Below are 109,793 nucleotides of genomic sequence, written 5' to 3' on the forward strand. Positions count from 1 at the left end.
TGTGTGTGTGTGTGTGTGTGTGTGTGTGTGTGTGTGTGTGTGTGTGTTTATGGAGGTGTACATTTGCATCTACGTGTTTGTGTGTTTATATGGGTATGTGTATGAGCATGTGTGCTTCTATGGGTGTACATGTGTTTGTATGTATATACATGCATGTGTGGATGTGTATTATATGTATGTATGTGTGAACATGTGTTTGAATGTTAGTAGGACAGTGTCTCTCTCCACCTGAAGAGTTTGAGTGTCCTCTGTCTGCAACCAAAAAGACTAACTATGGAAAGCACACACCTTTAATCCCAGCACTCAGGAGGTAGAGGCAGGTGGATCTCTATGAGTTTGAGGCCAGCCTGGTCTACAAAGTGAGTCCAGGCTACAAAGAGAAATACTGCCTCAAAAAAAAAAAAAAAAAAAAAAAAAAGAGTGACTACAGAGCTAGGGAAACAAACAAATGACTTGGTTGGTAAAAGCTTGCCTTACAAAGTGTTGGGACCTGAGTTCAAGCCCGAGAATTTATATATAAATATATTCTGGCTACAGTATATATAAATAGTACATAAATTTGTGTATATGTACAAGTATATGCTGGTAGCATATAGCACCTGGAACTCCAGCTCTGGGGAGATGGAGACAGATAGATCCTTAGGGTTTGCAGCCAGGGATCTAAATAATACAGAGAGCTGCAGGTTCAGTGACGGGCCCTATCTCAAAATAAAAGGTGGAGGGAACCGAGACAGACACCTGAAGTCAACCTCTGCCCTACACACACACACACACACACACACACACACACACGGTTATGGCATTGCTAGTTCACCCAACCCTGCTACCCCAGACATCTTTTCTGTCCCCAGAGGATCATCCAGAAATACACACTGTGCAGGGCCCTGCAGATCTGTGCAAATGATGTTCTGGAAGGTTGGGTGGTTAGCAAAGAGCTGACTCGGCTGTTCTAAAGCATGAGCCCCAAAGCAATAAAGCAAAGTGCTTTCAAACCGGCTACGTATGATCAGTGAGCCAGCAGCACGAGGCAACCCACCGGAACTTTGATATTTTGTCTTATCAAATTTTCACACCACCTTGCTGAAAGTAATAAAGGAGCCTGAAGGAGACCATTTCCCAGCTATCTCGGGGAGAGGGTTTCTCCCTTCTTGATGCAGAATTCATGCTCTGTACATGGACTTCGAGGCATGGCATCTCTGTCGGTACAATCGGATTATCACATTCCTAGAACTGTTAATCAGAGGTTTCAAGGTTAGCTCTCTCTGCTCCAGTCTTGGCACCTTGTTTAGCTGCAGAATGTAATGAAACATCCCAGATAATCAGAGGATGCAGAGATGACTAGGGGTCCAGCTTCAAGGTGGGGCTAGGAAGATGATAAAATCTGAGTTTGGACACCCCCCCAGCACCTATATAAAATGTGTAGCATGGGGGGGGTGCCTTTTGTAGCCTAAGTGCTGGGAGGTAGAAAGAGAAGGATTTTTGGAGCGTTCTATCAGCCAGAATAGCCTAATTGCTGAGCTCCAGGTACAGTGAGAAACCTGTCTCAAAAAACCAAGTGGACAATGAGAGAGGAAGGCATGCACGCACACACACACACACACACACACACGCACGCACGCACGCGCACACACACACAGTAGGGGGAGGCATATCCATACAAGCACATACAACGATGGGAAGGAGAGTAAACACAAATGTGTACAAGGGCGTAGAAAACAAATCGCTCCGCACAGGTCTCCATCCTGCTGTGGGTCTCCAGTGATTCCAAGGACTCTCCCACAACGCCTCCAGCAGCCAACTGTTCTCTCAGCCTTTGCTTCCATGATGCACCCTGCCCCGGATTGCCATCACTTTCACAAACAGGAAACTGACGTTCTAAAGGAAACTAGAAGGTGACACTGGTGACAAACAGTAGCCAGACGGCCAGTTCCTGTAGGCTGAAACTCAAGAAATCGGACATCAGTGAAGAAAAAACAACCAGGAGAGGGTGGTGGCTCACATGGGAAAAGAGGCCCTGGTGTAGAAAGAGGCACAAAAGCTTCTATACACCCAGGTACGGTGGTGTCTTAGCTAGGGTTTTATTGCTGTGAAGAGACACAAGGACCATGGAAACACTTATAATTAGGGCTGGCTCACGCTTTCTAGAGGTTGAGTCCATTATTGTCATGGCAGGAAACATGACAGCATGCAGGCAGACACCGTGCTGGAGAAGCAGCTGAGAGGTGGACGTTGTCCCCAGTATTGAGTCCCTGCTGTCAGTCTGCAGAGAGCAAACCTCTGTCCTAGCATCACTCCTAGGTGGGCAACAACTCCCCCAGTGCAGCCCAGTCCTGCCACTGGGAATCTTGCCTCGCTACAATACAGAGCCAGTGCAGACTCAGTGTCTCCATTCCTGGGCGTCCTCACTAGGATCACCCTCATGATTCCAGGAAGTTTCCACTGCATTAGGTTGCCACACCCCAGAAGCCCCCAATTCCAACTGTCTCTCCCCACACTTTCTCCCTGAATCCTATTCCACCATACACACCTGACCCCTCCTGTTCCTGTTCCCACCTGCCCCAGGTTGACCCGAAAAATCTCTTCTATTTTCCCTTCCTCAGGAGATCCATGCATCCCCCTTTTTACCCAGCCTCCATGGGTCTACAGAGTGTATCATTTACTTAACAGATAACATCCACTTATAAGTGAGAAGATACCATATTTGTCTTTCTGGATTTGGGATACCTTGCTAGGGATGATTTTTACTAGTTCCATCCACTTGCCTGCAAATGTCATGATGTCACTTTTTAACAGCTGAATAATACTCCAATGTGTAATGTACCACATTTTCTTAATCCATTCTTTAGTTGAGGAACATCTAGGTTGTTTCCATTACGAATAAAGCCCCAGTAAAGATAGTTGAACAAGTGCCTTTCTGGTATACCTTTGAAAGGTATATGAAAGTTATGTGCCCAACAATGGTATAGCTGGGTCTTGAAGTATATTCCCATTTTTCTGGGAAACTTTCATATTGACCTCCGTAGTGGTCGAATAACTTTTCACTCACACCAGTAATGGAAGCGTGTTTCCCCTGCTCCACATCTTCACTAGCATGAGCTGCCACTTGTGTTACTGATCTTAGATATTCCAACACATGTAAGATGAAATCTCAAAGTAGTTTTGATTTCGACGTTTCCCTGATGGCTAAGGATGGTGAACATTTTTTAAGTGTTTCTCAACCATTTGAAATTCCTCTATTGAGAATTATGTTTAGATCAGCACTCCACTTTTTATTGGATTATTGGGGGGGGGGTTTATATTTAGCTTCTTGAGTGCTTTATATATTTTGGATATTAATCCTCTATCAAATATGGAGTTGGTAAAAAAAAAAAAACTTTTTGAAAGCTGGGAACAGTGGAGCACTCCTGTAATCCCAGCACTTAGGGAGGCAGAAGCAGGCGGCTCTCTATGAGTTCAAGGCCAGCCTGGTCTACAAAGCAAGTCCAGGACAGCCAAGACTACACAAAGAAACCCTGTCTCAAAAAAAAAAAAAAAATCTTTTTGCATTCCGTAGGCTGCCACTTTGTCCTATTGACAGTGTGCTTTGCCTTAACAGTTTTTCGGTTTTATGAGGTACCATTTATCAATTATTGATCTTAATGCCTGTGGTATCAATGTTCTGTTCAGGAAGTTATCTCCTGTGCCAATGTGTTCAAGGCTATTCCCCACCTTCTCTTCGATCAGGTTCAGTGTGTCTGGTTTTATGTTGAAGTCTTCGATTCATTTGGAGTTGAGTTTTGCAAGGGTGATAAGCATGGATCTATTTATGTTCTAAAGCAGATATTCCATTTGACCAGCACCATTTGTTGAAGATGCTCTTTTTGCCATTGTATAATTCTGGCTTCTTTATTAAAAATCAGGTAGGTGTCCATAGGTATATGGATTTAAATCTGAGTATTCAATTCAATTCCACTGATCAACATGTCTATTTTTATGCCAATATCATGTGGTTTATATTACTATAGTTCTCTAGTGCAATTGAAATCAGGGATGGAGATACCTCCAGAAGTTCTTTCATTGTTCAGAATTGTTTTAGATATCCTGAGTTTTTAATTTTTCCATATAAAGTTTAGAATTGCTCTTTCAAGGTCTATAAAGACTTGTATTGGAATTTTGGTGGAAATTGCATCAAATCTATAGATTGTTTTTTGGTAGGATAGCTATGGTAATCCTACTGATTCAGCTATGTTAATCCTACTGATCCATGAGCATGGGAGACCTTTACATCTTCTGATATCATCTTCAATTTCATTCTTCAAAGACTTGAAGTTTTTGTCAGACAAGTCTTTCACTTGCTTGGTTAGAGTTTCCCCAAGATATTTTATATTATTTGAGGCTATTATGAAAGGTATTGTTTCCCTGATTTCTTTCTCAGTCCATTATCATTTGTATACAGGAAAAGGATTAGTGTTTTTTTTTTTAAGTCAATCTTGTATCCAGTCACTTTACTGAAAATGTTTATCATCTGTAGGAGTTCTCTGCTGGAATTTTTAGGGTCATTTTTGTATACTATCATGTCATCTGCAAATAATGATACTCTTCTTTCCTTTCTTCCTTTTATTTTTTCCTTTTTATCCCCTTGATCTCTTTCTTTTTGCTTTAGCTAGAACTTTAAGTGCTATATTGAATAGATAAGGAGAGAACAGACAACCTTGTTCTTGTCCCTGATTTTAGTGGAATTGCTTTGAGTTTCTTTCCATTTAATTTGACATGGGCTATATTGGCTTGCAATAAGTTGTCTTTATTATGTTTAGGTTGAAGAGTTTAAGTTAGGCAGAATATAACTCCATTTTAAAATAAAGATTTTGACTGGGAACTGAATTCAGGTACCAGGAAATATCACAGAATGTACACCTGGTAGAAAACAAAGTTAACTCTCCTAGCAACAGCCTTCTGGAAATAATACAGAATAAATGCTTCATAAAAAATAGAGACAAACTCCCTGGCAATAATCAATGGGAATCAGTTGAGAATCGGGTGGGAAAATTCTCCCCAATGTTTCAGATGTGGTTTAGAAAAATAGCCATTGTGATTATATGCCTTAGCCATTGTGATTGTGTGCCTCAGAGAAGGTCACCCCACCCTGCTAAACTTCACCCAATTCTGTAACGCCAAGGCTGTGCCCCGCCCCCGCTTGCTGCCATGGAAACCTCCTGCTCACAGACTTTCCCTTTAAAAATCCTGTTCACTCAGAGCTCGGGGTCCCACTTCTCTACTGCTGCATCTGTGAGACTTGGGTCCTGAGTTCGATCGCTCTCGTAATAAAGCTCTCTTGCAATTGCAAGTCATCTCCTGGTGGTCTCTGAGGGTCCTGTGAACCTGGCATAACAAGGTATGTCCCTTGGTTTCCTAATCTCTCCAGGACTTTCATCATGAAGGGGTATTGAATTTTGTCAAAGATCTTTTCTGCATCTAATGAGATGATCATGTGTTTTGGTTTTGAGGGTTTTTAGGGGGAAGTTGCTTTCAGTTTGTTTATATGGTCGATTTCATATATTGATTCTCATATATTGAAACATCATTGCATCTCTGAGATGAAGCCTACTTGATCATGGTGGATAATCTTTTTGATGTGTTCTTGAGTTCAATTTGCAAGTATTTTATTGAGTATTTTTGCATTTATGTTCACAAGGGAAATTGGTCTGTAATTCTCTTTCTTTGTTGAGTCTTTATGTGCCTTGGGTATCAAGGTAACCATGGCCTCATAAAATAAATTGGGCAATGTTTAAGGGGTTTCCTCCTCAGCACAAAGGAGGTTATTACCCCGAAGTGACAAGGATGGGGGTTGGCTGCCTCTGTATTGAACAAAGGCAAGCAGTAGCAGGTGGTTGGTTGGTTTGGTTGGTTGGTTTTTCCTTTTGTTTATTTTTTGTTTTGGTTTTAGTTTGTTTTATTTTTGTCTTTGTTTTGTTTCGAAAGAGTGGGTTTTTTAAGGTGAAAAGGAGAGAGTCTGTGCTAAGGTGAGTTGATAAGTCCTAATTAGACATATTAGCCAAATAATGAATTTTGATGGCTGGACTTTAGTTGCTTTATCTCAGGAATCAGTCAGTGGCCAAATAAGGGAATGGACCTTGTTGGCTAGCTTTATATAATTCAATGAGTCTTTAGCAAAGGAAAAAAAAAAAAGAGAGAGAGTAAAGGGCAAAAGCTATTGATGCCATGTTTGCCATGCTTGGGCTTACTGGAAAACCCTTCATTCCCACCTTTTTGTTTTATTATTGGGTCACTAGGTGTTGAATAAGTGGGCCTCATTCTCTCTGGCTGCTTCCCGCTGACACTGAGGCATCATTGTTAGGAACCCAGGGAAGCTAGAAGCTGATCAAGGTTGAAGAAAACAGGCTGTTTCCTTTGAGGTCCAGGTTCTGGGGGACCATCTGGGGCTAGGGAAGGCTGTTTCCTTTGAGGTCCAGGCTCTGAGGGACCATCCGGGGCTAAAGTGTTGGAGAACTTTGTGAAACTGGAGCATCTGAGGCCACTTGCTTTGGAGCTGTCTGAGATGCAGATTCCAAGGGAACATCTGGGGCTGGCAAGGTTCTGGAGCAGTTCGTAGTTGATTTGACATCTGCTGGGATAGACTAGAAAGAGAAGGTAAAGTCGAGGAGTTTAGAAATATATATATGTATATGTATGTATATATAGTTTTTTTTCAAGACAGGGTTTTTCTGTGTAAGAGAGATCCAGCTGGCCTCAGACACACAGAGATCCACCTGCCTGTGCCTCCCAGGTGCTGGGATTAAAGGCGTGTGCCACTATGCCTGGCTTAGAGAAAATTTTTTATCTTAGGTGTACATTTGAAGCTTTTAGGCTCATGGTCCTGGTAGTTGGGAAGGAGAATCCCAAGACCAGGGAAAGCTGTCTATTCCCACCCTCAGGAATAGACAGGGAGGGAAATTTAGGCTGTTAGTTGGCAGAAGTACATATCTGGAGTCCATTTGACCAATCCACCAATTCTAGTTGACTTTCTGAGGAATCTAAGACATGTTTAAGTTTATAAAAGAAATAAAAGTTTTAGATATGTTAGCATTTCCACTGATTGTAATCTGTACTGAAATTCATATTGTAGAAAATGCAGTAGATTTGTGTCTTTGAGTCACAGAGTAAAGTCTGGAGATCCAAAAATTATTTTGGGTTAAAAACATTTTTTTCATAGTGATGGATGTATAGAATTGGTCAGAGTTGTTTGTATCATGCTGAGAAACATTTTTGGTTTTGATTTTGTTTCTGTTTTTCAAGACAAGGTTTCTCTGTGTAATCTTGGCTGTCCTGGACTCAATTTGTAGACCAGGCTGGCCTTGAACTCACAGCAATTCATCTGCCTCTGCCTTTCTGAGTGCTGGGATTAAAGGCGTGTGCCACCAGCTCTGAGAAACATTTTTAAGTCTATTTTTAAAAGACAACCAAAGAAAATTTAAAAACTTAAGTTTGTGACTATGATAATAGTAGCAGTATATAATTAGGTTTAGATTAATAGCTCATCCGAATGTTACTGATTAATGTTAAACTTAGGATTTTAAAGTGTTAGTGTAACAATAGCATAGAAGAGAAAATGGAATCTGAAAGAACTTTTCATATACCTCATATTACTCATGGCTCAAGCTATGAGTAATATGAGACTCATAGCTCAAATCACTTTCTCAAACCCTCACAACTTAAGCTTTCATATCTTCAGACCTTACAACAGTGTTTAGAACTTGCTTTTACAGACTTTTACATCTAAGCTTTCACATCCTCAGACCTTCACAACTTGTATTTACTTACCTTAAACCATTTTTTCTTGGACTGTCATAACTTCAGACCTGTATAACTTGCTGAAGGGGAGAGGTCATATGGTAGAGGTGGTGTGGTGGCTTGTAAGGAATGAAGGGGCAACTTGACAGGCTGCCATGGTGGTGCAGCTATTGCCTATATTTATAATGGAGAGAGAAATCTGCTGTGCCTTGCAATGAACCAGGCCAATTAGAAAGGGCAAGAAGAGATCTTGGGGAGGTTATGGATATATGAAGAGTTGGTAATTGAGTTGTCTTTTGTGTTTAGAAATCCCCATTCCTTCCAGATGGCCAAGTGTGCTAGCAAGATAGGAAAGCATTTTTGAAGTCTGTATATAGTGACTTGGAAGGCTGTGGTGAGGGCAGTAATTTTGCCTGTTGATTGGTAGTGTGTGGGGGTAAGGAGGTTTCCTTGATGATGACATTATCTGAGACCACTGCATATCCTGTAGCACGGCGGCCATCTGACAGGAAGGAGCTGTCCTCTGCATAAAAAGTGTAGGCAGAAGTAGCTAGAGAACACTCTTGTGAGAGCCTTGGGGGAGGAGGGCTTCCAGAGTCTTTGAACAGGAGTGATGAAAGTCTGAGAAATGTTGGGACCCTGACTAAAATGCTCAATCTCCATCCTGAAAGGCAAAGAGGATGGACATCAGAAGAAGAAAACAGGAAACAATCTAAGAACCTGCTACAGAGGGCCTCTGAAAGGCTCTACCCTGCAGACTATCAAAGCAGATGCTGAGACTTATGGACAACTGTTGGGCAGTGTGCATGGAATCTTATGTAAGAAGTGGGAAATAGTAAGATCTGGAGATGACAGGAACCCCACAAAGAGGGCAACAGAACCAGAAAATTTGAACACAGGGGTCTTCCCAGAGACTCATACTCCAACCAAGTACCAGGCATGGAGATAACCTAGAACCCCTGCACAGATGTAGCCCATGGCAGTTTAGTGTCCAAGTGGGTTACATAGTAATGGGAAGAGGGACTGCCTCTGACATGATCTGATTGGCCTGCTCTTTGATCACCTCCCCCTGAGGGGAGAACAGCTTTACCAGGCCACAGAAGATGACAATGCAGCCACTCCTGATGAGATCTGATAGACTAAGATCAGAAGGAAGGAGAGGAGGACCTCCCCTATCAGTAGACTTGGGGAGGGGCATGTGTGAAGAAGGGGAAGGGAGGGTGGGATCTGAAGGGAAGGTGGGAGGGGCTTATGGGGGGATACAAAGTGAATAAACTGTAATTGATTTTAAAAAAGATAAAAAGATAAAGCAAAGTAAAATAAAAGGAGGAAAAGCGCAAGGCATGCAGTCTCTCCTGCCTGTCAGCTGGTGGAAGATGCAGGCAGAAACAGTTCACACACACACACACACACACACACACACACACACACACTTATTAAGGCAGCAGTATACACTTCAGACATTTTTATTCCCTCCCTTGTGGCCTCCCGAGTGACATCCTCCCTATAAGGCCTGCCATGGCTCCCAGGGTCTGTTCTTTCCACAGCCTGGTAAGGAAAGTGGCCAAGCAGCTGGTCACCATTGCAGTTGAACCACTTGTCAATCAGCACGGACAGCCAGCTGCGTTCCTCTTGTGCCCACCTGAACACACTTGGCAAACTAGAAAGAATTTTTAAAGTCTGATAACCCATTCTTTTTTATTGGCTTGTTTGTTGTTTCAGGTGATGCCACAGTGGTGGACAGAAAAAAAGATGCCTGAATAATGTATTCCACAGGCTCAGAGAATCACATTGCTAAAAAGCTGAGGGTGAGTCGCCTGCAACTGCCTGCTGCATCCTCGTTTCTGCACCGCTATTGGCCTGGGGATGAGCAGTAGGGATCATCCTCCCCTAAAGCTCCATGAAAACACCCTTGGACACGCAGAGCGGAACCAGGCAACACCACACTCAGAAGTCTAACCCACCACCTCACCAACCACATCTGTGCCAACAGTCATAAGCTCACTGTGCTTCTTGATTTGGTAAAGGTGTGAGGATGGAGCTAAAGCTTCAGGTGGACTATGGTTTCTCCAGAACACTCCTCCAGTGTCCCAGTGAGATTGTTGTTCCTGATTCTGGCAGATGTGCCTGGAATGACAGATATTGTGATGAGGGTTTACAGAGTAAGTGTTGGAGCAATAGAAGAGGTCAAGAAATGAGTAAGGGGAATGTGGGTGATAGATCACAGTGGTGTAAGGGGTTACAGGGAAATAACGACACAGAAAGAGTTAAAGAGGGCAAGGTGAAAAGAAAGGACAGGTAAGGAGGGACTATGGAAAGGCATAACTAACACTAAGGCGTTTGGAAAAAGTTGTATAGAAACTCACTGCTGTGGAAACTTCCTAAAACATACAACACACACACATTCAAATTATGTGTGTGTGCAATATAAATATATATATGTATATATATTTTAGAATGGAAACTAGAGAGATGGCTCAGCAGTTAAGAGTCCTTGCTGCTTGTGGTGGTTTGAACAGGAATGGCCCTCGCTGACTCATGTGTTTGAAGGCTTGACCCACAGGGAATGGCACTACTAGGAGGTCCGGCCTTGCTGGAGAAGGGCTTAATGCTAGGTTCAGTGGAGTTCAGTTCACTTCTGCTGCCTGCTTACCCAGATGTGGAACTCTCGGTAACTCTCCAGCACCCCGTCTGCCTGCGTGACACCGTGCTTCCCACCGTGACAATGGACTAACCTCTGAACTATAAGCCAGCCCCAATTAAATGTTTTACTTTATAAGAGTTGCCTTGTTCACAGTGTCTTCTCTTCATACAAAAAAAAAAAAAAAAAAAAAAAAAGACTAAGACACTGCTCTTGCGGAGGACCCATGTTCAGTTTTTAACACCTGTGCTCACAACTGTCCATGACATCAATTTCAGCGGATCTGCGGACCTTCAAGAGCAGCAGGCACACACTTGTACATACATGCAGGCAAAACACACACATAAATTTTTTTTTAATAAAAAGAGTTTAAAACGGAGCTACCCTATAATGGGCCAACAAAGCCCCTATTTGGCACCAGAGACTAACAAGAGAAATACCCAGTGCCAGGACTGTGTTTCCTCTTTCGGAGTTCTTGGCAAGTAATGTCCCAATAGATCCCCAAACTTTATACTATAACCTATTGCATATTGACCATTATGTTCTGGTTGCCCTTCAGAAGGTAAGACTCTGCTGCCACATATTTGAGTCATAGAACAGAGAAATCAATCTGGTACCCACCTGGAAGCTGCATCCCCACTAGCTAGCTTTCAGAGTAGTGGAAGGTGATATGCACATTACCAGAGAAGAAAAGGAATCATACTAGCACCCATCTGTAGCCCTGGGAAATGCCATAGCAACACACCTAGAAAGACATGCCTATTGGAACAATAGTGGCACAAATGTCATAGGAGTAAACCAACCACTTTCTGGTTGAATTTAAAGCCTACTCCACAAGTTGAAACACATACCTGGTACCCATAGCGGGGCCAAACCCTGTAACTAAGCAGGTCGTAATCCTTAGGGGAGAGCCTCTTGCTCTGATAAATGAGTACAGTATTATATTGGCTCCCGATGATTTATCCTCCACCACAGATGAGCGCATCTCTCAGCCCTCATCACAGGAGCTGCTTTTTGCAGCAGATGGTGATTAACTCAGAGACCCACACCTGGTCACGGTTTCGGGGACTAAAATACTGTGGAATGCTTAGCCCATTTGGACTGTGGACATCACACACGCTCCTCCCAAAGTCCAGGGGTCATTGTAAAAGAAAGAACAGAATGCATTCTATATTCTATTAGATTAGATCATAGGATCCTGAGGCAGTGGTTGGCTACAAGGAAAACAGTATTTTCCAGACACATGTGAACTTACAGCATTGAGACAGCACGCATGAAGTGTACACAAACTCAAGCCAGACTATATCTCAGCATGAAGGGAGGAGGTGGGCATTCCTCACTAGGGAGCTATTGGCAATTGATTGCTGCTGCAAGAGACAGTTTTCTTTAAGGGTGTGGCTCCTGGTGATTTGATTATGCTCCAGTGGAAGACCATACATTAAAGAACATATAACCAGCACAAATTAGACTTGATTAATATTTTTTCAAAGATTTATTTATTATTTATACATTATTCTGTCTGCATTTGTGCCCACATGCCAAAAGAGGGCACGAGAGCTCACTCACTATAGACAGCTGTGAGCCACCATGTGGTTGCTAGGAATTGAACTCAGGACCTTTGGAAGAACAACCATACTCTTAACCTCCAAGCCATCTCTCCAACCTGGTGAATATTTTTTTAAAAGATACATTGTTTGATGTATAGGAAAGGAAGGGGAATCTTTGTGGAGTTGGTGAGGTGAATACGATAAATACATTGTGTGACTTTGTCAGAGAATAATACAAATGAGAAAAGGCTATCACAGAAAAAGAAGAGAGCAGAACAAGAGCTGGAGGTGAGAATGAAGTGTTATTTTGGGAGGAGAGAGAAGAGGAAGTGCAGGAAAAAGGAGGGAAGGAGAATAGAGGAGGAGAGGGTTGTTTTTGAGATATTTATATATTAAATAATGTGTTTGGAATTTTTTCTAAAATTACGGTAAGGCAGCAAGCAGACATGAGGAGGGTAAGGAGGGACATGAGGTAAGCTGGACATGCTGCTAACTGATGAAGCCAGGTAAAGACTTGCTGCTTCATTTATTCTCCTGTCTCCACGCTTACTTGAAGTTTTCTTATGAAGAGCTGGCTTTTTTGTTGTTTTGGTTTTGTTTTGTGGGGAAAATGTTTTGTTTTTAACATAGGGTCTCACTATATAGCCCAGGCTAGCCTGGAAATTCCAAGGCTGAACCTGAGCTCTTGATCCTCCCATCTGCACACGCCAGGGCTGGGAGTCCTCTGGGTTCTTTCTATAACAGCTCTTCCTGTGTCTGCCTCTTCATATCCATAAGCTGGTGTGCATTTGTCACTTAATAAATGTTTGTTGGGGCCCAGTGTGATAGTACTAGCCAAGTCTGCATAGTGAGACCCAGTCTCAAATCCATTGATTACAATTGTTAGTGTGTGTCTGTCTTCAGTTCTTCTTCCCTTTGAAGCCTAAGAACTCCCCAAACTCAGGGAAACAAGTGAGGGATCTGCGCCTGCTAGAGGCCTCAGGAGTTAGCATCAGTTCACGGTCATTTAGTAGTCATTTTTCTAAAGCAGAAATTCTGTTCTTGTGGGACTAACCTGGGGGTACAAGTGCAAATTTTCACCATTAGGACCAGTACAATGGTTTAGCAGGTCAAGGCATTTGTCACTAACTCTGATGGCCTGAGTTCAAATCCATAAGGCTCACGTAGTAGGAGAAAACCAACTCCTACAAACTGTCCTCTGACCACATGTGCACTGAGTCACATACCACATACAAGTGCACATGCAAATGCACATGTGAGCACACACACACTCACACTGATTAAATGTATATTTAAAAGTAAAAATTGCTGGGCATTAGTGGTACACACTTTTAATCCCAGCACTTGGGGAAGGTAGTGGATCTCTGGGAATTCAAGGCCAGCCTAATCTACATAGTGAGCTGCTGACGGGCCAGAGCTAAAAAGAGAGATCTTGTCTAAGTAAACAGTAAAAATACATTTAGGGGCTAGAGAGATGGCTCAGTAGTCAAGAGCACTGACTGCTCTTAGAGATAACATGGAAAGGTTCAATTCCCAGCACCCACATGGTAGGTAACAACTACCTGTAACTCCAGTTCCAAGGGGATCTAGTGCCCTCTCCTGGCCTCAACCAGCTCTACACACACAGGGTATACAGACATTCTTACAGGCAAAACACCAATACATAAAATAAAAATAAATCCCCCCCAAAAAAGTCCAAATTATACCCTTAAGGCGTGGATTGAAACCTATCTACATGGACACCCTGGCAGCCTCCTGCCAGAGCAGCTCAGGAAAGACACATGAAAGACACACTGTGCTGGGGCCCAAGGCCAGGCGATGGGGTGGGGCAGGGGACACCGTCTAAGGAGTTGTGACTGGGACAGAGCGCACTCTGTCCTCAGCACACACTGAGCTCAGACGATCATCTGAAGGCTTGCTCCTGCATTTTCCTCGCCTGGGCAGTGCGCTCTGGCTCAGCAATACGTCAGTTGCTCCTGAGGCTGGGTCCTCCTCTCCCAAGTCATAAGTGTGCATCGAGGAGGACCAGGAACGGTCCTCCCAGTGAGGAGCATGGGCGTAGAGAAGATGGGATAGGAGCTCACCAGCCCCAACCTGTGACACACTGCTTAACCCACAGACACCACCACCACCTCAAAGTAGAGGCTGAGATAGGAGAGAAACGTAAATCAAAAGTGCACTGAAGTTCTGGCTCACCCCGGTCATCATGGCTGTTACACAAAAACAGAGAAATGCTGGTGTGGATGTAGGGAAAGGGAGCCTGTATGTGGAGCTGGTGGCAAGGCAAACTAGTGCTGCCATTGTGGAAATCAATGTGAATGTTTCTTAAGAAGCTAAAAATAGAACTACCACCTGACCCAGCCATACCCTTCCTGAGTGTTTACTCGAAGGGATCTTTGTCAGCACACCACAGAGATACCTGCCCACCCTGGCTGCCAAACATGCACATACCTGTCAGCCATACCAGAAACTAGGGCTTGGAGAGTCCTCTGTTTGGTCAGCAAAAATGTATAAGTCTCCTCTAATGTACTCAAGAAACCATCAAAGAATACTATATAAGCTTTAACACCACCATGGGCCCCTCCCTCCCCCTCCTGAGAATGAACAGAGGTTAATGAGGCTAGTGCTATCTGCTGAGTAAGTGCTGGCCATGCAAGTTCGGTGCCTTAAGGTGGATTCCACAGATGGACCCAAAGTGTCCAGAAATGCTAAGAAATGAATTTACAGACGAGAAGCCAAAGCTTCAGGCCTGTGTGAGTAAAAAAAGAAAAACCATTCAGGTTTCCAGGTCTCTTGTCTTTCCAAAGCGTCACCCCATACTTCAGAGATTTACCTTTATACTTGCGTGTTTGTGTGTGGAGGTGCCCCTGGAGGCAAAGAGGACGTCAGACTCCTGGAGCTGGAGTTAGAGACATATGTGACTTGCCCAGCATGGCTGCTGGAGCCAAACTCGGGTCTCCTGCAAGAGCAGCAAGGGCTCTTAATCACTGAGCCATCTCTCCAGCCCCTGTACCCCGTATTTTGAAATATCCTTTTTTAATTTTTTTTAATTTAAAATTTTTCATACAATATACTTTATGTTTTCTGTCTCCCAGCTCCTCTCGGATCTTCCTCACCTTCCTAGACACACAACTTCATGTTCTTTCTCTTTCTGTCTGTCTCTTTCTCTCTCTGTTTTTCTGTCTCTCTCTGCCTGTCAGTCTGTCTTTCTGTCTCTTTGTTTCTGTCTGCCTCTCTCTCTCTCTCTCTGCCTTTCAAACACCATGGAACATAAACTTCAAGAAGAAAATGACTACGTTTGTACCCCATTTCATTTGCACACCCAGCTATGTATGGATATACCTATCAGATGCACCCAAACGTGAAATGACTGAGAAGAACAGATCCCCTGGGGAGAGACGAGCGGATGCCCACGAAGTGTTCACACCTGCATATAAAAAGGCCGTGGCGAAACCTACTACTCTACATGCTAACCTTAAATCTTATTTAAAAGAAGAAGTGGGGCTGGAGAGATAGCTCAGCATTTAAGAACCCTCTTGTTCTTACAGAGGTCCCAGTTTACTTCCCAGCACCCATGTCGGAGACTCACTGCCTCTAACTCCAGCTCCATGCAGCCCCTGTCAGTCCTTGCTTCTGTCCTGCCAACTCTATGGTCCTGGTTCTTTCCGGTCACCAACAGGCTGTGGATTTTGGCTCCTCTGCCAAGCAGCCCACTTCAGTTAGAAAGACAAAACATTCATTCTCCTCAACATTACCCAACGCCATCCCTACCATCCCTAGGGTTCTTTGCACCATTCCAAATACAGACTGCTGAAGTGCTACTCACCTTTGGAAATCACATTAGTCCCAAAAACCTCCATTATGCAATACAGTGCAGTATCCAACTGCATCAAGCTACCAAGAAACACACGGTCCTTCCTGCATCTCTCTGGAAAATTATTGGCGACGAAGTAGTACATCCTTTCTACAGGATGAGGTGGACAGACACTGAAACATCACTCCACAGAGTTGAGCTTCACTGTGGAGGACATGGCTTCCTTGGTTGGGTACTTCCTCCTCTGAAGTCTCCTCAGGACACCTGTGGGCATCTAAAAGAGACATGAGGATGACCATGGGCAGGCACATTCTATGCTCAAGGTTTTGCTGAGACCTCAAGGTATGGCTTATTGTCGCTACCCGACCTTGACATCCATCTAGCCTGTTAGCAAGCAGAGTGTGTAGCCCTGTGAACAAGATTAGACTATTCTCAGTCCCCAGAGATCAGTAACCACTCTAAGCACATCACTCTGGCTTTCCTGGGCCACTGTAGCTAGGGGTTGTTGTTATTATGTATCCCAAGTGGCAGTGACCTGGAGGTGTCCTAAGCAGAGTTTCCTGTCAAGCACAAAGGTGCTCTTCAAGATCATGACAATGGGGGTGAAAGAAGCTGGGGAACCCAAGTAAACCATCAGCCATGACTTCAAAGAAGCAAAGCATTCAGAGTAGTGAGGAAAGACTTGGGAGACGGCTCCTTGGTAAGGCAGCAGCTGTGCAAGCAGGTGGATCTGAGTTCTGACTCTAACATTCATTCCAACAAGTCAGGCATGGTGGTGCTCTCCAGCCCTCAGGACAAGAGGTATAGGCAGGTCTTGAGGCCTCACCAGCTAGCCAGCCAAGCCAAAATAGCAAGCACCACGTTCAGTGAGAAACACTGTTTCAAACCGTAAAGTGGAGTTGTGACGCAGGAAGACTCCTGAGGTCCACCTCTGGCCTCCACATCTGCTCACATGTAGGAGAGAACTTACTTCTGACGGCTGTAACAGTAACACACATACACAGGTTGGTGAAATTTTTTAAAATAATTTGAAGGGGCTGGAGATATAGCTCACCAGTTAAGAATATATACTACTCTGACTGGCAGTGATGGTGCACACCTTTAATCCCAGTACCCAGGAGGCAGAGGCAGGTAGATTTCTGTGAGTTTGAGGCCAGCCTGGTGTACAGAGAGGTTCCAGGACAGCCAGGACTACACAGTGAAACCTGAAAGAATGGAGCAGACTACAGTATAATGTTGTAGACAACTTTAGTTCAGTTTTAGTGTACTTTTATACCCAAATATAACAAAGAGAGCAATGGTCTAGGGAAGGTTGTTTACGTTCAGAAAAGCATGTCAATAAATGCCAGTAAGCACATAGTAAATATTAACAGAGCAGCCCTTTCCCAGAACCTACAGGACAGACCAACTTAAACACAGTTGCCTGGCACGAACTATAAACTACACCTGGGAAAGCACAACACAAGGCAGAAGGCTATATACAGATTCAGGGACCAGTGACCAGACTGGGTTCAGTAGCAGTGTTCCCACATCCAACAAGAATAAACATGTCTGTAAATTGAATGTTTGTCACAGAGGCACAAAATCACTTCCAAGAACAATTCAGGAAAGAAAATGCACCTGAGGCAAAGGCCCTCTGCCTTTATCCCTACAGCCTCTCTCACAGTTCCCCAAGGCACTGTTCACCATGGGTCATTCTTTTGGCTGGATTCTGACACTTGCCCGCACCTTGCTAGCACATCCATTCCTTCACTGGCATTGGAGCCTACTTCTTCGGGATTGTAGCATACACTGAGGACCAGCTGAGACACCTAGCCTTGTGGACTGAGCAACTACTAAATTCTTGGACCTTCCATTCACAGCTGCCCATTGGATGAGCTGGGTTGCAGCCTGTAAGTCATTTAATAAGTCCTCATATGTATAATTTTATATTGTATATAATTTAGAACAACAAAATTCTTATATTTATAGAGAGATTTATTCTATAAGTTCTATTATTCTAGAGAACCCTGACTAATACATACACACATGCATGTAATGAAAAGAAATAAAAATAAATGTCTTAAAAGAAATGTTCAGATTATTTCTCTGCAGTATCTGTTGAGAATGGCACTTTGGAGTATCTCGGCTCCTGAACAGAACAGTTACTTACGGCATGTGCGAGTCCACCCAGGAGCCTATAGACCACACGGTTCCTAAATCCCCACGAGACAAAGTGCGGAAAAGTACAGTTGGGCCAGCAAGATGTCTGGGAGAGTAAGTGTGCTTGCCCTGCAAGCCTGATGACTTGAGTTTGGTCCCAGGAACCCATGGTGGAAGGAGAGAACAGACTCCTGAGAGTTGTTCTCTGACCTTCATGCACACACACACACACACGCGCACACACACACACACACACACACACACACACACGCACACACGTGCACAGGCATACCCACATGCACACGTACACACATGTGCATGCACACTCACACGTGCCCACACATATCCACACACACACAGCTGTCATAAAAATAAATTATAAGCCTAGAAAGAGAGCTCAGTAGTAAGGGTGCTGGACACTAAGCCTGACAACCTGAGTTCAATCACAGGGTCTCGTATAATGGAAGGAGAAAAGCATTTCCATACCTGTGTTGTACACACACATACCCCACACGTACACAAATAAATGAACATAACTGTTTTCATTCTATAACTAAAAGGACAAACCAGCTCCTAAACAAAGCTAAAACTGATGCTAACTATGAGACAGAAGCAAAGTGATTTACAGTTTGCTGGTACCGACTGACAATTCTCAGCAACAAGAGAAGCTAAAGGATGTACAGAAGACTGACGCAGCCCCCAGTACGGTGAAGGACACATGCTGTGAGCGAGAGCCATAGAAGTCACTGCTTAGACACCCTACTTCCTCTGGGCTTGTCACCAGCCAGAATTTCACAGGGGTTAGAAATCTCAAGGGGGCGTGTTCAGTGTTGGCAGAGACATGCTCCGTAAAATGTGGCTATTTATCATCAAAGGTGCTTTTCTTGTTTTTGAGACAGGATTTGGCTTTGTAGCCCAAGCTACCCTTGAACTTTCAATCCCCCGTAGCCCTCTGAGTGCTGGGATTACAGGCGTGGGCTGCCTCACTGAATGATAGTGGGAGTATGACTCAATTTCTGATATGCAGAACATCCCTCAAGCTGATTTTTCAGAAAATTGGCTTTTAGCAAATGAGTCCTTATGCAGAATGGTCATTAGGCAAATTCGTCGCTTAGCTGAGGTCTTTTAGTGAATTGGCTTTCAATGACTTGCCCTCTGAAAGTTCACTACAGTGAGCGCTTTCTTGGGCTAAATGTCCATTTGATTTCCATAATTAATATTCACTGAAGCATGTGTGGGAAACTTCCCAGGGGCCCAGGAGCAACCAGGACAGACTCCTAATAATCAAACTATAAAAAAAAAGGGGGGGGGGGAGGTCACCAGGCTTCCTGAAACACAGCTATCAGGCTTAGTGTTGTGACAAGGGGTTGCCTGGTTCTGTCTGTTGTGTGACACATTGAGCCTCTCACTGGAAAAAGAAAGGAGTGGTCTTTGAGTTTTGTGTGGCCAGTCATCATGTTGCCATAAGCGACTGAAACTATATCCTACACACCACTGGGGTCTAGCCTTGTAAGACCCCAGGATCCAACTATCTGACCTCCTAACCCAAGGGTCTCAGGAGAGTGCTCAATGTATTTTCTTTTGAGGCAGGGTTTCACACAGCCAAGGCTGCCCTCAAATTCCCAAGGTAATCAAAAGAGTCCTTGAACTCCTGATTACCACGTGCTGGGATGACAGTTATGTGCCCACTCTTCTGAGTGAGCTACATCCCTAACTGCTATTGTTTGTCTTTGAGATGGGCTTCTGCTATGTAGCCCAGGCCGGCCTTGAACTTAAGATCCTTCGGCCTCCACTTCCTGAGTTCTGGAATTATAGGTGGATACCACCATGCCCAGCACCATTTTGAAATTCTTCATTCTTTATCAAATCCCCTATGTTCTTATTTTGCAAAGAAGTCCCCAAAGTAACGTGGCCAGTAGCCAAGTGCCACACCGGGTAACTTAAAGCAAGAGATGCCTAGCGTCTTGCAGATCTGGAGGACAAACATTGCTTCTCTAGCAAAGATGATACAGCACTCCTCGGTGGTGCTTGGCTTGCAGCTAGAGCAACACGGCCATCTCCTCCTGTGCCCTGGATTTTGTGAGGTATCTTCCTCTCCCATGAGAAGTGTCACTGGTACCCAGAAAACCCTCTACTCCAGCATGTTTTTCTCTAAAGTTGATTACATCTGCAGCCAGCCTCCTTCCAAAAAATATTCACTCTCCTAGGAACCAGGCGTTAGGAATCCCAGACTATCTTTGCACCGGGTACAATTCAACCCTTAATACTGGTGACATCACAAACCCAAATATTCTTTAACCTGGAGCTGACAGTGTAGCTCAGTAAGTAGAGTGTTTGAAGCCTTGGGTTCAATTCTCCAGCACTGCTTCAAAGGGGTATGATGGCTCATGCTTAATCCTAGCACTTAAGAAGTGGAGACAGGTTATCCTCAGGTCCATAGCAAGTTAGAAACCAGCCTGGGCTGCATGAGACCTTGCCTCAAAAGCAAACAAAACAAAAACCACAAAACCGTCGTGTAATCCTGGTGCTTTCCTTTGTGTACCCCAGTATACATATCGTTACACCAAGCTTCCTATATGTATTACACCCGACCCTGCTGAGACTTTAATGTAGCACCTGTCTCCAAAGCTGCGGGGCTTCTCGGATGCTGGAAACAGCCTGAGGAAGGTTGAAACTTTATTTAACCTTAAATTCCATTACAGAGTCTGCATTTGGGGCAATTTATATTTGAACTATAAAATTTTTCTGTAAGTTGAAACATGACCTATAAAAGGTCACTGCACCCTGAAGCAACATTCTAGAAAGAAATCAATTGGTCTTTTTTTTTTTTTCTTACAGAAACCATTAGCCAGAGGAGAGATAGAGGAAAAACTTCCTCATGCTGATTGAACTCCCAAATCCAAAGCATAATTTCTAAAAGGCAATGGCTTCATACAGCTAAAATGCATTAGGCTATTATTAGATTACAGGGAGTAATAATAGAGCTCACACACCTACTGCCTCTTACAATGAAGGTACAGGAGCACACAGATGTGTACCAGGCCTTGCTCCAGACATCAACATCTGGAATCATCCCTCCACTTGACAAGAGGGGTCTTAGCCTTCCCTTACACCTGAACACCTCACCTCTGTGAGCTTCCTGTGTCCTCAAAAGTCCTTCAGTGAGCTGAGGTAATAGTTGGTAAGCCCTTGGTAAAGGGCTTGCCTTACAAGCATGAGGACTGGAATTTAATCTCCCAAATGCACCCACACTTGTAACATCAGTGTTAAGTTGGGAGGAGCAGGAAAATCCCTGGAGCTCACTGGCCAGCTAGACTAGCAGTGGGCTCCAGGACAGTGAGAGACCTTGTCTCTAAAACACAAAATGAACAGGAACAACAGCAGAGATACACAGCACACTCGAGGGTACACACACACACACACACACACACACACACACACACACAATCCTTCTGTGACTCGCTCCTCCTACATTCAGATCTAATTAAGATGTGTGGGTTTTGTCACACTCCAAGATAAGAAAGCTTTGTAGCCCATGTAGGATCTTTTCTCAATCTGTTCCCGTGGGATCGGGAAAGGCTAGACCAGCCTCGGTTTACTAGAATCTTAGGAATACATCATGTAGTATTACTATGATGCCAACTGTGCTCTTTTGTTCTGTAGCAACAGTGATCAATAGCAAATACTCGTGGTGTACAAGTATATCTCTCTGGTTCCCTTTTTTAAATTTTATTTATTTATTTATTTATTATTTATTTTTGCATCACCGATTGCAGGCAGAGAGCTGATCAAAATGGCACAGGCATGCCAGTGCCCCTAAGGGGCCTTCTTCCTCAGTCGCCAAGGCCCCTCTTACTTGTGAAGCCTCAGAATCTCCGGCGACTGCAGCCGGGAGGAGTGTGCAGTGTAAAAACACAATTATAGTCCAGCATGGTGCCACACGACCATAATCCTGGACACTTTGGAGGCTGAGACAGGGGCATCACTGCAAGGTTGAGACCAAGATGGGCTACAAAGAAAATACCAACCTAGCAAGTTTCTCATAACAAGACACTTAAAACAAACAAATAAGGCTAGTTAGATAACTCGGGGTAGAGGCACCTGCCTAAGACTTGAGTTCAGCCCACAGAGTAGAAGGAAGGAACCAGCTCCTGCAAGCCATCCTCTGTGTGTGTGTGAATCTCACACACACACACACACACACACACACACACACACACAAATCAATGTAAAAAAAAATTAAAAAGACAAAACCCCACAGAAACAACCACAGCTCACTGTATTGAAATCAACTCAGCTCAGGGAATAAAAGACCATGCCTTCTTGGTCTTCTGTGCTGGCCTGGCTCCTTGTCCTTATAGACCAGACTGCAATCAATTCCCTCTGTTGTTCTCCTAAACAGGTCTCAGGATTTCTCATCTGAAGGAGGTAATGGGATGGAATCCTTCCCCCTCAGCTACGTTCTACAAGCATATTTAAGCTAGCTCAAGAAGCTTCCAAATGGGGCTTTTTGAAACATTTGCTAAAGTGAATTATTATGCCTTGAATGGCAGTGCAGATTTCGGGACAGCAGGGGTGGCTTGCCAGCGTCGTGCCTTTCAACTCTAGCAAGACACATGAACTTTGGAACAGAAAACTCCGCCACCCGCTGCAGCCAACTCCCACTCTTGGTTCAGATTCTTTTTCTTGCAAGATCAAACGAAACTCCTGCTGGAAGGCCCTGCTATTCTGTGTACTCATCTTCAGCCCAGATACTGTTACTAATGCATATAATATGTATGTAATTATACATACATCTATATACATGTGTGTATGATTATCTCAGTGCCCAGTTCCCACTTGAGGACCCAGATCTTGGAGGGTAGAAACCAATTTTGCAGCCCCTGGTCTTGTCAGTGCCAATCAATACAGGAGGTGTTTAATAAGAATTAGTTGATGTTGGGTTGCTGACCTAAAGGCTGGAGTAAACTGCGAGCGCCCTTCCTGGAGGGTTCCAAAAGGCGATGCCGGAGGAGAGGTGTTGATAAGGCCGCCCAACACGACTGCACGCGGGTGGACCAACACCGGGAAATTATGTTTGACTTCAAGCTGGCCTAGGTGTTCACGAACCCCGCCCCACTCCCGGGCCAAAACCCCGGCGTGAGACCCGGCTACGGGTGCAGCCTGCAACGCGGCGCCTTGGCCCACCCGACTCCTCCCCGCACTGGGCCACAGCCTTGGCTCGGCTCAAGGATCCCAGACCGGAGCATCACTTCCCAACACCCGCGTAGGGTAAGGCTCGCGGAGATCGGCCTCCGCCACTAGGCGGGCAGACCCAGATCAGTCCCGCCCCCAGATCAGTCAAAGGACCGCCCTCCAAGCTCCGCCCCACCCGTCTCAGCCCCGCCCATACCCACCTTCCAATTCCTAGAGCCTGCCTTCCGGTCAAGGACCGCCTTCTGACTCCGCCCGCAGGCCAGCCGGCTCCGCCTCCAGACTGCCGGCTCCAGCTCCGCAAACTGTAGAACGCGCCCCTGCAGCCGAGCACTGAGCGCTCCCTAAGCCCTGCCTCTCACGAAGCCTTACCCGGCAGCTTACATCCCGCCTGTGCCCGGGCGCACCGTACTCTCCGCCACCAGGGCGCTGCCTTGCCCCGCCCCCTGGGCCGGAACCTTGGCTAGTCCCCGCCCACAGCCTGCCCCCTATTTGCCCCGCCTCCTCCGTCTCAGGCCGTGCTTCCGCCCATTTCCATGCTCCGCCCCGCGATGGCGCCTGAGGACCACGAGGGGGCCGCTTCTCTGCTGCAGAGTTTCGAGCGCCGCTTCCTGGCGGCTCGCGCGCTGCCCTCATTTCCCTGGCAGGTGGGCGGCGGGTGTCGGGGTCGAGCACCGCAAGCGGAGAGGCCGGGCGGCTCGGGCCGCCTTTGCTCACCGCTCGACCGGGGGAGGCAGGTGGGACCCTTCTTTGGTGGGGCTTGCAGGGTCACGAACCGGGCTGGATTATTTTAGCAACTTTTGAGACAGTGATCGATCGTTTTGGCGAACTGCAAAACAGCTTTGACAACTAACCGTGTTCAGACAGCAGGAGCCGCTCTCCTGAAAGGGAGGCTAGGTCCCCATCCGAAGGGCAGGCAGCAGGCAGAATCGCCTCGGACAGAGTTGAGATTGAAAGGGGGACTTCCTGGCAGTCTGGGAACTTGCAGCTCGGGCACGAGGCTCCTTTAGAGCGTGCTTAGCTGATAACTCCTGTGCGGTGAGCTCACCGGCAGGAGTCACTTGTAAAAGTAACTTTTATTCGCTTCATTATTGCCTCCGTGTGCTAATGTAGGCCTAGTCCTAGAAGCTTCTTGCCTCCATACAATCTAATCCAGGCCTAGAATGTTTTCAACTTCTGAGATTTAACTGCTGAATAAGCTCACCCTTTCTAGTTCTTTCTGAGCTCATAGCTGGCTGGTTCCACTAAGCTGTTCTGGCTCAAACTCCTCTTCCAGCTGACTTATCCAATCGGGCTCCTCTCTCTCTGCCCTTACATTTATCTGCTTGGCTGCAAACTGACTCCAGCAATCTGCTCTAATCTTCTGGCTTCTTCTCTTCTCTGATTCGTTCTGTCTTCACCTTTGTCTAGCTTATTTTCTCAACTCCTTTCTGTATATCTGTCCTGATAAAACTGCCTCTTCTCATTCTCTGTGTTACTCCCTTAAGTAGTTTCCCTTTCCTCTCTCTACTTTTGAGAGTTGGGCATATCCTATTCTGTCAGATCTTTCTCTAATTCATCATTTTTTCTGCCACTCAGACATCACTTTCAAACTTGGGTGCTTCCTTTTACAAACTAACTTTACCTTCATTGTTTGGGATTAAAGGCGTGAGCCACCACGCCTACACCTAAGCTTTTCTTGACCAGAAACTTGCTCTACACCAGGCTGGCCTTGAACTCAGAACTGCTTGCCTCTTCCCAGCCAGATCACACAGACCTAAAAGATCTTTGGATGTGATCTCTTGCCAGAGCAGCCATGTTCTGAATTAATTTTTTTTTCTACAATCACTGTAGATTTGTATTCCTCCAGAGTCCACCCAATTTAGGCAGTTATATTATTTCACGGACATAAAATATTTCTGGTCTTAACATGAAAATGAAACCCTAATAGTATAGAGGTCCTAACTCTATGCCAAGTGTAATAGTTCACATGCCTTATTAAGTACTTGCTCAGGGTTGCCCACAATGCATGGCACTGGGGTCTGTTGTCACTCCATTTGACAGACAGGTGTTTAAGAAGGAAAGGGTCAGAGGCAGAGCTCTGGCCAGGCAGACCAGCTTCCTGCTTAGAATCCTAGTTCAAACCCTTATGGGCTGTGGGACCTTATAAGTGGCTACATATCTGTGCCATAATTTCTAACTAGTGCAGTGGAGGATACTATGAAACCAGCCTCTTGCTGCCAAAAAGCTGGGCTTTTCCTTTGCTCAGCCAGAGCTCACAGGTAGACAAGTTCCAGTAGTGCTGATCTCTGACAGTTGTGTTTTCCTGTGCCAGCTGTAGGCAGGCAATTGCAGCTTTTTTGCATATGGGGCCCTTGGTCCTTTATGGACCTCTGGAATTCTTGGCATATTTTGCCTGCCAGCTTCCTAGCAGGCCTAGATACCAGATTTCCTCAGCCGTTGGTAGCAGCCCTTACAAACATACAGCTCTCGTGCAGGCCTTAGAAGTGGGGATTCCTTAGCTCGTGGCCATCTGCCAGCCACTGTCGAGCTGCCCCAGCCACTGCTGCTCCGCTGTTCATGCCTGCTTTCACCGTGTTACCAGTTCAGCCTACACTACTGCAAGAAGAGACCATTCCCAAGAGGTAGCAAGGAAGGGTTCCTTGCCGTCCACTCCCTGCTTTAGCCACTGCAGCAGGATTTATAGATATTTGAACCAGTCACAGCCTTGCCTCTTAGTATCCCAGCCATCCTTCCTTAGGTACGAGGAAGTGTGCACACAGAAATGAGTGCAGAGTAATATAGTGTGCACCCAGATTTGTCATAGCAAAAAGTCTGGTGTAAAATGTTTCAAGCAGCCTGGGCTGAGGCTGCACCTCCAGGAGCCATGGCACTCAGCTGTGGTTGTCTAAAGGTGTTTATGTAGCACTCAGACAGTCATGACTGGCCTAAGCCGCCTGACTGACGGGTCCGTTTGCTGAAGCTCCACCTTAGGGAGCCACATAGCCCCAGCCCCAAGCTGTTGCTTACGTATATAGGAAAATGAACATAGGAGTGCTTGCACTAAGAACCTAATGACTTTATCATGAACACTAATTGTGTATTTAACAGCCTTCGCACTGTCGCGGCCCGAGGGGCAGCCCCTCCTGTATTTCACTGTGTGGGAGTACTTGAATACAAACCGTGGCTCCCACCTGGCTGTGGAAGCGCACCAAGTGTTGACTAGCAGTTACTGGGAACTCAATATTTACTGAATGCAGTCCATGAGCTGCAGACCAGGGCACATTTGAGACATGAGGCAGTATGTAACCAAAAAACACCAGGCAAAACCACGTGTGGGAGCTCACACCTGTAACCTCAGCCTGGGGTGCTAAAGCAGGAGAAGCTCTGAATTAGAGCCCAGTCCCAGCCCAGACCCTGTCTCAGAAGGATAAAAGAATGAACAGGGAAATGGCAAATAAACCAGTCATCAAAGACCTACCTAAAGAGGCAACATTTGAACTGCTACGTGAGCCCTACAGCGGTCAGCCATAGGATGGTCCCAGAGAACAGGAAGTAAAGGTCTTGTGATAAAAACATGGCTGCCATGATTAAGAACAGCAAACTGGTATGACCATAGTGGGATGAGGAATGAGACTGAGTATAACTGAGGTCAGAAAAGGGTCAAGACAGGTCTTAGAGGACCTGTTAGGACATAGTGAGGTGCTCTGACGATGTGAAGTGGCTTGTTGTGTGTCACATACCTGCCCTGACTGGAGCTGGAGTCCCTGTGAGAAAGATGGCATGGCCAGGCTTGGGCCCCGCATATCTGAGTCCCCATTCCATATTAGGTGGCAGATCCCAGGCCTTTATGCTGTAACTGACTCTTAGCTCACCAGCTCAGCCCCAAAGCCACTGTGACCGGTCGACTGCCGGGCAGCCACGTCTGATGCAAACCGGGAGTCACTCTCCTCATACTCAGCCATACAAGGCCCATGACGTCAGCCTGAGCTCGTCTCTGGCGCCTTCCTCTTCAGATTGTTCCAAGTCCTTGGGCAGAGATCACTGATGCTCTTGACCAGCCTGTTCCACAGCAATGTAATGTTGATGAGAAAATGCCCCTAGGATTTATTTCTCTCTCTCTCTCTCTCCTTGGAACAGAGCCTAGAAGAGAAATTAAAGGAGCCCTCAGGTTCTGAGCTGCTGCTGGCTATTCTTCAGAAGGTAAGAATCTCAGCATCCCCAGACAACAGGCCAAGGCTCGGCTGTATCCTTCCAACACCAGTGTCCAGAGAACAAAATATAGCACTTGTGTTGACACTGCATATGGGCGTCATCACCTCAGACAGCTCTGGCTGTTTGGTTATTAGTGGATGAAGAAGATATTCAAATAGACAACTACACAAGAGGAGGGAACCTAGAATATAGTTGTTGTTGTTTTTAAGACTGTATCTCTATGGAGTGCTACTCTGCCATTTTTTCTAGAAGGCTTTAACTTTTAGTTTGGGTTATTTTGTTTTTTTATTAATATGTGTGTGGGTGTTTTGCCTGCATGTGTGTCTGTGAAACATATGCATACAGTGTCCTTGGAGGCCACTAAAGGGTGTCATATCCCCTGGGACTAGAGTTAGGCAGTTGTGAGCCACCACATAGGTTCTCTGGAAGAGCAGCCACTATCTATAACCACTGAGCCATCTATCCAGCCCAAACCTCTTGGATAGTCTTAAACCATGGAAATGACATGTGACAGATTACTGCTTCCAGTCTTTGTTTGTTGCTTTGAACTGTTTTTCTTTGCATCTAAGGCAAAAATAAGAAAGACCATCTTGCCTGCTCAGTATCAGAGGCAATAATGGGGTATGGGCTCAGTGAGAAATGTGCCTGTGAATGGAGGCCTCCTGAATCAAGAACAGATTACACCATCACATCCTGTGCCTTGACCTTCTTAAGGGTCCTGATTCCCCCTCCCCAGAAAGAATCACCAGAGGAGCATGTTTGTGTACAAATTCAGGGAAAACACAGACATTTACCCCCAGCTTGCCAGCCAATCCTAGGGGCCCAGACCAGGAATTCTTGCTGAAACAGGGCCAATTCAAAATCACACTGAGCTATACTGGGAGACCTTATATCAGAAAGATAAAGGGGAAAAGGGAGGAAGCAGGCAGGCTTCGTCTTACAGCCAGCCTTCCATGAGTGACCCAAGAAAAATTAGAGCATATTGCTTTAAGATCTAATGGGGTTATCCATCAATGAACCTTCACTAGGAAGCCCTGAAGGCCTTAAGGCTGCAGTTTCCAACCTGTAGGTCATGATGTGATTAGAACCCTTATTTAGAGCCCAGACAGGGACTAAAGCTATAGTTCTCAACCTGTGGGCCGCAACCCCTTGGGACACCTAAGGCCATCAGATAATACAGATATTTACATTACAGTTCACAAGGGTAGCAAAATTAGTTATGAAATAGCAATGGAAATAATTTTATGGTTGATGAATTAGATTAAGGGGTCACAGCATTAGAAAGGTTGAGAACCATTCACTGCCATAAGGAGATCCTGAGGCCCTCCCAAGGCAGCAGGCTGCACCTTCCAAGTCCATTCCATCTCCTGCTTCCTGCTGGTCCTCTGACCTTTCAAAATTGCCAGGCCAGAGCCACCAGGGAGCTACCCTGCACTGGCTGGAGACCCTGCTCCTCACTCTGGAGGCTTCCACTGAGGCGTTAGGCAGAACCTCTGCCTGTTCAACCTCATGCCCAACCCTGCTCGGCACCTAGGCCTCACAGCCAGAACAGGCATTTGGTAGGTCTGGCTCCTGCCATTGGGCCCTCACCTCCTCCATGAAGCCATACACCCCGACTTCATCCTCCAATGTCGTTCCTACCTGGTGCCCTGAGTGGGCGGGAAAGGGCCTATGAGTTCAGGTCCCTACCCAGAGCCATGCCACTATGTGGAAATGTTTTAGGGAAAGATCTTAAAACTTCATCCTAAATTGAGAGTGGCATACCCATAATCTATGACAGGGGGATTGCAAATTTGGCATCTAGCATCTAGCAAGAAGCCCAGAAGAAGACTATCTTGCAGATGCCCAGGGCTCATACCCATTGTCCCTGTACACCTTTGCAGGAACATCAAGCCCCTTCTATTGTGTGAAGCGTCCCGGGCACTAGGGGCGGGTCTTTGTAACAGCCACCTTCTTGTCTTCTGTTGTCTAGACTGTAAAGCACCCCGTATGTGTGCAGCACCTGCCATCTGTGAGGTATGCCCGCTGCTTCCTCTCGAAGCTCATCAAAAAGGTCAGTGATGGGCAGTGGCTGCTGGGGCTAGGCCACGAAGGGGAACACAGAGTTCCAGAGCTCTGCCAGGCTCCAGCAACCCCACCTCCCTGCACACTGCTTGCTCTGTAAGCCCTGAGTCAGGGCTTCCTTGCTGGTGGGGTATGATGGGAGGGCAGGGAGGGACTGGGCAGGGGAGAGAGGCCAGGGCTCTCAGCTGCAGCTCAGGTTGTCCTTCCCACCAGACATCCCTGCTACTGAATGCCTCCTCCCCCATTCTACCAGCCATTCCCTGGCTGGCCCATGCACCCCTGCTGGAAGTCTGAGCTTTCACAGCCCCTTCCCAGATAGTTCCTTGTTATTCTCCCCATGGGGCTGCTGGACAGGATCTTCCCAACCTCTGCAAGACACCTTTGGAGGACACGTCCACTGTATACAGCCATGGAGAGAGCAGCAGGCTAGCTTCAGCCCCTGAAGCCAGCAGCTGCACACCAGGCTCAGCACAGGTGTGGTCCTTGCTTCTGTATCACCCTGACCCAGGCCTTGGCACCCCAGCACTTTTGTAGGCTCTGGCAGTACCAGAAGAAACAGGCCTGTGAGGCCTGACGAAGCCGTGCCTCAGTGCCACCAAGAGGTAGCCCAGGGCTCACATGAACACATCATCTAAGGACAGCAGTGCGCTCTCCTGAACTCTGCTGCCCTAGGCCCTGCCTGCCTACTCTCCATATCTCTTCTTGAGGCACCCACCAGTACACTTTAATTTTGTTAATTTGAATTCTAAGTTGTTTATATGCCAGCTTACCTCCCACTCTGAAATTTCCCTCTAAATCTGGCAAAATCAGGCTGTAATGTGGCTCAGCTCTTAAGTGCTGGCCCAGCATGCACAAGGTCCTGACATCCATCCCCAGCACCGTAAATACTGAGAAAGCCACCCAATCCTGTACTGAGCAGACAGAAGCAAGGGACAGAATGGTTCTTTACGAGGGTCAGTGTGACCTCTCATTTAAGGTTCACTGTCTTTTCCCAGCATGAGGCTGTGCCCACAGAGCCTTTGGATGCATTGTACGAGGCGCTGGCAGAGGTTCTGATGGCCAAAGAGTCCACCCAGTGCCACCGGAGCTATTTGCTGGTATGAGACATACATGTTATGTTGTGTTGTGCCTACCCTCACCCCTCCACACACACTCTTGTCTCTGCGATTGGGTCATTTTAAAAGTATGAGATGAAGGGGACTGCATGGCATGGGACCCGAGATTGGCTGCTTTCACTCAGCACAGTGTCCTTGAGATCACCCATCCTGCTGGGTGTACCAAGCCTGTTCCTTTCCATTGTTGAGTACCCTCCCATGTAGGCATACCACCTTCTGCTCAGCCATTCACTTGCTGTGGTTTAGGTCCCACCAGTCATACTCTGATAGTTCTGTTTATTCTCTTTCCTTTCCCTGCAGCCTTCAGGGAACTCAGTCACGCTCTCTGAGAGCACAGCCATCGTGTCCCATGGCACCACAGGCTTGGTTACATGGGATGCTGCTCTCTACTTGGCAGAGTGGGCCATTGAGAACCCAGCAACCTTTGCCGACAGGTGATCTGGGGGCACAGGGCAGGGCGCTGAGGCAGGTTGGCGCTGGTACAGTTGTGAACACAGGTCCCCACCTCCCACTCAGGACTGTCCTGGAGCTGGGCAGTGGAGCTGGCCTCACAGGCCTGGCCATTTGCAAAGCATGCCACCCCAGAGCATTCATCTTCAGTGACTGTCATGGCCAAGTGCTTGCACAGCTCCGTGGAAACGTGCTCCTCAATGGCTTCTCCTTAGAGCCGCACACTCCCATTGACTCTCGCAGCCCGAAGGTGACAGTGGCCGAGCTCGACTGGGACAACGTGGCAGCCTCTCAGCTCTCTGCCTTCCAGGCAGACATTGTCATTGCAGCAGGTAACGTCCCAGCAGCAGGAGGGAGCACTGGGCACTGCAGGCAGGGACACCCTGGGCCTCCTAGTGACGTCACAGCCCACACTCCAGAGTCTCAGGTCCCTCTCTGGAGATAGCTGCACTCACTGTTGTGGCCCTGTGCATGAATAACCAGTTGTCCCTAGAAGTCTTAAGATGAGCAGGACAGGTGCTAGGGCAGCATACTAGCCTGGCCTGGAGTATCTTGCCTCAGCTGCCCTGAGGCAACCCATTTCCTTCTCTGGTCCTATAATGAAAACTAAAACAGCCCCACCCACCACTAAGTCTGTTCCCTCCATTGCTGGGACAAACAGCCATCCTGGATCTGCAGGTGGGATAGACTGGCCATGCAGCCTGTGGTCCTCCCAGGGCTACATTCATGTCTTCACCTGTTGACACCACCATGCTTGGTCGTTAAATGGGTGGCAAGGCCCAGTACAGAGCTGAGTGGCCCCACCACAGCATCCATGCTGGCTCTTTGCAGATATGCCAAGGATTTACTATAATCACCAAGGCCATTTGGCCTTGGCTATCCCACCAGTATATCTGGGCCCCAGGTCCCTGCCCTGTGTCCTTCAGAGAGGACAGAAGAACACCCGCCTCTTATGATACAGAATGGAGTCTTTGAGAGAAAGCAGTGTTTGCATAGGCCACCAAGGAGCCCTCCTCCCTGGCACAGCAGAGATCACCTTCCCATGGCACACCCACAATAATCGGTTCCCCAGCAAAAGCTCCACCCAGGCTAGGATCTGCTCCACTAACCATCTTCTAAGTGAGGAAGGGCACAGAAGCAGTGCTAGCACGGGAGACTCGGCTGTAGCGGCCTTTAGAAACCCTGCCGGGGCTTCTTCCTGTGTAGCAGCACATTATCTTAACACACCACTGCTCCCAGGCCCTCAACCCAAAGTAAGCCCAGCCCCACACTGTTTGCAGACGCTGATGAGAGGCCCTTTCAGCTAGTCTTTCCCTTGTAGATGTGCTATACTCCTGGGAGGTGACACTGTCACTGGTCAGAGTCCTGAAGATGCTCACCGACTGCCAAAGGAAGAATGCTCCTGATGTCTACGTGGCCTATACCGTCCGCAGCCAAGACACGGGCAAGCTGTTTGTCACAGAGCTGGGTCAGTTCCCGACCTGTGGGCCACCATTCTGTCCCTTGGAGGGCTTAAAAACTAAGCTGGCATTGGCCTTGCTCATCAGCATCCTTATCTGTGCTGTGGTGACATTCCTCTGAGGCATAGCCAGGCCTACAGAGGTAGCCATTGTTTGGGCACTCTGCAAGAAGAGAAGCTGGGGGGGGGGGGGGGTTTAGAAAAAGGATAAGGACCCCACCATCTGCAGAACACGACTGTGAGCCTTGTCTGTCCTCCAGTCTGATACTCAGCAGCACCTGGGATGGGTGTCCTGTCATCCTACCTTACCTGTGAAGACACTAAAGCACTCTGATTGAGTGTGGCCCAGGTTCCCTCCCACCCAAAACCATCTCCATAGCCCCTGCATGCCAACCAAGACACTCCCCACATACGGTAGAGTATGATGCTACCCTAGCCAGGCTCCCTTAGCAAAGCCTCTCCAACACCTGTCCACTCACCTGCCAGTGTCTGGACAGGCTGACAGGCAGACTCCCCCAATCAGCAGAACACTCCCAGAACCCACTGACTGAGCACTGAGGGCCCTGCCTATCCTTCGGATGGATGCATGCACACACAGGGAGCCTGCAATGCATCTTCCCTAAGAAAGGCACAGAATGCCAGAGCAGCATGTGCCTGATTTCACTAACTACGGGGACCAGGGACCAGCTCAGTGGTAGCATACATGCCTGCTGTGTGCAAGGCTGGATTCCATCCGGAGGAATTTGTAGAATGCATGCCAGCTTGTTTGTTATACTCAGGTTGTTTATTATAAAGCCTCTTGTTTTGGGCCTGGGCTTCTTTAAACTACTAGCTTTATTTATAACACAGATGTAATTAGGAAACTGTCTTGGCCCACAGTGTTTGCAAACCTCATGAAGCCAGGCAGCTGCAGTTGGATCATAGCTCCCCTCTTATGCCAACTGACAGGGTAGACAGGTGCAAAGTGGTGGGCACCTCAGTGGGCATGGTAGGGGAGGTGGCCACACCCATTGCTGCTCTTTAAAGCCTTGTCCTCAGGCTAGAGAGAGATTGGTAAGCAAAAGTGCTGACTGTACAAATGTAAAGACCAAGTTTGAATCTGCAGCACCCCTGTAAAAGTTGGGTTGTGGCCAACCTGAGCACCTGTAATTCTCGGGCTGTTGGGGGCAGAGAGAGGGGGATTGCTGGGACTTAAGGAAATGAAGCAGAAAACGGTAGAGCAGAACCTCTGCTGTTCTCCTTAGACTGAGCATACCCACAGGAGTCTACATGGGCCTGGAAACTTGTGGCCCAAGTAAATTAGTTTGATGCACAGCTGTGGCCACAGCCCTGCACTGACAGATTAACTTCCTGTCTCCAAAACTGCCCTCCTAAACTCTCTGTACTCTGTCTAGATCGCGCGGAGATCTCCTGGGAACAGGTGCCCCCTCACACCAGCAAATTGTTCCCTTATGAGGAGCACTCGGCCATCGTAATCCTGAAGCTCATGCTAAACAGGCAGCATGGTGTTTGAAGGCGACTGGAAAAAATGAGATCACCATCGTGGGAAGAGTCCATGGGAAAGCTGAGCTGAAGAGGTTTCAGTTGAACAGGAATACTAAATAACAGACCACAAATGTACAGTAAGCACGGGTTTTGAGTTCTGGTGCCTTCCTCAGCAGCTCATCTGGAGTGGACACAAACTCAGGGCAAGCATTTCCACTGTACAAATAAAAACATAATTTATCAAGTATGACTCCTGACAGACAGCTGAGGCCTGGCTCAGCCAAGCCCAGTGAACACAGGATATCTCAGAGCTCATGGCAGCCCAGCAGAACCAGAACACAAGGAATGTGAGGGTCCAGAGACAAAAGCCCAGGATCTGAGTAGTGGTCAGGGTCACAGAAGTAACAAAAGTACTCAGTACAGAAGAGAAGAACTACTCAGGCACCAGATGAAGCAGCTTCCAGACCATTCATTTTCTAGACACTGCCCACTGCTGTCCTTAGGCTTCTGACCACTAGGCACCCAAAAGCCCTGGCTGTGAAGGGTGGGCACTGGAGGGTCAGAGCCCTAGCCTCTGCCTGGAGTTATCTGTGAGTGACCAAAGGGAGCACAGTCCGCTGCCAGCTCTCATCCCATCGCAGCTGCTCAGACTCCCGGAGTTTCTTCCGGAACTGGCTTAGCTTTCCAGCAGGGTCGGGAAAGTTTGAAAAAAGCATCTATAGGAAAAAGGAAACAGGAACTTAGATCCCCATGCCAGGTCCTTGCTCATTTCCAGCAGCACTCCTCACCTCAATAGACACTTAGGGGATAGATCTCCACAGCCCTGCCCTGGAGAATGTCCAGCCACTACCTACTGTCCTCCCTTTCCCTCCCATCCTCAACACAGTCCTCAGATGCAGGAAAGAGGGAAGCCACAACAGCTCTGCTTTTAAGGTCTCTGTCAGGGACTAGCAGACTGTCGCCTTCAAGCTGAGTCCTGCTGACCTGGTGTTGTAAATAAAGTTTTATTGGAACTCAGCCTGTCTGCACATGTCCACAGCTACATTGTAATCTGTATCAGGATGGAGCTGCAGAGTTCTCACAAAGACTATAGACAGAGACCAGTATAGAACAAGTCCCTTGTCAGAGATGAGAGAACATTAGTTTTATGTGGATAGACATACCCTCTGCAGAAGCTTCCTTGGCCCGCACTGTCCCTAACAGGCAGCAAAGCTCCCATCTTTACTGTAGTATGGGCTCAACAAACACAGGAAGCAGGGGTATGTATGTTTGTGCCTAGCTCTTCCAGCCCCTGGCAATGTGAAAGACTGGCCAACAGCCCAGGCTGACAGACTGCCTTGGAGACTTCTGCTCCCTCCCCCCCCCCTCCTTTCCTCTATATCCCAGGATCCCACCACAGCTGTCCTCATGTGGGAAAAAGGGATCAGGGAGCTGGCTCAATGACAGGCTTCAAAAACACCAAGCCCCATAGGGAGTAGGGCCACTACCTGTAACTGAGTTGCCAACTCCTCAGCATCCCTGAAGACCAGGCCATTCTCTCCGTGTCTTACAAGCTCATGCAAACTGCAAGAGAACAAGGGACTTGAAATCCAGCTAGAGAAGAAAGGGAACCCAGGTAAGCCACCACTGTCCCCTCCGGTGAATGGCAGGTTGGCCTCAGTGTTGTGGGATAACAAGTGTTTAGATAGGAAAGCCTACAAGGGCACATGTCAGAACTGTTTCTGTGCCAAGATGGTTCCTGTGTTTTTTGTTTTGTTTTTCTCCACTCTAGCCTGAGGGCTAGGGTCCCAACAAGCCTGCCTTTGGCTCCACACATTAAGGGTAGTTTTTCAGAGTCACTGGGAGATTGGATCCTGACAAGCCCTGACCTTGGCTCACACAAGGGCTTCCCATCCAGAGACTGGTCCCTAGCCAGCAAGCTGCAGCCTGCATGCTCACATCCACTCTGGCCAGGGAAAGTGGAGTCCAGAACTGCATTGGTGTGTATAATTCCCATCTACTTGTGAGAGCTCAGCCACAGATGTAAGCCAGGGAACTGCAACGACTCTGGCCTCCTTTCCCTTCTCACAGCATGAGCCTGAGTAGAACGTTAACCACGAGCAAATTCCAGCCATCCCTCATCCCTCTGTCCATGCAGGACTATTCCAGAAGCCCCTGTATATTCTCAGATCTCATGCCCCTTCTTAAACTACTGTATTTGCATATGATCCACATAAACCTACTCCATGCTTCACATCTTCTCTGGATGACAGCTATTATCCCAGCAATGGAACAGGGATAAGAACCTGTACCTACATGTTGATAGACACGATCAACATACTCCTTGCTAGTTTCTCCCTGAGACAGGCCAGGCTGGCTTCAAGCTCAGGGATCCTCTTGCTTCTGCCTCCAGACTACAGGCGTGTGCTACTTTCTAATGCTAACTACATTTTTCATAGGTGAATGGCATGGTGTGGGACACATACAGGGTGTGAATATACCAAGATGACTGATCCTCATCAGGGCTCAGTGGAACGGCCCCAGCTGCTGATCTAGAGTATGCCCCAAGTAAGGCTGGGTATCTGCTCCTACCACTTGAAGTTCACAGCACACACAGGCAAGCAGCACCCAAACATATCCACCACCTTCATGGGCAGGTCCAGACCACTGGAGGACATGTGTAGACAGACACCCAGGTCCGCTGACCCTGCAGAGACAGTCAAGACACTAGGTCATTTTCCCAGGCCTACACAGTGAGCCCTAGACTCACTGTGGAAATCAGCCCTAGTGGATATCAGCTGTCCCTGAGACTGTCCCTAAGCACAAATGGCATAAGCTGACCAAGGAGCCAGGCAGCCTAACCAGAGGCAAAAACATGGCTGACCACTACATCCTGTCTCACACTGCTTAATGATTAAAGTTTGTTTTCACTTGTATTGATTCACTGTTTCCACTTAGCCCCAATTCCTTTTCAAAGAGAAAGCTCCCAGGCAGTCACTGTGATCACATTGTTTTATGGCTATGGCTGTGGTTCATTCCGCCTTGTCAAGAACACCACCCGGTGACCACTTCAAAATGACTAGAGGAGGGCTGGCAGACTTGGCTTAGCAGGTGAAGGCGCTTGCTGCCGAGGTTGACAATCTGAGTCCCACTCCTGGACCCCACTGTGGAAGGAAGAGCCTTCCTCTAAGTTCTCCTCTGATTGTCACATACTTGGCATGGCACAAGTGTGTCATCCTCCTATCTACCCCCACGCGCACACGCAATAAATAAATGAATGAAAAAAATTATTTAGAGTGGCAAATTTTGTTGTATGTGTTTTGCCAGAATTATTTTTAAAAGAACTCAAGATTAAAAATGTAGGGCAAGTTGGGCATGGTGGCACACACTTTAATCCTAGAGCACTTGGGAGGCTGAGGCGGATCTTTCTTAGCTCAAGGCCAGCCTGAGCTACACAGACTGTCTCAAAAAATAAAAACCTGAAACAAAAATGAAAAAAAAAAAAAAATCAAAGAAACCAAATCTACAACAGATCCAACAAAAATCAGGTATCAGCAGAATGGAGTAGAGTACTCATGTAAGCCCAGCAGTGCAGAGGCTGAGGCAGGAGGATTGTATAAATTCAAGCCCAACCTGAACTGTACAGTGAAATCTTATGAAAAAGGGAGAAAAGGGAAGGGGGAGGGGCAGACACGGTGGTGCAGGCCTATAATCCCAGCACTGAGGCAGGATACTCTGCTGCAAACTCAAGGCTATTCTGGATCCTGTCTCAAAGATTACAGGGCAAAACAGAGGTTGGTAATATCTTCCCTGTCTGCCCTTGTGGGATAGTGTGGCCCTCCATCTTCCCCCTGAAATCTGCCCTCTCACCTAGCAGCAGCGGGTAGTCCTCGGCCTCCAGCCACGGGGTGCAGAACTGGACATGCTTGAAGTGCTTCTGGCTAATGAGATGGCGGTAGTGCTCTCTGAGAGGCCCCTTCCCTTCACAGAGAAGAAAAGTCACTGCCATAGTCGCTATCCATCACTGCCAGTGTGCAGGTCCTGCTGTTCCAGCCTTTGACAACCCTTTCCTAGGACCACACCCACCAGTGGCCCCATCAGACCCTGACATCCCACAGCCAGGATACTAAGCATACCCCAGCCAGTTGACACAGGGCTGCAGATTGCAAGAAGGTCTAGGATAAATGCCAGGGTGCCAGCAACATGGACACAGCATCTCCACCAAGTGACACAGAGACTGTCCGGTCCTCACAGGGTCCTGTGGGAACCTGGCTTCAAGGGAGCAGGAGGAGGTGGCTGCCTAACCCTGTGACTAAATGGAGGACACACTGCTTTTAAAGTACAGAGGCTGGAAGTCCACTGGGAAAGGATAGAGTTCAGGAGCCTCAGGTTCCCTATACATCAGAGGCATGTAGAAACACTACCCCAAGGGCCTGTGATACATGCCTGTTCCAGCTCAAGGCCTGCCTGGATACAGAGTAGGTTCAAGGCCAGTCTGGACAACTTGTAAGACCCTGTCTCTACACATAGAAAAACAAAAGATAGATGGAGATGTAGCTGGGTGGTAGGTCAATTGCCTAGCATGGGCAAAGTCTTGGGGAGGAAGAGAGAAACTACCTGGAGAACTGAGGTGATGATTAACAAGACAGTGCCCTACAGACATGTTCGTAAAGGCCATGTGCCCATTCATCTACTGCCTCCACCCTTCCAAAACTGTAACATGGTGGTCCCATCAGTACCTGTTATCACACAGACAAGGGAAGGAAGGCTGTCTTCACTGAGCATTAGTTGCTCAAATTCTGTTTTTTAAAAAAGACAAAACAAGAAGAACATAAGATGGTAAGTGAAGGGGGGAGGCTGATCCCTAGGCGGCTGCTACAAGATATATTCAGACTGAGGATCTAGCCACTCAGTGACCATGGAAGAACAGTAAGCTTCCCATGCCCTCCCCTACTGGCTCAGGCTGGCCCACCCATGACATCAGGGACAGACCACAGGGCAGGCTTCAACAAAAGGCCAGGTAACTGCCTAGCAGCAGCCCCTGACAAGCTGCGCTGCTAATGCAGCCACACACCTACTTTCTAATGCTCCCAGCAGGATGGAGAAGTCCTCGTCCTCTACAGAGAGAGAAGAGAGAGGGGTCATGGGCTGCCTCCTTCCTCCCACCCTACTCATACCCTCTTCCCGGGATGCCAAAGCAAGCTAGGCACACAGGCTGGAGCACACAGGCTGGGCACACACCCTAGGTGCTGAGGGGAGGCAGACCTGTCCAGCTAGTGCTGCTCACGAGCAGTGCTGGCCGCCCATGCAGACGCCTCACCACGCCGTTCTGACAGTCCCTCTCAGTGAAGGCTGACCTCTCCATGTTGGGGTCCGAGGGCCCTGAGCTGAAGAATCAGAGAAAAGAGATGAGGTACTAGACATCATGGCACCAGAGCAGAGCCTCAGGCAGGCCACAGGCTCTCAGTCATTTGGCACCCCATTGATCTAGAACCAGGTTGCTGGCACTGAGGCTACAGAAGCAACACCCACTCCACCACTCGGTGCCACCTCCACAGGCTCCCCACTCCACCTGGTTAGCATCCCAGTAAGGATGTACTGACCCACCTCCCAGAAGCCATCCTCGGATCCCAGGAGCACACACTGGACACAGGTAGAGCAGTAACAGGTGCCTTCTCTGCCCAATTAGACAAACAGGGGACACTTAAGTCCCCTGCCCCACAAGAACCCACTGGCAGCAGGACAAGACAGTACAGAGCTCAGCAGCCAGTTTCTTAAAGGACCAGAGAATAGCTACTTCAGGCTTTGTGAACCATAAACTGTTGTGAAACCGAGTCCCTCTACTGCAAGTCGGGAGCAACCACTGTTTTTAAGGTAAGGTAAGGGCTTGCTGTGCAGCCCAGGCTGGCCTCAAACTTACAATTCTCCTGCCTCAGCTTCCCAAGTGCTGGGATTGTAGCCATTCACCACTACACTGGGCTTCCAGCAGCCACTGACAACAAAGGTGAATGTGTAGGCTGTTCCAATAAAACCTTTTGACAGCAACAGGTGGGAGACCACAGCCTTAGTTTGCTGCCTCTGGATGAGTGGATCCACAGGTCTGCAGGAGACCAGGACAGCAGAGAGAAGGGAGACATACCAGCTCTGGAAAGGAGAGTACGTGCGGCTCAGCTTCATGAAGAGCTCATGCTGCAGTTCCAGGGGTGTCTCCTTAAAGAAAGATGGTGGCTTGTCGTAGACAGTCACAGCTCTGATGTGAGAAGGGAGTGGGAAGAGAAAAATTTAAGCAAGAGGACACAGCAGGATCCCAAAAAAGCAAGGGAGCTTGGGGGATCCCACAGACAAGAAACTTGAGAATTCTTTAAAATAGTGCAGCTTTTTAGCACCAAAATGTCCTAGGCCACACAGAGGGGAGGGGAAAAAAACCTACTGCCTCCTCCCTGGGCTTCTAAAAACCCGTAACCATCTCCCGGGCCTGAGTACTTCAGCACAGCACCACAAGTGCTGCAGCTCTCACAGCATACGGCTGATGGGCATCCCGCCCTGCATACCTGACACGCCAGTTTTCTGCCAGGTCCTCCCGCATAGCATTGGTCACACACAGGTTCAGGTGGGACAGGCGCCCGAAGAACTTCTCATACCTACAAAATGTCTTGGGGATCAGCAAGGAACCCTGGGATGAGCCTAGATGCCACCCCAACCTCCATATGACTTGATACCCCTGAGTAGCAGGCCAGAGCTGGGGACCCTTGAACCTGTCAGGATGGTGCCATGAGTTCCCTGTAAGTTACTCTTTCAAGCCTTCCTCTTCTCTCACTGTTCAGCTTAAAAGGAAACAATCCCCACAAATCCAGTCTCATGCAATAAAGAGGAAAAACCCAATTGGAGCCACTTGAGCAAGCCATCCTGGACCTTCAGGGCTGCAGCTCTCTCACTGTGGCATGAAAGGAGTTCAGTGATGGTGAGACTTCATCCCAACAGAACAAGGAAGAGGGAGAGCAAGCCAAGGCTACTAAGCTGAAGGCTGGAATGTGGCTCAGCTGGCAGAGTGCTTGCCTGGGAAGCTCAACGCCCTGGTTCTACCTCCAGTGCTAAAAAAATGAGCCATGGCAATATATGTCTATCCAAACACTCAGGAGAAAAAGACAAGAAGATCAGTTCAAGGTCATTCTGTGATACTCAGGGAGTTTGAGGCCAGCCTGTGATAGACAGTGTGTGTGTGTGTGTGTGTGTGTGTATGTGTGTGTGTGTGTGTGTGTGTGTGTGTGTAGGGATGTAGCTCAGTTGGTAGAGTGCTTGTCCATAATGCATCAAAGTCCTGGCTTCCATCCCCAGATCATCATAAAGAAGTATGGAGCTGGGTGGTGGCATCTGCATTTAGTCCCAGCACTCAGGAGGTAGAGGAAGCTGGATCTTTGTGAGTTCAAGATCAACCTGATCTACAGAGAGAGTTCCAAGGGATCTGATACCCTTTTCTGTCCCCCACAGGCACCAGAAAAAAACACATGGTACACAGACAAGCCGCCACCACCATCTCCACCACCACCCCGGGGCTGTTTTGTTTTAAGTAATTTTTAAAAATAAAAATAAGCCAGAAAACATTAATTGCAAAAAAATACATAAACGTAGAAGCTGGGTGTGATACACACCTCTAATTCCAGCACTCAGGAGGCAGAGACAATCAGATCTCTGTGAGTTTGAGGCCAACCTGCTCTACAGAAGGAGTTCTAAGACAGCCAGGGAATAGAGAGAAACCTTGTCTCAAAAAAGAGAAAAAAAAAAAAATTACTGAAGTGGGTGTGGTGTATTGTGCCTGTAATCCCAGAGTGTAAGCAGCTGAGACAAGAGAACTGACATAAATCCAAAGCCAGTGTGGGTAACAACGTGAGATCGTAGCTACCACCACAGTTCTTCAGCCTTTTCTTCCCTCCAGATACCGAGAAGGCTCCGGAATGAAGCTCCCTGGGGCTGATTCCTGACTTTCTTCCTGTGTTGCAAGAGGCAGCACCACTCTCAGCCCATTCTCCTAACTTGTACAGTGTATTTAACAAAAGGTGATGGAGACAGAGTAGGAGACACCGGGCCTGGACTGCAGTCTGGCATGGAGACAGTGCTCTGGACAGTCAGAAGGTGCCTGGTCTTCTGGTCCGATGAACAATGAATCCCAGCAGGCAAATGGAAAGAGCACAGTTAGCTGACCCCAGAGCTGCAAGTATATGATGAGACAGGGCAGCCAGGACTGGAATGGAACCAAGATCCAACCTAGATCCTCTAGATCTAGCCTGTTCCCCCAAGCTCTTCTCCTCCACCCCCCTGACGAGGACTCAGGGGACCCACCCACACCCTCTCACCATTTGGCCAGCAGCACAATGGGATGCCGGGGGCCATGTACCAAGCCCATGATGGAGTAGCCATAGTTGTGCCAGTCGATGACCAGTTTGCTCCCACAAATGCAGCCCACAAACCAGCAGACTGCGATGGCAGGAAGACCAGGGGGGTTCTAGGAAAGAGAGACTTGGAGGCAGTGTAGGAAGCATAGATCATGGCCCATGTAGCCCATTTGAAGAGGAGTGACCACACAGCAAAAAGACCATGATCTACAAGGCTCTCATCGGCCAAGAGGCAGAAGGAAGACCCTCTCCACTATCAAACAAAACAAAGAAACAAAAGTAGTAAGACGTTAAAAAGAAACTAACCTGCCCAACCTGGAAACCCCAAAATCATCAACAGTCACTTGAGTTAAGGCAATGGCTCAGTAGGTAAAGAATCTGCCACACAAGCGTAAGGACCAGAAGAAGGTGTTTGGTCCCCTAGAACCTGAGTTACAGACAGTTATAAGCTCATACTGTAGATGCTGGGAACTAAACCCGGGACCTCTGCAAGAGCAGCAAGCCAGTACTGAGCCATTTCTCCGGCAACCTCTACACTCATGATTATTTATTTTTTAATATGATTGTACTTATTATTTGACAGTTCCATGATTGTATATATGATTTATTTTGATCACTCCCCATTACCCTCTCAGTCTCCTCCCAACCTTTCAATAATTCCTCTGTACCCTTTTTTCTTCTTTTCTTCCCAACTAGTCCCCTTCCTATTTTCATGTCTTTTTTTTTTTTTTTTTTTTTTTTTTTTTTAGTTTTTGTCTTTAGTGACTGAGTTTAATTAGAGTTAAACATGGGTGTGAGGCTATTTACTGAGCAATGGCAATTTATTAGTGGATACACTGGGAAGAAAAATGGTCCCACTCCCAACAAACACCAATAGCTCCTCTACTAGGGATGGCACCCTACGAATTCCTCCCCGTCCATGCTAGAATGTCGGCAGGCTAGATCTTGTGCTGGTCTTGTACAGGTAACCACAGCTGTTGCACGTTCATAAGTGCAACATCCCTCCTCATGTTTATTTATAGTTTGAGCACTGTGTATGTGTGGACTGGAAATCAAATCCAGAACGGCAATGAGCCACACCCACAACCCAATTTGTGCCTGTTTAAAAGGCCAGCAAGTGGACTGCTACCAGTGGTTCTAACAGAAGGAGGCAGCAGTTGGCACATACCTGGAGGAAGATGTAGGCTGCAGGGTCTGTGCACAGCAACTTCCACAGCAAGTACACTGCCTGAAAGACAACTTTGACTCCATACTGGAGAATTCGGGGCCCAGCTGCAAGTCAGAAAACATCCATCTCTACAGAGGAGCTCTTGGCAGTCTGCTAGTCCCCTCATCTCCATAATACATAACCACCCCTCCCCAGCCCACCTACCCCTAGTTAGGAACCTAGATTTGCCTGGTCCTACCTCCCAGACTCTGAAGTTCTGTCAGCTTCACAATCTGAATCCTATCACTCTGCAAGAGCTCATCTCGAGGTTTGGAGTCTGCAAACGTAAATGTGCAAGTATCAGGTACCAGAAGCAGCCATCAAAGTTACAGCCAGCAGGATGTGTTCCTTCACATCTGTAATTCCAGTGCTTGGAAGGATAAGGTAGGTGGGAGGAGAATAACACTTATCAAAACCTCTCTGGTCACCTCTCTGGTAGCCAGAATGGAAAAATGAAGTCACTTTGTGTTCTTCTACTAGAATGCCTTCGAAAGGCATTCATCATATCCACCTTCTTTAACTTGATGACTGGCAGGCAAAGGGGACTCAATTAAATCAATGAAGAGTAGACTCCTGGATGGCAGAGTCTGTGTCAGTCCCACTCCACCCAAGCCCTGGGATAGCACTCCACACAGGAACCAATAAGAGTTATTCCCACTTTCCCTTAGATGGAGCCGGGCCACCCCCTAAATTCGCGGATAAAATCTGAGGTGCTCCGCATGTGTTCGAGATAGTTATGAACGACCCCCCAACATGGTATCTCTGTGTCAAAACTATGTCAAAACGTTCAACACCTGCGGGGCGGGGCTTCGTAGTGCTCGCTTTTAATTCCAGCACTTTAAAGGCAAAGGCAAATTGATCCCCATGAGTTCAAGGCACTCTGGTCTATACAGTGAGGTCCAGACCAGCTAGAAGCTGCATAGTGAGAGTGAACCCCGGCAAAGCCATCAATATGGGGCATAATGAGGGGGTGGACACCTCCTCATTACGGAACAAGAGAGAGCCCCAGCTAGAAAAGCTCCGCGGCTGCATGAAGGATATAGAGAAACATATGGTCTCTCAACTCAGTGACAACGGCAGCATGAGGAAGTCGTGCCCAGCACCAGGGTTCCAGACCTAAGTGAGACCTTGCAAACCGATCTCTTCGTAGTACTCACGTATGCTTAACGACAGCTGACGCAGGCTGCTCTCATACACCAGAAAGCAGAAGTCTGGGCCAGAACAGGCAGGGAAGGAGCACAGCCGCTCCCGCCTACGCCCCAGAACAGGAGAGCTAAAGCCCCCGGGTGGGCCTCCCTCCCACCTCCCTCCCAGGTCCCCGCCACTCACTGTAGAACCCCAGCAACGTCACCGAAAAGCCGCTCTGCGCCAATGACAGCGCGTGGTACTGCATGCGGGGGCTGCGGCCCACGTCGCCCAACACCACGACGACCACGTGCTGGGCCCTGCCGGCCTGTCGCCCACGTTTCCACGCACCCAGCAGCAGCAACGGCAGCAGCAGCGACAAAGCCAGCAGAGCCACGCAGGACGCCACCATCTTGGCCAGCCGGGGCCGGGCACGTGACCGGACCAGCAAGCCTCGCGTTGAAAGCCACCACTATAGAGTAGAAGGCGGGGCCTTGGAGAAGGAGGAGTCTGGAGAAAAAGGGAATCAAAAAGGTGGGGGCGGGGTCTGAACGGAGGGGCGGGGCCTGGAAAAGATAGGCCCTTGAGGAGTCCAAGAAATAGTAGGACGTAGCCATGTCAAGTTCCCTGAACTGTGTTTTTCCCCTATGAATGTAAAACTGTACCTTTATTGGAGTCTAAGAACTTCTTTTTCAGAGCTCTTAAGATAAATTTCAAGCTATAGTGATAGTTTCCTGCTGAAAGAGTAGCCTTGCCGGCTTCCTTTGCAGACTTCGAAGTTATTTCTACACCTAAAGCGGCCATATCTGATCTTCTGTGGGCATCTTGGCCATCCAGATGCTTAGGTAACAAAAAATGGCCCCTCGCCGTGAATAAACAGGGTCCTGGCTAAGATCAGACCAAGCCTCTCTTTCCACCTTCTCCTTCTTTCTGTCTCTCCACAGCTGCTTTAATAATCTAACAAATGAGGTAAAGTTTTGGAGAAATCTCTTCAGATAAAGGTACTTGATACCAAGACAAGAGTTCTAGCTCAGGAACCCACAGGATGAAAGCAGAGAAGAGAACCAACACTCTATGACACTTAGGCTGTAATACACAGAGACCACACACACACACACACACACACACACACACACACACACTAATTAAATAAAAATAATTTGGATGAATTTCCTAGTTATGTTGAGGAAAGAGGCCATTCCATGAGGAGTGTACACACGAGATCATGGATACACATGGAAACTGATCTTTATTGGTAGAAGGAAAGAGCCTATAGGGCCTCTGGCTATGTTTAACAGAGGTGCCTCCCTGTGAGAAATTTTGTTTTTTTAAAAATGCTTATCTCTTTCATTTCTTAAGATGCATGCATATTGAGCCAGGCACCGGGCCCATGCCTGTAATCCCAGCACTCAGGGAGGCAGAGGCAGGCAGATCACTGTGAGTTCAAAGCCAACCTGGTCTACAAAGTGAGTCCAGTACCCAGAGAAACCTTGTCTCAAAAAGAAAGAAAGAGAGAGAGAAGGGTGCATGCATATTGAATACAACATTTCAAATATAAAAGAGAGGAGCCAGGCATGATACCACATACCTGTAACCCTAGCACTTTGGAGGAGTAACAGAAAGATCAGGAGCTCAAGGTCATGGTCATCGTCACCTCCATAGAGACCATCCTGCACAGCTTAAGACCAGATCTCAAAAAAGTAAGGGGCTATAGAAACGGCTCGGTGGCTAAGAGCTCTTGCTTGTAATCCTGAGGATGGGAGTTCAGATCCTATACCCATGTAACAAGCTAGGGGTCACCTCCAAGCCTATACTCTCAGCTTTGAGGGGACAAGGACAAGAGGATAACTAAGGCTGCTGGCTTCCAACTTATCAGGGAAAACAGGAGCCTCAATTTTAGGGAGAGAAAGAATAGGCAGCCGAGTTACAGAGGGAGATGCTCAGCACCCTCTCTGTCTGGTATATACACAAGCAGAGATACCTGTGAGCTCACACGCGCATGCGAGCGCGCACATACACACATACACAAACACACACACACAGCCAGCAGGCCAGAAGAGGGCACCAGACCTCACTATAGATAGTTATGAGCCACCATGTGGTTGCTGGGAATTAAACTCAGGAGCTCTGGAAGAGCAGGCAATGCTCATAACTTCTGAGCCATCTCTCCATCCCACAAATAAATCTTTTTAAACTAACTAGATAAGTGAAATAAAAAACAGAAAAAAGATAAAATGAAATAAGACAGTTAAAAAACAGAGATCTTTATTTGCATGTATTGGTTACACAAACTCAGACAAAGGATCACTGCATTTTATTATGAGAATGTTTTGTTTTGTTTTGTTTTATCCTGTGTGTGTGAATGTGTTTGCCTTCATGCACACATTGCATTGTGTGCCTGCAGAGGTCAGAAGAGGGCGCTGCATCCTCTGAAGTGGAGTTACGAATAGTTGTGAACTGCTATGTAGGTGCTGGGAACCAAGCCTCTCTGTGCACACATGTAGCACACACAGATCTTACTCACTGCTCTTAATAGTCTCCATAAACATAACTTCACTACTGTTTATTGGCTGAATAAGACTCCTGGCGAAGGCCTGCTGTCTGCACTGAGACGAAGCCTCAGGAGCTTTCTGATCCGCATTGCCTTGATGGCAAAGGTTGGCTAAAACATGCCTTCACATAATGAATTTAGAAAATTTCCTTTGCTTTTGAACTGTAAGTGCAGCTGCCTGTGGAGGCCAGAAGGAGATGTCGGATTCCTCAGAGCTGGAGCTAGTGACAGCTGTGAGCCACCAGATGTGGGTGCTGGGAACCCAGTTCAGGTCCTCTGTAAGAGCAGTACCTTTTCCTAACTGCTGAGCCATCACTCCAGCCCCATGTACTGACTTTCTGAAATCTCATGTGAAGAAGAAAAATCTCTCATAGGAGAGTTTGGGTCCCAAAGCAGCCACAGTGGAGTCTGTGGAGTGCCCCCTGACAGCCTTCATGCTGTGGCAGCCATGTTCTTGCTGAGAAACACTGAGAGCATACTGTGACACTCCTGTGCCCCATAGCCTCTGGTGGGAGCTGCTCCATCTCTTCTGAAGCATGCCTGGAGCCCAGTGGCCACCCCTGAACAAGAGTCCCAGTGTCCCCAGGGCTCGAGACAGTATATAACACTCTTCTTATTTGCTTTTCATGATGGTCCATGACCTTGATTTTCACAGATTAAGGAAATCAAGGCCACACCACTAGAAAGTATGTTTCGGGGATGGAGAGATGGCTCAGCAGTTCAGAGCACTGTCTGTGCTTCCAAAGATCCTGAGTTCAATTCCCAGTAATCACATGGTAGCTCATAACCATCTATAATGACATCTGGTGCCCTCTTCTGTGTGTAGGCATACATTCAGGCAGAGTACTGTATAAATAATAAATACATCTTAAGGGGAAAAAAAACCACAACTTGAGCTACATTGTGAATTTCCCTTCAGCTTGGGTTACAGGAGGAAGGGGGGTAAGCCCAGTCTCAAAAACAAAGAAAGAAAGAATTGGAGGCAGAGAAGGAGGCTGTGGCTTTCAGAAGAAAAGAAAGCTCTGGAGATATCAATCACTGCCCTCAACGCTTGAGAAAAGCAATGTAAAGAAGAAAGCATTTACCCTGGCTCATATGGTATATAGTCCATGACAGTGAGAAAAGCGTGGCAGTAGGAGGCAGCTGGCCATATTGTGTCCACAGTCAGAAAGCAGAGAGCTATGAATCCTGGAGTCCAACTCACTTTCGCCTTTTTATTCAATCCAGGATCCCAGGATCCCAGGATCCCAACCTATGGGATGGTGCAGCTCGTAGCTAGGGTGGGTCTTCACAACCAGTTAACAGAATCGAGAAATTCCTCAAAAAGATACCCAGTAGATTGTTTCCCAGGTGATTCTAGATCCTATCAAGTTGGCAGTCAATATCAACTCTCTCAAAGGGTAATGTGAGGCAACAGCAGACCCACCTGGTGTTGGGGTTTGCACTGGCACTAGTGTTAATTACTGGCTCCCAAAATCCTGTCTCTACTCAGAAGAGCACATTCTCATGTAAACGTATCCTTGTGTAAAACTGCCTAAGTCATTATATCTGATTGGTTGATTAAACAGCCTATACCTGGGCAGGGCAGAACGGGGTAGGTGTGACTAAGGTTCCCGGGCCTTTGGGTTCAAGAGAATCACAGGAACCAGACAATGGATGGATGGGAAGAGAAAAGGAAGGAGGACTCCAAGATGGGGAAGTGTGAAGAAAAAAACACGAGGGCTGAGAGGAAGGACTCCAATAATGGTGTGAAAAGGCCCAGATGAAGAATATAAGCAAGTACCATGGGATTATGGATGGAAGGTAGACCAGATGAGGAGGATTAGGGTGGATGGCATTGGATGGGGACTAGGAGATAGACGGTGAGGTTATTGAGACAGTGTAAATGAAATATCTGCCTGGCCCAAGGTAAATAAGGCAATTATAAGTCTAATCGGTGTCTATGTCTTATTATTTGTGATAGCGGGTTGAATAATTTTGCTGTGATAATTCTAGGGCTAATAAATATAGCCTAACACACTTTTTTTTTTTTTACAACACCCTGGGCAGAGTGGTCACTCCTCAGATCCCTTGAGGCTCCCTGGCTAGATAGACTACATGGACTGCAGGGCAGCTGCAGCCTATGAGAAGCTGAGGTAGACGTATTTCTCTTCAGAAACTTTTCAGATAAAGCTAGGAGCTGGGCCTGGCAGCACATATCTTTTTTGTTTTAATAAATGTATTCATTTATTCATTTTACATCACAGCAGAATCATACCCTCCTGTCTCCTTTCCTCCCAATTCTACCATCCTATCTTCTTTCCCTTTCCCCCCTCCTCTTCTCCTCAGAAAAGGGACCCCTCCCCTTACAAACCCACCCTGGGCCATCAAGTCACATCAGGACTTAGTACATCCCCTTTTATTGTTGCCAGACAAGGCAGCCCAGCTAGGGGAAAATGGTCCCAAAATCAGGCAACCAAGTCGATGTCAGATATGACTCCTGCTCCCCTTGTTGCTAGGGGACGCACATGAGGACCAAGCTGCCCATCAGTTACATATATGTCGTGGGCCTATGTCCAGGTTATGCATGCCCTTTGGTTGTGCTTCAGTCTCTGTAAACCCCTATGGATCTAGGTTAGTTGACACTATTGGTCTTCTTCAGGGGCTTTTGTCCCCTCCAGGACCTTCTATCCTTCCCTACACTCCTCCACAAGACTCCCCCAGGTCCTCCTAATGTTTGACTGTGAGTCTCAGCATCTGTTTCATTCCACTGCTGGGTGGAGGCTCTCAGAGGACAGTCATGCTAGGCTCCTGTCTGCAAGCATAGCAGAGTATCATTAATAGTGTCAAGGGTTGGCTTTCTTCGATGGGGCGAGTCTCAGGTTGGGCCCATCATTGGTTGGTCATTCTCTCTTTCTCTGCTCCATCTTTATCCTTGCACATTCTGTAGGCAGGGAAGATTTTAGATCGAAGGTTTTGTAGGTGGGTTGGTATCCCCTCCCTCCACTGGAAATCCCACCTGAATACAAGGTGGCTTCTTCAGTCTCCAAGTCAACAAGGTCCAGGGCAATATGGTATCACTAGAGCCCAGCTGTCCCATCACAGAAAACCCTGGATATTCTAACACAGCCAAAGTACAAGAGGATGACCTTAAGTCCAACCTTATAAAGGATGATAGAGGCCATTAAGTAGTAAATTAATAAATCCCTTAAAGAAATACAGGAAAACACAAACAGGTAAAGGAAAGGAATAAAACTGTTCAAAACCTGAAAATGGAAGTAGAAGCAATAAAGAAAAAACAAACCAAGGAAACCCTGGAGATGGAAAACTTAGGGAAGAAAATAGGAACTATAGAGGTAAGCATCACCAACAGAATGAAGGAAAGAATCTCAAGCATAGAAAATACAATTGAAGAAATCAATACATCTGTCAAGAAATCAAGGACACTATGAAAAGATGAAACCTAAGAAAAATAGGAATAGAAGAAAGAGAAGCTTCCTGGCCCCAAGGCCCATAAAATATCTCCAACAAAATCACAGAAGAAAATTCCTCCAACCTAAAGCAAGAGATGACCATAAACATACAAGAGGCCTATAGAACACCAAATAGATTAGACTGAAAAAGAAAATCCTCCTGCCACATAATAATCAAAACACTAAATGTGCAAAACAAATAAAAAATATTGAAAGTTGCAAGGGAAAAAAGCCAAGTAACATATAAAGGCAGACCTATCAGAACCACACCTGACTTCTCAACAGACTATGAAAGGTAGAAGGGCCTGAACAGATGTCACACAGACCCTAAGAAAACACAGATGTCAGCCCAGACTACCATACCCGGAAAAGCTTTCAGTCACCATAGATGTGGGGGGGGGGGGGACACAAGATATTCCAAGACAAAAGCAAATTTATACAATATCTATCCACAAATTCAGCTCTACAGAAAATACTAGAAGGAAAACTCCAACCAAAAAAGGTTAACTATACCCAAGATAACACAGAAATAAATAATTCCACACCATAAAAAGGGGGGAGGGAAGAACACACACACACTAACACCACCAGTATCAAAATAACAGGAATTAACAATCATTGGTCATTAATATCACTCAACATCAATGGACTCAATTCCCCAATAAACAGACACAGGCTAATAATGAATGCAAAATTGGGATCCAATATTCTGCTGCATACAAGAAACACACATCGGTGCTTGCCTTTAATCCCAGCACTCAGTGAGGCCGAAGCAAGCAGATCTCTGTGAGTTCAAGGACCCCCAAGGCTACAGAGTCTCAAAAAACAAAACTAACAAACAAAAACCAAACAATGCAAAAACAGATAAGGCTAGGATTCTTGAAAAGAATTTCAAGATGAATCAATAAGAGTTGAAATTTATTAAACAAAAAAAAATTTTTTAAAGCCAGGCATGGTGGTACACACCTTTAATCCCAGCAGGAATCCCAGAGGCAGGATAGCCACAGCTATTACACAGAGAAACCCTGTCTCAACACCACCACTACCACAACCCCCAAAAAAGAAAAGAAAACTTTTAAAGCCAAGCAGTGGTGACTCATGCCTTTAGACCTAGCACTCAGAAGACAGAGGGGCAGCCAACGCTACACAAAGAAACCTTGTCTCTAAAATACATAAATACATAAATAAATAAATAAATAAATAAATAAATAAATAAATAAATAAATAGGAAAAAAGAAGAACTTTTAATATAGATTTAATTGTGGGTAACAAAAAAAGAGGAGATGCATAAGAGAATGATAGAGGCATGTCCTCTAGGGTTGTTGTTTTTCCTGACCAGAGAAGTACTGCTGTGAGAATCATGGTCCCTCACTTCATAATTAGAGCACTGGAGACTTAACATAGCAAAAGCAAGGTAGTTTATGACTTTGCAAAACTGGACATACCCAGCCAAGATTGTCTGGCATGCTGACTGAACACAGAAAACAGTTGTTGTTTTTTTTTTTTTTTTTAATTTTACATATGAGTACACTATCTGCATGTATACCAGCATGACAGAAGAGGGCTTGTGAGCCACCATGTGGTTGCTGGGGATTGAACTCCGGACCTCTGGAAGAACGGACGGTGCTTTTAACCTCTGAGCCATCTCTCCAGCTCCAGAAAACAGTTTTTATAATCCTAACACAAGCATCCAGTGGTAAATAAGAATGATCCCCACAGACACATATATTTGAATGCTTAGTCATCAAGGAGTGGCATCACTTAAGGATTAGGAAGTGTGGGATTGGAGGAAGTTTATAACTGGAAGTGGGCTTTGAGGTTTCAGAAGCCCAAGCCAGACCCAGTGCCTCTCTCTTCCTGCTGCTTTTAGAACTCTGTTGCTCCAGCACCATGTCTGCCTACATGCCATCATACTCCCCACCATGATGATAATGGACTAAGCCTCTGAAACTGTAAGCCTTAATTAAATGCTTCTTTTATAAGGGTTTCCGTAGTCAGTTAGAACACTGACTAAGACAGAAATTGATACCAGGAGTAGGGTATTGATGTGGCAAGCCTGACATGCTGATTGTTGATGGAATGTGGACTTTGGATTAGGAAAGCAGTGGAATGCCTTAAGTGAGGCTTAATGGGCCATGCTAATAGGAGCATGAAAGACAATGGTGCTGAGGGTGATCGGAACTGTGGGGGCCTAGGCCGAGAGGTTTCAAAGGAGAAGAACATTAGTAAGTGGCCTAGAAACCATTCTTATGATATTTTGGTGAAGAACATGACTGCTTTCCTCCCATGTCCAAAAAAATCTGTCTGAGGCTAAGTCGAAGAGTTTTGGATTAATAGTATTTTCAAAGGAGATTTCAAGATAGCATAGTATTGACTGTGTCACGTGGTTATTAGAGTCATTCTTATGAAGACATAGATGAGAAGGAGAAAGCTAGGCAAGGAAAAATACAAAATGCACAGCTTGAGGAGATGAAGAGCACTAGGAAGTGTAACGTTGGAGCCAAGCCCAGTGCTCAAAGGGATTTAAAAAAAATTAAAGAAAAGCCTGGTGCTAAATGGAATAAATAAGTGGTGCCTTGGGGCAAGTCCCACCAAGCTAAACAAATTCTAAATTGTGAAAAGTAATTAAAAAGAAGCATAAGCAGTGGAAGGAACCGTCACGCAGATGTAACTGAACAAGGGAAAAAAGTTCCAGCCCCATCAAGCAGCAGGACTTGGCAGCTTTGGCCATGGGTTTCTGGCTTTACAGTCAAGGATACAAGAAAGAGGTTGTGGAATCTCCCTTCACAGCCAAGGAAAGCCACTTAGGCCACACATGCATCAAGAGTGTCCCTATATGGAGGCCCAGAGAGGCCAGGGCATGAAGATGTGAAGATAAAGACTAGATTGTGTTGAAGAACCCAAAATTGACACAGCTGTCTCTAATGAGAACAGTGAGCGTCATAAAGCCAGCACAGCTGCTTTGACAAAGATCCAACAAAGCTGAGCAGAATGATGCAATCACTGTTGCGTGGTCTCCCCCTTTTTGGCCTTGATATTCACATGTTACATGTTTGGGGTGCTTTTATTATCTGTACAACTTTGGGATATTGGATTGATAGGATATTTCTAATGAGTCATTTACGCCTTCTCCTGGGACTAGTGCCTCTATGCTACCCAAGAAAAGTCCTGAGCACACTGCCCCTCCACTTTCTTAGAAATATCCTTATCTGACCTACCTGAAGGCCTTCCTTATGCCCTGGAGGTTGTGACTTAGAGATGCCAGAGACCTCCTTATGAGGCTCTGAGATACTCTTGGCACATTCTTGGGAACAAGGTAATCAAAACAAAGTAAACTTAAAAGGTAAACAAGATTGGGAGCTAGAGAAGTTGGCAGCAGATCAAACTAAAAGCCTCTTCCTACTACTGATGGACAAAGAGTGGTGTGGATAAATGATAAGAGAGTAAAGTATTAAGACTTACTTTTCTCAGAAAAAGTTAACACATACAGGGCCACTGTGGTGTCATATGACCAAGGAACAAAAGAATACCAAGATTAGACATAGAAATAAATTCTACAGACAGCAGCTTTGATATGAAAGTTTTTCCTGGGCCTATGATACTTAGCACTCTGATTATTAAAAGTTGATAATACACTGCTTGGGACATGATAATCTGCTCAGCCTGGCTTGAAGATTTTCTTTCTGTCTAGTGTCCTTGAAACTACAAGAACTACCAGCCAAAAGACAGGCTGTTGTGCTTTGGCAAAATATGCCCTGGAAACTACAAGACTGTTAAAAAGTTTGGGTTATGGGGTTGATGAAGGAACATGGTTTTGATGACTAAACTCATGTTCAAGAGGAAGTTGAAACATGTGTCTAGAAGCAAAATGATACGATCTATGTTTTGAAACAACATGCAACCCTGCCTACTGAGTTCTGTACAAATAAAGAAGCACTCTGACTGCCAGTCAGTCAGGCTGCAAATCCCCCCCACCCCCGACACCGCCACAACCCTGTCCCTATCCTCCCTCTCCACTCTGGAATCCACTCTGTTTCAGGCCTTGTTATCACTAGGGCCTGGACCCCAGCACAAAATGTTGGGGATGTCAGAGTCATAGAATAATGGACTAAACCTCTGAACTGTGAGTAAGCCCCAATTAAACATTTTCTTTTATAAGAGTGGCTGTACCATGGTGTCCATTCACAGCAATAGAATAGTGACTGAAACACTCTTTATTGGCTGCATGATCAGGAGGGTGAAATCTGGGTGAAGTCTTGTCTTCCCCTCTGCCACTTATATTTGTCTTCTTACCATTGTGTTTTCTTCAACAAAAACCATGTATGGGTGTTAGGATTGTGTGGCAAAGTTACATGGTGGGTTCACAAATAATACCACGTGACTGTTTTCATGAGGGAGGTTTTTAAGGGAAGGGTCACAGAGAACATCTCTGGGCAGGGAGAGAGAGGGGGGAAAGGGAGAGGGAGAGAGAGGGAGAGGGATAAAGAGGGGGAGAGGGAGAGAGGGGGAGGGAGAGAGAGAGAGAGGAGTTCTCTTATAAGGTGACTCAGAGCATGCACAGGTGGTTTCAGGTCTGTAGGTGGCTTCACAGATGCCTGGTATCCAGTTTGTCAGGTCCCTTGGGGCTGGCCATAGAGATGCCTGCTAAAAAATCCCAATATTCTCCCTTTTTGTTTTATTAAAAAGTGAGGCGCTAGGAAGGGATGATGGCGAGAGGACATAGGGGCATCCTTTGCTCTTCAAGCTACTTCCTGCTGATTAGAGACATTGTCATTCTCAGGGTATAGCTGGTCACCATCAGAATTGATTGGAAGGTCATTGTCATCTGGTTCTGTGGGTAGAGGTTGATAATCCTATAAGAGTAACTGATTAATGGTTTGGTTAGAGAATTTTTGCATTTGTTGTTGGAGAATGTAGAGAGGAAGTTAATAAAGCAGGGTGCAAAAAGCAAAAGCAGGAAGGACCAGCAGAAGAGGTATGAGGAAGGGCAGAATCCATTTCAATATGGGGTTCTCGAAGGCCCAAGAGATAAGTCCACTTGGGAGGCTAGTAAAGGAAGCGATGTGTCACAACTGGTAGGTAGTGTAGCTAGGAGAAGGAGGAGAGAGGATGCTGGTGAGCTTGGGGTCAGGTGAATGGGTGAGGTAAAGGAGACAGAGGCTCCCACTTTGGCTAAAAAGCCCTTTTCCAGTAAGGGAACTGGACAGGTTGGCATCACTAGAAAGGAATGAGTCAAGGGAACACCCCTGAAAATACAATTAAGTGGTGGAGTCTGGCAAGACTGGCAAGGCTGAAAAGGCTGTTTCCCTACCCCAACAATAAGGGAACTAGAAGGAGAGGTTGGTCCCCAATACTCCATCAGGACTGAGTAAGTGGCTCTGGTGTCCACAAGGAAGGAGATGGGCTGCCCCAGTACCATAATTACCTGTGGTTCCCTGCTACTGATGGCAGTGGTCGGGTCTAGGGAACCTGGGCACCTTCAGCTGTCCATAGCCAGACCTAGGATATCGACCAGAGGGCAATTTGGGAGTGATGCCCCCATTTCATGGGAGAAACGGTTGCATTCAACACCCCAATGTCCCTCTTGGTGGCATTTTGGACATGGCCCAGGTGCCTTGGGGGGGGTAGGACAAAACTGGACCCAGTGACCTTCTTGACAACATTTGAAAAAGGGAGCCCACGGTCCTCAGGCCTTAGAAGGCAAGGGAGCCTGGGTAGCGGCTGAGGCAGGTCGGATGGCATTGGCCAGCATTTGGTATTTTTGCTTTCGGGCTTTCTTATCTCTCCCATAGTACACATTAAAGGCCAGCACTAAGACTTCTGCCTGTGGAGTCAGAGGTCCTCTCTCCAAGCATTTAAGCTTAGCCCTGATGTCGGGGTAACTCTGGGAGAAAAAATAGGTCATCAGAAGTTGCCTACCCTCTGTACCTTTGGGGTCTAGATTAGAATGTTGTAAGAGGGCCTTTGTAAGGTGCTTTAGGAATTGAGATGGGTTTTCATTCTTGTCCTGAATGACCTCCTGGAGCTTCTCACAATTAACTGACCTAAGGGCAGCCTTGCAAAGACCATTCAGGAGGCAGGTTGTGACCTGATCTCGAGCTAAAATGCCTTCCAGGGTATTATAATCCCATTGTGGATCCTGGTGGGGCACTACCTCAGCCCCAACCAGGTGTGCTGTGTTTGTTTGGTAAGCCTTATCTGCATGCGTTCTAACCTGTTCCCAAACTCACCTGCATTCCTCAGGTAATAGGTTATTGGTAAGAATCATATATATCATGGAAGGTAAGACTATAAGATTGAGTGAGATATTGAAATTCTTTAAAAGTAGAAGGATGAGAGGTATAGGATCCTAGTCTCTTTTCTACTTGAGAAAGTTCAGTTAATGAGAAGGGAACGTGAACCCTAACTAAGCCATCCACACCGGCCGCCTCCCACAAGGGAAGAACTGAGGCTGGTTTACACTGAGTAGAGGAAGCAGGCTTTGCTATAGAGTGAGAACGGGTAGCAGGGGGGCTAATAGCTGTTGGTGGGGTAAAAGTATGTGCCATAGTAGGACAACTAGGACAGCCTGTTGCTGGGGAGGGGGTGAGGGCTCTGGAGAAGCCAAAGAGGAAGAGGAGGAAGCAGAAGAGGGGGGAGAAGACATCAGAGGTTGAGAATGGCAAGGTGGAGGTTCATCCTTGAAGTCAAAGGTAGAGAACTCTTGAGGCTGAGACTTTATAGCTAGAAGAAGTTGGGTGGGAGAACAGGAAGAACAGAGAGAAGGTTTAGAGTAGAGGAGAGAGAATGCTTGAACATAAGATACATCCTTCCGTCTACCAGATCACTGACAGTAATTAAAAAGATCCCGTAAAATAGTGGGATTTAATGTGCTGTTAATTGGCCAATTTGAACCATTATCTAAGGAATATGTAGGCCAAGTTTTATTACAAAGGCTTATGAGCTAAGAGTACTTCAACTCAGGCTCCATGTGTAGGATTTTTAAATTCTCCAGAAGACATCCCAGTGGGGATGCTGGAAAAATGGACGAATGGGCAGTTCCCATTGTGGGTAGGAGTCAGTGACCTGCCAGAGGCATCCGAAAGACAAGGCTCGTCTCTGTAGAGTATGGCCCTACCTAATCCAACAGCTCATCAGCATCGGCCAGAAGCCAAGGGCACAGCTGCCCATAGGAGACACAGTTTACCTAGCACTAGAATTTTTTTAGTCGAGCATGAGAGGGGGAGAAACCATGCATGTAAAAGGGGAAAAAAAAATCTCACCCAAGGGAAAGAGGAAGCCCTAAATGGAGATCAGCAAAAAGGGTCAACTGTAGCCAGTGAAGCCCTTGGTTGGGGGTTCTTCCATCTCAAATGGTAGTAGAAAGTTGCTGGACGATCAACAGTCAATTTTCCCCTACCAAGAGAGGCGTTTATGCTACCAATGAGGGGAATTCACCATTTCAGCGGGTGTTGCATGCAGCAGATAGCAATCTGGTTGCCAGAAAGTGGGTTGCAGGCAGATTTGAAATGAAATAGGTTTCCAGCAGTCCAGTGGGGTGCCAGCACCAAAAAGGAACCGGCACACGGCGTGGCCGCTGGAGGCACCCGTTTCCAGCCAAGTGCACCAATATTAGGCTTGTACAGCACAGTTACAGGGTGGGTTCACAAATCATGCCACAAGACTGGTTCCACGTGCGAGGTTTATTAAGGGAAGAGGTCACAGAGACCATCTCTGGGCAGGGCAGGAGAGAGAGAGAGGTAGTGCGAGTTCTCTTATAAAGGACTCAGACCCTACACAGACACTTTCAGGTCTGTAGATGGCTTCACAGATGCCTGATATCCAGTATTTCAGGTCCCTTGGGGCTGGCCATAGAGGTATCTGCTTACGGATTCCAACAAGGGGTCTATCTATGGTTTACATCCTGTTGATGTCAAATCATCTCGGGTACATGGCCTTATCGTGTCTGCAGATCATTAGGCAATCTTGGTACCTAGTAATTTACCACTCCCATCATCTAGTTTTGGGGGTAGTAGTTAGACTTACAATTTGGATGGCAGTAGCTAGTAGCCTGCCAGCAGTGGACCAGTGCTTTCTGTTTATTCATAATTGGACCTAAGCTGACCCATGCTGCTTTCATTTTTGAAAATGAACCACTAGGTTTTATTTCTTAGACTCTGTACCACTGATCTACATCTTAGCACTTTTTTTATGTTTTTTAAATTTGGGGTCAGTAACATTAAGTTGCACTGGCTAATCCTGAACTCACTGTATATTCCAAGCTGTCCTCAAATTTGCAGGTGACCCTCCTTTCTCACCCTCCCAAGTTCAGTGATTACAAGCATGCTCTACCACACCCTGCTTTGTAGCTTACCTTCTGTCTTAGTGAAAATGTCTATTGCTGTGAAAAGACACCATGACCAGAAACTCTTAAAAAAGAAAACTTGTTTTGAGACAGGGTTTTTCTGTGTAACCCTGGCTATCCTGGACTCACTTTAGAGTCCAGGCTGCCTCAAACTCTGAGCAATCTGTCTGCCTCTGCCTCCCAGATAAAAGAAAACATTTCACTGGGGCTGGATTACAGATACAGAAGTTTAGTCTATTGTTGTCATGGAGAAGCATGGCAGCATGCAGGCAGACATGGTGCTGGAGAAGGAGCTGAGAGTCCTATTTCTGATCCACAGGCAGCAGAAGGAGACTTCCACACTAGGCCTAGCTTGAGCATATGAGACCTCAAGGCCCACCTCCACAGTGACGTATTTCCTCCAACAAGGCCACACCTACTCCAGCTGAGGGACCACCTGGGAATGAGAAACAACGGTGATTCTTTGAATTGAAGCCAGGTGCAGAGAGCTCTTGAAGGGTGGGGTGAACTGTTCTGAGAAACAACCAGCTATAAACTATCTACAACCAGCTGTAAACCATAGAGCAAAAGTGACCTGATTTTCAGGTATAAAAACCCTGTGCTTTGCATGTTCGGGGTCATCTCCTATCTTTGGAGGGGCGACCCTATCTCGAGAGCAATAAAACCTCTTGCTTTTGCATCGAGCTGTGGTCTGTGGGCCTTCTTGGGAAGGGCTCGATCCTGAGCAGTGAGACTCCAGGTCTTACACAACAAAGCTGCACCTCCTAATAGTGCCATTCCTTATGGGCCAAGCTTTCAAACACATGAGGCCTTGGGGGCCATTCCTGTTCAAACCACCCATCTTTACAACTTCAATTCTGGCTCTACTAGTTAAGTGCCACTCTGAGAAAGCTTGTGAAAACAGGTGTGTCTGCCAATGAGCTAGTTCCAAACTTACTTAAATCAAGCAAACTTGTGAGGCATAGTGGCACACACCTTTAATCCCAGCGCTCGAGAGACAGAAGCAGGCAGATCTCTTGAGTTTGAGGTCAGCCTGGTCTACAGAGTGAGTTACAGGACAGCTAGGGATACACAGTGAGATCCTGGGTCAGGGATGGGGGCTTTGGATATTTTAGCTTCAGTCACCATAGCTAAGACAGCAATGGAAAACTAGACCGGGAAAAATAAAGGGGCTGGGAAGACAGTTCAGACAGTGAAGCGCTTGCCGAGCAAGTGTGAGGACTTGAGTTCAACCCCCAGAACCTAAAAAGCCAGGCGTGACGGTGGCCATGACTTTGATCCCAGCACTTGGGAGACAGAAGCAGATGAATCTCTGTGAGTTCAAGGCCAGACCAGGACAACCAGGGCTATACAGAAAAACCCTGTCTCCATAATGACTTGCTTGTAGTCCCCGAACCAGGAGGTCGAGACAGGAGAATCCCTAGGGCTTACAGGCTTTGACTGCCTCACAAATCCCAGGCCAATAAGAGGCTCTACCTCCAAAATCAAGGATGGCTCCTACACAAGGATACCAGAAGCTGGACTCTATCTTCCACCGGCACACACACACCTACAGGTGCATTCACCCACACAAACTCACACCCGTATCCCATACACCCATACATAAAGACAAAGGTGGGTTCCCTGCCCCAATTAGCAACTAGCAAACCTGATATTCAGGAATGGACCGACCATGCTCGGGGCCCTGCCCTGGCACTTGTCTCCAACTCTTCCTGGGGAAGAGGGGTGGAGGAAGAGGCGGGAACAAGGCATTTAGAGGATCTCGGTAAGTGCCTGCCACTACAGGGTGTGACCATCCGCCAGCAGAAAACTTAATGGCAAGGTTCAGGCTGCTTCTTTTCCTGCTGCTGGCCCTGCCACCACAGCCCTCCCCACTGCCATGGCCAGCCACTGCACAGGGCACCATGGTTGGCCTGATCCTGACAGCGCTGGAGAAAGCCACCTTGTTCCTAGAAGACAGGCTGCCCTCAATCAACCTGGACGGTGTGGTGGGATTCCAAGTGCTGGAAGGTATGTGTGCCTTGCTCCCAGGTGGCTGGTAGGAAAACCAGTTCTCCTAGAACCTGAAACCCAAGTGCTTTCCCTTGGATAAGATGAAGACCCAGGGCACTTCCTGAGTGTGTGGTTCTCTGCCAGCTCTTACTGAACTTTGTAGAATGACAAAGGACTTAAAGGCAACATGAGAAAGATTTGGAAATTATAGTCTCAGGAGAAAAAGATTCCTTTGACAGCCCTTCCTGACAAGCTGTGAATGCAGTGTGAGCCCTTTTAATGGTCCTTAAGGAAAAGTCAGTCCCCTAAGGGTGGCTGCAGACAAAACAGGAACCCTCCCCCAACCTGGTTTCCTCCCCTTCTGTCAAAGGCAGCTAAAGGTCCTGAGAAAATAGCCAAGTGTTTGTTAGCTTTGGGAGGCATAAGCTCCGTATGGAGCGGACTGGACCCTTGCCAAGACACTCAGGACACAATGGTGTGCCCGCACACAAGTACACCTGTAGTGAGCAGGAGCCCACCGCCCAAAGTGACAAAGGTCCCTGCCTGGTATCTGCCTGGGCTTGGGAAGTGGGTATCTCCATGGAAACCCTCATCCTCTCTGGGCTGAGACTAGTGAGAGAGAGACATACACAGCAGTGCCAAATTCCTCTAAAGATTAAGACGTATAAGCTAGGCGTGGTGATGTGTACTTGTTAATCCCAGTGCACAGGTGGCAGAGGCAGGTGAGTTTTTGTGAGTTTGAGGCCAGCTGATTCTACATAGTGAGTTCCAGGAGAGCCAGGACTACACAGAGAGACTCTCTCTCAAAAGTAAAATAAAATAAAAAAAAGGAGGGAAGTCCAGCACAGAAGCAAAAGAGGGAGAAGGAGGAGGAAGAGGAAAAATAATAGTTATACTTTTCCTAGGGCTGGCTTTTCTATTAGGCAGAGCAGGTACAGTGCCTAACTCCCTCCATATTTTTATGAAGATGTCTCTTTTTTGTTGTTTGTTTGTTTCTCTGTGTAGCCCTGGATGTTGTGCAACTTGCTCTGTAGACCAGACTGGCCTCAAACTCAAAGGTTCATTTGCCTCTGCCTCCCAAGTGTTGGGATTAAAGGTGCGTTCCACCATGGCCCAGCAAGATATCTTAAATGGTAGGGGAGTAGACACCAGCCCTAAGAGCAAGTTCACACCACCAGAGGTCTCTACCAGTCTAGACTCCTCCCTACCTATCTTTTACAGAGAGCAGGGTGCCAAGTCAATACAAAAGCTGAACATTAACTGTTTCTTTTGTACAATAGAAGATTATAAGTCTCTACACATTAGTTCATTTAATCCCTAAAACACCCCCATGAAATAATAATTTGTGATGATGACAGAGGGAAATTGATTTTTTTTTTTTTTCTGGCCAGTTTTTGAGAAAGCATAGAGAATCAAGACTTGAAGCCAAGCCCAATTCTAGAATCCAAGCTCTTAGCCACACCCACAGCCCTGATCAGCTTTACAAAAGCCTGATTTCTACTGAGGGCCATGAGTAAAACTGAGGGCGTTTTCCCTGCACTCGTACTTGGTCAGATGTTAGGCTGAATGACTTCTGACCTCCCCTTTCAGTGCAACTTCGAGGAGTCCAGGAAAAATGGAATCTCAACCCCTTGCTGCACCCACTCAGCTTACGTGCTGGACAGCTGGCCAACACACTGTCTGCTCTCCTCCAAAAATCCATCTTCTACCTCAAGCAGAGTGACCCCACATATCTAAGAGGTAAGAGCAGGGCGGGCCTATCGCATCAAAGGCAGCATCCAGCGTGTTCCTGAAATGCTTGGGTAGGGCCACCTCCTGAAGCAAGGCAGATCAGAGCAGCCCATACCAGTCGTCAGGAAGCCACAGGTGACCCAGTCACTTCCTGGTTTCAGGCAGGTCTGATGTGACCTGCTTTCATCGCTGGAATATTAAAAAGGTGTTCATCGTTTTTTACAGAGAACCTTAATCCTACCACTTTTTTGCATCAAAGTCCAACACCTTGTCCCCTTTGCAGATCCCACAGAGGCTTCCAGCCTATAAGCCTGACTTATCTGTTCCTGCTAGGATGGGGACATGTGTAACACCTGTGCCAGGTGTGTGACACTTTTCTTGGGGAGACATGAATGTCTTTTTGGCCCAGATAGGGGAACAATAACAGATCAAAACAGTGAGTTATCAGGGCTGCTAACAGAAGTAGGGAGTCATTGAAAGCTCATCCCAGCATGGACAATGACTTACCAGCTGGAACTGTTATCATCTAAAGGTCTAGAGCAGGTTCGCTTTCTCTGCTAATAAAAGAATGAAAAGGCAGGAAAACTCCGGAGCACAACAGGTCACAGCAGGGAAAATCTCAGAGAGCAGAATCAGCAGCTTAAGAGTGAATGGGTGTGCACACAGAAAGGGACACAGAGAGATGGCCCCCTTGCAAGGCAGGGGACGCTCTTCTGAGGGTCTGGGGGTTTTAAGAGTCCTTGGTGAGCTGGAATGAGCATCTTTCCCTTAATTTAGGATTGGTCAGTTTAGACGAAGAAAGGGAAGCTGAGAAGCCCATAGCTCTAGGTCAACATATTCTGGTCCAGCCTTGAGCATATCTGAACAGCCTGGGCCAATCAGCCAGAAGGGAGGACCCACAGGTAAGAGAAAAAGCCTTAGGCTCAGGCAGGTAAGGAAGGTGAGGCAGAAGCCCGAAGTTTATCTCCTTGAACATCCATCTAAGGCCTCCTTCCCTATCTGCCTGTCAGAGCTATCTAATTCCCAGTCCCTGGAAACCAACAAGCTCCCTGATTGACTTGTAGTTGGCCTGGCAGGTCACATTCTCTTCCAGGCCGCTTGGATGGTTTCAGCTTCCTCCGCTGTCTTACTGCACAGATGAAGCTGTGTGGTGATAAGACCAGGCCCTTAACACTGTGCCAGCCTCCTCAGAAGCCCCTGGCTGGTCACTGAGTTTATAAGAATTCCACCTTTGTACAGCCTCACCCAGGAGGTCTGGGGCCATCTATCAACACCTCACACTTCCAGGGAATGTTGTGGATCTAGGCAAAGCCTGTCCATAAATTCATGCTATTGACCAGGGGCATGTTCCTTTCCTAGAAAATGAGAAGCTTTATGCATTTCAGGGTCATAACAGCCTCCCCTCAAGTATTTTGAAAGAGTATTTACATGTTTGAGTGTTCCACGTGCATATATGTCTGAGTACCACATGCATGCCTAACATCCTGCACCCTATTAGTTAGGGAAGATGTTCTGCTTTTGTTGTTTTAGAAAAGGGCACCAAGGACTAGAGATGCAGCTCAGTTGGAGAGTGCTTGCCTAACACATACAAAGCCCTGGTTTCCTACCCAGCACTGTATAAACCAGCTGTGGTGGTAAAATGCTCATAATCCCAGCACTTGTTGGGGTGGGTCAGGAGTTCAAGGTCATCAGCTGTACAGTGAGTTTGAGGACAGCCTGGGCTACAGGAGACATGACAGAAAAGGGTAACTGGTGTGACTCAAACCTCCTGCTCCATCAGGCAAGGCTCAGACAGACCTGCCACCAGTCACGGGATTAGGTTCCAGGGAGGGTCTCCTGCCAATGATATGGTAATTTGGGAGGAGGGACTCGATGCTGAGAAATTGCCTCCATAAGATTTGCCTGTAGGAGGGTCTGCAGTGTTTCTTCTTGATTGGTGATTGAGGCAGGAGGGCCCATCTCGCCACTGGTGGTGTCACTCCTGGGAGAGTGCTATGAGAAAGCAGGCTGAGCAAACACTCTTTCACAGCCTCTGCACCAGCGTCTGCCTCCAGTTTCCTGCTCTGCCCTCACTTCCCTCAGTGATGGAGTGTGACCCGAGAGTTTTAAGCTGAAATAAACCCTTTCCTCCCCAAGTTGCTTTGAGCCATGGTGTTTTCTCTCAGCATAGAAAACACAACCATGACAGAAGCACTTGCACTTCCTGAGCTGGGAATAATCAGCAGTGCTGTAGCCCTTGGTTCCTGATCACTCAGCACACTTCCTACCTCTCCTTCGCTTCAGCGTTCCAGCCAAGCATTCAGCCTGGGTTTTGGAAGTTGCCCCATGCCTGGACACGCACCGATGCCGCCCTGGTGTACGCCTGGCTGGACCCCCTGGACTTTTTCTCAGAGGACAGCAGTGATGCATGCCTGGTGCAACTGCTAGGAACAGGGTGGGTACCCCATCTCCCCAGTGCCCAAAAGCCCCATAGTGCCCCCTTGGCCACAACCAGAGCAAATGCAGGTGCATGCGCACAGGCACTCAGTGGCCCTCTCCCTCACCTCTGACTCCACAAAGACCAGATCTCACTTTTCCTGGACCATAGCATTTGATCTCCTCCCCAGAGTGGCTTTCTCTGAGTCCCTCTATACACAGGACAAAGCCCCAGTCCCTGGCCTCCCATCCTGCCTCTGGAGACTCTTTACAGACTCCATGGGTCTAGGAAGGCAGTACTGATCTTACTTACTTCCCATTTCTTCCTACAGCAAGGTCTAGGGCACTTTAGTGCAGGGGGAAGGGCAGACTGGAGGGGGCATTATATTCTCAGCCTCCCTCAGAGAAGATATCAAGCCACAGCTGACCCACAGAGGGGCTGCACTCTAGATGGTGACCTATATTGTCATATAGGGTATGAGTAAGTAAGTGTGTTGAGCCCTGACCACACTCCCCAAAGTGCTGGGTTTGAATGGTCCTTTTTTTAGGAGACTGATAGGAAAGGTATTTGAGGACTTCATGGAGCAACAGGAAGTCAGATGCTTATGGCTGTCCAAGCCCAGGACAGTTCAGCACTGTGTCCTCTGAGCTAGATCAAGACCAGGACAGAGCCAGTCATAATGTTATATATCTGTAGTCTCAGAACTCAAGGAGGCTGAAACAGGAGGACTGGGCTGCAGAATAAAGGCCTTGTCTCAAAACAAAGTAAGACCCAGGATACCTGGGCTTTATTTGGCAACTCTTGTACCCAGCCCAGAACCTTCACCCTAACAACCATGGAGAGAAACACAGGGTGGGCAGACCTCAGGTGGGATTGACAGGGAGCATTGTCCTCATCAGGCTGGGTTGTCCCCTCCCAGGACAGACAGCAGCCAGCCTTGCAGGCTCTCCAACTTCTGCAGAACTCTTATGACCAAGCCAGGCTGCTCAGGCTACAGCCTGTCCCACCAGCTGCTCTTCTTCCTCTGGGCCAGAATGGTAAGTGCTGAGCAGAGAAAGGAAGGCTGTTCTCAACTCCCTTTCTCCTACCACAGAATGGGGTGGAGACCCTGTGTGGCTCCCACACTTTCTAGCAGCACGTGAAGCTGCCTCTGAGCCCTCAGTGAAGAGGTTAAGATTTGCAGAGTGTCACCCTGTGTTCATTCTCATGTCAGACATTACCAAGCTACATTGTCCACCAGAGCAAAACACCCTCTAGCACAAGCTCCCCCAATAGTGTCCAAGCTGTGAGTGCATCACAACACAAAACTGGAATGCTACTTAAAACATTATAACATTTCCTGAGATTCTTTTGTAAGTCTACAGTGGGATGATAGCAGCCCAGGATATCAAAACTTTGGACACATCTGCTTGTCCTTCCCTTTCTGGAAAAAGACTTTGAGGCTCAGAAAAGCTAAATAGTGACCAAGCCTGAATGTAAGCTGACTCCAGTGACCTGCAGGGAGGGGAGTGTGACTGCAGAAGGAGGACAGACCTTCCTCCAAACCCTGCCCTGGAGAACCAGCTCAGAGCTGCAGGCCTTCCCCGACTGAGCATGTGTCTTGCACACACCTACTTTCTCATCTCCTGCTGTCTGTTCCCCAGCAAGGGTGCACGGAGGGGCTGTTCCAGCAGAGCCAGCAGTACATGAACATCTTCTGTGCCAATATGATGGATCTGAACCGAAGAGCAGAGGCCATCGGATACACCTACCCCACCCAAGACCTCTTCATGGAAAACAGTGAGCCCAGCCTTCTGCCCTCAGTGTAGAGTAGCGGGGTGTTGACAAAGGGGCCTCATGCACACACTCAGGATCGCTAAATGAAGCAAGTAAACACAGAGGGTACAGGCCTAGGGAGATAGTTTAGTCGGCGAAGGGTGTCCTGCAAGCATGAGGAGCTGAGTTTGATCCCCAGCACTCCTGTGAAAATACCAGGTTTTCATGAAGAAGGCTGAGACAGGCAGCTCCCTGGGGGTGCTGGGGAGGTAGAGACAGGTGGACGCCCTGGACTTGGTAGCCAGCCAGCTTAAGTGACTGGGTAAGTCACAGGTCTCACCAAGACCTTGTCTTAAAAAACAAGGTGGAGACCTTGTCTCACCCTGTCTTAAAAAACAAGGTGGAACTGGCTAGATGGCTCAGGGAGTGAAAAAAAAAAAAAAAAAAAAAAAAAGTGCTTGCCTTTATGCCTGAGGACATGAATTCAGTCCCTGAGGTCTACATCGTGGAAGGAGAGAATCAGCTCCCACGAGTTGTCCTCTGATCTCTACACATGTGCCTTCACACACACACACACACACATGCCCACAAACAATAAGAAAATAAATAATGTAATAAAAAAAAAATAAGGCGGACAGCTCTTTAGAAATGATGCCGTAGTTAACCTATGACCTCCAAATACATGCACACATGTTTGTTGCTTATTAGGGGCCTAAATGTAACTGACCATTGTGTGTTTACTTGCCACAGTGACTGCTTCTTGTCCCCCTAGTCTGATCTACTGGGAAAGTTCTGGACAGGCTGATCAGCTGTCACACAGACCCTAACCCCCAAGGGCTTGGAGATAAAGAGAAAGGGCCCCTGGGTGTCTGTTTTTTTGCTGGGGTGACATCCCCATGAAGTCTGACTCCCACAGCCCCATGATAGCAACAGACTAGGGCCTGGGAACCTCTGGTGGCCGAGACAAAACCTCCTTCCTGCCCCTGGAACCCTAGAGCAGAGGCAGCAGAGACAGGCTCTTTGAAGCCAGGCATAGTGGCACATGCCTGTAATCCCAGCACTCAGAGAGGCAAAGGCAAGCGGATTTCTGTGGGTTCAAGGACAGCCTGGTGTACAGAACAAGTCCAAGACAGCTAAGGCTACATAGAGGGGGAAAAAGAACCCCCTTGTGGTCCCAGGGACATGGGAGGAGGTGGAAACAGGCCTACAGAGGGACCTTGGTGTGTTTGCAGTTATGTTCTGTGGTATGGCCGGCTTCTCCGACTTCTACAAGCTGCACTGGCTGGAAGCCATTCTCAGCTGGCAGAACCCCGAGGTGGGATGCTTTGGGAAACCTGGTGAGTTGCCTGTCTGCCCTAGCAGGAAGCAGTTGGTGGTGGGGTCCCAGCTTCTGGGTCACTCAAGAAAAGGATGTACCGGCACTGAGAACTGATGGTGATTTAGAACAAGTGAGCACACACATGGGTGTAGATGGGCTTGGCATTCTGAGAGTCCAGTTCAGCAAGTGGGAAGGCAGTCCTGCGGGACAGCTTGGCCCACAGCACCTATCTTAACAAATGCCTTCCTTCCTCATTTCCTGAGCATCTGTGGATGTGCCAGAGTTACCTAGGTGCCGGGGAAGGTCAGAGCAGAAGCAAAGGGGTAGAACCCCCCTGAACACACCAATGGGGGTCATGCCAACTTCCACCAATGGCTGAGAAAGCAGAGAACACTGGGAAGGCTCTTTAGACAAAGCTGTCAGGGAGGCCACCTGGAGGAGGTATGTAGTTAAGGAGCCCCGGATGAGCCTTTCCAACCTCGTGGCATGTGACTTCAGGTTGTCTTTGAGCTAAGTCACTTTACTCTCTGAGCCTCAATTTCTGTAAGTAAATGAGCAGAAGCATCACCACCTTCTATGAACCCCTCATTTGTGCCTGCCACAGGGTGGGCTCCTCTATCACGAAGGCTGGGGTCCTTCCGGCAGCAACTGTGTTTGAGATAAGGGGAAGCTAAGATGCTGTGGTGATGCAGCCCTGTCACCCTAGCCACTGAAGAGAGGGTGGCCAGAGGGCCAGAAGCCCGAGGCCTGCCCGGCCTCAGGGTGCATTTCAGGCTGGCCTGAGCAACTCAGTGACCCAGCCTCAAAATAACTTTACAAAGGGATCAGAGTTTCAAGAAAACTTAGGGTGTAAAGGCCCCTGCCACCAAATCTGATGATCTGGACCCATGTGGTAGAAGAGAACTGACGCCCATATTTGTCTTCTGGCCTCTACACACACACTCATCCAAATAATTAAATGTAATAGTAATTTTATTTTTAATTCATTTTTATGTGTATGAGTGTTTTGCCACATATATTACGTCTGTGCGACATAGGCATGCAGTGCCCACAGAGGTCAGAAGAGGACTCCAGTCCCCTAGGACTGCAGTTACAGATGGTTGAGTTGCTGCATTGGTGCTGGGAATCAAAATTATCCTCTGGGAGAGCCAATACTCTTGACTGCTCAGTCATCTCTCCAGCCCTAATAATGATTTTAAAAGGCTGAGTGGTGAGCGAAAGACCACATGTGTAAGACCACAGATTCAACCCCAAGTACCACAAAAATAAATAATAAATAAGTGAAAAGTTTCGAAAAAAAGCTTATAGTGAGTGGCTTACATCTATTAGAATACAAATGTTTGGGGGGCTGATGCAGGAGGATTGTTACAAGTACACCGCCAGCCTGGGCTATAGAGTGAGAACCTATCTCAAAACAATAGCCTCGGCATGGAGGTCCATGCCTTTAATCCCAGCACTTAAAAAGCAGAGATAGGTGGATCTCTGTGAGTTCAAGGCCAGCCTGTTCTACAGAGTGAGTTCCAGGACAGCCAGAGCTACATAATGTCTCAATAACAAAAACAATATTACAATGGTTTATAAAATGCAGAGTCCTAGGCCCAACACTTAAAAGTGAGTGGTCAAGCAGAGCAGACCCTTGCATTCCTCAAGCCCCTCAAGCGATTATGATGTAGCGGGGTGGAGCTTGGACACGTGTGGGATTTGCACGTTTGGGACCTTTCAGGTGGGATCTGTGGATAGGCACACAGAAACCTAAAGCATCTGGGTCCCTTGAGAAGTCAGGAGGGGAAAGGCTTGTTGAGTTAGTGCTAAAGTTTACCCTGAAAACCTCCCCTTTTGGCTCTTCTCCAGCCCCGAAAGGTGAACTTCCGGAAGTTCCACATCAGCACAGCAATCTGAGAAGAGTGCGAAGGCGGGAAAAACTGTTCACAGGTGACAAATACCCAGGGGCTCCCTTACCCAGCACCCAACTAATCAAGGCCTTCGCCTGTCTGGTGGTGGTTTTCCTCAGTATCAGGGGATAAGACCAAGGGCCTTGGGCATCCTAGCTGAGTGCTCTACCACTAAGCTTGCCCCACCTCTGTTTGCTCCCTTCCAACAGTTTGCATTCGGTAGAAAAAGGCCTGAGCCACTGATGAGTCCGCCTGCTTGTAGGAGCAAGGGTCAGCATCTATGATGGGCTTCTTAGTTTGGCACAGGACGTCAATATGCCCCCGCAGTGCCTGGCGGACTGGGGGGGGGGGGCCTCATAAAGCATTTATGATGGAGTGTATTGAACAAAGAGCCAAATTTGCTCCCGGGACCTCTCTTCCCCCCCACAGATGGCTGTTCTTGCCACAACACGGCCACCGCAGTCGCAGCCCTGGGTGGCTTTCTCTACATCCTGGCAGACGACCACCCAGACAATGGAGAGCCACATCCACCCACACAGTCAGCAGCAAGCCACTGCCAAGATGATGCTGCCATGCCTGGCATCCAGAGGATTGGCAGGCCCCTTACCACTTCTCCTTAGGCCCTGGAGTCAGGGGTCACATGCTGACGGGGCATTTGAGGAAAGTGACCAGCTGTGACCCCGTTATCACATCCATGTGTTCAGAAGTCTTGGGAAAGCAGGGCCAGGGAAGGCAGGTTGGAGAGTGGGGTAGACCAGATGTCAGCAGAATGCATAAAGCACAGTAGTTGGAGCTGAGTCTTTTGTGTCTTGTGTACATCTGTCAGATCACTTGTCTGTTGAGACAGGGTCTCCCTGTGCATGGCTGGACTGGGACTCACAGAGTCCTGCCTGCTTCTGCCTCCCGAGTGCTGGGATTAAAGAGCATGTCCAGCTGTGCGTCAGATCTTGATGTGTAGTTCGGCTTGTGCTCATGATCCTCCTGCCTCCACTCTCCGGTGCTAGGATAACAGGTGTGAGCCAACATACCCTGTTAGGAGCTCAGTCTTGTTTTCTCAGCCATAAGGACAATCTTGGATGACTTCAGCATCTCTGTTTCAAGTTCCTGATCTCAGTCAACACAAATCCTGAATGGACCCAGTGTTCTACTCTGTTCTCTGCAACTGCATCACAATAACAGGATCTGGATGATTTATACACAATGGAAGTTGTCTTAGGGTTTTATTGCTATGAAGAGCCACCATGAGCAAGGCAATTTTTTTTTTGTTTTGTTTTGTTTTTTGAGACAGGGTTTCTCTGTATAATAGCCCTAGCTGTACTGCACTCGCTTTGTAGACCAGGCTGGCCTTGAACTCACAGCGATCCACCTGTCTCTGCCTCCCAAGTGCTGAGATTTAAATGTTCAACCATGCCCAGCTAAGGCAATTCTTATAAAGGCAACCATTTAATAAGGCCGGCTTAGTTTCAGAGATTTAGCCCATTATCATTGTGGTGAGAAGCATGGCAGTGTCTAGACAGACATGGTGCTGGAGAAGGAGCTGAGAGTTCTACGTTCTTGATACACAGGCAGAAGAAGGAGACTGTGTACCACAGGGGCATAGCTTGAGCATAGGAGACCTCAAAGCCTCCCCCAACCCACAGTGACACACTTCCTCCAACAAGGCCACACCTCCTAATAGTGTAACTCCCAATGGGCCAAGCATTCCAACACATGAGTCTGTGGGGCCCTACCTATTCAAACTACCACAGAGGTTTATTTGGCCTACGCCTCTGGAGTCTGTGAAAGGCAGGGGCACGGCACTGGCATCAAGTGAGGGTCTGTACACTGCTGCACGGCATGGCAGTAGGACAAAAACATGTGAGACAGATGGGGAGAGGGGCCGGAGTTAAGACAAAGTCACACCATGGAACACACACACTCCTGACAGAGTGGCATGGATCCCACCAGAAGACCCAAAAACAAGTCACCTCCTAACAATCCTACCTCATCTGTTGTCATTTTGCTTTTTTTTTTTTTTTTTTTTTTTCTAAAACAGTGCCTAGCACTGTAGTCCAGGTTAGCCTCAGACTCACAGTACTTCTTCTACCTCAGTCTCCCATTACAGATGTGTGCCACTATGCCTGCCCTGAGGTCCCGCTTCTTACTACTGCTAGAGTGGTAATGAAATTACAGTGTGAAACTGGAGGATGCTAACGAGAGGAGTGCTTACCCAACATGTCTGAAGCCTTGAGTCATCCCCAGCATGTATGCACCAAGCAATGGCGCATGCCTACAAGCCCTGCCCTCAACAGTGATGCAAAGCCATCACAGGTTCAAAGTCATCCTTGGTTCCATAGAGAATTTGAGCCCAGCCCAGGATATGAGAGCCTGACTCAAATAGATGGATGGATGGATGGATGGATGGATGGATGGATGGATGGATGGATGGATGGATGGACGGACGAACAGACAAACAGATAGATAGATAGATAGATAGATAGATAGATAGATAGATAGATAGATAGATAGATAGATAGATAGACAGACAGAGAGACAGAGCAGGGCCAGGCACAGTGGTGCATACCTGTAATCCCAGCACTCAGGAAGGCAGAGACAGGCAGGTCTCTGTGACTTCGAAGCCAGCCTGGCCTATAAAGCGAGTCCAGAATAGCCAAGGCTACACAGAGAAACCCTGACTCAGAGAGAGAGAGAGAGAGAGAGAGAGAGAGAGAGAGAGAGATGGAGCTGGTGAGATGGCTCAGCAGTTAAGAACACTTGTTCTTGGGGAAGTTCGGTTCCCAGTACCCACCTGGCACCTCAAAATTGTTTGTAATTCCAGTTCCAGGGAATCCAACAGCTTCTGAACTCTGCAGGTACTTCACACAAGTGGTGACATATATATACATGCAGGTGAAACAAAGTCTATAATACCAATCAATGAAGTCTTTTAAAAATAAAATAGGGCCAGCAAGAAGGTTCAGTGGTGCCTATTGTCAAGTCTGATGTCCTGAGTTCAAGTCCAACAACCTGGGTCTCATCGCTGAGACTCAACATTTCAAATCATCCTCTGAGCTCACACACGGACTTGGCCATTATGCACACTAAAGTGCGTATATGCATGGGGGCACACACAAAAATAATTTAAACATTTTTTTAAAGATTTATTTATTTATTATGTATACAATGTTGTGTTTACATGTACAGCTGCATGCCAGAAGAGGGTATCAGATTTCATTTTTTTTAGATGGTTGTGAACCACCATGTGGTTGCTGGGAATTGAACTCATGACCTCTGGAAGAGCAGCCAGTGCTCTTAACCTCTGAGCCATCTCTCCAGCCCTAATTTAAACTTTTTAAAAAATAATAATAATAAAAGACAAATTGCAAGGTGAGTTGTGTGGAAATCCTTCAAACTGTGGCAACTTCACCAGTATTAAAGCCCGTCTGTTCCAATGTCAACATCCTTCCTGGAGAAAGAGGTGCAGCTGAGAACAGCCTATGGCCTCGAGAGTGGAACATGCTGAATTCTACCTCGTGTGCACAGAACTCTGAAGGGTCCTGAGGACCCGGGATAGGCATCTATGGGGCAATGCCCAGTGGTCAGCACCATGGCTTTGTGCACAGGCTCCAGCGCTCTGTGTCACTGGACAAAGTCTATAACTGCTCTGTGACTCAGCTTCTCCTTTGGTAACATCAGGGTGATGACAGTACCTAATCTCACTATGACCTTCATAGCATGAGGACGATGTCTTTAGAATGCCAAAAAATGTGCCTGGAACATTGAGTACCAAGCGTCACCTGTAATTATGAGGTTAGAATGTCATAGGTTGACAGGGGTGTCCCAAAGCATCAGAAGGCACAGCTGGCACTCCCTGGAATGTGAACCCTCCCAGTTTTCTCCTCTGACTCATGAGGGATAGCTAAATGCTTTAGCATTTTGGAAAAAGATCTTCTAGAACATTCTTGGGCGTTCACAACCATCTGTTGGGGATGATGGTACACTGTAAACACTGCCTGTACCCGGCTTTAGAGTAGAAAACAAGCTCCGGACTCAATCCAAATCTAGAAGGTGCTTCGCCATAGGGGGAAAGCTGCCGGCATCCTTAGATGATAGTCTAGCCACCAGGAATTAACACCTCCCTTGTGGAGCCATCTAGCCTGGTGACACACACCAGCACACGGGAGGTGAGGCAAGAGGATCAGGAGTCTTGGTCATCCTCAGCTATGTACTAAGTTCAAGACTAGCTTGTGCTACAGGAGACCCTGTCTCAAACCATGAGAAAGGAACTAGCCATGCAAACCTGACAACAATTTCAACCCTTCAATAAAAACCAGATGTTGGTGGGGCTTGACAGTGCATTCCTTTAGTCCCAGCCCTTGGAAGGCAGAGGTGGCTGTTCTCTGTGAGTTCCTATTAGCTAGACCTTGTCTCAAAAACAAACCGGTATGGGATGTGACAAGATGACTTATCAGGTAAAGACACTGGCCTACTGACCTGAATTTGATCCCAGGACCTTCAATAGAAGGTTAGAGCCCACCGCCTCAAACGGTCTCCTGACCTCCATACCTGCATCTTGGCATGCACATGAACCCACATGCCCCTATGCAAAAATAAATAAATAAAATTTAAAAGCTGGGTGTGGTAGAGCATATCTGCAATTCCAACACTCCTACCTGGAGAAGGGAGAATCTCTTAAAAGCCCAAGAGCCAACCTGACTAGCAGAAAAGAGAACCCTGCCTCAACAAGAAGCCATACCCAAGTCCTGAAAGCTGCCCTTTGACCTCCACACATCAGAGAGTGCACGCGCACACATGCACGCACCCACACAGAGAGAAAGAAAGAGATGGTGAACAAATTTTAAAGAGATACATTATTAAAATGTTTAATTAAATAATTAACCAGCCCCTTATTCTTGTGCCCTGCTGAAAGCTAGTGGTTGAGGTGACTGACCTTTCCAGTCTCTCCTGTCACCTAATCGCCCCTTGCTGTCCCCAGGACACTGTACCACAATCCCTCTTCAGCTGTCGGGCTAAGGAACTGTGCCTGGAATTGACTGGCGAGTATGACGTGCTTCTGAGGCTGCTGTCTTCTTTGGGAACCAGGAACCAGAATTTAATACGTACTGGCCTTTAAGGATTTCCTTTGAATCACTTTATTGGCACAAAGTTACCATGACAGGCTCTCAGGTGTGGGAGAAGTTGGCTTCACATAAACGGATTAGAGAAGAATTCTGCTCACCCCATCCTTTCTGAGTCTGAGCGGGGTTAGTGACTGAGCTAGACAATGGTGTGGTTCCAAACCAGGGCTGGAAGAAGGCAGGAGGGCCTGGGCTGACAACCCTAAGATAAGCGCCTCCTCTCGGGAACGCCAGACCGCTCTGAGGGCTGGGGATGCAGCTCGGCTGATAGGCCCTGAGTTTAATCTCCAGCATCATGTCAACAGCAGGCATGGCAGCACATACCTGCATCCCAGCATTCTGGGGGAGGGTCAGGAATTCAAGGCCAGACTAGGTTACAGAAGACAACAAACACTGAGATTCTGCCTCACCTCGACCAGAACGGCTGTCACCCAGAAATACCAACAGTGCTGGTGAGAAGGTGACAAAAAGAAGCCTAAACACTGTGCTGGCAGAATGTGAGCTGGCACAGCCACTATGGAAATAAGCACACAGAAATCTCCAAAAACTAAATACAGGAGCTGGCAAGATGGCTCAGTGGGTAAAAGTGCTTGCTGACAAGCCTCGCGGCATGAGTTCTACCCCTAGGACCCACATGGTGGAAAGAGTGAACTGACACCTGAAAGATGTTCTCTGACCTCCACATGTATGCTGTGCTACATGTGTGAACACACATGCACACATACAAATAAACAAATATAGTTTTAAAAACTAAAAATAGGCATGTGCCAGGGTCCAGGCCTTTAGGACAAGGCCTAAAGAAGAGTTGATGCAAGAGGAGGAATGAGCCAGGCATGGGGGTCGGTGAAGAGTTTTGCAGCCTGACTGACTGGAAGTCAGAGTGTTTCGTTATTTATACAGAACTCAGTAGGCAGGGATAGACTCATGTTGTTCTAAAAAATAGATTGTATCATTTTTGTCCCTGGACACATGTTTTAGCTTCCTCTTGCTCATAGGTTGAGTCTTCATTGATAGAACAGAGTTATCTTTTACAATTATTTTCCCTCATCAATCCCACAACCCAACTTTTAACAGTCTTGTGGCTTCAAGGGCATATTTTGCCAAAGTGTGATAACCTGATCTCAGCCTGGTAGTTCTTGTGGTTTCAAGGGCACTAGACCAGAAGAAAAATCTCCAAGCCAGCCTGGGAGGATTGTCAAGTCTTAAACAGTGTATTATCAACTTTTTATTTTTTATTTTTGAGACTCAATTTGTAAACCAGGCTGGCCCCCAACTCACAGGGATCCACCTGCCTCTGCCTCCCTGAGTGTTGGGATGACAGGCATGAACCACTGCACCTGGCATACTGTCAACTTTTAATAGTCAGAATGCTAAATGCCATTAGGCCCAGGAAGTCTTCAGGCCAAAGCTGCTGTAGTTATTTTTCAATTTCTGCCACCATACAATGTTTATATTTTATATATTTGTAGAATTTATATGTCTAATCTTGGTACTCTTTTGTTCCTTGGTCACAGTGGCCGTGTACGAGCTAACTTTTCCTAAGAAAGGAAGGCCTTAGGGACTTATGGGGGGATACAAAATGAATAAAGTGTAATTAATAAAAAATTAAAAAAAAAGAAAGGGAGGCCTTAATACATATTCTCTTATCATTTATCGATACAATTCTTTGTCCATCAGTAGTAGGAAAAGGCCTTTAATATGATCTGCTGCCAATTTCTCTAGTCCACTGAATCTTGTTTACCTTTTAAGTTTACTTTGTTCTGATTAGCTTGTTCCTGAGTAAGTGCAGGGGCAGATGTGCCAAGAGTATCTCAGAGCCTCATAAGGAGGTCTCTGGCATATTGATTTAAGTCACAACCTCCAGGCATTCAAGTAGGGCCAGATAAGGATATCTCCCTAAAAGTAGGAGTCATATAATGGTCAGGACATTCCTGAGAAAGCTTAGCAGCAGTAGTCCTGGAATGTGTAAGAAAATTTCCATCAATCCAATATCCCCAAGTTGTACAAATAATAAAAGCTCCCCAGGCATGCAACATGTGGAGATCAAGGCCAAAATGTGGGAGACCACATGACAGCAATTGCATCACTTGGCTCAGCTTTGCTGGATCACTGTCAAACAGCTATGCTGGCTTTATGACTTTCACTGTCCCCATTAGCTACGACTATGCTAGGCATGTCTTTAATCCTAGCACTTGGAAGGCAGAGGCAAGATCTCTGTGAGTTCAAGGCCAGCCTAAATTAGATAGTGATCTACAGGCTAGCCAGGGCCAAATAGCTAGACCATGTCTCCAAAAAGAAAATACAATAAAGTAAAATTAAATAAAAATTTAAAATATATCTACCATATGATTCAACATTCCTGGGTATTTACCCAAGAAGACTCTATAAGTCAACACACCACAGATACCACAATATCCATGTTTACTACAGCATTGTCCACAACAGCCAAGATAGAGCATCCATCTAGATGCCTATCAGCAAATGGAAAAAGAAAATATGGTATATATGTACAGTGGAGTCCTCTTCAGTCATGAAGAAGGATGAGCTATGTCCTTTGTGGAAAAATGGACAGTATATCACATTAACTGAAATAAACCTACTCAGAAGGACAAACACTGCCTATCTTCTTTCATGTGTGGAATCTAAACTGAATTATTATGTCACAAACACAAGCATGTGCACACGTACCCAGACACACTCACACATACTGCATTAAAGTTGAAAAGTTTGGCAGATAAAGAACAAGCTCAAGGCCCTGAGTTCTATCCTGTGCATCATGAAACAAGCATGGTGGTACAAGCCTACAATCCCAGCACCTAGAAAGTGGAGGCAAAAGGATTCAAGGTTCATCCTTGGCTAAACAGCAAATTCAAGACCTGTTGTTTTTTTAAAAAAAAAAAAAATGAAAATCCAACCCATTCTATTTTATCAATGAAGACTCAGGAGCCAGATGCTGGAGTGAAAACCTTGCTCAGAGAGGCAGAGAAAGCACCCAGCTGACCTTCCTTCTCAGCTCAAGTCTCGATGAAAAAAACCCAAAAGGCTCACTAGCTCAGCTGACAGCCCAGGAGGAAAAGGCCAAAAACCCCAAGGCCAAAGGCTTGCTAGCCCAAGTCCCAAAAAGCCAGGGAGCTAAGGAACTGAAGCCAAAGCTAAAACCAGAGCTTGAGCTAAATGTTCTTTCTTCTTTTCCACACTGTCTTAACCTTTAATCCCTGTCAGCTGGTTTCTTGCTCCGACTCTTGACCTAGGGTTAACTTTATTAAATCCTGTGTACAAAAACCTCTTGGATTAAAGGTGTGTGCTAGGGCTGGGTGAACCACACCATAATCACCTGTTTACAATAAAAAAGTTTTTGAAATAAAGGTATGTGATAGGGCCCAACCACAACAAACAAGAACAGGGTTTTACAGTTCACAATTTGGGGATTCACAATGGGATCAAATATCCTGCAGCAAACACCAGTCTGAGCTACATGAAACCTTAAAAAAAAAAAAGCTAATTCTGAAGTTCACTCAGTTGAGCCATACATGATGGGCTGTTCTCTGCCTCGATGATGACTGTGGAGTAGGCACCATGGTTGCTTAGGTAACTGCAAAAGCTTGCGGTTGCCTTGCTAGTAACACTGACTCTTTACTGGGACCCACATTTGTCCAAGGGGTGACTAACTTGAGATAAATGCCCCAGTGTTGGTATAATGTTCTTTTGGAATGTATACACCTTTCCCTTGTTCATTCAAATGCTGATTTCTCTCCCCAACTCTCTGGTTTCAATCCAGACACTGCATTGGCTCTGTAGACCAGGCTGACCTTGAACTCAGAGATCCACCTGCCTCTGCCTCCTGGGGCTGGAATTAAATGCATGTGCCACCACCAGCCAGCATGGTCTTGGGTTTTTTGTTGTTATTGTTTGTTGTTGTAGAATTATTAATATTTAATATTGACTCATATAATTATTAAGGTGCCAGTTCTTCCTTGACCCACTGTTATATAAATAAAAGACACAGAAAACTGTTAGATTTTTTTAATATTTATTTTTACATATGAGTGCGCTATCTGCATGCACACCTGCATGACTGAAGAGGGCATCAGACCCCAGTATTGATGGTTGTGAGCCACCATGTGGTTGCTGGGAATTGAACTCAGGACCTCTGGAAGAGCAGACAGTGCTCCTCACCACCCGGCCATCTCTCCAGCACCAACCTGTTACATTTTTAATAAGCCTTAATACACCTGGGGCTGGGCAGATATTAACCCTCTAAGCTGTCTCGTCTATCTTGCCTTGTGGCCCACCGGCCACAGGCTTCTACTTCACGCTAAACATGGTGGCCTCCTCCTTCTTCCCCCTTCCTCCCTTGCACCTCTCTCTTGGTCCTTCTCCAACCCCAAAAGCCTGAGAACCTAGGCTCTGCCTACCTCTCTCCTGCCCAGCCCAGGCATAGGAAACTTTATTCGCCTTCAGACAATTTGGGAGGCAAGGTTTACAGTCTTGGGGCACAAGCAATTAACATATGAATACACAGTAGCTACAGATGAACCCCAACAGTTATCTTTTTTTTTTCCTGTTTCCACACCAAAAGATCCAGCATCAGAAGGCTCCCCTTTCCTTTTTCATGACTCAGTCTAAATGGGCTGAAGGAACGAACCTTCTATCCTTACATCTGCAATACCAGGCTCTCTGAGCTCTTCACCATGTACCTGCCTTATGTCTGTCTCCCTCAAAACAACCAAACTTGGACATGGGGCCTGGGGAGATGGCTCAACAGTTAAGGTGCTTGCTGCAAAAGCATAGGAACCAGATTTCAGAGCCCTAGAACCTACATAAATGTAGGGTGGGTGCAGCAGCTCACCTGTGATTCTAGCCACTGGAGATGGCATCCTCAGAGCAAGCTAGCTAATGAGACTAGTCACATTAGTGGATTGATTAGGAGAGCCTGCCTCAATGAATGAGGTAGAATGATGATCAGGTATAATTCCCAACATCAACTTTAAGCCTAGACAGACAGATTGACTGGCTGACACACACACACACACAAAACAGAAAAAGAAATAAAAATATTGAACTTTGGAAAATCAGAAGCACAGAGACACACCTATCCCCATTAGCACTCTGCCCTCAGCAGGGATCAGAGATACCCTGTGTGTGAGAACTATTTCCTATTGAGGTTATTCTGGGAGGCAGGAAGGAGGTCAAGACTCAGGAAGCTCACAGCACTGGCACAGCTCATGAGCCCCCCCACCACCACCCAAGGCACAGTTCCTGGGGAACAGAGGTTCCTCAGTGGAACTGCCTGCAAGCGGGCCCGGGAGCCCTAGGGAATGCAGTTTCTGTGGGTTGTCACCCATGCTGGGGTGGCCTTGTCAGTTGCTGCGGCTGTCTTTGAGTATTCCATGCTCCCGTACACAATCCCATCCTGTAAGGAACACCATTACTGGCTCACAGGCTGGATTTGGAAGGAATTGTTCCTGAGGAGAACAGATATTTATTCCCACTTCTCCAGGAGAGCTCACACACACTGTTGAATACACAAATAAAGGCAGAACTCAGACAAGGGCACAGGGACAACATTATCTCCAGCTAAAGAAAAAGTCCCCAGCTCAGGTGTCCACCCAGCTTGAACAGACGCCACCTGTGAGGGAGAAGCAGGCATTAAAACAGAGAAGACCAAAGTCAGAACTTGCCTGCTCAGTGACCCACTCCTGGCAGTCAGAGAAGAACTTTTGGAGGCAAGGAGGATGCCAGTTGGGCTGGCTTGCTTGCTGATCACATTTAGCAAAGAACAGAGACATGGTCCCTCCACATCACCACAGTGGTTTAAACCAGATCATTCAGCATCCCCCTACCCAAGAGCAGCCCCTCCGAACAGGGGTCACAGGAGTGGACTATGGTTACCTCAGGCCTCACAGTCACTTGTGAAGAGCCATTTGCTGGCCTTGCCTGTATTAGCTTCTAAGTCAGCCATCCAAGCTTTCTCTAAAATCTCAGAAGAATCTGAGCTCAGTCCACAGCATGGAGTGTGCAGCATGCCTCAGTGTCTGTGGCTGCTGGGCATCTTGGCATCACTTGGCATGTGGCTGCCTCACAAGTGACTGGAACAGCTCCACATGGCCTTGCTTCCTCTGAGCATATCTGTCCTTCTCTTCTCAGCACTAGATTTTGCGATCCACTAGATTAGCTCCAAGATGACTTCATCTGAACTGTGTCTAAAAGACCAAGACACACAAATAAACCCATTCTGAAGTCTCGAAAAGAACATGAATTTTTGGGAGGGACATGATCCAATATGGATGGCTGAGCCTGATCACACACAGGCCCCAAGAAACATGGCTCAGGGAGGCCAGGATTCAAGCATACACACTGTGGTAGACATTTTGGTTTATGATATGTAAACATGTTTTTGTTAAAATTCCAAGTTGGGGAGTTTTAGTTTTAGTTTTATCCACACTTGTTAAGCATCTCATGTCCACACTTGTTCAGCGTCTCAGGTAGGGCATGGTCTTCGACAGGTGGAATTAGTGAAATTCTGAGGACTTTGAGGGTATAAATATGACAGCCCAGAGGAAGAAGGTGCGGCTGCTTGGAGGAGGACTGCTTGCTGCTGGTTCGTCCTGCTGTTGCATTTGCTGTTTGCTGATTTGCTGGTTCCCTGAACTTCTGGGTTTCTGGACGACCGATATTGGTGTTGCCCACAACAGAATCCTATGACCCTGCTCAGTGGGAAGTAGCAGAGAGAAATCCGCCCCCTCCTACTTCTTTCCCTCCTACCTGGTGTTGGGGATTGGAAGCATTTAATAACCCTAAATAAAGTAGATTTGTTTAAAAAAAAAATCAATGTTTACAGGTGGTTCCCAGGGTGGCTTAGGCACAATGGGTAACTTTGCTTCTAATGTATTAGAGGAATCCTCCGGTTTTGATAGGTTGGCAATGTTATCTAAAGAGGTTGACAAAATGGCAGCTACTGCCGCTGAGTGGTCTCCTGTCTTGCTCCCAAGGGGGATTTTCTGGTTTTGCTTCTTTTCTTTCTATATTCCATGTGGGAAAAGGTTGGGAGGAAAGCTGAAAACTCAGAAGGTTCACTCAATTCTCTGGTGTTAGAAAGGACTGCAGAGCTGGCTACGAAGAGAGTTTTTGAGTTGAGGTTGAGGTGCTTAGAAAGGGAAAAGTGCCAATGGAAGGAGAACAAAAGGGTTCGGGCCTGATGTCTGAGAGTGGAAATCTTCCACAGGATGAAAGAGGAAAGCAGATTAGGCCGGAAGGCAGACTACAGCCTGCCCTGCTCCACGTGCTTTTGCTGCCAAGTGCCCAGAGCAAGAGGCCGGGAAGAGCAGAAGGCAGTACAGGAAAAGGGGTCACTGTCGAGCCAAGTGCACCGCCAGAGAGTCCTCTGGGGCTACACAAGCACCATCAGCTTTCCCAGTCTTTGTGCAGCATATGCCTGCCACTGATGGTAGTGAGGCTTCTGAGGAGAGGACATGGTGTCCAATAGAAATGCTAGATTTAAAGCATTATAAAGAGTCCATTGTAAAGTATAGAATATGTTCATGTTTCGTTAAACAAATGTTAAGCAACTGGGCTACCCAAAATAGACTTATCCCCCAAGATTGGAAGGGATTGGTGTCAGCTGTGGTAGAGGCTGGTCAGCAGTTACAATGGTTATCATGGTGGAGAAATGAAGCCAACAGAACAACAAAATATAACAAGGGGATAAATGTTGATAAGGACCAGCTGTTTGGTGAAAGTCATTATGCTGATTTACAAAAACAAATCCAATCTGACCAGGTCGTGTTGCAGCATTAAGAGCGTGGGAAATGGTTGGGAGCCTGGCAAAACAACCACCTCATTTACTAAGGTAATTCAAGGCCCAGAGAGACCTTCACCAGAAGCCTACTTACAGAGACTGGGTTCAGCCCTAAATAGAGCCGTACCAGAGCCTGAGACCAAACAAGCCTTGATACTGATCTTGGTATAAGAGAACGCAAATACTGAATGTACGAGAGCACTTAGATCATTAAAAGCACGAGGAGCCCTAACGGTTGAATGGATAAGACAACTGATACTGGCTCCCAGGAGCATCATCCCAATACCATAGGACAAGCTATAACTAGAGGTCTCAGTTATCAAAATACCTGGTGCTTTAACTGGGGTGAATTTGGCCATTAAAAAAAAAACTGTAAGGTTAAACATTTTAGAATACAAAATAGGTGCGTTAACTCTGAGGAATACAGTACATTTACTCATAGAAGGGAACAAGCAGATTCTGGCTACAACAGAATACAGTGCAATACAAAGGCTCCCAGGGTTTAGTAGCTGCTGCAGCAAGGGAAAGCATTTGTTTAGGGATTGCAGTTCCAAGATCAACATACAAGGTAAACATCCTGCCATCGGGAAACAGAGGGGCCTGTCAGCTCGAGGACCTGTGGCAAATATGAGCAGCCTTCCATTGGACAGCCAGGTAACGGGCAGGCAAAGACCAAAAGTAAGAATCTGATACACACAACTGAAGGTAGCACAGCTTTGGGGTCTTTCCATAGATAAACCTCTTGCTCTATCCCCAAGAGCTGAATGCTACCAATTAACCATAGGTGTTTATGGTCCTTTGCCTTCAGAGACAGTAGGGATGATCTTGGGAAGAAGTGGATTAACTTCTCAAGGATTTATTGTACATCCAGGTATTGTAGATGGGGATTGCAAATTAAAACCATGGCCTATGTAAAAAAAAAAAAAAAAAAAAAAAAGGCGTATTAATGCAGGGGATAGAAGTGCTCAGCTGTTTGTTTCCCTACATCAAGGGCAAAGCCACTTCAGTAGAACTAACAGGCTCATTTGGGAGTAAGGAAAAACATGTTCCAGAAAACAGTGGTTAATGATCAGAGACCCAAATTAATGGTGTTGAAAGACAAGGTTTGGTAGCTAGAGAAGCTGACATCAATATCCTCTTCCAAAAGTCTTAGAATCCAAAATGGCCACTTCAGAAGGTTTATACACAGTTTATAGGAATTGGTAAATTATCTCAAGTAAGACAAAGTGTATGGTGGATTAAATATGTGGGACCAGAAGGGCAAACAGGGAAGTTGCGACCCTATATAGCTGACATCCCCACAAATTTGTGGGGAAGAGATCTTTTACAACAACGGGGTACTCAAAATTCCTGCAATCCCAGAGACAGCAAATGATGACATTAGGGGTGAAATGGTAGGTGTTCCTGGGGAATGTTTTGATATGTTTGATGTTCTGTCCAAACACAGAACATCACTGGGATTGAGTTTCCAAATTTATAAGAGAGGCCACTGCTGAAATACCAACAGCCTTGCCCTTAGAGTGGCTATCAAATAGACCTGTGAGCAAGAGTACTGGCCCATACCAAAAGAAAAATTGCAGGCCCCTGAACAACTGGTACAACAGCAGCGGGAGGCTCAACATACAGAAGAGTCTACCAGTTTGTTGATTCTCCTGCGTTTGTTGTAAAAAGAAGAAGAAGAAGAAGAAGGAGGAGGAGGAGGAGGAGGAGGAGGAGGAGGAGGAGGAGGAGGAGGAGACTGGGAAAATAGAGGATGATAATGAATTTAAGATCAGTGAATAGAGTCATTCAACCAATGGGTCCTTACAACCTGGAATTCCTTTACCTTCTTTGTTACCTAGATCGTGGTAATAATTTATAACATAATAATAATTGATTTAATATTATAATAATAGTTGATTTCACAATACTCTTGCATGAGCAGGACAGGGAACAGTTTGCTTTCTCAGTACTTGCTCTCAACAATAGTCATCCAATAAAGAGATACCACTGGTGGTTACACAGTCCAACTTTATGTCAATATTTTGTGTGGCAACCATTAGCAATAACTCGTAAGCAATTTCCTCAATCACTTATCATGACATGGATGATATTTTGTTGGCTGACTCTAATACAGATATTTTAGAAGAAATGTTTAAGGAAACAAAGACTTCTGCCCTGCTGGGCATTACAGATTGTTGCAGAAACAATACAAAGAGGAGATTCACTTAGCTATTTGGGTTATAAAATAAGTCAACAGGAAATTCGACCACAAAAGGTATACAAATCCATAAGGGCCAGTTGCAAACTTGTAGCAATTTTCAAAAATTAATGGAAGATACTAACTGGCTGAGCTCTATGATGGAATTAAGTACTTATGAGGTAAGTAATTTATTTCAAACATTACAAGGAGATTCCAATTAAACAGCCCAACATGTCTAACAGCTGAAGAAGAAAAAATTAATTCTGGTAGAACAAAGACTACAAGACACATATGGGGATAGAATTGATCCTAAACTTGATTGTATTTTGGTCATTTTGCTTTCAACTCGTTCTCCAACTGGGCTCATTATGCAAAGGGAAGACGATATTATGGAATGGATTTTCTTAGCACATAAACAAAGTAAAAAATTAAAGACTACATAGAAAAGATGTCTGAATTATAAAAGGTAGACTAAGACTATATCAATTGTCAGGAAGGGACCCGGCTGAAATTGTAGTGCCTCTTATTAATACTGAGATTATATCAATGAAGATTGGCAAAGAGCTTGTAGTAACTACTTAGGAGAAATTAATAACAAATATCCTAAAAGCAAACATAATTTATAGAAGGAACTAATTGGATTTTTCCATGTCTGGAACACCAATTCCAGAGGCACCAACATCCTATACCGATGCAAACAAGATGGAAATGGCAGGTTATAAATCAGACAAAATAAGCACGGTGATCAAAAGCTCGTATTCTTCAGTTCAAAAATCAGAATTATATGCGATTCATACGATATTACTAGATTTTTTCTGAATCTCTTAATATAATTACTGACTCTCAATATGCAGAGAAAGTTGTTTTGCATATAGAAACTGCTGACTTTATTCCTGATAACTCAGAATTGACTTTGTTGTTCATGCAGTTGCAACAGGCCATCAGAAGTAGAAACTATCCATTATTCAGTCTCATACAGGTTTGCCAGTTCCACTGGTATGAGGAGATGAGAAAACTGATCAATTACTAGTGAGAAATGTTAGAAGCTTCAAAATTTCATAGAAAAAAAAAACCAAAACAACAACTATGTTAACAGTAAAGGTTTAAAGAAAAAAAATTCTCTCACTTGGCAACAAGCCAAAGAAATCATAAAAAACTTATCCTACGTGTTCTCTGTATAACCAAACTCCATCACCAGCTGGCAGTAACCCTAAGGGTACAAAAAGAAATGAAATCTGGAAAATGAATGTGTTTCATTTTGCAGAATTTGGAAAACAAAGATATTTACACCTTACCAGAGGCCCTCTGTGGTAGGCTCCCATTCTGTTCTGTTTTCTCCCTCTTCCGATGTCCATCCCATTTTCTTTTCTGAATGAGGATTGGTCATCTTACCCAGGGTCCTCTTCCTTGCTTAGCTTCTTTAGGTGTTCAGATTTTAATATGTTTATCCTATATTATATGTCTAATATCCACTTATACGTAAGTATATATCATGTGTGTCTTTCTGCTTCTGGGATACCTCGCTCAGGATGATCTTTTCTAGTTCCCACCATTTGCCTATAAATTTCATGATTTCCTTGTTTTTTTTTAATTGCTGAGTAGTATTCCATTGTGTAAATGTACCATAATTTCTGTATTTATTTCTCCGTTGAGGGACATCTGGGTTGTTTCCAGATTCTGGCTATTATGAATAAAGCTGCTATGAACACGGTTGAGCAAATGTCCTTGTTGTGTACGTGAGCATATTTTGGAATATGCCACCATACCATAGATACATATTCAGGGTTCCAGTGGGCAACTGCTTTAAGTTCTGAAAAGGCTGATTGTGTAATTACACATTCGTTGGAAATAATGAAAGTTATGGGGATACCCGCACAAATTAAGACTGATAATGCTCCTGCATGTGTCCAAGTAAGATGAAGCAATTCTTTGCATCTTATAATATAAAGCACATTACTGGTATACCACAATCCTACAGGACAGGCAGTTGTAGAAAGAGTTAATCTTACATTAAGAGAGTTGCTTATTAAACAAAAAGAAAGCAAAGGTCACCAGGCACAGGCTAAATAATGCTTTGTTAACTCTAAATTTTCCTAATGTTGATGAAAAAGGAACAACAGCAGCTGAGAGACACTGGGTTACAGGAAAAAAAACTGTAGAACTAGATCAACCCATTTACTCTAAGGATGTGTTGACAACAGAATGGAAACCTGCAGTAGTTTTGAGATGGGAACGTGATTATGCTTAGGTATCTACAGGGAATGAAAACAAAATATGGTTACCAACAAAGCTTATAAAGATTAGATTTGACCTGGAAAGCCCTCCTACTAGCTGAGACTTGAATATCTTCGCATGGTAAATGAATCTTGTTGGCTGCCTGGTCCTCATGATGCAAAAATATACCTATAACATTACCTTTAAAGGTTTATTTTCAGAGTAAAAGACCAGATAATGAAGATAAAGCAAGCAGTCCAGGTGATTTCAGCCTCACAGACTGCCTCAAGAATCTACACCCAGGTCAACTTCAAAAGTGCTAGCCCAAATGATCAATACCACAGAGAACAGACAGAAAACACTGAGACTGGACAGAAAACTTAAGAGACTGAACAAAAAAACGTAGCAACTGGAGCAAAAAAAAAAAAAATACAGCTAGCTTTTTCAGGGTTTGGCCAATATACTAATTTTTTAAGGAGTACCTAAAAAGATGTTTTTCCCCAGACAATAAAAAATAATTTTAAGAACAGGACATCCCCATTCCCAAGAGTGGGGTGGGGTATGTTGGTTGTTTGGTGGGTTATGGATTGGTCATGGTAAGGGAAAAAAAAGTAAAGGTTAAAATTAGGGATTTTTTTTTATACCCTCCTTTTCTTCTATCTTTCTCTTTTAGCCAGTATTAGGGAAAAAGAAAAGGAGGGAACGAATACAGGATTACAAGATAAAAGGTAGACTATTGCATTTGCTAGTGTCAAATTCTATGTATTGGTATGATTAATATATATTGATAGACTCTCAAGGTTATTTTGTTCAACTTTTGCTTAATGTATTGTACATATGCAGCTCATTTGAAAATGTGTAAAACTCTAGTTTTATGAAAACTATTGCAAACTGTTCAAGATGATTAGAAATGCAAATTGGTAGTGAGCAACCTATAAAATCTTACCTATAGTCTTGTTAGATACTAGTTTAGTTAATCACAGAAATAAGCTTTTAGTCTCTTGTATATGTTTTCAAGATTAAGTAGATAGTACATAGCTAAACACAAGCAACATTGCTCACTAGATGGATCGATCCATAGATTATGATTATGCACCATGTAATGGAAGATAAATAGGTCTTCAAACACTTCAGAGATCTATAGATTAGGACATTTAAATATATTTTAATAATAAAAGGCTTTTCTGACAGAGACACGGCTGCTCCTGGCAGCACCTCTAATCTACTTGTAAGAAGATGACGGGCAACAAAGAAACAAATGAGGCAAGACAGCCACTGGAGAAGTCTGTCCTTCAACTGCTGATGGCAGGCTGTCTGAGCAAACTGAACAAGCAGGACACTGGAAAACTGACTGTCCACTTTTGCAGAGACTAAATGGTCAGTCCTTCAACCTTCCTGTTTCACAGAAAAGCCTCTCAGATATTCTGGACCAGGAGGCTGGAGACTGGATACCCCAATGACACAGAAACCTCTGGTGACTGTCCAGGTAGTCTACTGTCTCTGTCACTTCTATAGTTCTGGAAGCTTGTTTGCTCTGTGCTTCCTATATGGCTATGTTTTTTTTCTTTCTAGCGTCTCTGATGAGGTTGAAGACTTAGTCAAAGTTTTGCTACAAGCCTGAGGTCTAGATGTTTTCAGGTTGATATAAGAAAGTGGTTTAGGGGGCTGGAGAGATGACTCAGAGGTTAAGAGAACTGTCTGCTCTTCCAGAGGTCCTGAGTTCAACTCCCAGCACCCACATGGTGGCTCACAACCATCTATACCCTCTACTGCCCTCTTAGAGCACTAATATGCATAAAATAAGTAAATAAATAAATAAGATCTTTAAAAAAAAAAAAGTGGTTTAGGTATGGAACTTGGGACTCAAACCAGGATAGGATAGATAGTGGAATACTTTTTACAAGATTGCCAAGTACAAATGGACTGGACTTTGTAAGTGTGATCTTACCTGATACTTCTCATAATTCTTATTTACACAGTTTATTAATGTTAGAGGGGAAAAGCCAATTTGTTTTAAACAGAAAGGGGGAAATGTTGTGGACATTTTGGTTTATGATGTGTAAACTTGTTGTTGTTAAAAGTCCAAGTTGGGGGTTTTAGTTTGTCCACACCTGTTAAGCATCTCATGTCCACACCTGTTAAGCATCTCATGAGGAACCTGGTCTTTGCCAGGTGGAATTAGTTGAATTCTGAGGACTTTGAGGGGTGTAAATGTGACAGCCCAGAGGAAGAAGACGAGGTTTCTTGGAGGAGGACCGCTTACTGCTGGTTCGTCCTGCTGCTGCATTTGCTCATTTGCCAGTTACTTGGACTTCTGGATTTCTGAACAACTGATACTGGTATTGACCCCAGAAGAATCCTGCCACCCTACCCAGCAGGAAGTAGCAGAACCTGGGCCCCTGGCCCCACTAACCTTCTTTCCCTCCTACCCAGGGTTGGGGGGCTGAGAGGGAGATAGAAGTGTTTCATAACAATACATAAAGTAGGTTTGTCACCTTCAGCAAAGTGGCTGGATACAAAATCAACTAAAAAAAACAGAAGCCCTTCTGTATACCAAAGACAAAAGGGCCAAGAAAGAAATTAGGGAACCAACACCCTTCACAATAGCCACTAATAACATAAAGTACCTTGGGGTGACTCTAACCAAGCAAGTGAAAGACCTGTTTGAGAAAAACTTCAAGTCTCTGAAGAAAGAAATTGAAGAAGATCTCAGAAGATGGAAAGATCTCCCGTGCTCATGGATGGGTAGGATTAACATAGTGAAAATGGTCATCTTACCAAAAGCAATCTACAGATTCAATGCAATTCGCATCGAAATACCAACACAATTCTTTACAGACCTTGAAAGAAAAATTCTCAACTTCATATGGAGAAACAAAAACCCAGAATTTCCAAAACAATCCTGTACAACAACAGATCATTTGGAGGCATCTCCATCCCTGATCTCAAGCTGTACTACAGAGCAATAGTAATAAAAACTGCATGGTACTGGCATAGAAACAGAAAGGATCAATGGAACTGAATAGAAGACCCAGAAATAAACCCACACATCTATGAATACTTGATTTTTGACAAAGAAGCCAAAACCATTCAATGGAAAAAAAAAGACAGCATCTTCAACAAATGGTGCTGGTCCAACTGGATGTATATATGCAGAAAAATGAAAATAGATCCATATTTATCATGCTGCACAAAAGTAAAGTCCAAGTGTATCAAAGACCTCAACATAAAACCAGACATATTAAATCGGTTAGAAGAAAAAGTGGGGAAGACCCTAGAGCTCATCAGCACAGGAGACAACTTCCTGAACAGAACACCAACAGCACAGGCTCTAAGAGCAACAATCAATAAATGGGACCTCGTGAAATTGAAAAGCTTCTGTAAAGCAAAAGACACTGTCATCAAAACAAAGCAACAGCCTACAGACTGGGAAAGAATCTTCACCAACCCTACATATGACATTGGGCTAATATTCAGTATATATAAAGAACTCAAAGTTAAAAAGCAACAAATCAAGTAATCCAATTAAAAAACGGGGCACGGAGTTAAACAGAGAACTCTCTGTAGAGGATTGTAGAATGGCAGAAAAACACTTAAAGAAATGCTCAACATCCTTAGCCATCAGGGAGATGCACATCAAAATGACCCTGAGATTTCACCTTACACCTATCAGAATGGCTAAGATCAAAAACTCAAATAACAACACATGCTGGAGAGGTTGTGGAGAAAGGGGAACCCTCCTCCATTGCTGGTGGGAATGCAAACTTGTATAACCACTTTGGAAATCAATCCGGCGCTTTCTCAGACAATTAGGAATAGTGATTCCTCAAAATCCAGCTATACCACTCCTAGGCATATACTCAAAATTTGCTCAAGTATACAAGGATATTTTCTTAACCATGGTTGTAGTAGCTTTATTTGTAATAGCCAGAACCTGGAAACAACCTAGATGGCCCTCAGTTAAGGAATGGACACAGAAATTGTGGTACTTTTACACAATGGAATACTACTCAGCAATTAAAAACATGGAAATCATAAAATTTACAGGCAAATGGTGGGACCTAGAAACGATCACCCTGAGTGAGGTATCCCAAAAGCAGAAAGACACACATGGTATATACTCACTTGGACACTGGGAGAAGAAGCCCCCAAGACATGCAACCTCGGCAAGGATGTGTGAAGGCGGTGCCACAGGACAAACTGCTTCAGGGTGGCTTTGTTGTGACCTGCTTAAACTCTATAGCCCCTCCACTGAGACTGCTTTAGTTCTTGGCGTAACTGTGGCTCCTCTGCCTTTAGCATATCAGAAGCCATTCTGCCTCCAAGTCTCCATTTTGATCATAGGATATAATTAAGTTCAAGTTTTCAGGCCTACCGGCCTGAGACCAAGATACAATTCACTAGTACAATACTTGATGCTTAGAATAAAACAATAGATGATAAATGCATGTTCTGCCTGAGTTAAAAATTGCAAAATCCTGCTACGTTCCATACTCCCAGAAGGATGGAAAGCCCCCCAAGAACTTTCCTATCCTAAATCTCAGCCAATCAGATTAAAGTGCTTTGTCTAGCTATCTAGATACAATACACTTGGAATGAAACTGATCTGTTTAAACTGGGCACAGTGACTCACACCTGAAATCCCAAAACTCTGGAAGGCAGAGGCAGGTGGATCTCTGAGTTCGAGACCAGCCTAGTCTACAAACTGAGTCCAGGACAGTCAAAGCTACACAGAGAAACCCTGTCCCCACCCCCAAAAAAAGTGTTTAGCTAGTCAAAATGACCCCATGCTGCCATCTTTCCCCCTTCTTCTCTCCCACCGCCCCCCCCCCCACTTCCTACACCTGGTTACCAGGGTTGTTATCTGGCTAGTTTTCCTGTTAAAAAACAAAACAAAAACAAAAACAAAACAAAACTGAGAAACAGACCGTGTCATAGTCTGGCTCCCAAGTCCAGATTATGTCCCTGACCAGTTTTTGTTCAGCGTTCAATAAACTTTCATCCTTCTGAGTCAAGTGGTCAGTGTGTAGCTATTCCTGAACCCATAACAGCTTCATGGTCTTAGCTAGGAGGGACCCAGGCTCGGAACTTGCTTTGACATACTACACTCAACACCTGGAAATTCTGAGTTGTTACTGATGTGTGTGAGAGGAGTGGGAACATAGGCCATGGCACGCACATGCAGGTCACACTTCCTAGAGTCAATTCTCCTTTCCATGGGTTCAGGGGGATCAGACTCAGGTCACACAGCTGGTACTCTTACCCGCTGAGCCATCTCACCAGCCACCCAACATCCAAAAGGCCAACTAAAAGAAAACTAGTTTCTTCTGGCAAGAAGAAGAAAGAGTGGACACGTATCACTCCAAGATACCTAAAGCAGGGCCAGCTTGGGGACCTACACCTTTACTCCCATCTCTTGGGGATTAGCAAGAAGCAAGAGGATCTAGATGACTCTACACTGAACTTCAAGCCAGTCTGCCCACAACAGAAAGAACCTGTCTCAAAAGACTAAAAATCAGAGGTAAACCAAGCTACCCAAAACAGTCCAGTCAGACAGGCCAATGACCTGGCAAAGGAACTACCCCTCAGTAAGGCAGCACTTAAGAACGCCTACGCACCATAATCCACATGAAAGACACAATACTTTCCTCTTTAATGAGCTATATACTTTGTTTAATAAAACATTTAAAAATCTCCTTTTTTAGTTTTTAAAATTCCATATATAAACCAGGCAGTGGTGGCACATGCCTTTAATCCCAGCATTCAGGAGGCAGAGGCAGGTGGATCTCTCTGTTGGGAGGCCAGCCTGGTCTACAGAGAGAGTTCGAGAACAGTCAGGGCTACACAGAGAAACTCTATCTCAAAAAAAAAAAACAAACAAACAAAAAAAAAAAACCAAAAAATCCATTCTAGATGGCACCGGTTTGGGTCGTTTTGTTTGCCTGCTCACTTTAGCAAGGGTTTTTTGCACCATGCCCTACACAGTATGCCTGACTTCAAAGTCATCAAAAACAAAGGTTGAGAAGAACTCTAAAGGTGAACAAAGACACACAACAATTAAATGGGACCTTGGTTTGGGGAGGGGGGAAGAGATAAAGGTCCTGATAGGAACTATAGGTAAACCTGAAGTTCATTATCTTTTAGATACTGTAACTCCGTGTTTTTGATAGAATGTCTCCGTCACAAGGCAGGGTTACCACAAATGACCTTGCTCAGCATTTCATCACAGAGAGCAAGGAAAAAATGAGGGGCTATCGTGGTGTCCATAGCTGCATACTGAACAACCACCTAGAACTGAGAACCACCATGGCACCTGAGACACCCCTGGAACCCTATGGCTGCATCGTAAACACAGAGAGAGACTTCAGAACCACCCTAGCCCCTTATGGGTTCAAACAATACCCTCATCCCACCCCTATAAAGAATCACCTCCTGCCTTTTCCCACATATGCACCCCCTTTCCAGAGAGAGAGTCTCAGTCATTATTCTGGAATCTGTCCTCAGAGAAATCAGTCTCTAATCTCTCTTTCTGCCCTCAGTGTCCTTGCATTGCCAAAAAATCTAACAGTCTTAATTTCACTTGTTCCATGGTTCCATACAAAAATAATCTTGTAGAAAAATACTAAGGTATTGTCTACAATTTGGTTGCAATCGGTAGAGGCAAACAAAAACGTATCTGACCAGCCTGGCACTGTGCCCAGAATCCTAGGACTCAGAATATTGAGGCAGGAAGATCCATGTCAGCCTGGGATAACTACATATGGAGATTTTGTGTCCAAAACTACAAAATTACAACAATAACTTTCAATAAAGAATAATTTTGAATAAAGTACAGATGATAAATAACAAATAGTAAGCTGCTGCCGCTGGTGCTTCCTTCTCCTCTTTTGGTGTTTGGTTTTTGGAGACAGGGTTTCTCTGTGTAACAAAGCGCTAGCTGTCTTGGAACTCTCTGTAGACCAGGCTGACCTGCTTTCTGCCTCCCAAATGCTGGGATTAAAGGTGTGGACCATGACTGCCAGGCCGCAAGCTTTTCCTTCTTCCTTCCTTCCTTGTTTTCCTTCCTTGTTTTCCTCCTTCTCTGTTTTGTTTTAGTTCTGGCTGTGCTGGAACTCACTGTGTAGACCAGGCTGGCTTTGAACTCACAGAGATCTGCCTGCCTCTGCCTCCTGAGTGCTGGGATTAAAAGCGTGTGCCACCACCGCCAGGTTACAAGCTTCTTTCTTACAAGTTTCTTTCGTTGTTGTTGCTGCTGCTGTTGAGACAAAGTTTCATGAAGTCCAGACTAATCTCAAACTGGCTAAATAGCCAAGGATTACCTTGAATTTCTGCTTCTCCTGCCTCTCCTGAATACTGGGACAATGGTGTGGGCCAAGACTTCCGGTTTCTCCAGCGCAGAATATGGACCCTAGAGCTTTGAGCATGCTAAGCAAGCAATGCACCGACTTAGACATCCCCAAAACCCATTCTAGCAATTTTCTATGAATTTGACATCACTTAAAAATAAAAAGTTACCTATCTCCCTTCCAGACTTACGCTCCGTGATGGAATTCGAAGGTGCAATCTCATAAACTGTAAAGTGTCTTTCAGGTCTTTCAAACCTGAAAGCATCCACCAGCTGGCCTGGAGTCACATGGGGCAGGCCCACGTGACCGGAGTCCCAATCCAACATGGCGGCGCCCAGGAGGCGCGGGCCGCTCTTTCTACTTGCGCTGCTCGGCTGGCTTGGGGTGGCGTGGTGCAGCCTGGGTTTAGGGTGAGTGCAGCTGCTGAGGCCAGCCCAGCTGGGGTCCCCCTCTCCTGCTCTGGGGCACAGCCTCGGAGCTCACGATCGCCCCGTCCCCGCAGGGTTTCTCGGGACGATGACCTGCTGCTGCCTTACCCACTCGAGCGCAGACGTCCCTCGCGGGACTGCGCCCGGGTGCGCGCCGGCAGCCCAGAGCAAGAGAGTTGGCCTCCGCCGCCCACGACCCCTGGCGCCAGCCACCGCGCGGCCGTGCGCACATTTGTGTCGCACTTCGGGGGCCGCGCGGTGGCCGGCCACTTAACGCGGGTCGCCGAGCCCCTGCGCACTTTCTCGGTGCTGGAGCCCGGGGGACCCGGAGGCTGCGCGCAGAGGCGCCGCGCCACCGTGGAGGACACAGCCGTCCCGGCCGGTTGCCGCGTCGCCCAGAACGGTGGCTTCTTCCGGATGGGCACTGGCGAGTGCTTGGGGAACGTGGTGAGCGACGGGCGGCTGGTGAGCAGTTCCGGGGGGCTGCAGAACGCGCAGTTCGGGATCCGCCGCGACGGGACCTTAGTCACAGGGTGAGGAAGCGGGGACCCCCCGGGGCTGTCGAGGACAGAGGGTCTCTGATGTTCATTTAGAGCCATGCCTCTGTGTCCAGGTCACCTAACCAAGCTTTCTATCGTTCATCTTCAGATTGGGAACGCTGTGAAGTTTACTCATGTTATCACTGAATGCTTGCTCTGTGATCAGGCGGTGTGGGGGGCCCTGGGGAGGCGACCGTGTGCCTGGACACGGTTTGTGCCTTAGCCAACTTTCCCTAGTAATAGAGAAAACATTCCGTGTTCAGTGAAGCCATGGAACCAATTGGAGATAGGTTAGAGTTTATGGAGCAGCCCCAGACAACTAGCTGGAAACCTTTTGCTGTCCCGGATAGAGATCCTGGGCAGGCAAGGAGCTTGTCGAGGCGCATCTTTGGCGGTTTCTGTTTCTCTTGAAATTTGACAGCAGCCAGAGGTTGAGGGCAAGCAGGCAGGAATAGAAAGTGGCGCCATCTAGTGTTCCAGATCTCTTGAAAGCGCTCCAGTTTTTGCCAAGGCTGAGAAGGGTACTTTGCCCAGATCTTAGCAATTCCTGGTTTCAGTTTCTGAGCCTGCCCGAGTATCTGGCTCTTCATCCTTCAACAGCAGTCAGTGCCTCGACTGTTGATCTTAAGTCATAGATCCTAAAAGTTCTTCCAGTGACCAGCGCCTGCAGTCTCTGTTCCCTGGCTCTGTCCTCCAACCTCAGCACTTCATCCTCTCCACACTTTGCTATCTCCCTTGTTCCTCTGCCGGGCTCCCCTTTCAGGTTATTCAGCTTCTTGTTGCCATGGCCACTCTCTCAGTTACCCCTCTTGCTCTTTCTATGATGGTCCACTAGTCTGCTCACCACCCTCACTACTTTTTTTTTTTTAATGTGTATATTTCTGTGTGTGCCCATGTGGAGGCCAGAGTTTGATTTCAGGTATCTTCTTTTCTTCTGTTGCCCTCCATCTTGTTTTCTGACGTAAGGTCTGAATCAATTAAACTGGCTGAACAGCAAACCCCAGGGATCCTCCTGCTTCCCCCTGTCCATCACCCCCACAGCCAGCACTAGGGTTACAGGTGTGTGCTGTTTCACCCAGCTTTTACATGGGTGCTGAGGATTTGAACTCAGATCCTCATGCTTGAGTGGGAAGGCTTTTTTACCCATTGAGCTATCTTTCCAGACCATCCTCCTACTTGTTAACAGCCAAGCAGCTGCCTATTCTGTCCATTTGTAGCTCACTGCTACTTCTTTGTATTATGACATCAGCACTAAAGATGACAAGAGAAGGTTCTTTCACTGTAGGGACACAGGAAGGCATCTTCCAGCTCACTCCCCAACTGAACTGAACACCTGCTTATATCTGTAGAGAAGGTGTGTTTGCACCAATCACATCACACCTCTCATGCAAATGAAGGTTTGTGTTTGCACCAATCCCAGCCTTGCCTCTTTAGCAGGCATCAAGGCAAAGTCCTGCTAGACTATCAAGAGATATGCTCTCCTGGCCTAGGAATAGTTTCAGAGTCATCTGGCAGCAACTGTTTCAAACAGCCTAGGTTGAGGCTATGCTTTCAGAAACCTGAGCAATCAGTTGTGGTCTTCAAGTGGCTGTCTCAGAGTGGCTGTGGAGTGCTCCAGATGGCTGCTGCTGATACAGGCTTGTGGTTGGCTGTTTGACTTTTGCTAAGCAGCCAGAGCAGGAAAGTCTAACAGCTGCTAATTAGTGAATCAATTAGTTACAGAAAAAATGAACATCAAAAAGGAGCCCCTTGGTACCCAGAACTGTGACTGCCAGGGAGTGAGCCTCTTGCTTCCCTGCTTCCAGGTACCTATCTGAGGAGGAGGTTCTGGACACAGTGAATCCGTTTGTGCAGCTGCTGAGTGGAGTTGTGTGGCTCATCCGCAATGGAAGCATCTACATCAATGAGAGCCAAGCCACCGAGTGTGATAAGACGCAGGAGACAGGTCAGGAAGGGTAGGCAGTATAGCACACTTGCTTGTTCTCCCTCTCTCTTGAGACAGGGTTTCTCTGTGTAGCCTTGGCTTTCCTGGACTCACATTTTTTTGCTGGGCTGGCCTCAGAAACTCACAGAGATCCGCCTGCCTCTGCCTCTTCATCTGACAGTGCTGCGTTACAGGCATGTGCCACCGCACCCGGCCGTGCTTTTGTTTTTACTTTTACCATGTTCTGCACACATGTCCTGGTGTGTGTGGGAAGGTCAGGGTGTCTGTCCATCCACTGTGTGAGTCCTGGGTATTGAACTCAGGCTGTAACGTGTGACGGGAGTTACTTTACCCGCTGAGCCACCTTCGCAGCCCCAGCGCCAGCTTTCTTGAGACCCAGAGACAGTGTGAGTGGGCCGTTCTTCAGTGTTCCCAAACATTCACTGAGCAGCTATTTAGTGCTTAGCGCTGTGATTGGGAGTCATGGGGGTTCCGTCTTAACGTAGAAAGTATAAGAGGAAAATACTTGGCAATAAGCTAGAAAGAATTGACATGTGCCAAGATAGAGACAGGAGAAAGGGGACCGGTGGGAACAGATGCACAAGTATGAGGAAAATGCTACAGATTTGTGGCACGGTGGCATCCATATGGCCCAGAAGCTTGTCCTGAATGCAGAACCATGAGTCCACCCACCTTAGACCTCCCAATCAGGAACTCCGGTTAAGTCCTAACAACTTGAGTGTGCAGGCACTCCCTTGGCAGCTCTGATGGATGATCAAGGTTATGTGCCACTTGGGTGTGGGCCAGTGAGTTGGCTTGGGCAGTAAAGTGTTTGCCTTGAAGGTGTGAGGACCTGAATTCAAGCCCCAGAAAACACACAAGCAGCCAAGTGCCAGGGTGCCCAGGGATGGGGAAATGAGAGGCTGAGATAGCTGGACTCCTGACTGGCCAGATGACCTTACCCACATAGTGATACTCCAGGCTAACAAGAGACCCTGTCTCAAACAGAAAGTGGAAGGTACCTGAGGACCAACACCCAAGGTTGTCCTCTGACCTCCACAGGCATGTGCACAGCCACAACCACCTCCATAGTGCAAAATACTGGAGAGGGAAGGATGCTTGGGTCCTAAGAGTCTCTGGCTATTTCGGGGTATAGAGTTGGGGGGAAAGGAGACTGAGGAGGATCAAAGGATCAAGCTCTCAGAAGAACTCAGGGCAGAGGCACATGGTTTCCAGCCAAAGTGCAGAGTGCAAGGCCTAAGGCAGAGAGTAACTGCTGGGTAAAGGGGGGCAACAGAGGTGAGGCCTGGGGCCTCATGCAAGGCCTGTAGGCTCTGTTCTAGCAATGTAAAGGTTTCCACCAGAGATTGAGGTCACAGGAAGTTTTCTGGCCATGGTATGGAGACTCACTGGAAGTGGGATGGGATGTGGCTCAGGGATCCAGGACTTGCCTTGCATGCATTAGATGCTGGGTTTCTTCTTCAGCATCATCAAAAGACAGACAGTGAAAGAACATAGAGGGTCCCCTGGAGGGCTGGGTAACAAGCTAGGCTCCTTCTCCTTCAGGCTCTTTTAGCAAATTTGTGAACGTGATGTCAGCCAGGACAGCCGTGGGTCATGACCGGAAGGGGCAGCTCATACTCTTCCATGCTGATGGACAGACGGAACAGCGTGGGTGAGTCCCAGGAATCCCCATGGATGTTTGCACTCAGTTTCTCATAGTTTCTTGGGTAGTGGATGGGACAAGACAGCCTTCGGGCCATATAGTATCTACCTACTGACAGTTAAGGGAGACAGTTAGGCCGGAGCCCGTGGGGGCTCAGCTACATACACCCTCTGCACAGCCTCAACCTATGGGAGATGGCAGAGTTCCTGCTGCGACAAGACGTGGTCAATGCCATCAACCTGGATGGAGGTGGTTCTGCCACCTTTGTGCTCAACGGGACCCTGGCCAGTTACCCCTCGGATCACTGGTAAGGGCACCTGAGCCACCTTTGTGAGGGGTGAGGCCATGTCCTGCCTCCACTCTCAGTCAGTATTGAGAGCTGCTGTGCACCAAGCCCTAGGTATCCAAAAGTGAGCAGAACAGCCAAGATCCCCTTCCTCAGGGTACTGCATGACCCATGCTTGGAAACCTGGGACAGTGGTCAGGAAAGGCCTCCTTAAAGATAGCAAAGTAAGAGCTAAGGAAATGGCTGGCCAGTGTTGAAGGAGCCTTCGCCAGAAGATAAAGTGTATGCAATGGGCAGAGCCTATAAATGGCCCGAGGAGGCTGGAGCTATAGCTCAGTAGGAAAAGTACTTGCCTTGCAAGCGGAGGATCTGAGTTCACTTCCGCATAAAAAGCCAGCTGTGAGTGGCACACGCTTACAATCCCAGAGTTGTGGAGGAAGAGACGGGTGGATCCTGATGTCCTGGCCAGCCTGCCTAGCCTACGTGGCAAGGTCTAGGCCAAAGAGAGATAAATAAAATAAAAATTTAAATGGTGGGCCCCTGAGGTTGTCCTGACTCCATATGTACATGCACACACATCTCCTCCTTAGCATGCACACTCAAACACATGCACGCATATGCACGCATATGCACGAGGGTCAGAATGGAGATGGAGGCAAGCTGGCGCAGGGACCTGAGAGGCCAGCTGGAACCAGCACCAAAGCCAATGCCTCTCTTCACAACGAATCTCCCACAGCCAGGACAACATGTGGCGCTGTCCCCGCCGCGTGTCCACTGTGGTGTGTGTGCATGAACCCCTTTGCCAGCCACCCGACTGCAGTGGGCACGGGACCTGTGTGGACGGCCATTGCGAGTGCACCAGCCACTTCTGGCGGGGTGCCGCCTGCAGCGAGCTGGACTGTGGCCCCTCCAACTGCAGCCAGCATGGGCTGTGCACAGAGAGTGAGTGGGGAGCCCACAAGGAGGGTGGTGCTCTGACGGGACCCCAGCTCTCCCATGCCAGACCTGCCTTGGCCCTTACCTGGCCTCCATGGTCTTGCTTTGGCAGCCGGCTGCCACTGTGACGCTGGGTGGACAGGATCCAACTGCAGTGAAGGTGAGAGGGGAGAGGGTGGCCTGGCTGTCTGTGGCTGTTACAATGCCTTCATCCTGACTTCTGGCTTGGAAGTTGCCTTCGGGGCCCCTTCTCATTTTGCATGCAAATCTCTTTATGTCTTGCCTGGGTCTGTTAAAAAGAATTCCCATCAAGTAGGAGGCCAGATTTCAGCATTATCCTCTCAATTCTGAGGACCAATAGCAAAAAATAAGGTGTGGCTAGGCCACACCCCTGAGGGAGACCTACCAAAGTCCTTAGCACCTCAAAAACAGCTCCTGGTGATCCTAGGGCATTGCTAATGTCACTCCAGCATGTCTCAAGACTTCCCATTCACCGTCTCTTCTTTCTTTTAAGGTCATCTGCTCCAAAGCCCACCTTAAATCAAGGTGGTATACTTGCTTGCTTTTTGTTTTGTTTGTTTGTTTGTTTGTTTGTTTTTTAGACAGAGCAGCCTGAGCTGTTCTCTAACTCACTATGTCACCAAGGAGGTCTTGAACACCTGTTTCCTGCTTCTACCTCCCAAGTGCTGAGATTATAGGCATATGCCACCATGCCCAGATTATAGGGAATTAAACTCAGGGCCCCATGGATATCTGGCAAGCACTGAGCCACACCCTGTTTGCAGCTGGGTTACCTTCAAGAGCTGGCCCCGGGGATCAAGGGCCATCCCTTTCAGCATGGCCCTGCACACATCCAGGAGCCAGGCTGTCCTCTAACAGAAACCCTGCCACCCAAGGTAAGACCTACCTGCCACCATCTTGTCTCCACAGAGTGTCCTCTGGGGTGGTACGGGCCAGGTTGCCAGAGGCCTTGCCAGTGTGAGCACCAGTGTCCCTGTGACCCCCAGACTGGCAACTGCAGCATCTCCCCAGGTATGGGGCCTCCTCAGACCCTTGGGACAGGTCTAGAGTAAGCAGACCCACCCCAACCCTTCTGTCTGGTGTCTTTCAGTGAAACAGTGTCTCCAGCCAACTGAGGCCACACCAAGGGCAGGAGAGCTGGCCTCTTTCACCAGGTAGGTGTTTCAGCAGAGGCTGAGTTCCCACACTCCATCCATGAGGCATGCTGTTTGTTCAGGCACCGGCCAAGCCAGGAGGTTGCATGTGATCCTCTAAGCTCAAGGGACAGTCATGGGTGAAACTGGCATCCAGGAGGGCTAGTGAGAGGATCCCGTGCCGCTGCCCAGTGGGAGCCAAAGGTGGCATGCTGTGGGCTTGACCTCCCTGGCCACAGAGACTCAGCTCAGATGCTGGAGGAGAGCTGTAGAGACAGGAAGGAATCTCCTGACTTCTGGACTCTTCCTTGTATTCAGGCTTTGTGTTGCCTATAATTCCAGCATTTGGGAAGTAGAGGCAGGAGGATGATCAGAAGTTTAAAGTTGTCAGTCTAAGGCTAGATAGATGGACAGAGAGACAGACAGACAGACAGATAGGTTCTTGAGCTGGGCCTTCTGGCACAAGCCTGTCATCCTAGCTACTCCAGGAGGCTGAAGCAGGAGGATAACAAATTCAAGGCCAGCTTGAGCTTGAGCTACACAATGAGTTCAAGGCCAACCTGGGCAACTTAGTGGACTCCATTCCAATATAAAAAGTAAAAAGGGGCTTAGGGATGAGCTTAGTGGTAGAGCATTTGCCTAGCATGCACAGGTCCCAGGTTCAATTCCCAAAAATTCCATTAGTGACATCTGAAAAATAGTAACATTCACATTAGGTATGTATGTGTGAGTGAGAGAGAGAGTTCAAGGCCAGTCTGCTCTATAGAGCAAGTTCCAGGACAGCCAAGGCTACAGAGAAACCTCGTATCAAAAAACCCAACAATCAATGTCTCTCTTATTCCCGAATGTGTCTTCCATGTGTCTCCCAGCCCAGCCCACTGGGCTCAGCATTCCCCATGTGGGTTCTGGCTGTCCCAAGGTTATTCCTGAACCCCCCACGCAAGTCTCTCTCTCTCTCTCTCTCTCTCTCTCTCTCTCTCTCTCTCCCTCCCTCCCTCCCAGGACCACATGGTTGGCACTTACTCTCATCCTAATTTTCCTGCTACTGATCAGCACTGTGGTCAACGCGGCCTTGCTCCTGGGCTCTAGGGCAGAGAGAAACCGGCACCTGGACGGGGACTACGTGTACCACCCACTGCAGGAGATGAACGGGGAACTGCTGGCTGCAGAGAAGGAGCAAACGGAGGAAACGGTCTCCTTTAAGGACTGACAGACCTGGCCTGCCCCAGTGGCGTGCTCCAGATAAGCTGTCCCTGCGCCTCACTTTTACAGGGAAGGTTGTGAGGCCTCTGGCATAGCTGCTGCACGCCCCACCCCTTGCCTGGCCATCTCCCTCCTGTCCCCATGCTGTGGCTCATGCCACCCCAGCAATACGAAGCTCTGGAGGGCCTTCACCTGCTTCCCTGCCTGCCTGTGTCTGCTGCCCAGAGGCCTGTCTGCCACAGGGGTCTCACCACTGCCAAAGACTCCCAGTCACGACAAGAGTGTCCACTCTCCTGGGCCACCTGCACAGGGATGGACTAGAAAGACTTATCCCCTGGCCCAGCCACGGCACACCACCTTTTATGCAGCCTCATCACCAGATTGCCAACTAGAATTCTGCATCCTGTCACAGGAAGTTCCTTATAAGAAGGGACGGGGAGAGAAGGAAGTCGCCATGTTTACAGACCTATTTTTCTTGTCCTGCTCCCTAAAGGAGTTTTCTAACACTTGAATAAATTGGGATACTAAAATGAGCCACCAGGGGATGTGTGAGGTCTGAGTCCTGGGCAGCTGCTTCTCATGGGGACCTGAGAGGACTCCCAGGGCCTTCTCTTAACCCAGTGATGTACTAGTTTGGCCAAGTGCAAGGCCACCTGAGGACCATGTCTGAGTCCAGCCATTCTGCATTCCTGCAAGTTCCAGTCAAAGCTGTTGCTGCAGGAGAGGCTACACTTTGAAGGCAAGGATTTGATAGGCCCTAACCATTTTCCCAGGTGGTTGTCTTAGTTACTTTTCTTTCTTTCTTTCTTTCTTTCTTCCTTCCTTCCTTCCTTCCTTCCTTCCTTCCTTCCTTCCTTCCTTTCTTTAAGATTTATTTATTACCTATACAGTGTTCTGCCTGCATATGTGCCTATATGCCAGAAGAGGGTACCAGATCTCACTATTGAGGTTATGAGCCACTATGTGGTTGCTGGGAATTGAACTCGGGACCTTTGGAATCTCCAGCCACCCCCGCCTACTTACTTTTCTATTGCCGTGATAAAACATGGCCCAGACAACTTATCAAAGCATTTAATTTGACTTATGGTTTCACAGTGGTAGAATCCATGATGGTGGAGCAAAGGAACAGCTGAGAGCACCTCAAAATTTAACCCCAATCATACACATCCCTCCAGGGCCCCACTTCCTGATCCTACCCAAACAATTCCAGAAACTGATTCTCACTGAAACCACCACATCCAATCCCTGGTCCTGATAGGCCTGTGGCCATATCACAAAGCAAAATGCACTTTGTCCAACTTCAAAAGTCCCTTATTTCGTAGGCTCAACACTCCTTAAAGTCCAAAGTATGTTCTGAGACTCAAGAAACTCTCTTAACTAACCCCTGTTAAATAAAAAATCAAATGACATGGGTCCAACGTACAATGCCAACATTATACATATCACCATTCCAAAAGTGAGGAATGGGTGCATTGCAAGGAACTGCTGAGCCAAAGAATGGCAGAAACCTGTTATGGCAAACTCCAAACCCTGCAGTTCAGTGGCTGTGTCTAAGGGTTGTCCACATCTCCACATCCTTCAAGCTTGCTACCTGAAACATACTTCTCTTTCTTGTCATGGGTCCCTGTGTGCATCTGTCCTTGGCAGATACCTTACAGCTCTGGCAACTCTAACACCTAGGAGTCCTCAATGCAATCTAGACTTTACTTTCACAGCTTCATGTAATGGCCTCCAGAGCCTTCCATGCAGAGACTCTCCTTCCATATGCCTGGACATAGTGACTCTCCTTAACCAAGCAGGAAGCTTCCAAAATCCCTTCACTTGTATATCCTTCCTCTAAAGCCCGAACCACAAACTTGGCACAGACCCTGCCAAGTTTGATTGTCCTCCTGGGGATAGAGCCTGGTCCCCTTAAGTCACATTTACGTTTTCCTTTGTTGTTGCTTTTTAGCAGACAATTCCTCAGCCCTTTCCTTTCTACAGATTGGAAGCATAGCTGGGTGGGATCTTCCTCTGAGAGCACCCCCCTTTATTCCATTTCTCATCATGCCTTCCTCATTTCTTTCAGAACAAGCCTTGGCTCCAACAGTAAGTTTCCTGGTGCTCCTTTTCTCCTCAAACTGTACCTTTGTGTTTTTTTCCCATTTGCTCTTTTTCATTCTAAGACCTGCATAAGAGTGGTTACTAGGAACTACACAACAGAATCAATATTAGGCTGTATTGACATCTCCAACAAGCCAAGCTGTGGTGGCACATGCCTTTAATCTCAGCACTCAGAGGCAGAGGCAGGTAAATCTCTGAGTTTGAGGCCAGTCTGATCTGTTGTTAAAATGGTGTTGGGCTAAATAATGTTATTTATTATTTGCCCTATCATTATTTCAGTGGTATTTACCCCGCTATCACATTTGACAGGTGACACAGACACCTGTTAAATTTTATAATTGCCTTAAAACCTTGGACTGGGTAGGTATTTTCACCAATGCTGTCTCAACAACCTCACCATCCACCTCCCAGCCATCATCCAATGCCATCTGCCTTAACCATCTTTATCTGAGCTACCTTCCATTCATAATCTTATAAAGATTTGCTTGTATTTTTCATCTGGGCCTTTCCATGCCATTATTGGAGTCCTTCCTCTGGGCTCATGTGGTTTCTTCTCCATGCTAAACCATCAGGGTGTCCTCTTTTCTCCTCTCTTCCCATCCTTCTATCTTCTTCCCACAATTCTCCAAAACCCAAAGCCCAGGAACCTTAGCCATACCTACCGAATTCTTCCCTGCCCAGGTTCTAGGCCTTTTAATCAACCAATCAGGTATAATGCCATAGGCATGTTTACACAACAAGGATAGGTATACCTGGGCAGTGACCAGATCTTGAGGGCCAGTAATTAGCATCAAAATACAAGTATCAGACCAACACCCAACACTGGTCTACAGAGGGAGTTCCAGGAGATCCAGAGCTACAGAAAAAGCCCTGTTGAGAGAGAGAGAGAGAAAAGAAAGAAAGAAAGAAAGAAAGAAAGAAAGAAAGAAAGAAAGAAAGGAAGGAAGGAAGGAAGGAAGGAAGGAAGGAAGGAAGGAAGGAAGAAAGAAAGAAAGAAAGAAAGAAAGAAAGAAAGAAAGAAAGAAAGAAAGAAAGAAAGAAAGAAAGAAAGAAAGAAAGGAAAAGAAGAAAGAAGTTAAAATCCTCCACTAAAGAAATCACTATTTTTCAATCCGTTCTTTGGCAAATTCTTAGGACCAGAGCAAAAAGGCAGCCACATTCTTTGATAAAAGAGTGTAGTCTCTAGCCCACTTGCTAGTATCTCTTTCTTCTGAAACCTCTTGAACTAGGTCTTCATAGTCCACATTGCTCTCAACATTGTTTTCTAAGCTCCAACTAGGGTGGCCCATTAAATCCTGCTTATAGCATTCAACTGTTTTCCTAGTCCAAAGTCCCAGAGTCTTCCCCATTCCTCCAAAAACAGCATGGTCAGACCTATCACTGAAATAGCCTACTTCCTGGTATCTACTTTTGTCTTAGTTACTTTTCTGCGGCTGTAATAAAACATGACCCAGGCATCTTATAAAGAGAAAGTGTTTAACTAGCTTATAATTTTAGAGGGTAGGAATCCATAATGTCAGAGTTGTTAGAAAAATGTGTGCGTGTGAAGGTTAATGTTATACCCAGTTCGAGAGCCCCCAAAAGATCTACAGGAATCGACTCCGTTGCAAAACACATGAGGGTCTTTTTATTGTAAATTACAAGCTGCAGCTTGGGCCCACAACACCCACCGCCAAAGCGGTGGGAGCTAAGCTCGCGTCCCCAGGTTAGTTGGGTGATTTATAGATTCTGGTCCCTCCCAGCATGCCCAAGGCAGGGGCGATTCCTGCCTGGCAAGCATCTATTGGTCAAGATGCTACATTTTGGATCGATTGGCTATAGGAAGGTTCCCAGACCATTGAACATGACCATGTGTCCCTCCCTAGGGGGATGGGCCAGTTTCCTAGCAACTGTATCTCTAGTGGGTGGGGAAAGAATGCAGTGAGGTAGCTCTCCCCTCAGGGCATTATTAACTTTTTTACCACACCTACTCTAGGTTTTAACGATAGCTGCTACTTTATCCTTTGGTCTCTCAACTGGAGGGTGAGGGGGTGAAGAGGGTCTGTCCTGGCATGGTCTAGAGCCCTGGATAAATGGCCTGGGTAGACTAAGCCCTGTAAACCTCCTGTGGCCCTACAGAATACTTCTGAATGTGCCAGAAAGTTCTGTCTCTGTTATTACCCAACACCTAGTCCCCCTTTTAAAACTTGTTTTGTTGAGACAAGCTCTGGCTGCCCTAGAAACTGCAATGTAGCCCAGGCTGGCCTCGAACTTACAAATGTTCCTCTTTCTTCATGAACCACTGTGCCTGGCTTTTGGTTTTTGCTTGTTTGTTTTTGTTGAGATGGTGTCTTGATATGTAGCCCAAACCAGCTTCAAACTTATGATCCTCTTGCCTTAGCTTTCCAAGTGTTAGGATTACAAGCATGCACCACCATGCCTGGCTCAGCCCAATTTCTTCTCATTATAGTTCTGTGTGGAGCTGGCCCACTCCAGCAGAACCCAGATGAGTGGTTTATGTAGGAGGTGGCCCCAGAAGGTGCTGGTAGAGAACAGAAGAGAATGCATCCTGTTACATAAGGACACTGGCACCGCCCAAGGCCGATTTCTGTAACCTGATATGGAAATTAGACCCATGTGTGTGTCCATCGCTCATATTGATTCTCAAAGGAGTTCATGTCTTGGTGGAAAAAACCTTGGGATCCAGAAAACAGCTGGAGGGTTTCACATTGTGTTTCCTGTGAAACATCTTAGTAGGTCCAGCAGGACCCAGAACAGCTGGGGAGTAGCCAACCCCAGCCACCTCTGTCTCCCTGGCAACCACCCTCACCTCCTGACAGCTGTGGCTTCTGCCACCAAAACCCTGCCCGAACTCCCACGGTGACTGCTTCTGCCAAGACAGTCCCCTGATGTCCCAGGCGTAGCGCTCCTGGAGCAGCTCTGGGCCACAGGGAGACTGGAACAGGTTTTGCCCTCTCTGGCCCAGGCCCCCAGAGGAGGCCTCAGGAGGGTTGAGGGCTGAGGAAGACGTCAGTGGCTCATCCCTGAGACAGCCTATACCCTCTTGGGACCTGGCTTCTCTGGTACATCTTTCTCCCTGGTCGCAGAAAAGTTCATGGGCAAACAGCAGTGAGTGGATGAGTGAACAAGTGAGTGAATGAATGAATGGGTGAATGAGTGATTAAAGGAGTGAATAATAAGTGATAAATGAGTTAATGCATGCACTGGCAGCAGGTGAGAACTTGATAAGATGCTTAAGGCTGCGTTCCAGATAAGTGACCTTTGGGTAATTACACAGAGGAACCAACCGTCCTCCCTCTTCCATGAGAAAGCCCTAGCATACAATGAACTCCACCAGTTACCAGCAACCCTGCTCAGCCCTGAGGGGACAATGCCAAGCCTTGGGCTCTTTCTGAGGCAGAAAGATCAGATGAGGCTAGACCCTCAGAAAAATCAGCTGAAAAATTCTCAGGTTTGGATTTTTTTTATTTTTGTTTTATTTTTGTTTGTTGTTTGTTTGTTTGTTTGTTTGTTTGTTTGTTTGAAACAAGGTCTCACCTTGCAGCCCAATCTGGCCTAAAACTCACTACACAGACCAGAGTGGCCTCAAATGTTTGGAGATGCTCCTACCTTTATCTTCCACTTTGCTCAGCTTGAGTGGCAAACATGGCTCTGGCAGACTTGCCCTTCTTCTGTATTCCCTCTGCCTGCTAAAAACTGCCAGACTACATTCCTAAAGCTAGCATCCAAGGCCTATTCCCTTATTTGGCCACTTCCTCCTCTGGAGGCTGACTACCAAGTTCCAGCCATCAAAGTATTGAAGTCCAGCAATCAAAAGCCCCCCTTGGCTCACCTAATTAACATGCCCATTTAAGACAAACCAACTCATCCTAACACAGATTTCTCCTTTAACATTTGTAAAGTGCCATCTGCCCAGGTGCCACACCTGTCTCCTCTCTATTAAGGGACAGTCCTTTGTCATCATGAGCCGCATCCCCCAACATACATCCTTTCTCCCCTCCCTTTCCCCCCTTTCTCCCTCTCTTTTGTTCCCTTCTCCTCTTCCTCTGTCTCCTGTCTTTGTACCTTATCTCTGCCCTTTGTCACTCTGGGGCAAGTAAATCACCTTTGTGCTGAGAAGTTGGTCTTGGGGTGTCTTAAACCATCTTTTGATGTTTCCAACATCCAAGGACTGGGATTTCAGGTGTGCCCCACCACACCTGACTACGGTGGAGAAATTCTAGAACTAGCCCAGGACAGCCACCGAGGTTCTAGGAAGCTGACAGCAGGCAGATATTCAAATGTGAATGTTTAATGCTTCTGTCAGATCACAGGATCAAGCAAACAACCTGTTTCTCTAGCTCACTGAAGAGAAGGACATGGTTCTTGCTGAACAATTAGTTTTTCAGGGTTATGGGAAATGTCCAGGGATTCCAGAGCAGAAAAACACCTACCACTTCAAACTCCCGATTCCAACCATTCTCTCCCTGAGTGTACCATGACCTACTAAGAGCTCTCTCCATATCTGGAGGCCCTTCCAGCTATGTTCTCATTTGTCCCACTGTCACCTGGTGAGGTAGGCACTGCTGTCCCCATTTTACAGATGAGGACATTGAGGCACAAAGAAGTCGAGTCACCTGAACAAGGTTTCACAGGTAGTGAAAGAAAGGCTGGGATTTCAAGACTATCATCATATTGCTGTAGGATGATGCTCTGATTTGGCCACAGTGAACTAACGAATAAAGCGGAGAAAGAAATCCACACCACATGCTTGTCTGTCCTGGGGTGTGGGGAAAAGAAAGGCCACAAGCTTGGCAGGCAGACCCTTATGTGGGAGTGTGTGTGTGAGTGTGTGTGTGTGTGTGTGTGTGTGTGTGTGTGTGTGTGTGTGTGTG

General features: G+C 46.7%; 4 protein-coding genes across 5 annotated transcripts; 3 read left to right on the forward strand and 1 right to left on the reverse strand.

Moving 5' to 3' along the window:
• The first annotated feature begins 23,652 nt into the window (after positions 1-23,652).
• Positions 23,653-34,115, forward strand: Eef2kmt (eukaryotic elongation factor 2 lysine methyltransferase). The gene is made up of 8 exons (XM_055604555.1): positions 23,653-23,751; positions 27,224-27,286; positions 29,271-29,351; positions 30,358-30,459; positions 30,778-30,911; positions 30,994-31,259; positions 32,249-32,395; positions 33,781-34,115. The coding sequence occupies exons 1-8, from the start codon at positions 23,656-23,658 to the stop codon at positions 33,897-33,899; spliced, it is 1,008 nt and encodes a 335-aa protein (XP_055460530.1). The 5' UTR covers positions 23,653-23,655; the 3' UTR covers positions 33,900-34,115.
• Alg1 (ALG1 chitobiosyldiphosphodolichol beta-mannosyltransferase) lies at positions 34,005-45,002 on the reverse strand. Of its 2 annotated transcripts, none has more exons than XM_055604554.1 (13): positions 44,924-45,002; positions 43,647-43,724; positions 43,409-43,512; positions 42,202-42,350; positions 40,402-40,491; positions 39,990-40,100; positions 39,116-39,237; positions 38,929-38,967; positions 38,590-38,649; positions 37,721-37,831; positions 36,443-36,557; positions 35,359-35,434; positions 34,005-34,587 (listed from the first exon to the last, which is right to left on the reverse strand). In XM_055604554.1, the coding sequence occupies exons 1-13, from the start codon at positions 44,982-44,984 to the stop codon at positions 34,456-34,458; spliced, it is 1,248 nt and encodes a 415-aa protein (XP_055460529.1). In that variant the 5' UTR covers positions 44,985-45,002; the 3' UTR covers positions 34,005-34,455. The 2 variants fall into 2 exon arrangements, with proteins under 2 accessions (XP_055460529.1, XP_055460528.1); XM_055604553.1 differs by having other exon boundaries at positions 44,777-45,002.
• Positions 45,003-60,733: 15,731 nt separating this feature from the next.
• CUNH16orf89 (chromosome unknown C16orf89 homolog) lies at positions 60,734-70,815 on the forward strand. Its single transcript, XM_055604768.1, has 8 exons — positions 60,734-60,929; positions 62,502-62,651; positions 64,926-65,076; positions 65,978-66,095; positions 66,702-66,837; positions 68,046-68,150; positions 69,983-70,063; positions 70,453-70,815. The coding sequence occupies exons 1-8, from the start codon at positions 60,734-60,736 to the stop codon at positions 70,641-70,643; spliced, it is 1,128 nt and encodes a 375-aa protein (XP_055460743.1). The 3' UTR covers positions 70,644-70,815.
• A 24,184-nt stretch (positions 70,816-94,999) lies between these two features.
• Nagpa (N-acetylglucosamine-1-phosphodiester alpha-N-acetylglucosaminidase) lies at positions 95,000-103,356 on the forward strand. The gene is made up of 10 exons (XM_055604857.1): positions 95,000-95,090; positions 95,183-95,641; positions 97,453-97,592; positions 99,138-99,246; positions 99,416-99,544; positions 100,260-100,465; positions 100,572-100,619; positions 101,390-101,491; positions 101,571-101,634; positions 102,616-103,356. The coding sequence occupies exons 1-10, from the start codon at positions 95,005-95,007 to the stop codon at positions 102,821-102,823; spliced, it is 1,551 nt and encodes a 516-aa protein (XP_055460832.1). The 5' UTR covers positions 95,000-95,004; the 3' UTR covers positions 102,824-103,356.
• Positions 103,357-109,793: the final 6,437 nt, after the last annotated feature.

Source organism: Psammomys obesus, unplaced genomic scaffold, assembly GCF_907164565.1.
Source record: "Psammomys obesus unplaced genomic scaffold, mPsaObe1.curated_primary_1811, whole genome shotgun sequence".
In the NCBI taxonomy this organism is placed as follows: domain Eukaryota; kingdom Metazoa; phylum Chordata; class Mammalia; order Rodentia; family Muridae; genus Psammomys; species Psammomys obesus.

Excerpts from the sequence above, each read along its gene's own strand:
- Eef2kmt (XM_055604555.1), top strand. The coding sequence starts at position 23,656 with ATGGCGCCTGAGGACCACGAGGGGGCCGCTTCTCTGCTGCAGAGTTTC. Across the intron at positions 23,752-27,223 it reads TGCCCTCATTTCCCTGGCAG|AGCCTAGAAGAGAAATTAAA; the intron begins GTGGGCGGCGGG and ends TCCTTGGAACAG. Across the intron at positions 29,352-30,357 it reads TCTCGAAGCTCATCAAAAAG|CATGAGGCTGTGCCCACAGA; the intron begins GTCAGTGATGGG and ends GTCTTTTCCCAG.
- Alg1 (XM_055604553.1), bottom strand. The coding sequence starts at position 44,984 with ATGGTGGCGTCCTGCGTGGCTCTGCTGGCTTTGTCGCTGCTGCTGCCG. Across the intron at positions 39,238-39,989 it reads TACTCTCCTTTCCAGAGCTG|CTCAGGGCCCTCGGACCCCA; the intron begins GTATGTCTCCCT and ends CTGATTCTTCAG. Across the intron at positions 37,832-38,589 it reads CCTTGTCTGTGTGATAACAG|GGAAGGGGCCTCTCAGAGAG; the intron begins GTACTGATGGGA and ends TTCTCTGTGAAG.
- CUNH16orf89 (XM_055604768.1), top strand. The coding sequence starts at position 60,734 with ATGGCAAGGTTCAGGCTGCTTCTTTTCCTGCTGCTGGCCCTGCCACCA. Across the intron at positions 62,652-64,925 it reads TGACCCCACATATCTAAGAG|CGTTCCAGCCAAGCATTCAG; the intron begins GTAAGAGCAGGG and ends CCTTCGCTTCAG. Across the intron at positions 66,838-68,045 it reads AGACCTCTTCATGGAAAACA|TTATGTTCTGTGGTATGGCC; the intron begins GTGAGCCCAGCC and ends GTGTGTTTGCAG.
- Nagpa (XM_055604857.1), top strand. The coding sequence starts at position 95,005 with ATGGCGGCGCCCAGGAGGCGCGGGCCGCTCTTTCTACTTGCGCTGCTC. Across the intron at positions 100,466-100,571 it reads GCATGGGCTGTGCACAGAGA|CCGGCTGCCACTGTGACGCT; the intron begins GTGAGTGGGGAG and ends TTGCTTTGGCAG. Across the intron at positions 100,620-101,389 it reads AGGATCCAACTGCAGTGAAG|AGTGTCCTCTGGGGTGGTAC; the intron begins GTGAGAGGGGAG and ends TTGTCTCCACAG.